This window comes from Cetorhinus maximus, chromosome 1, assembly GCF_964194155.1.
Source record: "Cetorhinus maximus chromosome 1, sCetMax3.hap1.1, whole genome shotgun sequence".
Lineage (NCBI taxonomy): Eukaryota > Metazoa > Chordata > Chondrichthyes > Lamniformes > Cetorhinidae > Cetorhinus > Cetorhinus maximus.
The window spans coordinates 40,639,997-40,744,065 of record NC_135879.1 but is presented as its reverse complement, the minus strand read 5'-3'; the positions used below and the strand labels follow the sequence as shown (position 1 = coordinate 40,744,065).

General features: G+C 46.9%; 1 protein-coding gene across 4 annotated transcripts; it reads left to right on the top strand.

Annotated features, from left to right (window-relative positions):
- Positions 1-231: 231 nt before the first annotated feature.
- On the top strand, positions 232-101,450 carry exosc9 (exosome component 9). Of its 4 annotated transcripts, none has more exons than XM_078540130.1 (12): positions 232-356; positions 32,010-32,104; positions 48,486-48,605; positions 61,039-61,141; positions 61,874-62,011; positions 79,094-79,176; positions 81,816-81,948; positions 90,248-90,340; positions 93,902-94,044; positions 99,161-99,339; positions 99,424-99,502; positions 100,791-101,450. In XM_078540130.1, exons 3-12 carry the CDS (start codon positions 48,577-48,579, stop codon positions 100,888-100,890), a joined length of 1,080 nt encoding a protein of 359 aa, XP_078396256.1. In that variant the 5' UTR covers positions 232-356; positions 32,010-32,104; positions 48,486-48,576; the 3' UTR covers positions 100,891-101,450. The 4 variants fall into 4 exon arrangements, with proteins under 4 accessions (XP_078396256.1, XP_078396247.1, XP_078396236.1 ...); XM_078540121.1 differs by lacking the exon at positions 232-356 and adding an exon at positions 4,492-4,610; XM_078540110.1 differs by lacking the exon at positions 232-356 and adding an exon at positions 25,055-25,198 and having other exon boundaries at positions 90,248-90,336; positions 93,898-94,044.
- The last annotated feature ends 2,619 nt before the right edge of the window (positions 101,451-104,069 follow it).

Sequence of the window (104,069 nt, the reverse complement as noted above, 5' to 3'; positions counted from 1 at the left end):
CAGCCCCAGTTCCCCCGGCCCCATCCCCATCCCCTCCATCCCTAGCCCCAGTTCGCCCGGCCCCATCCCCTCCATCCCTAGCCCCAGTTCGCCCGGACCCATCCCCATCCCCAGCACAAAAACAGAACAGAAATACCTGGAAAAACTCAGCAGGTCTGGCACTCCAGCTGCTGCTCACTCTGCGACTGACCGCTCTGACCAGCTTCCAGCTTCTGGTCGCAGGGTGATGATGTCATAAAGGCGCCGCTCGGTTATTTTCTGTTAAATCTCCAGGTTGCTGCCGTTTGGAAATGAGGGAAACTCCGCTCTCCAACTGAGAGAGGCAGTTCATCCTCCAGGCAATCGTCGAGAAACAGGTGCGGATCGAGCTCTGATTCCGTTTTTCATTCTCCGCGGAATCTGCCGTGTCCAGTTTTTATTGATGAAACACGAGCCGTCTGTGCTTGTGCCCGGGGGATCCCTGTGCCAATGCCAGTGAGGGGAGGGATACATTGTGCCAGTGTGACCTGTGGGCACTCTGTGCCAGTGCACTGGGGGAGGGCTCCCCTCAGTGTGAGCTGAGGCTCTGAACCAGGGTACAAAGTGAGCAGGAACTGGGGGGGTGCAGTGCCTGTGCCTGTGCCAGTGCCGTCTGTGTGCCCAATGTGAGCAGAAGCTCTGTGTCAATACCCTGTGCCAGTGCCCAGAGTAAGAGAGGGTGTTGCACCAGTGCCCAATGTGACGTGGGGGTTTTGTGATGTGGCTCTTAACCAGTGCCCAGTGTGATTGGAGGGCTTGGAGTCAGTGCCTGGTGTTAGTGGAGCGCTTTGAAACCAGTGGCTCATGTCAGCAGGGGGCTCAGTTATAGTGCCCTCTGAGGGGAGGGCTCTGAAACTGGGTTAGTATCATCTGTGAATTTGGCCATTTTGTATTGAGTTCCTGAATCAAAGCCATTGATGTAAATCAGATATAGTAAGTGGTTCCAGTATGAAGCCACTCACTGGAGCAACCCACTCTGCTTCCCCATGCCAATATAACTCTTCCAATACAGAGATTCCTGTTGTTGTTTTCTACTTTTCAACTATTTCTTATCATTTTCAAAGAATTACCCTGAATCCACACATCATTCAGCTTAACCAGAAGTCCTTAACATGGAACTTTTCTGGATGATTTTAGCAATTGTAACTACACCATGGGTGGAATTTAATTCCTGTGACAGGAGACCCCTCTCACTGGTTGGAGAACCAGTGGGAACCCAGCATCGCTCTGTGCGACAGGCCTAATGCAATATAAGTGCAACCAGGCACCTAACTGGCCAGTATTGGGCCTCCCACGCGATCAATGAAAGACCTTTCTGGTAGGCTGCTGGCAAACTCGATAAGATTTGAGCCACCGTGAAATTGTGCTGGGATCGGGTAATTGGCTTTAAGTGGTTTATATTGAGCCTAATTGACATCCCACCGCAAACGAGTGGGATTCCCATTTTCCCATCCCGCTTCAAACTAATTTGAGGATCGTTTTCTCAACACCAGCAATTGGAAGGGGGTAACCTCTGCCCCCCGCCCCTCCCACCCCCGGCCTGATTCTCCAAGGCATCCCTGCCATCATGTCCATTCTGGTGGTTCCATTAAATCCCAGATCACGTCATGGAGTTTTCCACAGTTCACGTGACTTATCCCTGAAGAAGCCTGGGAGATTTAAGAGGCAGTATCCTCATTCTGAAGCTCTGTTAATTGTTGTTTCAACAAACAAAGAACCTGCACTTGTATAACATCCTCTGGATGCCCCAAAGTGGTTCACAATCCATTAATTAATTTTGTAGTGTAGTCACTGTAGCTTTTATAGTTAAATATGGCAGCTGAGATAAATGACTGGTCAACTTCTGAAGTTGTACATAAGTGGGCTTTTGAAATGTGACTAGTTGTCATATTTGAAAACCAGTTAAAGTGGGGTGAGGATGACGATGGGATTGGGATTGCTAGGTTTGAGAATATTTCTATTGCTCTCATAATATTGCCTTAAAAATAAAATTGCAAATCACAAAGGAGGCAATTTGGCCCATTGAGTTTATGCCAGCTTTTTCAAACAGCAAGCCAGTGAGTCCCACTCGGCCTCTCTTTGCCCTATTTTTTTTCCCCAAACTAGTGCTTTATGTAGGGTTAGCATAACTTCCTGGCTTTTATACCTCTGCTTGTAAATTCCAAGATCCCATTTGCTTTATTAACTCTGTTAACCTGTCTCGCCACCTACAACGACTTGTACACAAATGTCCCAGGTCTGTCTCTCTTCTTCCGCCCCCTTTAAAAATGTATCAATCAGCTTGCATTATCCGTCCTCTTGCGACCAAAAGGTATCACCTCGTGCTTTTCTGTGTTAAATTTCATCTGCCAGTGTCCACCCATTTCATCTGCCTGTTTATGCCTCCTTGAGGTCGACTGCTATCTTCCTGACTATTTATTACACTGGGAAGTTTTGTGCCATGTGCAAGTTTTGAAATTGTGCCCTCTACCCCCAGTCCAAGTCATTAATGTATATCAAAAAGAGCAGTGGTCCTCTGAACCTTGGGAGCTCTTCTGTAAAACCCACCTCCAGTCTGAAAAGTACTCATCCTCCACAACTGTCTGTTTTCTATCCCTAAATCTATTTTGTATACATACTACAATTGTCCCTCTTAACCCATTGAATTCAATTTTGCTAACTAGCCTACTATGTGGTACTTCATGAAACAGCCCCAGGCCCAGCTCCTCCAGCCACCGCCCACTACCTCAGAGAGCCCCTGCCCACAACCTCAGAGAGCCCTAGCTGCAGCTCCTCCAGCCCCCGCCCACTACCTCAGAGAGCTCCAGCCCCAGGCCTCCAGCCCCTGCGAACTACCTCAGAGAGCCCCAACCCCAGTCCCAGCTCCTGCCTACTATACCAGACAGCCCCAGTCCCAGCTCCTGCCCACTACCACAGGCAGCCCCAGTGCCAGCACCTGCCCACTATTTCAGACAGTCCCAGATCCTGCCCACTACCACAGGCAGCTCCAGTCCCAGCTCCTGCCCAACACCACAGGCAATTCCAGTCCCAGCTCCTGCCCACTATCTCAGGCAACCCCAGTCCCAGCTCCTGCCTACTATCTCAGACAGTCCCAGCTCCTGCCCACTACCACAGGCAGCCCCAGTGCCAGCTCCTGCCCAACACCACAGGCAATTCCAGTCCCAGCTCCTGCCTACTATCTCAGACAGCCCCAGTCCCAGCTCCTGCCCACTACCACAGGCAGCCCCAGTGCCAGCTCCAGTCCCAGCTCCTGCCCAACACCACAGGTAACCCCAGTCCCAGCTCCTGCCCACTATCTCAGACAGCTCCAGCCACAGCTCCTGCCCACTATTTCAGACAGTCCCAGATCCTGCCCACGACCACAGGCAACTCCAGTCCCAGGTCCTGCCCACTACCACAGGCAGCCCCAGTCAGAGCTCCTGCCCACTATCTCAGACAGCCCCAGCCCCTACAAACTACCTATGACTGCACCAGCCCCTGCCGCCACTCCTCCAGTTCCTCCAGCCCCAGCTCCACCAGCCCCTCCAGCCCCAGCTCCACCAGCCCCTCCAGCCGCCACTCCTCCAGTTCCTCCAGCCCCAGCTCCACCAGCCCCTCCAGCCCCAGCTCCACCAGCCCCTCCAGCCCCAGCTCATCCAGCCGCCACTCCTTCAGCCCCTCCAGCCCCTGCTCCACCAGCCGCTCCTCCTCCTCCAGCCCCCCCTCCTCCTCCAGCCCCCCCTCCTCCTCCAGCCCCTCCTCCTCCTCCAGCCCCCCCTCCTCCTCCAGCCCCCCCTCCTCCTCCAGCCCCTCCTCCTCCAGGCCCAGTTCCTCCAGGCCCAGTTCCTCCAGGCCCCCCTCCTCCTCCAACCCCAACCCCTCCAGCCACCGCAGCTCCAGCCGCCGCTCCTCCAGTTCCTCCAGCCCCAGCTCCACCAGCCCCTCCAGCCCCAGCTCCACCAGCCCCTCCAGCCCCAGCTCCTCCTCCTCCAGCTCCAACCCCTCCATCCCTAGACCCTCCAGCCCCAGCTCCTCCACCTCCAGTCCCTCCTCCTCCAGCTCCATCCCCTCCAGCCCCAGCTCCTCCAGCCCCTCCCCCTCCAGCTCCTCTAGCCCCAGCTCCTCCAGCTCCAGCCCCAGTCCCTCCAGCCCCAGCGCCTCTAGACCCAGCCCCAGACCCAGTTCCTCCAGTTCCTCCGGCCCCAGTTCCTCCAACCACAGTTCCCCCAACCACAGTTCCCCCAGCCCCAGTTCCTCCGGCCCCAGCCCCAGCCCCAGTTCCCCCGGCCCCATCCCCTCCATCCCTAGCCCCAGTTCGCCCGGCCCCATCCCCTCCATCCCTAGCCTCAGTTCGCCCGGCCCCATCCCCAGCACAAAAACAGAACAGAAATACCTGGAAAAACTCAGCAGGTCTGGCACTCCAGCTGCTGCTCACTCTGCGACTGACCGCTCTGACCAGCTTCCAGCTTCTGGTCGCAGGGTGATGATGTCATAAAGGCGCCGCTCGGTTATTTTCTGTTAAATCTCCAGGTTGCTGCCGTTTGGAAATGAGGGAAACTCCGCTCTCCAACTGAGAGGGGCAGTTCATCCTCCAGGCAATCGTCGAGAAACAGGTGCGGATCGAGCTCTGATTCCGTTTTTCATTCTCCGCGGAATCTGCCGTGTCCAGTTTTTATTGATGAAACACGAGCCGTCTCTGTGCTTGTGCCCGGGGGATCCCTGTGCCAATGCCAGTGAGGGGAGGGATACATTGTGCCAGTGCGACCTGTGGGCACTCTGTGCCAGTGCATTGGGGGAGAGCTCCCCTCAGTGTGAGCTGAGGCTCTGAACCGGGGTACAAAGTGAGCAGGAACTAGGGGGGGTGCAGTGCCTGTGCCTGTGCCAGTGCCGTCTGTGTGCCCAATGTGAGCAGAAGCTCTGTGTCAATACCCTGTGCCAGTGCCCAGAGTAAGAGAGGGTGTTGCACCAGTGCCCAATGTGACGTGGGGGTTTTGTGATGTGGCTCTTAACCAGTGCCCAGTGTGATTGGAGGGCCTGGAGTCAGTGCCTGGTGTTAGTGGAGGGCTTTGAAACCAGTGGCTCATGTCAGCAGGGGGCTCAGTTGTAGTGCCCTCTGAGGGGAGGGCTCTGAAACTGGGTTAGTATCATCTGTGAATTTGGCCATTTTGTATTGAGTTCCTGAATCAAAGCCATTGATGTGAATCAGATATAGTAAGTGGTTCCAGTATGAAGCCACTCACTGGAGCAACCCACTCTGCTTCCCCATGCCAATATAACTCTTCCAATACAGAGATTCCTGTTGTTGTTTTCTACTTTTCAACTATTTCTTATCATTTTCAAAGAATTACCCTGAATCCACACATCATTCAGCTTAACCAGAAGTCCTTAACATGGAACTTTTCTGGATGATTTTAGCAATTGTAACTACACCATGGGTGGAATTTAATTCCTGTGACAGGAGACCCCTCTCACTGGTTGGAGAACCAGTGGGAACCCAGCATCGCTCTGTGCGACAGGCCTAATGCAATATAAGTGCAACCAGGCACCTAACTGGCCAGTATTGGGCCTCCCACGCGATCAATGAAAGACCTTTCTGGCAGGCTGCTGGCAAACTCGATAAGATTTGAGCCACCGTGAAATTGTGCTGGGATCGGGTAATTGGCTTTAAGTGGTTTATATTGAGCCTAATTGACATCCCACCACAAACGAGTGGGATTCCCATTTTCCCATCCCGCTTCAAACTAATTTGAGGATAGTTTTCCCAACACCAGCAATTGGAAGCGGGTAACCTCTGCCCCCACCCTCCCACCCCCGGCCTGATTCTCCAAGGCATCGGTTACCCTGCCCCCCCCCCCACCCCCGGCCTGATTCTCCAAGGCATCCCTGCCATCATGTCCATTCTGGTGGTTCCATTAAATCCCAGATCACGTCATGGAGTTTTCCACAGTTCACGTGACTTATCCCTGAAGAAGCCTGGGAGATTTAAGAGGCAGTATCCTCATTCTGAAGCTCTGTTAATTGTTGTTTCAACAAACAAAGAACCTGCACTTGTATAACATCCTCTGGATGCCCCAAAGTGGTTCACAATCCATTAATTAATTTTGCAGTGTAGTCACTGTAGCTTTTATAGTTAAATATGGCAGCTGAGATAAATGACTGGTCAACTTCTGAAGTTGTACATAAGTGGGCTTTTGAAATGTGACTAGTTGTCATATTTGAAAACCAGTTAAAGTGGGGTGAGGATGACGATGGGATTGGGATTGCTAGGTTTGAGAATATTTCTATTGCTCTCATAATATTGCCTTAAAAATAAAATTGCAAATCACAAAGGAGGCAATTTGGCCCATTGAGTTTATGCCAGCTTTTTCAAACAGCAAGCCAGTGAGTCCCACTCGGCCTCTCTTTGCCCTATTTTTTTTCCCCAAACTAGTGCTTTATGTAGGGTTAGCATAACTTCCTGGCTTTTATACCTCTACTTGTAAATTCCAAGATCCCATTTGCTTTATTAGCTCTGTTAACCTGTCTCGCCACCTACAACGACTTGTACACAAATGTCCCAGGTCTGTCTCTCTTCTTCCGCCCCCTTTAAAAATGTATCAATCAGCTTGCATTATCCGTCCTCTTGCGACCAAAAGGTATCACCTCGTGCTTTTCTGTGTTAAATTTCATCTGCCAGTGTCCACCCATTTCATCTGCCTGTTTATGCCTCCTTGAGGTCGACTGCTATCTTCCTGACTATTTATTACACTGGGAAGTTTTGTGCCATGTGCAAGTTTTGAAATTGTGCCCTCTACCCCCAGTCCAAGTCATTAATGTATATCAAAAAGAGCAGTGGTCCTCTGAACCTTGGGAGCTCTTCTGTAAAACCCACCTCTAGTCTGAAAAGTAGCCATCCTCCACAACTGTCTGTTTTCTATCCCTAAATCTATTTTGTATACATACTACAATTGTCCCTCTTAACCCATTGAATTCAATTTTGCTAACTAGCCTACTATGTGGTACTTCATGAAACAGCCTCTGCCCACTACCTCAAACAGCACCAGGCCCAGCTCCTCCAGCCACCACCCACTACCTCAGAGAGCCCCTGCCCACAACCTCAGAGAGCCCTAGCTGCAGCTCCTCCAGCCCCCGCCCACTACCTCAGAGAGCTCCAGCCCCAGGCCTCCAGCCCCTGCGAACTACCTCAGAGAGCCCCAACCCCAGTCCCAGCTCCTGCCTACTATCTCAGACAGCCCCAGTCCCAGCTCCTGCCCACTACCACAGGCAGCCCCAGTGCCAGCTCCTGCCCACTATTTCAGACAGTCCCAGATCCTGCCCACTACCACAGGCAGCTCCAGTCCCAGCTCCTGCCCAACACCACAGGCAACCCCAATCCCAGCTCCTGCCCACTATCTCAAACAGCCCCAGTCCCAGCTCCTGCCCACTATCTCAGATGGCCCCAGTGCCAGCTCCTGCCCACTATTTCAGACAGTCCCAGATCCTGCCCACTACCACAGGCAGCCCCAGTCAGAGCTCCTGCCCACTATCTCAGAAAGCCCCAGTCCCAGCTCCTGCCCACTACCTCAGACAGCCCCAGCCCCTGCCCACTACCTCAGACAGCCCCAGCCCCTACAAACTACCTATGACTGCACCAGCCCCAGCCGCCGCTCCTCCAGTTCCTCCAGCCCCAGCTCCACCAGCCCCTGCTCCTCCAGCGCCAGTGCCAACCCCTCCAGCTCCAGCCCCAGCCCCTCCAGGCCCAGCCCCAGCCCCTCCAGGCCCAGCTCCTCCAGGCCCAACCCCTCCAGGCCCAACCCCTCCAGCCGCCACTGCTCCAGCCGCCGCTCCTCCAGCCCCAGCTCCAGTGCCAACCCCTCCAGCCCCAGCTCCTCCAGGCCCCGCTGCTCCAGCCCCAGCTCCTCCAGGCCCCGCTGCTCCAGCCCCAGCTCCTCCAGCCCCAGCTCCAGTGCCAACCCCTCCAGCCCCTCCTCCTCCTCCTCCAGCCCCTCCTCCTCCTCCTCCAGCCCCTCCTCCTCCTCCTCCAGCCCCTCCTCCTCCTCCTCCAGCCCCTCCTCCTCCTCCTCCAGCCCCTCCTCCTCCTCCTCCTCCAGCCCCTCCTCCTCCAGCCCCCCCTCCTCCTCCAGCCCCAGCTCCACCAGTCCCTCCAGCCCCAGCTTTACCAGCCCCTCCAGCTCCAGCCCCAGCCCCTCCAGCTCCAGCCCCAGCTCCTCCAGCTCCAGCCCCTCCAGCTCCAGCCCCAGCTCCTCCAGCCCCAGCTCCTCCAGCCCCAGCTCCTCCAGCCCCAGCTCCTCCAGCCCCAGCTCCTCCAGGCCCAACCCCTCCAGCCACCGCTGATCCAGCCCCAGCTCCTCCAGTTCCTCTTGCCGCAGCTCCACCAGCCCCTCCAGCCCCAGCTCCACCAGCCCCAGCTCCAGTGCCAACCCCTCCAGCTCCTGCCCCAGCTCCTCCTCCTCCTCCAGCTCCGGCCTCTCCTCCTCCAGCTCAAACCCCTCCATCCCTAGACCCTCCAGCCCCAGCTCCTCCAGCCTCCGCTCCAGCTCCAATTCCTCCAGCCCCAGCCCCAGCTCCTCTAGCCCCAGCACCTCCAGCCCCAGCGCCTCCAGCCCCAGTGCCTCCTCCTCCAGCTCCATCCCCTCCAGCCCCTCCCCCTCCAGCTCCTCCAGCCCCAGTTCCTCCAGCCCCAGCGCCTCCAGACCGAGTTCCTCCAGCCCCAGACCCAGTTCCTCCAGCCCCAGACCCAGTTCCTCCAGCCCCAGACCCAGTTCCTCCAGCCCCAGTTCCTCCAGCCCCAGTTCCCCCGGACCCAGTTCCTCCAGCCCCAGTTCCCCCGGACCCAGTTCCTCCAACCACAGTTCCCCCGGACCCAGTTCCTCCAACCACAGTTCCCCCGGACCCAGTTCCTCCAACCACAGTTCCCCCGGACCCAGTTCCTCCAACCACAGTTCCCCCGGACCCAGTTCCTCCAACCACAGTTCCCCCGGACCCAGTTCCTCCAACCACAGTTCCCCCGGCCCCAGCCCCAGCCCCAGTTCCCCCGGCCCCAGCCCCAGTTCCCCCGGCCCCAGCCCCAGTTCCCCCGGCCCCAGCCCCAGTTCCCCCGGCCCCAGCCCCAGTTCCCCCGGCCCCAGCCCCAGTTCCAGTTCCCCCGGCCCCAGCCCCAGTTCCAGTTCCCCCGGCCCCAGACCCAGTTCCAGTTCCCCCGGCCCCAGCCCCAGTTCCAGTTCCCCCGGCCCCAGCCCCAGTTCCCCCGGCCCCGGCCCCAGTTCCAGTTCCCCCGGCCCCATCCCCTCCATCCCTAGCCCCAGTTCGCCCGGCCCCATCCCCATCCCCTCCATCCCTAGCCTCTCCATCCCCAGCACAAAAACAGAACAGAAATACCTCGAAAAACTCAGCAGGTCTGGCACTCCAGCTGCTGCTCACTCTGCGACTGACCGCTCTGACCAGCTTCCGGTCGCAGGGTGATGATGTCATAAAGGCGCCGCTCGGTTCTTTTCTGTTAAATCTCCAGCTTGCTGCCGTTTGGAAATGAGGGAACCTCCGCTCTCCAACTGTGAGAGGCAGTTCATCCTCCAGGCAATCGTCGAGAAACAGGTGCGGATCGAGCTCTGATTCCGTTTTTCATTCTCCGCGGAATCTGCCGTGTCCAGTTTTTATTGATGAAACACGAGCCGTCTCTGTGCTTGTGCCCGGGGGATCCCTGTGCCAATGCCAGTGAGGGGAGGGATACATTGTGCCAGTGCGACCTGTGGGCACTCTGTGCCAGTGCATTGGGGGAGAGCTCCCCTCAGTGTGAGCTGAGGCTCTGAACCAGGGTACAAAGTGAGCAGGAACTGGGGGGGTGCAGTGCCTGTGCCTGTGCCGTCTGTGTGCCCAATGTGAGCAGAAGCTCTGTGTCAATACCCTGTGCCAGTGCCCAGAGTAAGAGAGGGTGTTGCACCAGTGCCCAATGTGACGTGGGGGTTTTGTGATGTGGCTCTTAACCAGTGCCCAGTGTGATTGGAGGGCTTGGAGTCAGTGCCTGGTGTTAGTGGAGGGCTTTGAAACCAGTGGCTCATGTCAGCAGGGGGCTCAGTTGTAGTGCCCTCTGAGGGGAGGGCTCTGAAACTGGGTTAGTATCATCTGTGAATTTGGCCATTTTGTATTGAGTTCCTGAATCAAAGCCATTGATGTGAATCAGATATAGTAAGTGGTTCCAGTATGAAGCCACTCACTGGAGCAACCCACTCTGCTTCCCCATGCCAATATAACTCTTCCAATACAGAGATTCCTGTTGTTGTTTTCTACTTTTCAACTATTTCTTATCATTTTCAAAGAATTACCCTGAATCCACACATCATTCAGCTTAACCAGAAGTCCTTAACATGGAACTTTTCTGGATGATTTTAGCAATTGTAACTACACCATGGGTGGAATTTAATTCCTGTGACAGGAGACCCCTCTCACTGGTTGGAGAACCAGTGGGAACCCAGCATCGCTCTGTGCGACAGGCCTAATGCAATATAAGTGCAACCAGGCACCTAACTGGCCAGTATTGGGCCTCCCACGCGATCAATGAAAGACCTTTCTGGCAGGCTGCTGGCAAACTCGATAAGATTTGAGCCACCGTGAAATTGTGCTGGGATCGGGTAATTGGCTTTAAGTGGTTTATATTGAGCCTAATTGACATCCCACCACAAACGAGTGGGATTCCCATTTTCCCATCCCGCTTCAAACTAATTTGAGGATAGTTTTCCCAACACCAGCAATTGGAAGCGGGTAACCTCTGCCCCCACCCTCCCACCCCCGGCCTGATTCTCCAAGGCATCGGTTACCCTGCCCCCCCCCCCACCCCCGGCCTGATTCTCCAAGGCATCCCTGCCATCATGTCCATTCTGGTGGTTCCATTAAATCCCAGATCACGTCATGGAGTTTTCCACAGTTCACGTGACTTATCCCTGAAGAAGCCTGGGAGATTTAAGAGGCAGTATCCTCATTCTGAAGCTCTGTTAATTGTTGTTTCAACAAACAAAGAACCTGCACTTGTATAACATCCTCTGGATGCCCCAAAGTGGTTCACAATCCATTAATTAATTTTGCAGTGTAGTCACTGTAGCTTTTATAGTTAAATATGGCAGCTGAGATAAATGACTGGTCAACTTCTGAAGTTGTACATAAGTGGGCTTTTGAAATGTGACTAGTTGTCATATTTGAAAACCAGTTAAAGTGGGGTGAGGATGACGATGGGATTGGGATTGCTAGGTTTGAGAATATTTCTATTGCTCTCATAATATTGCCTTAAAAATAAAATTGCAAATCACAAAGGAGGCAATTTGGCCCATTGAGTTTATGCCAGCTTTTTCAAACAGCAAGCCAGTGAGTCCCACTCGGCCTCTCTTTGCCCTATTTTTTTTCCCCAAACTAGTGCTTTATTTAGGGTTAGCATAACTTCCTGGCTTTTGTACCTCTACTTGTAAATTCCAAGATCCCATTTGCTTTATTAACTCTGTTAACCTGTCTCGCCACCTACAACGACTTGTACACAAATGTCCCAGGTCTGTCTCTCTTCTTCCGCCCCCTTTAAAAATGTATCAATCAGCTTGCATTATCCGTCCTCTTGCGACCAAAAGGTATCACCTCGTGCTTTTCTGTGTTAAATTTCATCTGCCAGTGTCCACCCATTTCATCTGCCTGTTTATGCCTCCTTGAGGTCGACTGCTATCTTCCTGACTATTTATTACACTGGGAAGTTTTGTGCCATGTGCAAGTTTTGAAATTGTGCCCTCTACCCCCAGTCCAAGTCATTAATGTATATCAAAAAGAGCAGTGGTCCTCTGAACCTTGGGAGCTCTTCTGTAAAACCCACCTCTAGTCTGAAAAGTAGCCATCCTCCACAACTGTCTGTTTTCTATCCCTAAATCTATTTTGTATACATACTACAATTGTCCCTCTTAACCCATTGAATTCAATTTTGCTAACTAGCCTACTATGTGGTACTTCATGAAACAGCCTCTGCCCACTACCTCAAACAGCACCAGGCCCAGCTCCTCCAGCCACCACCCACTACCTCAGAGAGCCCCTGCCCACAACCTCAGAGAGCCCTAGCTGCAGCTCCTCCAGCCCCCGCCCACTACCTCAGAGAGCTCCAGCCCCAGGCCTCCAGCCCCTGCGAACTACCTCAGAGAGCCCCAACCCCAGTCCCAGCTCCTGCCTACTATCTCAGACAGCCCCAGTCCCAGCTCCTGCCCACTACCACAGGCAGCCCCAGTGCCAGCTCCTGCCCACTATTTCAGACAGTCCCAGATCCTGCCCACTACCACAGGCAGCTCCAGTCCCAGCTCCTGCCCAACACCACAGGCAACCCCAATCCCAGCTCCTGCCCACTATCTCAAACAGCCCCAGTCCCAGCTCCTGCCCACTATCTCAGATGGCCCCAGTGCTAGCTCCTGCCCACTATTTCAGACAGTCCCAGATCCTGCCCACTACCACAGGCAGCCCCAGTCAGAGCTCCTGCCCACTATCTCAGAAAGCCCCAGTCCCAGCTCCTGCCCACTACCTCAGACAGCCCCAGCCCCTCCAGCCCCTGCCCACTACCTCAGACAGCCCCAGCCCCTACAAACTACCTATGACTGCACCAGCCCCAGCCGCCGCTCCTCCAGTTCCTCCAGCCCCAGCTCCACCAGCCCCTGCTCCTCCAGCTCCACTGCCAACCCCTCCAGCTCCAGCCCCAGCCCCTCCAGGCCCAGCCCCAGCCCCTCCAGGCCCAGCTCCTCCAGGCCCAGCTCCTCCAGGCCCAACCCCTCCAGGCCCAACCCCTCCAGCCGCCACTGCTCCAGCCGCCGCTCCTCCAGTTCCTCCAGCCCCAGCTCCGCCAGCCCCAGCTCCAGTGCCAACCCCTCCAGCCCCAGCTCCTCCAGGCCCCGCTGCTCCAGCCCCAGCTCCTCCAGGCCCCGCTGCTCCAGCCCCAGCTCCTCCAGCCCCAGCTCCAGTGCCAACCCCTCCAGCCCCTCCTCCTCCTCCTCCAGCCCCTCCTCCTCCTCCAGCCCCTCCTCCTCCAGCCCCTCCTCCTCCTCCTCCAGCCCCTCCTCCTCCTCCTCCAGCCCCTCCTCCTCCTCCTCCAGCCCCTCCTCCTCCTCCTCCAGCCCCTCCTCCTCCAGCCCCCCCTCCTCCTCCAGCCCCAGCTCCTCCAGCCCCCCCTCCTCCTCCAGCCCCAGCTCCTCCAGCCCCAGCTCCTCCAGCCCCAGCTCCACCAGTCCCTCCAGCCCCAGCTCTACCAGCCCCTCCAGCTCCAGCCCCAGCTCCAGCCCCAGCTCCTCCAGCCCCTCCAGCTCCAGCCCCAGCTCCTCCAGCCCCAGCTCCTCCAGCCCCAGCTCCTCCAGCCCCAGCTCCTCCAGCCCCAGCTCCTCCAGCCCCAGCTCCTCCAGGCCCAACCCCTCCAGCCACCGCTGATCCAGCCCCAGCTCCTCCAGTTCCTCTTGCCGCAGCTCCACCAGCCCCAGCTCCACCAGCCCCAGCTCCAGTGCCAACCCCTCCAGCTCCTGCCCCAGCTCCTCCTCCTCCTCCAGCTCCGGCCTCTCCTCCTCCAGCTCAAACCCCTCCATCCCTAGACCCTCCAGCCCCAGCTCCTCCAGCCTCCGCTCCAGCTCCAATTCCTCCAGCCCCAGCCCCAGCTCCTCTAGCCCCAGCACCTCCAGCCCCAGCGCCTCCAGCCCCAGTGCCTCCTCCTCCAGCTCCATCCCCTCCAGCCCCTCCCCCTCCAGCTCCTCCAGCCCCAGTTCCGCCAGCCCCAGCGCCTCCAGACCGAGTTCCTCCAGCCCCAGACCCAGTTCCTCCAGCCCCAGACCCAGTTCCTCCAGCCCCAGCCCCAGTTCCTCCAGCCCCAGTTCCTCCAGCCCCAGTTCCCCCGGACCCAGTTCCTCCAGCCCCAGTTCCCCCGGACCCAGTTCCTCCAACCACAGTTCCCCCGGACCCAGTTCCTCCAACCACAGTTCCCCCGGACCCAGTTCCTCCAACCACAGTTCCCCCGGACCCAGTTCCTCCAACCACAGTTCCCCCGGACCCAGTTCCTCCAACCACAGTTCCCCCGGCCCCAGCCCCAGTTCCCCCGGCCCCAGCCCCAGTTCCCCCGGCCCCAACCCCAGTTCCCCCGGCCCCAGCCCCAGTTCCCCCGGCCCCAGCCCCAGTTCCAGTTCCCCCGGCCCCAGCCCCAGTTCCAGTTCCCCCGGCCCCAGCCCCAGTTCCAGTTCCCCCGGCCCCAGCCCCAGTTCCAGTTCCCCCGGCCCCAGCCCCAGTTCCAGTTCCCCCGGCCCCAGCCCCAGTTCCAGTTCCCCCGGCCCCAGCCCCAGTTCCAGTTCCCCCGGCCCCAGACCCAGTTCCAGTTCCCCCGGCCCCAGCCCCAGTTCCAGTTCCCCCGGCCCCAGCCCCAGTTCCAGTTCCCCCGGCCCCAGCCCCAGTTCCCCCGGCCCCGGCCCCAGTTCCAGTTCCCCCGGCCCCATCCCCTCCATCCCTAGCCCCAGTTCGCCCGGCCCCATCCCCTCCATCCGTAGCCTCTCCATCCCCAGCACAAAAACAGAACAGAAATACCTCGAAAAACTCAGCAGGTCTGGCACTCCAGCTGCTGCTCACTCTGCGACTGACCGCTCTGACCAGCTTCCGGTCGCAGGGTGATGATGTCATAAAGGCGCCGCTCGGTTCTTTTCTGTTAAATCTCCAGCTTGCTGCCGTTTGGAAATGAGGGAACCTCCGCTCTCCAACTGTGAGAGGCAGTTCATCCTCCAGGCAATCGTCGAGAAACAGGTGCGGATCGAGCTCTGATTCCGTTTTTCATTCTCCGCGGAATCTGCCGTGTCCAGTTTTTATTGATGAAACACGAGCCGTCTCTGTGCTTGTGCCCGGGGGATCCCTGTGCCAGTGCCAGTGAGGGGAGGGATACATTGTGCCAGTGCGACCTGTGGGCACTCTGTGCCAGTGCATTGGGGGAGGGCTCCCCTCAGTGTGAGATGAGGCTCTGAACCAGGGTACAAAGTGAACAGGAACTGGGGGGGTGCAGTGCCTGTGCCTGTGCCAGTGCCGTCTGTGTGGCAGGACTTTGTGCCCAATGTGAGCAGAAGCTCTGTGTCAATACCCTGTGCCAGTGCCCAGAGAAAGAGAGGGTGTTGCACCAGTGCCCAATGTGACGTGGGGGTGTTGTGATGTGGCTCTTAACCAGTGCCCAGTGTGATTGGAGGGCCTGGAGTCAGTGCCTGGTGTTAGTGGAGGGCTTTGAAACCAGTGGCTCATGTCAGCAGGGGGCTCAGTTATAGTGCCCTCTGAGGGGAGGGCTCTGAAACTGGGTTAGTATCATCTGTGAATTTGGCCATTTTGTATTGAGTTCCTGAATCAAAACCATTGATGTAAATCAGATATAGTAGGTGGTTCCAATATGAAGCCACTCACTGGAACAACCCACTCTGCTTCCCCATGCCAATATAACTCTTCCAATACAGAGATTCCTGTTGTTGTTTTCTACTTTTCAACTATTTCTTATCATTTTCAAAGAATTATCCTGAATCCACACATCATTCAGCTTAACCAGAAGTCCTTAACATGGAACTTTTCTGGATGATTTTAGCAATTGTAACTACACCATGGGTGGAATTTAATTCCTGTGACAGGAGACCCCTCTCACTGGTTGGAGAACCAGTGGGAACCCAGCATCGCTCTGTGCGACAGGCCTAATGCAATATAAGTGCAACCAGGCACCTAACTGGCCAGTATTGGGCCTCCCACGCGATCAATGAAAGACCTTTCTGGCAGGCTGCTGGCAAACTCGATAAGATTTGAGCCACCGTGAAATTGTGCTGGGATCGGGTAATTGGCTTTAAGTGGTTTATATTGAGCCTAATTGACATCCCACCACAAACGAGTGGGATTCCCATTTTGCCATCCCGCTTCAAACTAATTTGAGGATAGTTTTCCCAACACCAGCAATTGGAAGCGGGTAACCTCTGCCCCCACCCTCCCACCCCCGGCCTGATTCTCCAAGGCATCGGTTACCCTGCCCCACCCCCGGCCTGATTCTCCAAGGCATCCCTGCCATCATGTCCATTCTGGTGGTTCCATTAAATCCCAGATCACGTCATGGAGTTTTCCACAGTTCACGTGACTTATCCCTGAAGAAGCCTGGGAGATTTAAGAGGCAGTATCCTCATTCTGAAGCTCTGTTAATTGTTGTTTCAACAAACAAAGAACCTGCACTTGTATAACATCCTCTGGATGCCCCAAAGTGGTTCACAATCCATTAATTAATTTTGCAGTGTAGTCACTGTAGCTTTTATAGTTAAATATGGCAGCTGAGATAAATGACTGGTCAACTTCTGAAGTTGTACATAAGTGGGCTTTTGAAATGTGACTAGTTGTCATATTTGAAAACCAGTTAAAGTGGGGTGAGGATGACGATGGGATTGGGATTGCTAGGTTTGAGAATATTTCTATTGCTCTCATAATATTGCCTTAAAAATAAAATTGCAAATCACAAAGGAGGCAATTTGGCCCATTGAGTTTATGCCAGCTTTTTCAAACAGCAAGCCAGTGAGTCCCACTCGGCCTCTCTTTGCCCTATTTTTTTTCCCCAAACTAGTGCTTTATTTAGGGTTAGCATAACTTCCTGGCTTTTGTACCTCTACTTGTAAATTCCAAGATCCCATTTGCTTTATTAACTCTGTTAACCTGTCTCGCCACCTACAACGACTTGTACACAAATGTCCCAGGTCTGTCTCTCTTCTTCCGCCCCCTTTAAAAATGTATCAATCAGCTTGCATTATCCGTCCTCTTGCGACCAAAAGGTATCACCTCGTGCTTTTCTGTGTTAAATTTCATCTGCCAGTGTCCACCCATTTCATCTGCCTGTTTATGCCTCCTTGAGGTCGACTGCTATCTTCCTGACTATTTATTACACTGGGAAGTTTTGTGCCATGTGCAAGTTTTGAAATTGTGCCCTCTACCCCCAGTCCAAGTCATTAATGTATATCAAAAAGAGCAGTGGTCCTCTGAACCTTGGGAGCTCTTCTGTAAAACCCACCTCTAGTCTGAAAAGTAGCCATCCTCCACAACTGTCTGTTTTCTATCCCTAAATCTATTTTGTATACATACTACAATTGTCCCTCTTAACCCATTGAATTCAATTTTGCTAACTAGCCTACTATGTGGTACTTCATGAAACAGCCTCTGCCCACTACCTCAAACAGCACCAGGCCCAGCTCCTCCAGCCACCACCCACTACCTCAGAGAGCCCCTGCCCACAACCTCAGAGAGCCCTAGCTGCAGCTCCTCCAGCCCCCGCCCACTACCTCAGAGAGCTCCAGCCCCAGGCCTCCAGCCCCTGCGAACTACCTCAGAGAGCCCCAACCCCAGTCCCAGCTCCTGCCTACTATCTCAGACAGCCCCAGTCCCAGCTCCTGCCCACTACCACAGGCAGCCCCAGTGCCAGCTCCTGCCCACTATTTCAGACAGTCCCAGATCCTGCCCACTACCACAGGCAGCTCCAGTCCCAGCTCCTGCCCAACACCACAGGCAACCCCAATCCCAGCTCCTGCCCACTATCTCAAACAGCCCCAGTCCCAGCTCCTGCCCACTATCTCAGATGGCCCCAGTGCTAGCTCCTGCCCACTATTTCAGACAGTCCCAGATCCTGCCCACTACCACAGGCAGCCCCAGTCAGAGCTCCTGCCCACTATCTCAGAAAGCCCCAGTCCCAGCTCCTGCCCACTACCTCAGACAGCCCCAGCCCCTCCAGCCCCTGCCCACTACCTCAGACAGCCCCAGCCCCTACAAACTACCTATGACTGCACCAGCCCCAGCCGCCGCTCCTCCAGTTCCTCCAGCCCCAGCTCCACCAGCCCCTGCTCCTCCAGCTCCACTGCCAACCCCTCCAGCTCCAGCCCCAGCCCCTCCAGGCCCAGCCCCAGCCCCTCCAGGCCCAGCTCCTCCAGGCCCAGCTCCTCCAGGCCCAACCCCTCCAGGCCCAACCCCTCCAGCCGCCACTGCTCCAGCCGCCGCTCCTCCAGTTCCTCCAGCCCCAGCTCCAGTGCCAACCCCTCCAGCCCCAGCTCCTCCAGGCCCCGCTGCTCCAGCCCCAGCTCCTCCAGGCCCCGCTGCTCCAGCCCCAGCTCCTCCAGCCCCAGCTCCAGTGCCAACCCCTCCAGCCCCTCCTCCTCCTCCTCCAGCCCCTCCTCCTCCTCCAGCCCCTCCTCCTCCTCCTCCAGCCCCTCCTCCTCCTCCAGCCCCTCCTCCTCCTCCTCCAGCCCCTCCTCCTCCTCCTCCAGCCCCTCCTCCTCCTCCTCCAGCCCCTCCTCCTCCTCCTCCAGCCCCTCCTCCTCCTCCTCCAGCCCCTCCTCCTCCAGCCCCCCCTCCTCCTCCAGCCCCAGCTCCTCCAGCCCCCCCTCCTCCTCCAGCCCCAGCTCCTCCAGCCCCAGCTCCTCCAGCCCCAGCTCCACCAGTCCCTCCAGCCCCAGCTCTACCAGCCCCTCCAGCTCCAGCCCCAGCTCCTCCAGCTCCAGCCCCAGCTCCTCCAGCCCCAGCTCCTCCAGCCCCAGCTCCTCCAGCCCCAGCTCCTCCAGCCCCAGCTCCTCCAGGCCCAACCCCTCCAGCCACCGCTGATCCAGCCCCAGCTCCTCCAGTTCCTCTTGCCGCAGCTCCACCAGCCCCTCCAGCCCCAGCTCCACCAGCCCCAGCTCCAGTGCCAACCCCTCCAGCTCCTGCCCCAGCTCCTCCTCCTCCTCCAGCTCCGGCCTCTCCTCCTCCAGCTCAAACCCCTCCATCCCTAGACCCTCCAGCCCCAGCTCCTCCAGCCTCTGCTCCAGCTCCAATTCCTCCAGCCCCAGCCCCAGCTCCTCTAGCCCCAGCACCTCCAGCCCCAGCGCCTCCAGCCCCAGTGCCTCCTCCTCCAGCTCCATCCCCTCCAGCCCCTCCCCCTCCAGCTCCTCCAGCCCCAGTTCCTCCAGCCCCAGCGCCTCCAGACCGAGTTCCTCCAGCCCCAGACCCAGTTCCTCCAGCCCCAGACCCAGTTCCTCCAGCCCCAGCCCCAGTTCCTCCAGCCCCAGTTCCTCCAGCCCCAGTTCCCCCGGACCCAGTTCCTCCAGCCCCAGTTCCCCCGGACCCAGTTCCTCCAACCACAGTTCCCCCGGACCCAGTTCCTCCAACCACAGTTCCCCCGGACCCAGTTCCTCCAACCACAGTTCCCCCGGACCCAGTTCCTCCAACCACAGTTCCCCCGGACCCAGTTCCTCCAACCACAGTTCCCCCGGCCCCAGCCCCAGTTCCCCCGGCCCCAGCCCCAGTTCCCCCGGCCCCAGCCCCAGTTCCCCCGGCCCCAGCCCCAGTTCCCCCGGCCCCAGCCCCAGTTCCAGTTCCCCCGGCCCCAGCCCCAGTTCCAGTTCCCCCGGCCCCAGCCCCAGTTCCAGTTCCCCCGGCCCCAGCCCCAGTTCCAGTTCCCCCGGCCCCAGCCCCAGTTCCAGTTCCCCCGGCCCCAGACCCAGTTCCAGTTCCCCCGGCCCCAGCCCCAGTTCCAGTTCCCCCGGCCCCAGCCCCAGTTCCAGTTCCCCCGGCCCCAGCCCCAGTTCCCCCGGCCCCGGCCCCAGTTCCAGTTCCCCCGGCCCCATCCCCTCCATCCCTAGCCCCAGTTCGCCCGGCCCCATCCCCATCCCCTCCATCCCTAGCCTCTCCATCCCCAGCACAAAAACAGAACAGAAATACCTCGAAAAACTCAGCAGGTCTGGCACTCCAGCTGCTGCTCACTCTGCGACTGACCGCTCTGACCAGCTTCCGGTCGCAGGGTGATGATGTCATAAAGGCGCCGCTCGGTTCTTTTCTGTTAAATCTCCAGCTTGCTGCCGTTTGGAAATGAGGGAACCTCCGCTCTCCAACTGTGAGAGGCAGTTCATCCTCCAGGCAATCGTCGAGAAACAGGTGCGGATCGAGCTCTGATTCCGTTTTTCATTCTCCGCGGAATCTGCCGTGTCCAGTTTTTATTGATGAAACACGAGCCGTCTCTGTGCTTGTGCCCGGGGGATCCCTGTGCCAGTGCCAGTGAGGGGAGGGATACATTGTGCCAGTGCGACCTGTGGGCACTCTGTGCCAGTGCATTGGGGGAGGGCTCCCCTCAGTGTGAGATGAGGCTCTGAACCAGGGTACAAAGTGAACAGGAACTGGGGGGGTGCAGTGCCTGTGCCTGTGCCAGTGCCGTCTGTGTGGCAGGACTTTGTGCCCAATGTGAGCAGAAGCTCTGTGTCAATACCCTGTGCCAGTGCCCAGAGAAAGAGAGGGTGTTGCACCAGTGCCCAATGTGACGTGGGGGTGTTGTGATGTGGCTCTTAACCAGTGCCCAGTGTGATTGGAGGGCCTGGAGTCAGTGCCTGGTGTTAGTGGAGGGCTTTGAAACCAGTGGCTCATGTCAGCAGGGGGCTCAGTTATAGTGCCCTCTGAGGGGAGGGCTCTGAAACTGGGTTAGTATCATCTGTGAATTTGGCCATTTTGTATTGAGTTCCTGAATCAAAACCATTGATGTAAATCAGATATAGTAGGTGGTTCCAATATGAAGCCACTCACTGGAACAACCCACTCTGCTTCCCCATGCCAATATAACTCTTCCAATACAGAGATTCCTGTTGTTGTTTTCTACTTTTCAACTATTTCTTATCATTTTCAAAGAATTATCCTGAATCCACACATCATTCAGCTTAACCAGAAGTCCTTAACATGGAACTTTTCTGGATGATTTTAGCAATTGTAACTACACCATGGGTGGAATTTAATTCCTGTGACAGGAGACCCCTCTCACTGGTTGGAGAACCAGTGGGAACCCAGCATCGCTCTGTGCGACAGGCCTAATGCAATATAAGTGCAACCAGGCACCTAACTGGCCAGTATTGGGCCTCCCACGCGATCAATGAAAGACCTTTCTGGCAGGCTGCTGGCAAACTCGATAAGATTTGAGCCACCGTGAAATTGTGCTGGGATCGGGTAATTGGCTTTAAGTGGTTTATATTGAGCCTAATTGACATCCCACCACAAACGAGTGGGATTCCCATTTTCCCATCCCGCTTCAAACTAATTTGAGGATAGTTTTCCCAACACCAGCAATTGGAAGCGGGTAACCTCTGCCCCCACCCTCCCACCCCCGGCCTGATTCTCCAAGGCATCGGTTACCCTGCCCCCCCCCCCACCCCCGGCCTGATTCTCCAAGGCATCCCTGCCATCATGTCCATTCTGGTGGTTCCATTAAATCCCAGATCACGTCATGGAGTTTTCCACAGTTCACGTGACTTATCCCTGAAGAAGCCTGGGAGATTTAAGAGGCAGTATCCTCATTCTGAAGCTCTGTTAATTGTTGTTTCAACAAACAAAGAACCTGCACTTGTATAACATCCTCTGGATGCCCCAAAGTGGTTCACAATCCATTAATTAATTTTGCAGTGTAGTCACTGTAGCTTTTATAGTTAAATATGGCAGCTGAGATAAATGACTGGTCAACTTCTGAAGTTGTACATAAGTGGGCTTTTGAAATGTGACTAGTTGTCATATTTGAAAACCAGTTAAAGTGGGGTGAGGATGACGATGGGATTGGGATTGCTAGGTTTGAGAATATTTCTATTGCTCTCATAATATTGCCTTAAAAATAAAATTGCAAATCACAAAGGAGGCAATTTGGCCCATTGAGTTTATGCCAGCTTTTTCAAACAGCAAGCCAGTGAGTCCCACTCGGCCTCTCTTTGCCCTATTTTTTTTCCCCAAACTAGTGCTTTATTTAGGGTTAGCATAACTTCCTGGCTTTTGTACCTCTACTTGTAAATTCCAAGATCCCATTTGCTTTATTAACTCTGTTAACCTGTCTCGCCACCTACAACGACTTGTACACAAATGTCCCAGGTCTGTCTCTCTTCTTCCGCCCCCTTTAAAAATGTATCAATCAGCTTGCATTATCCGTCCTCTTGCGACCAAAAGGTATCACCTCGTGCTTTTCTGTGTTAAATTTCATCTGCCAGTGTCCACCCATTTCATCTGCCTGTTTATGCCTCCTTGAGGTCGACTGCTATCTTCCTGACTATTTATTACACTGGGAAGTTTTGTGCCATGTGCAAGTTTTGAAATTGTGCCCTCTACCCCCAGTCCAAGTCATTAATGTATATCAAAAAGAGCAGTGGTCCTCTGAACCTTGGGAGCTCTTCTGTAAAACCCACCTCTAGTCTGAAAAGTAGCCATCCTCCACAACTGTCTGTTTTCTATCCCTAAATCTATTTTGTATACATACTACAATTGTCCCTCTTAACCCATTGAATTCAATTTTGCTAACTAGCCTACTATGTGGTACTTCATGAAACAGCCTCTGCCCACTACCTCAAACAGCACCAGGCCCAGCTCCTCCAGCCACCACCCACTACCTCAGAGAGCCCCTGCCCACAACCTCAGAGAGCCCTAGCTGCAGCTCCTCCAGCCCCCGCCCACTACCTCAGAGAGCTCCAGCCCCAGGCCTCCAGCCCCTGCGAACTACCTCAGAGAGCCCCAACCCCAGTCCCAGCTCCTGCCTACTATCTCAGACAGCCCCAGTCCCAGCTCCTGCCCACTACCACAGGCAGCCCCAGTGCCAGCTCCTGCCCACTATTTCAGACAGTCCCAGATCCTGCCCACTACCACAGGCAGCTCCAGTCCCAGCTCCTGCCCAACACCACAGGCAACCCCAATCCCAGCTCCTGCCCACTATCTCAAACAGCCCCAGTCCCAGCTCCTGCCCACTATCTCAGATGGCCCCAGTGCTAGCTCCTGCCCACTATTTCAGACAGTCCCAGATCCTGCCCACTACCACAGGCAGCCCCAGTCAGAGCTCCTGCCCACTATCTCAGAAAGCCCCAGTCCCAGCTCCTGCCCACTACCTCAGACAGCCCCAGCCCCTCCAGCCCCTGCCCACTACCTCAGACAGCCCCAGCCCCTACAAACTACCTATGACTGCACCAGCCCCAGCCGCCGCTCCTCCAGTTCCTCCAGCCCCAGCTCCACCAGCCCCTGCTCCTCCAGCTCCACTGCCAACCCCTCCAGCTCCAGCCCCAGCCCCTCCAGGCCCAGCCCCTCCAGGCCCAGCTCCTCCAGGCCCAGCTCCTCCAGGCCCAACCCCTCCAGGCCCAACCCCTCCAGCCGCCACTGCTCCAGCCGCCGCTCCTCCAGTTCCTCCAGCCCCAGCTCCGCCAGCCCCAGCTCCAGTGCCAACCCCTCCAGCCCCAGCTCCTCCAGGCCCCGCTGCTCCAGCCCCAGCTCCTCCAGGCCCCGCTGCTCCAGCCCCAGCTCCTCCAGCCCCAGCTCCAGTGCCAACCCCTCCAGCCCCTCCTCCTCCTCCTCCAGCCCCTCCTCCTCCTCCAGCCCCTCCTCCTCCTCCTCCAGCCCCTCCTCCTCCTCCTCCAGCCCCCCCTCCTCCTCCTCCAGCCCCTCCTCCTCCTCCTCCAGCCCCTCCTCCTCCTCCTCCAGCCCCTCCTCCTCCTCCTCCAGCCCCTCCTCCTCCTCCTCCAGCCCCTCCTCCTCCTCCTCCAGCCCCTCCTCCTCCTCCTCCAGCCCCTCCTCCTCCAGCCCCCCCTCCTCCTCCAGCCCCAGCTCCTCCAGCCCCCCCTCCTCCTCCAGCCCCAGCTCCTCCAGCCCCCCCTCCTCCTCCAGCCCCAGCTCCTCCAGCCCCCCCTCCTCCTCCAGCCCCAGCTCCTCCAGCCCCAGCTCCTCCAGCCCCAGCTCCTCCAGCCCCAGCTCCTCCAGCCCCAGCTCCACCAGTCCCTCCAGCCCCAGCTCTACCAGCCCCTCCAGCTCCAGCCCCAGCTCCTCCAGCCCCTCCAGCTCCAGCCCCAGCTCCTCCAGCCCCAGCTCCTCCAGCCCCAGCTCCTCCAGCCCCAGCTCCTCCAGGCCCAACCCCTCCAGCCACCGCTGATCCAGCCCCAGCTCCTCCAGTTCCTCTTGCCGCAGCTCCACCAGCCCCTCCAGCCCCAGCTCCACCAGCCCCAGCTCCAGTGCCAACCCCTCCAGCTCCTGCCCCAGCTCCTCCTCCTCCTCCAGCTCCGGCCTCTCCTCCTCCAGCTCAAACCCCTCCATCCCTAGACCCTCCAGCCCCAGCTCCTCCAGCCTCCGCTCCAGCTCCAATTCCTCCAGCCCCAGCCCCAGCTCCTCTAGCCCCAGCACCTCCAGCCCCAGCGCCTCCAGCCCCAGTGCCTCCTCCTCCAGCTCCATCCCCTCCAGCCCCTCCCCCTCCAGCTCCTCCAGCCCCAGTTCCTCCAGCCCCAGCGCCTCCAGACCGAGTTCCTCCAGCCCCAGACCCAGTTCCTCCAGCCCCAGACCCAGTTCCTCCAGCCCCAGCCCCAGTTCCTCCAGCCCCAGCCCCAGTTCCTCCAGCCCCAGTTCCCCCGGACCCAGTTCCTCCAACCACAGTTCCCCCGGACCCAGTTCCTCCAACCACAGTTCCCCCGGACCCAGTTCCTCCAACCACAGTTCCCCCGGACCCAGTTCCTCCAACCACAGTTCCCCCGGACCCAGTTCCTCCAACCACAGTTCCCCCGGCCCCAGTTCCTCCAACCCCAGTTCCCCCGGCCCCAGCCCCAGTTCCCCCGGCCCCAGCCCCAGTTCCCCCGGCCCCAGCCCCAGTTCCCCCGGCCCCAGCCCCAGTTCCCCCGGCCCCAGCCCCAGTTCCCCCGGCCCCAGTTCCCCCGGCCCCAGCCCCAGTTCCCCCGGCCCCAGCCCCAGTTCCAGTTCCCCCGGCCCCAGCCCCAGTTCCAGTTCCCCCGGCCCCAGCCCCAGTTCCAGTTCCCCCGGACCCAGACCCAGTTCCAGTTCCCCCGGCCCCAGTTCCAGTTCCCCCGGCCCCAGCCCCAGTTCCCCCGGCCCCGGCCCCAGTTCCAGTTCCCCCGGCCCCATCCCCTCCATCCCTAGCCCCAGTTCGCCCGGCCCCATCCCCATCCCCATCCCCTCCATCCGTAGCCTCTCCATCCCCAGCACAAAAACAGAACAGAAATACCTCGAAAAACTCAGCAGGTCTGGCACTCCAGCTGCTGCTCACTCTGCGACTGACCGCTCTGACCAGCTTCCGGTCGCAGGGTGATGATGTCATAAAGGCGCCGCTCGGTTCTTTTCTGTTAAATCTCCAGCTTGCTGCCGTTTGGAAATGAGGGAACCTCCGCTCTCCAACTGTGAGAGGCAGTTCATCCTCCAGGCAATCGTCGAGAAACAGGTGCGGATCGAGCTCTGATTCCGTTTTTCATTCTCCGCGGAATCTGCCGTGTCCAGTTTTTATTGATGAAACACGAGCCGTCTCTGTGCTTGTGCCCGGGGGATCCCTGTGCCAGTGCCAGTGAGGGGAGGGATACATTGTGCCAGTGCGACCTGTGGGCACTCTGTGCCAGTGCATTGGGGGAGGGCTCCCCTCAGTGTGAGATGAGGCTCTGAACCAGGGTACAAAGTGAACAGGAACTGGGGGGGTGCAGTGCCTGTGCCTGTGCCAGTGCCGTCTGTGTGGCAGGACTTTGTGCCCAATGTGAGCAGAAGCTCTGTGTCAATACCCTGTGCCAGTGCCCAGAGAAAGAGAGGGTGTTGCACCAGTGCCCAATGTGACGTGGGGGTGTTGTGATGTGGCTCTTAACCAGTGCCCAGTGTGATTGGAGGGCCTGGAGTCAGTGCCTGGTGTTAGTGGAGGGCTTTGAAACCAGTGGCTCATGTCAGCAGGGGGCTCAGTTATAGTGCCCTCTGAGGGGAGGGCTCTGAAACTGGGTTAGTATCATCTGTGAATTTGGCCATTTTGTATTGAGTTCCTGAATCAAAACCATTGATGTAAATCAGATATAGTAGGTGGTTCCAATATGAAGCCACTCACTGGAACAACCCACTCTGCTTCCCCATGCCAATATAACTCTTCCAATACAGAGATTCCTGTTGTTGTTTTCTACTTTTCAACTATTTCTTATCATTTTCAAAGAATTATCCTGAATCCACACATCATTCAGCTTAACCAGAAGTCCTTAACATGGAACTTTTCTGGATGATTTTAGCAATTGTAACTACACCATGGGTGGAATTTAATTCCTGTGACAGAAGACCCCTCTCACTGGTTGGAGAACCAGTGGGAACCCAGCATCGCTCTGTGCGACAGGCCTAATGCAATATAAGTGCAACCAGGCACCTAACTGGCCAGTATTGGGCCTCCCACACGATCAATGAACGACCTTTCTGGTAGGCTGCTGGCAAACTCGATAAGATTTGAGCAACCGTTAAATTGTGCTGGGATCGGGTAATTGGCTTTAAGTGGTTTATATTGAGCCTAATTGACATCCCACCACAAACGAGTGGGATTCCCATTTTCCCATCCCGCTTCAAACTAATTTGAGGATAGTTTTCCCAACACCAGCAATTGGAAGGGGGTAACCTCTGCCCCCACCCCCCACCCCCGGCCTGATTCTCCAAGGCAACCCTGCCATCATTCCCATTCTGGTGGTTCCATTAAATCCCAGTTCACGTGACTTATCCCTGAAGAAGCCTGGGAGATTTAAGAGGCAGTATCCTCATTCTGAAGTTCTGTTAATTGTTGTTTCAACAAACAAAGAACCTGCACTTGTATAACATCCTCTGGATGCCCCAGAGTGGTTCACAATCCATTAATTAATTTTGCAGTTTAGTCACTGTAGCTTTTATAGTTAAATATGGCAGCTGAGATAAATGACTGGTCAACTTCTGAAGTTGTACATAAGTGGGCTTTTGAAATGTGACTAGTTGTCATATTTGAAAACCAGTTAAAGTGGGGTGAGGATGACGATGGGATTGGGATTGCTAAGTTTGAGAATATTTCTATTGCTCTCATAATATTGCCTTAAAAATAAAATTGCAAATCACAAAGGAGGCAATTTGGCCCATTGAGTTTATGCCAGCTTTTTCAAACAGCAAGCCAGTGAGTCCCACTCGCCCTCTCTTTGCCCTATTTTTTTTTCCCCCAAACTAGTGCTTTATGTGGGGTTAGTATAACTTCCTGGCTTTTATACCTCTACGTGTAAATTCCAAGATCCCATTTGCTTTATTAGCTCTGTTAACCTGTCTCGCCACCTACAAAGACTTGTGCACAAATGTCCCAGGTCTGTCTCTCTTCTTCCGCCCCCTTTAAAAATGTATCAATCAGCTTGCATTATCCGTCCTCTTGCGACCAAAAGGTATCACCTCGTGCTTTTCTGTGTTAAATTTCATCTGTCAGTGTCCACCCATTTCATCTGCCTGTTTATGCCTCCTTGAGGTCAACTGCTATCTTCCTGACTATTTATTACACTGGGAAGTTTTGTGCCATGTGCAAGTTTTGAAATTGTGCCCTCTACCCCCAGTCCAAGTCATTAATGTATATCAAAAAGAGCAGTGGTCCTCTGAACCTTGGGAGCTCTTCTGTAAAAGCCACCTCTAGTCTGAAAAGTACTCATCCTCCACAACTGTCTGTTTTCTATCCCTAAATCTATTTTGTATACATACTACAATTGTCCCTCTTAACCCATTGAATTCAATTTTGCTAACTAGCCTACTATGTGGTACTTCATGAAACATTTTTTGAAAGTCCTTATATACAACATCAGCTTTGCTACCCTCATTGAACCTGACTGTTACCTCATCAAAAAACTCAAAATTATGTCGTTCAGATCTGATTTGCCTTCGCTGGTTCTCTTTCATTAGTCCATGCCTGTCTAAGTGACTGTTAATTTTGTACCGGGTTATTGTTTGATAAAGCTTCCCCATCAATGTTAAATGGCTGGCCTGTACTTGCCAGGTTTATCCTTTTTCCCTTTTTTTTTTGAACAAAGGTGTAATATGTGCACCCACGTACAAATGTGTCCAGAAGTACACTTTTACAGTTTCCGACAACTTTGGAATGAATTGGTCTGATCTAATCAACATGTAATGCATTGAAAGAAAGTAATTTTCACAACATGTCAAAGCACTTCATCACCAACAAACTACTTTTGATGTATAGTCACTGATGTGATATAGAAAAATACGGCAACCATTCACACAGCAAGTTGCCACAGACAGCAATGAGATAAATGACTGGATAATTTGTTCTAATGATATTGGTTTAGGGATAAATATTACCAGGACATCAGAGATTATTCTCTGTGCTCTTTACACATGCATGGCATGTGGGTGTTGCTAGTAAGGCCAGCATTTGTTGCCTACTTAATTGCTCTTGAGGAAATGATGGTTCTCGAGTGGCTTGCTACGTCGTTTCAAAGGGTACTTAAGATTCAACCACATTGCTGTGGATCTGGAGTCACATGTAGGCCAGATTGGGTAAGGATGGAAGATTTCCTTTCCTCAGGGACATAGTGAACTAGTAGGGTTTTTGTGACAATCCGATAGTTTCATGGTCACCATTCCTGATGCTAGCTTTTTAATTCTAGATTTCATTTAATTAATGGAATTGAAATTCCTCTGCTCCCATGCTAGGATTTGAACTCGTGTCTCTGAATCATTAGTCCAGTAACACAACCGTTATGCTATCATTACCTCTTCCAAATAAGTTGTACATCTTCTGTACAATGCCATGGGATCTTGCATGGACATCTATGAGGGCAGGGAGCACCTTGCTTTAACATCTCATCTGAAAGATGTCATATCTGACAATACAACACTTTCTCAGTACTACACTAAAGTGTCAGCCTACGTTTTGTACTTGAGTCTCTGAAGCCTCTTGAACTTATGAATTTCTGGCTCTGAGGTAGAAATGCTGATACTCAGCAAAAGTTGCATACCGCCAGCTGTGCTGCTGAGATATTTGGATTAGGACAATTAAAAGAAAGTAGTAGTATACACAAGCAGATCATTACGATATTTTTTATATTAAAGGTAATGGGTGAGAAATTGCCTCTTGTGGCACTACTTTGGAAGCTTTACATTGTTCTATCACTGGCTGTTTCCTGCATGGCGTTTTGCTAGGATAATAGCACACAGGAATGTATCACCTGGGGGCCAGAGGTGATCTGTCCATACAAAGGCTGGAACAGGTAGGGTGGCAGCGGTGCCAGTGCCTCTGGATTTGCAACACAACTGGGAGATGAAGCAGCGACTGTGGAAAGGGCAATCTTTGCATGTTACCTTCTGCCATGTTGGAACCGGACTCCTCCATGCTCCTTGGCAGTATCAGGAGGCTGTTGGCAGGCCAGCCGATGCGCCTAGCATCTTGATGTTCATTCCCACCAGCACTATCTTGTAAGAGTGCCCTCCAGTGAGTTGGCAACTAAACCATCCTTTATCTCTACCCTGGGTGCAAGCCACTCTTTTCCAGATGGTTCACCACTTGCTGATCCCAGTATCACTTTCCAGTATTTGAGCTGATGGCTTCAGGTGTCATATCACGTGATGAGGCTTATTCATTAGTGCTGTGCTGCTGTTCCCTTTCCTCCTCGGTGTCAGCTGTGGCTCAGTTCATAGCACCCTCGCCTTTGAATCAGAGGGTTGTGGGTTCATGTCCCACTCCCGGAAACCACGAACTGTGATTGTACTTGAAAGGGTTGCAATCTGTGATTTTGATAATTCGAAAGAGTTTCCTCCTCCTGGGGCTGGGCAGGTGGCAGATCTTGGGTGTCTGAAAATAGAAAATCAGATCAGCGTGTGGGAAGCGGTGTGGGGCGGGTAGCAAAAGGTCCATGGTCCCACCACCAGCAGCTTGGTTATCATGTCACATAGCAGGATGAGGGTGTGCTGGGAGTTGAGAAGGGGTATATGGTAGAAACATACTGTCATCCTCAAAATTTTCATTGATGTCGGATGCCATAGCTCTACCATAGCCAGCCCATGATGCCGAGAACCATTTCCTTTGTCAGGCTCAGGTGATGCGGGCATCCTTGTCCCCCACCAGCTCTGCTCTACTCTGCTCTCTTTTATTGTGTGTCACTTTGTGCTGCAAGAGAGAGAATGCCAGTGGTTGCACTATTTTAGGTGATGTCATAGCTGAATAGATGGAGAGGCAGCAAGAGGTCTGTGTGAGGAAGACAGCATTGAAAGGTGTGTGAGGGTGAGGAGTATCTGGATATTAGGCATGACTGCTGACTGCGAGTGAAAACGACTGGGTGACTGTGCTGTGTTGCATTGAACAGCATGAGAGATTGGTGTTGTGGTGGGTGGAAGATGTCATATGAAGGTGCATTCATTGACGTTGACCACCCACGTGAAGTTATTAGACTTCTTGTGGCACAACTGCCAGACCTTGGGTCGAGACTCCAGTGATTGACCTTCCTGGTCACCTGTACCCACTCTCATTCTTGGTTTCCCTTGAGGGTCTCCTGGCCCTTTGCAAACCCATGGCATTTTTCCTCCTGCCCATCTCCACCACGAACGCCTCAGCGCTGCACCCATCACTCTGGACCTTCAGTCTTCCCTGGTCCTCACTTTACAATAATGTAGAAAATTGGAACAGGGGTAGATCATTTGGCCCTTCAGGTCTGCTCCGCCATTCAGTATGATCATGGCTGATCCTCTATCTCAACTCCATATTCCCGCACTCTCACCATACCCCTTGATGCCCGTAGAGTCTAGAAATCTATATTTTTCCTTCTTAAATATATTCTTCTGTGGTAGAGAATTCCACATGTTCACCACCCTCTGAGTGAAGAAATTTCTCCTCATTTCAGTCCTAAATGCCTACCCTGTATCCTGAGACTGTGACCCCTTATTCTAGACACCTGCAGCCAGAGGAAACACCATCCCTGCATCCAGTCTGTTCAGCCTTGTCAGAATTTTATACATTTCAATGAAATCCCTCATTCTTCTAAATTCCAGTGAATACAGACCTAGTCGAATCAATATCTCCTCATTCACAATCCTGCCATCCCAGGAATCAGTCTGGTGAACCTTCGCTGCGCTCCCTCCAAGGTAAGTATATCCTTTCTTAGGGCAGGAGACAAAAGCACAGTACTGCAGGCATGGTCTCCCCAAGGACCTGTACAGCTGCAGTAAGACATCCTTCCTCCTGTATTCAAGTACTCTTGCAATGAAGGCCAACATACCATTTGCCCTCCTAACTGCTTGCTGCATCTGCATGCTTGCTTTCAGTGTTTGGTGGACAAGGACACTCAGGCCCCTTCATACATCAACATTTCCCAATCTATTACCATTTAAATAATACTCTGCCATTCTGTTTCTCCTATCAAAGTGAATAACTTTACACTTACTTGGCAGATGCAGCATAACGGGGGTATTTGCCCACTCACTCAACTTGTCTAAATCGTCTTGAAGCCTCTTAACACCCTCCTCACCACTCGCATTCCCACCTAGTTTTGTATCGTCAGCAAACTTGGAAATATTACATTTGGTTCCCTCATCCAAATCATTTATATATATTGTGAATAGCTGGGGTCCAAGCACTGATCCCTGCGGCACCCCACTAGTCACTGCCTACTACTCTGAAAAAGTCTCATTTATTCCTACTCCATTTCCTGTCTGTTAACCAATTCTCAATCCATGCCAATATATTACCCTGCAGCAATATTTTTATGAAGCCTCCCTTTATGATGCAGCCTGCCTTTAAGAAGAACAGGCGGCTATGCAAACACTGCTGCATGGCCCTCCTCCTGTGCACAGGGGCTGCAGGCAGCATTCAGGAGTAGACAGCAGTGTGGGAGCCATTTTGGCTGACGCTGAGAACATTCAGATGAGGTGGTACGTGACATTTACATGTTGTCCACCTCGATCTGAACAAGTTCAGACAGATCATGAATCGCGAACCTGTGCTGCAAAAATGGGGCTAACCCAACTCTTAGCCAGTAACATTGAGAGATACCATTCCTTCTATTTTAATCAGCAACTATGGTAAAATTGAGGACTTTCTTTTTTGCTTTAACAGTTTTCTGATATTTTGGTAGGGGGGTGAATTCTGTTTTTCTGTTCAAAGAAGTATAAATATGCTGCCAAATCAAGCCATAACCCATCATGAACATAGATGGAACTTTGTTGTAGAACTGCCACAAACTAAAGCCGTTTTGTCTTAAATGTGACTAATACCTTGTATTTTTAATCAACAGCGTCTTGATGGAAGACAGACATATGACTATAGAAATATCAAGATAACATTTGGAACTGAATATGGATCTTGCATTGTGGAACTGGGTAAAACAAGGTAAATTAAATCTGTTCGAACTTAGCTGTAGTTCATCACTTCACACGGTCTGAAAATCTTTTTTTTGTGACATTTGTTCTTTTTTGATGCATCAAACCTGAGCTTTTAGTTGAGTGTTGGAGTGCTGTGGTATTGGGCAACCATGTTTTGAGTTTTTCTTTCCCAACCTTCTTCACCAGCTAGCTGTATTAGACTGGGGAGGAACTGAGTAGAGGGAGGGAAGGTGATAGGGTACTGTTCCCATCAGCTGAGTGTTGCCAGCAGAAGCCTTGGGCAAGTCAGCCATCTGTCTTATTGTCAAAAGAGAGCCATAGCCTGGGGAGATTAGAGAATGGGAGTGCGGGTGGTATTTAGAAGAAAGAACAAAAACGGCTTGCAGTCTAGATATGTGGAGTTTGGAGTGAGCAATGGTTTCAGCCTTCCCAATATTTAATTGAAGGAAATTTCTGCTCATCCACTACTGGAGGCAAGCAATTAAAGAATTAAAGCATAATTTGAAGCAAATATACATTCCTATAAGGCACAAAAACCCCCACAAAAAACACGATCCAACCTTGGCTAACACGAGTTAAAGATAATATTAGATCAAAGGAAAAAGCTTATAGTATTGTTTAAAAAAATAGTAAACCTGAAAAGTGGGAGGGCTTTAGAATTCAGCAGAGGAGGCTGAGGAAATTAAATGGAAAGAGAAACGAGAATATGAGATTGACTAGCAAGAGACATAAAAACAGGTTGTAACCATTTCCAAAGGTTTAAAAATAGAAAGAGATTAGTGAAAGTAGACATGGGCCTATTAGAGGCAGAGACAGATGAAATAACTGAAGAGCATAGCCATGCTGTGTTAACTCAACATTATTACAATTACGCAGCTTTTCCTTGAGGCTTTTCCCTGTCTGGTTGATACTCTATAACTATTCCATCTCACTGAAGAGGCTTCAGACTAATCCATATCCAACAACCTGTTCTGAAAACTCTGCTCACATGTTGACAACTGTGACAAATTCCACCATAGCAGCTGAGAACATCCACAACATTCTAAAGCAATCAACAAGATTCTAAATAAAACAACCAACAACACTCTTTGAAAAAAGTCTATTTGCCCTAACTCCCAATGTTAACGGATCTTTAAAAAATTCCAGGATCCAGGGAGGCAATAACTAGTGGTAATGTCACTGGACTAGTAATCCAGAGGCTAAAGCTTTGGGGACGTGGGTTCAGATCCCACAACGGCAGCTGGGGGAATTTTCAATTCAATTAACAAAATCTGGAATGTAAAAAAAAAAGCTAGTCTAATGGTAACCATTGTCGATTGTTGTAAGTGAACCAGATGGGTTTTTTAATGTCCTTTAGGGAAAGAAATCTGCTGTCCTTACCTGGTCTGGCCTACATTTGACTCCAGACCCACAGCATTGTGGTTGACTATTAAATACCCTCTGAAATGGCTGAGCAAGCCACTCAGTTGTATCAAACTGCTACAGATTCTGCAAAAGGGAATGAAACTGGACAGATCACCTGGCATTGACCTAGGCACCTGAAACGACAATGGCAAAACTAGCTCTGTCGACCCTGCAAAGTCTCCTTACTAACATCTGGGGGCTTGTGCAAAAATTGGGAAAGCTGTCCCACAGACTAGTCAAGCAACAGCCTGACATAATCATACTCAACGGAAACATATCTTACTGACAATGTCCCAGACACCTCCATCACCATCCCTGGGTATGTCCTGTCCCACCGACAGGACAGACCCAGCAGAGGTTGCAGCACTGTGGCATACAGTTGGGAGGGAGTGTCACTGGGAATCCTCAACATTGACTCTGGACCCCATGAAGCCTCATGGCATCAGGTCAAACATGGGCAAGAAAACCTTCTGCTGTTTACCACCTACCGTCCTCCCTCGGCTAATGAATCAGTACTCCTCCATGTTGAATGCCACTTGGAGGAAGCACTGAAGGTGCCAAGGGCACAGAATGTACTCTGGATGGAGGACTCCAATGTCCATCACTAAGAGTTGCTCGGTAGCACCAATACTGACCGAGCTGGCCAAGTCCTAAAGGACATAGCTGCTAGAGTGTGTCTTTGGCAGATGGTGAGGGAACCAACAAGAGCAAAAACCTACTTGACCTTGTCCTCCCCAATCTACCTGTTGCAGATGTATCAGTCCATTACAGCATTGGTAGGAGTGACTGCCACACAGCTCTTGGGGAGATGAATTCCCGTCTTCACATTGAGGATACCTTCCCTTGTGTTGTGTTTCACTGTGCTAAATGGGATTGACTTTGAACAGATCTGGCAACTCAAAACTGTGCATCCATGAGGCGCTGTGGGCTATCGGCATTAGCAAGATTATATACAACCCACAGCCTGTAACCTCATGGCCCGGCATATCGCCTACTCTACCATTACCATCAAACCAGGGGATCAACCTTGGCTCAATGAAGAGTGCAGAAGGGCATGCCAGAAGCAGCAATGCAGCAATAGGCACACCTAAAAATGAGCTGTCAACCTGGTGACAACATAGGACGAATTGCATGCCAAACAGCAGAAGCAGCATGCGATAGACAGAGCTAAGCAATCCCACAATCTATGGATCAGATCTAAACTCTGCAGTCCTGTCACATCCAGTTGTGAATGGTGGTGGACAATTAAACAACAGGAGGAGGAGGCTCCACAAATATCCTCATTCTGAAGGATTTGGGAACCTAGCATATCAATGCAAAAGAGAAGGCTGAAGCATTTGCAGCCATCGTCAGCCTGAAGTGTCGAGTGGATGATCCATCTCGGTCTCCACCTGAGGTCCCCAGCATCACAGATGCCAGCCTTCAGCCAATTCAAATCACTCCACATGATATCAAGAAATGGCTGAAGGCACTGGATACCGGAAATGTTATGGGCCCTGACAACATTCCAGCAATAGTACTGAAGACTTGTTCTTCAGAACTTGCGCCCCTAGTGTTATGACCGATGCAGTTGGTAAAGCGGAGTTATTTGAAAATCCCAGAGGGAAACTTTAAACAACTATCATAACCAATAGTTTTAAGTGTTATGTTTGAGATGCGACTCTAAACTCAGGAATCAGACCACTAGTTCTCGAGGTTTTACATTAAACTAAGTGAAACATTTTATTAATTACACAGGTTAAAATATGTGTACAATTGGCTACAAATTACAACTATCATAACTTTTAACAAATTCCCAAATTAATCTCCATTAAGGCAACAGCAACCCAGAGACTTAACCAAACACCAGGCAAAGCATTTTCACCTTACAAATTCGAAATGAAGTTCTTTTCACTGTGGAGCCAGTTGGAGGCCTGCAGCTGCCTTTTGATCTTACATTGCCTCTGCCTGCACACCTAAAAGCTACTAAAGCTATACCTACCGTCACTGATTGAATTCAAATTCTCATTGTCTCACCAGTGTCTTTGAACTTTATCTTTTAACAATGAAACCCTTTTCATAGCCCAATTTAATATAATAATAATATAAACATATTGCTTCGTAGTTGCTAGAAAGGCGTCAATTTTCACCCCTCTTCTTGAATGCTCTATTCAAATGCACGCTATCTCTTACATATCAAAACTATTACATATCAAAGCACCCAGTCTAGCTGGTTTTAATCCAATTAAGACATACCCGCAGACCAAACCTCTATTTTAAAAGAAAAATATTTTCTAAAATATTATATAATATTAATAGCTTCATGACGCTAGCCAAACTGTTCCAGTGCAGCTACAAGACTGGCATATACCCGGTAATGTACAAAATTGTCCAGGTACGTTCTTTCAACAAAAAGGAAAAATCCAAGCTGGCCGTTTACTGCCTCATCAGTCTACTCTCAATCATCAGCAAAGTGATGGAATGTGTCGTCAACAGTGCTATCAGGTGGCACTTACATGGCAATAAACTGCTCACGACGCTCAGTGTTTTGATCCCCAGTTGAGGTTACCCCTGGACAAGCCTGATCTCAGAGTGGAACCCGGCTTGATAGATCCTAAGTTTTATTTGTTTGTTTAGATATGTTGAGAGTAGCTACTGAACAGAGTCACAGGAGTCAGTTGATGAACTTTTAACAAAAGAATAAAACATTTATTAAACAAGAAAAGATGAACTATATTATAATACTCCTTCACCCACAGCTATACCTTCACAGATATATACAGATTTGTAAGGATAACACAAGTTACAAATGCTATCTTATAGTTTAATGTTCACGGTAAGTACACAGTCTATGTACACCTATGGCTACTTGTGGTCAGACATACCACACTCCGAAAGCAAGTGACAGTTGTCACCTCAGCCAGATGCTGGGGATCTCTCCTCAACTCCCCCCAGATGCTTGTCATACTGAGAACCAATCAGTCTCGCTCCACTCCATCTTTCACACGAGGGTTTCCAATCTCCACTCTCTAAGACCTCGCCTTGGAATCTTCTCCCAAACCAATGCTTTCTCTCAGACACCTTCCACAAGGGTTCACCTCCAGGGTTTTGAACTCTCCTTCTGATGTTCCTCTCCCCTTGGTCACCACATGCGTTCAAGCTGTCTTCCATGCACTCTCTCTCACCGACTCAGTTGTCAACAGTACTGTTGCTTCACGTGCCCATAGCAAAGAGTTACAGACCTTCAGTTGTCTCTTTGGACCTTCTTGCCTCTTGCAAGCTGTTCTCGCTTTAAATCTGCTTTCTGCAGCTTTTGCCTCTTTAAATCTGAAGCTTGGAGCCTTTCTTTCTGCCCCTCACTCTTAACTTTATTAACAGGACATTTCCCAGGCTCCTGTCGTTCCTTTGACTAGAAGGTCTGCTTTGGCCTTTCCCCTCTTCCACTCCCCTGGGTTTTTGGGGTTTTTCTTTAGCATGGGACTGGCTATCTGTCCCCTTCTAGGGTGCTTCGCTAGCAGCTATCTTCAAAACCAGCTGAACTCCAACAGCTTCCTAAACAAACTGCTGCTTCTCGCTTTTTTGTGTGTGTCTATGGGAGGGACCTGCCTCTCTAGGCCCATGTTGCTAGGCAACAGCCCAATTCTTCTACCCTTGTGTTTGCTTAACATCTCAAGTTGTAAACTCTCATTAGAAATGCAAGCACCTTTTTAAAGTGAAATTAAAATTCAATTTGACCTTTCTTAACACACAGATACAAAAATACAAATCAAACTTAAACTTTAAAGCTGAAACTCATTCCTAACACCTACAACTACCGATATAACTTACTTAAATTATCTCTATTTCATGACACTGAGTTTGGGTTCTGCCAGGGTCACTGAGCTCCTGACCTCATTACAACCTTGGTCCAAACATTGTCAAAAGCGCTGAACTCCAGAGGTGAAATGTGAGTCACTGCCCTTGACATCAAGGAATCATTTGACCAAGTGTGGCAGCAAGGAGCCCTAGCAAAACTGGAGTCAGTGGATATCTGAGGGAAAACTCTCCACTGGTTGGAGTCATACCCAGCACAAAGGAAGATGATTGTGGTTGTTGGAGGTCAATCATCTCAGTCCTGGGACATGGCTGCAGAATTTCCTCAGGGTAGTATCCTAGGCCCAACCACCTTCAGCTGTTTCATCAATGGCCTTCCCTCCATCATAAGATCAGAAGTGGGGATGTTCGCAGATGATTGCACAGTATTCAGCACCATTTGCTACTCCTCAGTCACTGGAGCAGTCTGTGTCCATATGCAGCAAGACCTGGAGGTATTCAGGCTTGGGCTGATAAGTGGCTAGTAACACACTAGAGCCAGGCAATGACCATCTCCAACAAGAGAAAATCTTATCATCAGCCCTTGACTTTCAATGGCATTCCCATTGCTGAATTCCCCACTATCAATATCCTGGGGGTTATCATTGACCAGAAACTGAATTGGACCAGCCATATAAGTACTGTGGCTACAAGAGCAGGTCAGTGGCTGAGAATTCTGCAGAGAGTTACTTGCCTCCTGACTCCTCAAAGCTTGTCCACCACCTACAAGGCGCAAGTCAGGAGTGTGATGGAATACTCTCCACTTGCCTTGATGAGTGTAGCTCCCATGACACTCGAGAAGCTCACCACGATCCAGGACAAAACAGTCTGCTTGATTGGCACGCCATCCACCACCTTCAGCATTCGCTCCCTTCACCAACACACAATGGCAGCATTGCATACCATCTACAAGATGTACTGCAGGTGACAACACCTTCCAAACCTGCAACCTCTACCGCCTAGAAAGACAAGGGCAGCAGATGCATGGGAACACCACCACCTGCAAGTTCCCCTCCCATTCACACATCATGCTGACTTGGGACCATATCGCCATTCCTTCACTGTCGCTGGGTCAAAATCCTGGAATGGCACCGTGAGTGTTCCTACAACAAATGGTGCAGCGGTTCAAGAAGGCAGTACATCACCACCTTCTCAATTATGGATGGGCAATAAATGCTGGCCTAGCCAGTGACGCCCACATCCCATGAATAAATAATTTTAAAAATCCAGATCTTCAGCAAAACTGATTAGCTCTTCCTTGGGCCACACCCTATCTGTGCATCATGTTTCATTGAAATCTGTCCATTAGTTTTTGAGATATTTTGTTTACAGACAAGTAGACACTCAAAATGGGCAAAAACATTAATCTGTTCACGTTTAGTGGCAGAGATATTAATTATATTGAGGAATCAGAAATGGCAGAGATATTAAACATTTTTTGACTTCTACCATGAAGATACTTAAATTCCCGAATTATTGGGGAACCAAAAGAAATCAGTATAAGTAAAGAAATGGTACTGGAGAAATTAATAGGCCTAACTGGGTACAAATCCGCTGGACCTGACCACTTGCATCCTAATGTTTTAAAAGGGGTAGCTGCAGAGACAGTGGGTGCATTGGGTTTGATCCTCCAGAATACCTAAGATTCTAAAATGGTTTCCAAGGATTGAAAGGTAATAAACCTAATCCTGCTATTTAAGAAATGAGGAAGAGAGAAAATGGGAGCTGTCGGCCAGTTAGCCAAACTTAGCCTAACATTAGTAGGCAAAATGCTAGAACCTATTGTTAGATGTGAGGTAACAAAGTACTCGAGAGTGCGAGAGGAAGACCCTGGGACAGACAGTTAGCAGCACCTAGAGGAGAGTGCGAGAGGAGGACCCTGGGACAGGCAGTGAGCAGCACCTAGAGGATGTAGTCTATCTAGAGGATCCAGCATCTACTCTATACTCAAGAAGAAGCAACGGTAAAATAAAAGCAAGGGTCCATATTCTATTTAGTTAAGATATGTCTGGGGATTACACTATGAATGGTAGGACCCTGGAAAGTACTGAAGATCAGAGGGAACTTAGTGTGCATATCCACAGATCCCTGAAGGTAGCAGGGCAGGCAGATAAGGTGGTTAAGAAGGCATATGGGATAATTGCCTTTATTAGCCGAGGCGTAGAATACAAGAGCAGGGGAGTTATGCTGGAACTGTATAAAACGCTGGTTAGGCCACAACTGGAATACTGCGTGAATTTCTGGCCACCACATTATAAGAAGGATGTGTTTGCACTGGAGAAGGTGCAGAGGAGATTAAGCAGGCTGCTGCCTGCGCTGGAAGGTCTGATCTATGAGGAAAGATTGGATAGGCTGGGTTGTTTTCCTTGGAGCAGCGAAGGTTGAGAGGGGACCTGATAGAGTGTGTAAGATTATGAGGGACATAGATAGGATGGATAGGAAGGCACTTTTTCCATTATGGGTAGAGGGATCAATAACAAGGGGGCATAGATTTAAGGTAAGAGGTAGAAGGCTAAGAGGGGAGTTGAGGAGAAATTTTTTCACCCAGAGGCTAGTGGGATTCTGGAACTCACTGCCTGAAAGGGTGGTTGAGTCAGAAACTCTCGTAACATTTAAGAAGTATTTAGATATTCACTTGCATTGCCATAGCCTCCAGGGTTATGGGCCAAGCGCTGGAAAATGGGATTAGTGTAGTTGGATTTTTGTTGACTGGCGCGGACATGCGCCCATGAGTCTACTTTTGAACATCATATGAGTAAACAGAGTCAACATAAAAAGAAAATCACGCTTGAAAAATCTGTTAGATTTTTGAGGGTGTACTTAGGATGGATAACATCCAGTGGATGTAGTTGTTTTGGATTTTCGAAAAGCATTTGATAAGGTGCAACACAAGGTTATTACAAAAAATTAGGACTCATGGGACTGGGTAATATATTAGTATGCAAAAACAGAATTACCTGGAAAAACTCAGCAAGTCTGGCAGCATCGGCGGAGAAGAAATCGGTTAACGTTTCGAGCCTTCATGGCCCTTCGGCAGAACTGGAGCATAGTTAGAAGAAGGGAGAAATATAAATTGGTTTAAGGTGGGTGGGGGGTGGGGAGAGACACATTGACGGTGTGGTGTGGTGATTGTAGAGATGAGCAGATAATCAAAAGATGTCACAGACAAAAGGGTCAAAGAGGTGTTGAAGGTGGTGGTATTTGTCTGAGAAAAGTGCTAATTAAGAATGCAAGACAGGATATTCAAAGTACAGCTCTAGTGGGGGTGGGGTGGAAAGACTAAAGGTTTTAGTTTTAGATTTAAAAATAATGGAAATAGGTGGGGAAAGAAGAATCTATATAAATTATTGAAAAAAAAGCGGGGGGGGGGGTGGAAAGAAACGGGGTGGGGATGGGGGGAGGGGGAGTTTAAGATCTAAAGTTGTTGAATTCAATATTCAACCCGGAGGGCTGTAAAGTGCCTAGTCGGAAGATGAGGTGCTGTTCCTCCAGTTTGCGTTGGGCTTCACTGGAACAATGCAGCAAGCCAAGGACAGACATGTGGGCAAGAGAACAGGGTGGAGTGTTAAAATGGCAAGCGACAGGGAGGTTTGGGTCTTTCTTGCGGACAGACCGCAGGTGTTCCGCAAAACGGTCGCCCAGTTTGCGTTTGGTCTCTCCAATGTAGAGGAGACCGCATTGGGAGCAACGAATGCAGTAGACTAAGTTAGGGGAAATGCAAGTGAAATGCTGCTTCACTTGAAAGGAGTGTTTGGGCCCTTGGACGGTGAGGAGAGAGGAAGTGATGGGGCAGGTGTTGCATCTTCTGCGTGGGCATGGGGAGGTGCCATAAGTGGGGGTTGAGGAGTAGGGGGTGATGGAGGAGTGGACCAGGGTGTCCCGGAGGGAACGATCCCTACGGAATGCCGTCAGGGGGGGTGAAGGGAAGATGTGTTTGGTGGTGGCATCATGCTGGAGTTGGCGGAAATGGCGGAGGATGATCCTTTGAATGCGGAGGCTGGTGGGGTGATAAGTGAGGACAAGGGGGACCCTATCATGTTTCTGGGAAGGAGGAGAAGGCGTGAGGGAGGATGCGCGGGATATGGGCCGGACACGGTTGAGGGCCCTGTCAACGACCGTGGATGGAAAACCTCGGTTAAGGAAGAAGGAGGACATGTCAGAGGAGCTGTTTTTGAAGGTAGCGTCATCAGAACAGATGCGACGGAGGCGAAGGAACTGAGAGAATGGGATGGAGTCTTTACAGGAAGCGGGGTGTGAGGAGCTGTAGTCGAGGTAGCTGTGGGAGTCGGTAGGCTTGTAATGGATATTGGTGGACAGTCTATCATCAGAAATTGAGACAGAGAGGTCAAGGAAGGGAAGAGAAGTGTCAGAGATGGACCATGTGAAGATGATGGAGGGGTGGAGATTGGAAGCAAAATTAATAAATTTTTCCAGGTCCCGACGAGAGCATGAAGCAGCACCGAAGTAATCATCGATGTACCGGAGAAAGAGTTGTGGGAGGGGGCCGGAGTAGGACTGGAACAAGGAATGTTCCACATACCCCATAAAGAGACAGGCATAGCTGGGGCCCATGCGGGTACCCATAGCCACACCTTTTATTTGGAGGAAGTGAGAGGAGTTAAAGGAGAAATTGTTCAGTGTGAGAACAAGTTCAGCCAGACGGAGGAGAGTAGTGGTGGATGGGGATTGTTGGGGCCTCTGTTCAAGGAAGAAGCTAAGGGCCCTCAGACCATCCTGGTGGGGGATGGAGGTGTAGAGGGATTGGACATCCATGGTGAAGAGGAAGCGGTTGGGGCCAGGGAACTGGAAATTGTTGATGTGACGTAAGGTGTCAGAGGAATCACGGATGTAGGTGGGAAGGGACTGGACAAGGGGAGAGAGAAGGGAGTCAAGATAACGAGAAATGAGTTCCGTGGGGCAGGAACAGGCTGACACGATCGGTCTGCCAGGACAGTTCTGTTTGTGGATTTTGGGTAGGAGGTAGAAGCGGGCCGTCCGAGGTTGGGCGACTATCAAGTTGGAAGCTGTGGGAGGAAGATCTCCAGAGGAGATGAGGTCAGTGACAGTCCTGGAAACAATGGCTTGATGTTCTGTGGTGGGGTCATGGTCCAGGGAGAGGTAGGAGGAAACGTCTGCGAGTTGCTCCTCCATCATCTTCACATGGTCCATCTCTGACACTTCTCTTCCCTTCCCTTCCTCTGACATGTCCTCCTTCTTCCTTAACCGAGGTTTTCCATCCACGGTCGTTGACAGGGCCCTCAACCGTGTCCGGCCCATATCCCGCGCATCCTCCCTCACGCCTTCTCCTCCTTCCCAGAAACATGATAGGGTCCCCCTTGTCCTCACTTATCACCCCACCAGCCTCCGCATTCAAAGGATCATCCTCCGCCATTTCCGCCAACTCCAGCATGATGCCACCACCAAACACATCTTCCCTTCACCCCCCCTGACGGCATTCCGTAGGGATCGTTCCCTCCGGGACACCCTGGTCCACTCTTCCATCACCCCCTACTCCTCAACCCCCACTTATGGCACCTCCCCATGCCCACGCAGAAGATGCAACACCTGCCCCATCACTTCCTCTCTCCTCACCGTCCAAGGGCCCAAACACTCCTTTCAAGTGAAGCAGCATTTCACTTGCATTTCCCCTAACTTAGTCTACTGCATTCGTTGCTCCCAATGCGGTCTCCTCTACATTGGAGAGACCAAACGCAAACTGGGCGACCGTTTTGCGGAACACCTGCGGTCTGTCCGCAAGAAAGACCCAAACCTCCCTGTCGCTTGCCATTTTAACACTCCACCCTGTTCTCTTGCCAACATGTCTGTCCTTGGCTTGCTGCATTGTTCCAGTGAAGCCCAACGCAAACTGGAGGAACAGCACCTCATCTTCCGACTAGGCACTTTACAGCCCTCCGGGTTGAATATTGAATTCAACAACTTTAGATCTTAAACTCCCCCTCCCCCCATCCCCACCCCGTTTCTTTCCACCCCCCCCCCCCCGCTTTTTTTTCAATAATTTATATAGATTCTTCTTTCCCCACCTATTTCCATTATTTTTAAATCTAAAACTAAAACCTTTAGTCTTTCCACCCCACCCCCACTAGAGCTGTACTTTGAATATCCTGTCTTGCATTCTTAATTAGCACTTTTCTCAGACAAATACCACCACCTTCAACACCTCTTTGACCCTTTTGTCTGTGACATCTTTTGATTATCTGCTCATCTCCACAATCACCACACCACACCCTCAATGTGTCTCTCCCCCCCCCCCCCCCCACCCACCTTAAACCAATTTATATTTCTCCCTTCTTCTAACTATGCTCCAGTTCTGCCGAAGGGCCATGAAGGCTCGAAACGTTAACTGATTTCTTCTCCGCCGATGCTGCCAGACTTGCTGAGTTTTTCCAGGTAATTCTGTTTTTGTTCTGGATTTCCAGCATCCGCAGTAGCTTTTAGCTTTTTGTTTTTATCTAATATATTAGTATGGATTGAAGATTGTTTAGAGGATAGAAAACACAGTAGGAATAAATGTGACTTTTTTGAGTTGGCAGGCTATAATTAGTGGGGTACCACAAGGATCAGTACTTGAGACTCAGCCATTTACAATCTCTATTAATGATTTAAATGAGAATGTAATGTATGTAATAAGTGTAATGTATTCAAGTTTGCTGACAAAATAAAGTTAAGTTGGAAAGTAAGTGGTAAGGAGAATGCAAAGCAGCTGCAGTGGGATGTAGACAGATAGGGTGAGTGAGCAAGAATATGGCAGATGGAGTGCAATGTGGTGAAGAGTGAAATTATCTTTGGTAGGAAATGTAAAAAATTAGAATATTCTTTGAATGGTGAGAGACTGGAAGATGTTTACATTTGGAGGGATCTGGATTTCTAAATACATGAATCACAGAATGTTAACATGCAAGTACAGCAGGCAATTAGGCAGGAAAATAGTATATTAGCCTTTGTTACAAAGGGATTGGAGTATAATTGTACGGGGTGTTGATGAGAACACACCTGGAGTACTGCGTGCAGTTTTGACGACCTCACCTAAGAAAAGACATACTTGCCCTAGAGGAAGGTTTACTGCACTGGTTCCTGGGGTGAGGGGATTGTCCTATGACAAGAGATTGAGTGGACTAGGCCTATATTCCCTGGAGTTTAGAAGAATGAGGGGTGATTTAATTGAAATGTGTAAAATTCTTAAGGGTCTTGACAGTGTTATAGACAGGGGAGAGATGGTGGGATGGTTCCCCCATTATCCCCCTCTTGACTGACTGAAGACAGATGATTTAAAAAAGAAAATGTGGTTTAATCCCCTGAGTGCTGCAACTGTTAAGAATAGACAAATAACAGATTTTTTCATAAACATTTATCCTTTTATAAATCAACACCCAGATGTATTTTCAACAACACCTGCTCACTCTCCCATACAGACACACACACACACACTAGAAAAGATTGTAATTACAAAAAGAGGTAGCATGCACTTAGGTCTTAAAAGTCCAAAAATTCATTGTCACATTTGCTTCTCTAGTATGAAGTCTTGAAATGTTGCAGGCCTGTTATTCCATTTTGGTTCACTGAAGAATTAGTATCTGGGGGTTGATGCAGGTGGATTTGCAATGGTTTACTGCTTGTAGTGGCAGGTTTTTTTTGCTTCACTCCATTCGAGGTACAGTCGAACCTCTGTAATGAAAATCTGGTTTGATTCTTCAAATAAATAGACAAAGACCGTACCAAATTCTCTACCTGCTGATGGATCTTAGGTGTTCCCTTGCTGGTCTGATCTTTCTGCCACTGCTTGAAAAATGTGTATATTAAATGTCCCTTGTCAGAAACCTGGTTCCTGTTATCTGTTTTTCATTGTATTCACAAATAATCTCTGATGATATAGCCATTGACACACGATAGGGTCCAATGTTCACCCGTTCATATATCACTGTGATAGAATGGTGTTTTTTTCCCCACACCCATTCTTTGGAATTCTGCCCTAAAGCCAGAAATTCTACAAGTCTATTGTGAACTAATTTCTTTAATTATTTGGATAAGGGCAGATATTAATTCACAGGAAAGGTTTGTTGCTTAGTAATGACTTCTCAATGATATGTCCCAAATGTCCATTTGCATTTTAATGTCTTGTCCAAACATGAAGTCTAGCCCCTTGTGTGGTTTCATGTATATTAGAGGTGTTGTGGTAGCTTTGACAAATGAACCACAGTGGGCTCAGGTACAGGTTACGATCATTTATTCAAGCTATTGCAAGGAGAGAACCACCTCAATGCAGCTTGAGGTAGCACTCTACCAAACCACAAGTATACAGCTTATTTATACATCACTGATCACGTACAAGAACATTGTTAAAATTCCAATCTTGTCAGCATATAGGTTTACATTAAACAGATATCTCTGGTTCTAGGTACATACATCACCCTTCACCCAGGCAGAGCCTTCTCCCCCTATCTGAGCTGGGACCACCTGTCCTTTCTTTATCTATTGAAGAGCACACTTAATCTATTTGTTTTCATCCTCTGTCTCCATTCTAGTTCCCAGGGCTTTTCTGCTGATTGCAGGCCCTAAAGGTGTGCAAGGTTCATTTGGTACACCTTAACTATTAATGTACTTGATGGCACTGTCTGCCTGGAGATTCTAAGTAATTCCTTTTCAATAAATTCTTACTGTATTCCCCCCAACAGAGGGAAAGAAAAGGTCACATAATCTCTCAACTCCATTTTGTTTTAAAAATAAAGTGTCCATTTTCCATTTTTATACTCCATAAATCCATCAGTCTATCTTGTGTGAGCATGACAACAGTGTAGGTGCTAAGAAAATGTTTCCACAGCTTTGGAATCTAGAACATGGTTTCACAGTCTCCAAATAAAGGATATATAATTTAGGAGTGAAATGAGGAGAAATTTCTTCACTAAACGGTTGTGAATGTTTGGAATTCTCTACCCCAGATGGTGGTGATGCAAAGTCATTGAATATATTCAAGATAGGGGTTGACAGACTTTTGAGAACCAAGGAAATTAAGAGATGTAGGGATAGTGGGAACGGTGTAGCTTAGGTAGGGGCTCGGTCATGATCTTAGTGAATAGTGGATCTGGCGCAAAGGGCCACATGGTTTACCCCAGCTCCTGGGCAGAATTTTTCCCCCATCGGGGGGGAAGTTTAGGAGTGGGAGCGTGGAGGCGCGCCTCCGATTGGCGCCCCTGATTGGGGGCGCGCCGCCATTTTACATGGGCGGGCCAATTAAGGTCCGCCCAGTGTGATGTCTGCAAGGAAGTGCTATGCACTCCCTGTGCGTGGGGGGTGGGTGGGGGCGGATTCCCTGAGCTGAGAGTGCGCTCTTTCGCCCGCTAATTGCTGCCTCAGGGAGATCGGCTCCTGTGTGAAAAATTTTAAAAACAGAAGATATAAATTTCCCTGACATGCCCCCTCATGTGACACTGTCACATGAGTTGGGACATGTCCATTACTTTCATTGACAATTTTATTAAAAATTTTAAAACCTACATGAAACCTCATCCCACCTGTGGATGAGGTTTCATGCTTTTTCTTAAGCCCGCCATGGCTCCCAGCCTACCCGTCAACCTTAAGGCAGGTCCATTAATTACTTTAACTACTTTGTCAATGGCCTCAATTGGCCATTGACAGATCGCAGGCGCACAGCTGATTCTGCTGAGACCCCGCCTACCTGAAAATTGAAATGAGGCGGGGTGACGTCGGGAGTTCCGCCCAACATCATCCCGCATCATTTTACCCGTCGGCGAGCGGGCCCCGCCCCTGCTTGCCAACTGGGAAATCCTGGCCCCTGTTTCTTATGATAGAGGCTGACATTTACATGTGTTCAATATTTGATGAGATCCTCCATGTTGGTTCTTCTAACTCTATAATCTCCAGTCTGAAGCTCTTTTGCTATCAATCCCATGATGCTCTTGCATTGTGCTATTGAAGGCAAGTGCTACCATAAGGCTAACCAGATGGCAAGGTTACTTCTGCAACGACATGCTGAGGAGCAAACTTTTTGAAAATAATTTTTATTATCGGTAGAAACTCTGATTAAAACTAATTGCATGTTATTATAAAAATATAGGGAGGGAGAGCAGTCTGAGTGAGCCCTGGAATCTTAAAATATAAAATTGCAGTATGTAAAAATGACCTTTGTGTGGACCAGGAGAAATAGTGGCAGAGTATGGGCTACAGTAGCATGGAACATCCAGCAGGCGGCAGAAGGAGCACGTGCAACATCCAGGAACAGGCTGCAGCACAACAGAGGTCAACCATCACTCGGATTGTTGGGAACAGAGAATAAAATAATCAAGGAAGGAAAAGTTAAACAAAAATAGTGTATTCCTGGAGGATGCATCAGCTTGGCAAAATCATTAAGTACTTTCACTGCAAAATCACTCACTGTGGCACAACCACCAAATCCCCTTCCTTCTCAAAGGATGTCAACAGCAATGGCTCAAAGTGTCAGCTGTTCCCGAGTGCTTGCTTGCAGTTCTGCACTGGGATGCCAAGTGCCATCAGGCCAACGAGAGCAGTGCCATTTCCACACAGAAAGCCATTGTCTTGTAGCGTTCAATGAAAATTAAATACTGGGGTAGATGTCAAGCGAAACTATCCCCCAAGAATGAAATTGTATTGCTTATCCAAAGTGGTTGAGAGGCCACATTGGATTTAAGGAGGACTTGTGAAAAGGCAGACTATGGTTACCAGTGGAACAACTAACTGAAATTATATTGTTGCTGCCATCAACATGTGGTTTTTTGAAGCGGGGTGGGCAGTGAAAAAAAAAGCCATGCTAGCAAGGAAGTCAAAGCCAGGAACCAACTAAATAAAACCTATCATTGGATAAAGAAAGGTGGATCAGGAGATCTATATAGAACAATTATTTCTTGTTAAGAACCATTATTTTTACCAGGACACCAGGAAAGCTCCCTGCTTCTCATTGAATCATGTCAAGATTTTTTTTACCTCCACCTGAACATGTAGAAGGCCCTTGGTTTAAATTTAATCTAGAAGAGGACACTTTTGCGGAACTGTCTCTGTGTTGCACTTAGTATGATTAATATTAGCCATTATTATGCAGACGTGCTTTTCTTTTCTGGAGTTGAAATAAAAGATGCCTAATTTGTCTTCAATTGTCATTCCAGGGTTCTTGCACAAGTGTCATGTGAACTTGTTCCTCCTAAACCTAGTCGGCCTACAGAAGGCATCATTTTTTTCAATTTGGAGCTCTCTCCGATGGCTTCTCCTGCGTTTGAACCTGGCAGGTTAGTCTGGCAAATAGTAAACAATAGAAGATTGCAATTAAAAATAATGATCCAGCAGCCAACCAGTTTTTCCTTTTTGGCACCAGAAGTGTTTGTTTTCTCTTTTATGGTGATGGAAAATACTTTTGACACCCGGTAGATTAATATTATTTCCTGTGTTCATACATTATACATTGAAAAGAAAAGTATTACTAAAAATAAATTTTAAGCCAAAAATGAAAATTCATTTTTCTTTTGGCCGCACTGTTTTGTCCCAGTTAAGGTTGGTGACACTTGTCTTAGAGTTTGAGATATTCAGGTGTGCAGACACATGGCAGTTTCAAAACTGGTTATTTCAAGAACTGAATGTTCTAATATTTTGTACGATCTTGCTTATGTTAATGTTATGGTATGTTAATTTGAATAGCGTGGCTCTCATTTATCCGTTCCAGTTAAGGGTTTATAAAAAATGTATACTTTAAAAAATTTAATTCTGAAGATGTTGACATCTTGCAGGGGCATGGTTTCATGGATACTTACGTCTGCTACCTAGCCTAGGTTGCTATATTCATGTGTGAGACTTGACTGTGTGTGACAGTGAGCTAAGGGCTACTCCTGTTAATTCAGATTACTGTATCTGATAATTCACTTTGTAGCACTAATTCCTACTTTGCTATGTTATTTATATTCTCTACTCCATTCACTTATTCTAACGTAGCTGCCTCTGAGCTTCCAGCACTCCATTCTCTCGGGTCTAACCCCTCACATTGTCAAGGGTGTTGCTGTTCTTGTTTGGGGAACCAACTTCTATCTTGCGGAAACTGAACACCACCTGCACCATTAATCCACCACCACTCATCAAGCCATCATTTAACAGACTCTTACTCTGTTGGCAATTTTCCCTCCATGGCCTCAAAACTCATAATCCTACAACCCCATACAGCACACTTCTACCTGCTTCTTACAATCCACAAACAGGACTACCCTGTAGACCCAACCTCTCCTTGTGCAATCACTTTTCACCTACATCCAGGACTCTCTCGGCACTCTCTGCCAATTTACTGGCCCTAACCGCCTCTTTTTAACCATGCACGTCCAATCTCTGTATACCTCCATCCCCCACAAGGATAATCTGAGGGCTCTCCGCTTCTTCCTTAATTGGAGACCCAGCCAGTCACCACCCACTCCTGTGCCTCATTGAACATATTCTTACATTGAACACCTTCTTCTTTGACCACACTCCACTTCCTCCAAACAAGTGGTATTGCTATTGAAACTCAAATGGGTCCTAGCTACGTGAGCCTTTAATTGGCTATGTGAAATATTCTACATTTCAGTCAACTCGGGTCCCCCTCCCTCACTTCGTTCTCTGGTACCTTGATGACTGGATTGGTGCCGATCCCTGCTCTTGCCCTGAACTGGAAAATCTCATCAACTTTGTCACTAGTTTCCACTCTGCCCTCACCTTGACATGGTCAATCTCTGACTCTTCCCTTTCCTTCCTCAACTTCTTTATCTCCATTTCTAGGGATAGGCTATCAGCAAATATCTACTTCCACAGCTCCCTTGATTATACCTTTTTCCACTCCGATTCTGTAAAGATTCTATTACGTTCTCTTAGTTTCTCTGGCTACTTTGCATCTATTCTGATTATACAGCCTTCCATAATCAGTTCTTCTGATATGTCTTCCTTTTTCCTCAACCATGGATTCATCATGGTTACCAGGACCCTTGGTCGTCTCCATCCTATTTCCCGCACTTCTGCTCTCACCCCTTCTTCTCCCTCCCTAGAAAAATGATGGGGGTTCCCCTTGTTCACCTTTCATCCCCACATTCAATGGATCATCCTTCACTATGTATGCCACCTACAGCCACCACCAAACATCTTCTATTCCCCTTTCTGTATTCCATTCTTCCGCAATATTCCAGTTCACCCTTCGATTTCCCCCCAGTAGCTCCTCCCCTTCCCACAGTATTTTCCCATGCCAGCTCAGGAGATGCAACATATGCCTTTTTATCTATTCCCCTTCCACTGACCAGGGCCCCAACCACTCGTTCCAGATGAACCAGTGATTTACTTGTCCTCCTTTCAATTTAGTATACTGCATTCAAGGCTCATGATGCTGTCTCCTCTACATTTTGGAGTTCAAAGGCAGATTGGGTGAACACCTTACGTTTAAGTTTAAGTCAGCTTCCGGTTGCTTGTCATTTTCTGTTTTTATCTTCATGTCGCTAGTGCGAGGTTTTCTCTTGTGTAATTATACGAGGATGGCACCCACATAATTTTAGGTTCATTAGCTTCAGGCTTTTAGGAAGTGAGTTGGTGATTGTAGTAAACACAGAAAATGCTAGAAATACTCTGCAGCTCAGGCGGCATCTATGAAGAGTGAAATAAAATTAACATTTCGGGTCTATGACTTTTTCTTAGGACTGGAAAAAGTTAGCCATATAATAGATTTTAAGCAAGTTCGGTTGCAGAGAAAGGAATGGGGGGCAGGTGGGGATGGTGGTGCGGCGGGGGGGAGGACAGAAAGGAAGGCCTGTGAAAGGATTGAAAGCTGGAGAGATTGAATGACAAAAGGGATGATGATGCAAGGCAAAAGGGGATGGTAACGGGACACGTAAAGAGACAAAAGATGGATATGGAGGAACTGAAAATGTCAATAGCAGAATCATTATCAACAGCTGCTGTCCAGCAAAATGGAAGCAGTGCTTAAAATCCAAGATTTCTGTACCCAGTGTTGAGTCTGGAAGGCTGTAAAATGCCTAATTAAAAGATGAGATGCTATTCCTTGAGCTTTCATTGACCTTCACTGGAACTGTGTAGGAGGCAAAAGACAGGGAGGTCAAAATGAGAGCAGTCACGATGATAGATGTAGCTTCCAACTGGGATAATTGATTGTGACCAACTTTTCTTTGAAAGAAACTTTGAACTTGAGGCCATCTTTGAAACGATCTCCAACCTAACTAGAGATACAGTGAAAGATCCAGAGATATTTGAAATAATTTCATTAAATGAGAGCTTTGTTTTGTTTTGCGTAATCATGTTATTAATCCAGTACATTGACCTTTGACCTTTTTTGAGACTTAACAAATGCATACCTCTTTATGTTAAGAGGAAAACTGCTAACTCATTAAAGACATATGTGAGCAAGAGTATAACGCAAAATTAGGAAATTTAAGTCTTGATAAATGGGTATTTTATATCCACTTTAATAATGGAGGACAGAGGGCAGAATGTCAGCAATACAAGGGAATATAAAAATTAAGTTGGGTAGAGGGGGAACTTAGTGGATTTAATATAGCTTCATAAAAATGCTAATGGAGAAAATAATGAAACTTGAGATAGACAGACCTCCAGAACCTGATGGTTTCCACCCCAGAGCATTAAAAGAGTCAGGTAATGAAATTGTAGATAAATTATCATAATTTTCCAAACCTGTCTAGGTTCAGGATTTGCACCTTTTGGATTGGAAAATTGCAAATGTCACCCATTACTTAAGAAGGGAGGGAGAAACTAGATAACGAGAGATCCATCCATTTAATACCAATTGTGGGAATGTTACAGCAATCAATTAAAGACAGCGACTAAGCACTCACACAAGTACCATCATGAATTTGTGAAGATCATGTCTCACTAACTTAGTTGGCTTTTTGAGGAACTTAGCATGGTGGGTATTTGGACTCTCAGAAGACATTTGACAGTGCTACACACAAGAGTTAGTAGCAAAAAGGAAATTACACAGATTTGAAAGTGATCTTGTAATGATTTGGACATGCTTGGGAGATAGGAGATCAAGAGTGGGGATAAAGGGAATCCTCTGAGTGGATGGATGTAGTAAGTGGTGTTCCCCAGGGATCTGTTCTTTTCACAATATAAATTAATGCCTTGGATGAAATGGAGTTATGCACCCAAGTTTAAGACCATGTGCAGAATGTTATGACTGACGTGCAGGTGGCGGAGCCCGCACGTCAGTGCTTAAAATGTCCCGTGCTGACGTCGCATGAGCGTCCCAATGTCAGCGCGCGGCATCACGATACTTAGGTGGGCGGGGGCGCTATGAAGCGCGATGTGCACCCGCCATTTATTAAAGGCCTTGTTAAGGCCCTTAACTCGGCAATTGAAGCTGATTTGAGGCGCCCGTGTGATCTTTGCCTGGGCGCACGGGCCCAACGGGCAGGCGGGTAACTGATTTTTTAACAAACCTTATCCACAGGCGGGATATGTGGACTCAGAGGGGTTGTTCATGTTTTTTCTGAAGTATTTAATGCAGAAAGTGTTTTAAACTTGCCTGTGTGATTGTCAGCAGTTCAGATCGATTTCCAATAGCTTTCTCTGTACTTTGAAGCTTCAGCTCAGCAGTCTGCAGACAATAATCTTTATCGGACCTGCAGCTTTCCGGAGGCCTCCATTTAGCCTGGGTATGGGTTCTGACATCTCCACTGGAGGCAGCTCCTCTGAGGAGGAAGGGAGAGATAGAATGAGGAGGAGGCCAGGAGTGGACAATCAACCTCCAGGAGAGCCACCTTTGGGAGGCCAGACGCAGGCTCAAGGGGCACAAGGCCAAGAGGTTGTCCAAGGTGGAAGGGGCCGCAGAAGACACCACTATCCTGCTGCCAGGGTATAAAGGCGGCGAAGCAGCTACCTCAATATGACTGAGGTGCAGTGCCGATGGAAGCTCCGTTTGTCAAGGGAGACAGTCAACTATATCTGTCAGATGATTGGCCCTGAGGTCTCCCCTTACTGTGTGGGTGGACACCCCATGCCAGTGGCACTGAAGGTCACAGTTGCCCTCCACTTCTATGCCTCTGGCTCCTTCCAGGGCTTGGTGGGTGATCTTTGCGCTGTCTCCCAATCAGCTGTCCACACTTGTGTCAAGCAGTTTACAGATGCTCTGTTCAGACGGGCATTGACCTTCATCCACTTCCGCTGCGACCAGGCAAGTCAAATACAGCGAACCAGAGGCTTCCCAGCCATTGCTGGCTTCCCCTGCGTCCAGGGTGCAATAGACTGTACACATGTGGCCATCAAGGCACCAGCAGGTGAGTCTGGTGCCTTCGTCAACAGGAAGGGCTTCCACTCCATGAACATGCAGATAGTGTGTGATCACAGGATGCTGATTCTGCAAGTTTGTGCAAGGTACCCAGGCAGCTCCCACAATGCCTACATCCTCAGACACTCCCAGGTGCCGGTGCTCTTCAGTGCTCCGACTCAGCTGGATGGTTGGCTGGTGGGTGATAAGGGCTATCCCCTCAGAAGGTCGCTCTTGACGCCATCCAAGAACAGAAGCTGAGGAGCGCTACAATAGGAGCCACGGCACCACAAAGGCTGTGGTGAAGAGAGCCATCGGTCTTCTCAAGATGCGCTTCCGTTGCCTGGACCGCTCAGGGGGCGCACTCCAGTACCCCCCAGATTGTGTCTCTGTGATAGTGGTAGCATGCTGCGCTCTGCACAATCTTGCGCTGGAAAGGGGGGATGCAGTTGACGATGAAGACCTTGACGCAGTGGATGAGGCTGCACGTGATGAATCCAGCAGTGGCTCAGAGGATGAGGAAGCACAGGGCAATGATGAGGGGCAGCACGCCGACCCGCTACTACACCAAGGAGGCAGGGACACCCTGGACACTTTAATCCAACGAACCTTCAGCTAGATCCACACACTTGGATCAGCAGGACCAGCATTGCCTGACTCTTCCACAAGTGGCACTTAGGTGCTACATCTTCCACCTCATCAGCTGCAACTAAGGGCTTAGTACAGAAACATCAATGTCCACTCAAACACTCACGAGATGTCTGTGAAACATACAAATGCAGCACAAAGGAAACACCCTCAGCCATGGTCATAAAAGTGGACTTTATTCCCACTAAAATAAAACACAAACATCGCTCAGACGTGCATAATTATATTTTCCCTAACCTAGGGCCAACACAAAATCACCAGTGACAAACCCGTGGAGTGCCTAACGTGCCTTATGCTTACGTTTGCGGGTGCTACGTCTAGGTGCCGCCCCATCGCTCGGGCTTGTGAGACAACCTGCTGACTCTGCTGTCCTGTTGGCCTCGATGGCCTTGGTGGCTGTCCTCTGGCCCGTGGAGCCTGTGATGGGCCCCGCCTGGAAGGGAGTGGCCAGTTCCAGAACTGGCACCTCCCCAGTTGTCGCAGCCTCAACGGATGCAACGGTCACTGGCAGAGGGGCGGAAGAGCTGCTGCCCTCATCTGGAGCGCCCTGAGAGGAGCTCGCAGCGTCGACAGGCAGCTGCTGCGCCGACGTGAGGTCACATTGGACCTCCCTGCTCACCACAGATGGATGGGCACCGAGCGGCGACACTTGGTACCCAGAACATCTCCCACATTGTGAATGACCACCTGTGGCCATTAGCGCTGTGAGGGCTTGCAGGTCAGAGCGTAACCCAATCAGAAGAGCCTCAATCCAGTTGAAGCCCCTCTCCATGAGAGTCGCCAATCTCTCAAGGGAGGAAGCCTGAAGCTCTGTCCTGAGGTTCATGCCATCACTAACACTCTGCCTGGACTCCTCCACCACAGAGACCAAGCACACCCTCATGCAACCCTGCCAGATGCTCCCGCACACCCTGCCGCTTGTCCTGCAGCTGCTGCATTGATGATATCTCCAGAGGCACATCATCACTGCCGGACTCAGCATGTGCCTGGTCCCCTGCAGTCCTCCAGCTGCTGGTGCCATCAGCACTCTCTGTCCGTGCCATCTCCTCCAGCGATTGTGAAGTGCTCTCTCCACTGTGCCCCAGGACTCTAGCCAACGTTATATTCCCCACCGCAGTGTTTGTCGCTGTGCTGATGCCTGGCTCGCTGAAAGGATGTGATGCAAGATGCAATTCTTGGCCCTCAGGGGGGGGTGGGGGGGTGCTTCTGGACGTGTTGGTTGCAGCCCTGCGGTGGTGATGCTGAAAGTAACAACAAGGACAGTGCATCAGCTAGTGTTCAGTCAGTAACACCTTTCATCTCTTTCCCCTCAGCCTCATAAGTTGCTCACCCTTCAAGAACCTAAGAAGACTAACATTGGTGGGGTGGTAAATAGTCAAGAGGAGGCCCAAGCATTACACGTGCATATAGACAGGCTGGTCAGATGGCCTAAGGAATGCCACATGGAATGTTATGTGGATAAGTGTTCAGTTAAGCACTTGGGCAAGACAAGCAAGGTACGGGAATACATGACAATTACAGGGATCTTGCTGGCAGAGCCGTTAAGGTAGCAGAACAGGAACATAAGGCGTTTAACAAGGTCGGAGCCAGACTTGCCTTTATTAGCCGAGGAATAGAATGTAGGAAAAGGGAGGTCATGTTGCAAGTGCAGAAAACGCTGTCGAGGCCACATCTACACTTCTGCGTTCAGTTTTGACCTGTGCTTCATGGGAGGGACGGCATTGGAGTGGGGAGATTGCAGAGGTTCCTGACCTGGATGCATGCTGGCCTGGAGAGTTGGAGTGATGAGGAAACATTGCATACACTTGCGACATTTGCCGTGGAGCACAGGAGATTGACAGGTCACGTTATTGACCTTCATACCATTATGAGGGGCATAGAACGGGTGGACAGAAGGCAACATTTCTCCTTGGCGCAGGGATGACTAACGTGGTGGTTTTTATTTAAGTTGAGTGCCATGAGGTTGACAGGTGAGGTGCTGAGGACCTTTTGGACAGAGTAATGTGGGACGCACTGGTTGAAAGAGCGGTGGAGGTACAAACCCTCTTAAGATGCAATAAGTATTTGGATGTGCAGCAGTGATGCCATGGCATATTAGGCCATGGGGATAGTGGTCACATGGGATAAGGCGACTTTGGAAGGTGCTAGAGACGCGCATCCTCAAGGGGCCGAGGGACCTTTGTATATGACCCACATGTCTGACTGTATCAGTCTGTGAATGAGCAATGTTGCTGCATTAACGATTGCAGCAACCATCAGTGCTTTGGATGGTGGGGAGACAGTGGATGGGACTGTGGCCCTCAAATACCTGGCTGCTGGACCCCAGCCTCGCCGACACCTGCCGACCTGGCCGCTTGCCTCCTCCCCAGCTCCACAGCCTGCTCCTCACACGCGGTGAGGTGCTGTAGCACGGCGTGCCCACCACCAGTCCACTGCCGCTCCTGGATATTGCTCTTAGTTTTTGCCTGCAGAACAGAGAAGAGCATTTATTGGGGCTGATCGCTCATATATTCTGCACGCGCACGCCGCACCCCAATCACAGTGGCCCATCTGAGGCCTCTAGCGGCTCCAGTCCTACACTACTGGTGATCAGTCCCCAGAAGATAGTACAGCTGGTCCCAACCCCCTCCCCCAACGGACACCTTGGACACATTCGCGTCCATCACTTCAATAACACACGGGTCTTAGCGCCCATGGCAAGGAGGCGCAACTAGGTGTCGCGCCGAGGCCAGCAGATGGCTCTTGGACACGACACCTTGAGGCTCCCCTTCCACCATCTCATCACCATCGATAAGACATGTGTTGGAGTTCTGAGTATGTATCTAGCTGCCTCCCCTGCAGGTTGCCCCCAGACTACTCAAATGCGACAAACACCATCATATGCTGCAGCGAGAAACCATCTTCTCCTCAACCACTGAGACTGATGTAAGCATGGTCACTGTCTGTTTGCCCACCTAGCGTGCACCAAATGCCCAATGCAGCAACAGCACTAAGGCGTGGGGGGCTGGGCCTCAAAGCTAAGGCTACCTGCTGGGTCAAATGGCCAAGGCCGACATGGTACTCACTCTTCCAGAGCGCAGCAAATCATTGAAGCGCTTGTGGCACTGTGTTTTGGTGCGCAGCAGAGCATCATGAGAGCTAACAGCCTCCTGCCACACCTGCCTGGTGACGTGGGGGGCCCTTCTCCTCCCATCCTCTGGAAACAAGACAACCCAATGGTTGGACACCTCTTCAAGAAGGACAGCAAGGTAGGCATCTGAGAACCGAGGGGCGTAGTGGCCCTCCGCTGGCCTACCCTGCAGCCTGCCCCCCTCCTCCTCCTCTGCCCTCACATCTTGTGCTGCCCGATGACTGGCCATGGTGAACAGCCTAAAGGAGGCTGCCTGGCCGTTCTTTATACAGACTGCCGGTTCCCCATTGGAACCGGTGGTCTGAACATGCCCGCCGCCGATTTAATTTTCCCGATGAACACGGGAGTTGGAACCCCGCTGGGCGGGCCTTAATTGGCCCACCCGTGCAAAATGCCGGCGCAGCCTGTTTCAACGGCGGCGATCCCAGAAGAGGATAGTGATGAAAAGCAAGTGTGGTTTAAGGAAGTATTGGCTGATAAATATTTGAAATTGTTTTACTCTTTGCAAGTGTTTTATTCAGATAAATTGGCACAATTGGGCCTCCGTTTTAAAATCAAAAGTTAGACTGAGCTTTCATCTGGTAAACTGTTAAGAGAATTTGAGATTTTTTTTATTCATTCATGGGATATGGGCTTCACTGGCTGGGCCAGTATTTATTGTCCATCCCTAATTGCCCTTGAGAAGGTGGTGGTGAGCTGCCTTCTTGAACCGCCACAGTCCATGTGGTGTAGTTACACCCACAATGCTGTTAGGAAAGGAGTTCCAGGATTTTGACTGCGGGACAGTGAAGGAACGGCAATATATTTCCAAGTCAGGATGGTGAGTGGCTTAGAGGGGAACTTCTAGGTGGTGGTGTTCCCATGTGTCTGCTGCCCTTGTGCTTCTAGATGGTAGTGGTTGTAGGTTTGGAAGGTGCTGTCTAAAGAGCCTCGGTGAGACCTTACAGTGCATCTTGTAGATGGTACACACTGCTGCCGCTGTGTGCTGGTGTTGGAGGGAGTGAACGTTTGTGGATGGGGTGCCAATCAAGTGGACTGCTTTGTCCTGGATGGTTTCAGACTTCTTGAGTGTTGGTGGAGCTACATTCATCCAGGCAAGTGGAGAGTATTCCATCACACTCCTGACTTGTGCCTTGTAGATGGTGGACAGGCTTTGGGGAGTCAGGAGGTGAGTTACTCCCACAGGATTCCTAGCCTCTGACCAGCTCTTTTGCCACAGTGCTTACATGGCTAGTCCAGTTCAATGGTAACCCCCCCCCCCCCGGGATGTTGATAGTGAGGGAATCAGCGATGGTAATGCCATTGAATGTCATGGGGCAGTGGTTAGATTCTCTCTTGTTGGAGATGGTCATTGCCTGTCACTTGTGTGGGGCGAATGTTACTTGCTACTTGTCAGCACAAGGTTGGATATTGTCCAGGTCTTGCTGCATTTGGAATAGATTGCTTCTGTATCTGAGGAGTCGCGAATGGTGCTGAACATTGTGCAATCGTCAGCGAACATCCCCACTTCTGACCTTATGATGGAAGGAAGGTCATTGATGAAGCAGCTGAAGATGTTTGGGCCTGGGACACTACCCTGAGGAACTCCTGCAGTGATGCCCTGGAACTGAGATGATTGACCTCCAACAACCACAACCATTTTCCTTTGTGCTAGGTATAATTTTCGATCAGTGGAGAGTTTTTCCCCTGATTCCCATTGACTCAGTCAAATGATGCCTTGATGTCAAGGGCAGTCAAGTCATATTGTCAAAATGTTCATAAAACATTTTTATGTTTAATAGTTTACTCTGCATAGAAATGCATATTGTGTAGACCATGTTTATAAATGTTTTTTTATAGATATGTATATCTAGAATCAATTGCTTGAAGCATTATAGATCAATCAGAGTTAAAAATATGGAGTTCTGAAAGTGGTCTACAGTTGAGGAGAAGATTAATGCGGCACATTCTTCAATTTGTGAATATATTTGATTAATTTTGGAAAGTGTACGTCCAAAATTAGATGGAAAATCATTGAAAAGTTGTTTTGCAAGTAAAACAATATGACAGGTTTTTAAAGGGTGAAATTGGTTCCCAGCAGCAGTGCAAAATGCGTGATGTTATGATCCCCAGCTGAGGCTACCATTGGACAAGCCTGATAGATCCTAACTTTTATATGTTTGTTTAGATACGTGGAGAGGGCTGCTGTACAGTCACTGGAGTCAGCTAATGAACTTTTAACAAAAGCATAAAACATTTATTAAACAAGAAAAGATGAACTATATTACAATACTCCTTCGCTCACAACTGTACCTTTACAGATATATACAGATTTGTAAGGATAACACAAGTCACAAAAGCTATCTTATACTCTAATGTTCACAGTAAGTACAGTCCATGTAAACCAATTGGCAACCTGTGGTCAGGCATACCACACTCTGAAACCAAGTGACAAATGCTATGATCTCTCCTCAACTTCCCCCCAGACACTTGTCGCACCATGAGAAAGAAAGAGACTGGAGGTCTCATTACCTCCATTTTCACATGAGGGTTTCCAATCTCCACTTTCCAAGAACTTACTTTGGAATCTTCTCCAATCTGTGCTTTCTCTCAGATGCCTTCCGCAAGGGTTCACCTCCAGGGTTTCGAACTCCTTCCGATGTTCCTCTCCCCTGGGTCACCACATACATTCAAGTTTTCTTCCACGCACTACTCTCATTGTCTTAGTCGCCAACAGTACACCACTGCTTCACATGCCCATAGCAAAGAGTTACAGACCTACACCCGTCTCTTTCGACCTTCTGACTTTTCACAAGCCTTTATCTCTTTAAGCTTGAACCTTGGAGCCTTTCTCTCTCCTCGTTACTTTCAATTCCACAAAATAGGACCTTTTCCAGGTTCCTGTCCTTCCTTTGACCAGAAGGTCGTCATGTGACTTTCTCCTGTTCCACCCCCTTGGATTTTTGGGGACTTTCTTCTTTAGCTTGGGACTGGCCATCTGCCCCTTCTAGGTTACTTCTGCCTGGCAGCTGTCTGCAAAACTGAACTTAAAAACTGTTGTTTCTAGTTTCTTGTGTGTGTGTGTCTGTGGGAGGGACCTGCCTCTCTGGACCCTCTGCTGCTAGGCAATAGCCCAGCTTTTCTACTCTTGTGTTTGCTTAACTTCTCTTACCATCGTAAACTCTCATTAGAAATGCAGGCACCTTTTAAGGTGAAACTAAAACTCAACTTGACCTCTTTTCAACACACAGATACAGAAATACCAATCAAACTTAAACATTAAAGCTCAAATCCATTCCTAACACACAAATACAAATATAACTAACTATCTCTATTTCCTAACAGTGATAGTGAGTCAGCAGTTCTTTTTACACCTTTCAAATTTATTTTCCATTTGACGTTGATGAAAAAGAAAATTTGGTGGTGTTTAAAACCACCATCCAACTCTTTATCACCCATTTTGTGTTACTATCAAAGATCAGTTTCATCTCCACTAACCTTTTGCTTCTCCAATTATATTCTTTCTCCGTTGTTCGAATTTGTATCATATTTTTGTAACGTATCTCTTTACTCCTGTTTCAATGCAAAATAACTATTTATAGTTTTCTATTTTTGGAAAACTTCTTATTTTTCAATAATACTTACTAAATTTTCTGATTTCCAGGCAATCCGAGTTATTAGTTAAACTGAATCGACTGTTGGAGAGATGCCTGAGGAATTCCAAGTGCATAGACACAGAATCCCTGTGTGTTGTAGCGAGTGCAAAGGTGAGAAGATATTGTCATGACGGATAGGGTCGGCATCTGAAAACTTGTACCTCTTGGTACCTCCCTACTGACTGCTATCACTGGGAAACCGGACTGTAGTTCACTGGACATGAAGAAGGGATATGTGTCTTAAACTCAAGTATAGTTAACCACACCAATAATTAGATAAGTTAAAATAATTTATTTAGTATCAGATTTCTCCACATACAGAAATCTCACTTCAGGTGGCATAGATCAGCAAAAAGACAACTATAAAACAGCATTTTACATTTACAACAGCAGCATAGCCTACTTACCTGATTGGATTTTTTGAAAGGTGACTGAAATAGTAGATTCCTGATGGCAGGGGTTCTAAAGCAAGTCATGTTCTATACTTTTCTAGCTGTCCCAATGAGGGCTACAGTGATCCTATAGGAAAACCTAGGTGTTGGAAACTGCCTTTTCCACATTACTAGTATTGGTGCAATGGCCTGGGAAAACCCAGAAATCCCAGGACAATGTAAGAGACCCACGAAAATGGGTCTTTGCCCCTAGGATTGGGAAAATCTGCCTTCAAGTGTTATCAGAAGTTACCATGAGGCTCTAGCATTGCGAACATTCATATTATGAAGTTGTTCAAATCTTGCACTATATGAAGTTATTCCTTCAATCTCCCTAAACACTCCTCCTTTTAATCCTCATTTTCTATGTAAACTAGGTAGATTAATTTTCATCTTTGATTATTTTATCTAGGTGTGGCAGATTCGTGTGGACTTGCACTTGTTAAACCATGATGGGAACATTATTGATGCTGCAAGCATAGCAGCCATTGTGGCATTGTCTCACTTCAAAAGACCTGATGCCTCCATCCAAGGAGAAGAAGTCACAGTGGTAAGTATTCAGAAAATTGTCTTTATCTTTTAAAATTGGAACTAAAGGGCATGGTTGGATATATTGTAGGCAGAGCTGTGCCTGCAAACTACTTAGTAATCAAATAGTTAAAGATAATTAATCTAATACTATGTTAAGTATTATAATTACCTAGACTATACTGCACAGAAACGGGCCATTTGGCCACAAATCAACTGCACTGGTGTTTGTACTCCACATGAGTCTCGTCCCATTTCAGCTGTCTCATCTTGGCCTTTTAGCAAATCTTTCTATACCTTTCTCTCAAGCATTCTCGCCTAGATATTGAAGAAAGGTACAAGTGGGAAACCACAGATTTATAGAACATTAGCCTAACATCTGTTATTGGGAAATTACCAGTCTCTAATTAAGAATAGAATGTAGAACGCCATGAAAATTTTCAGCTGATGAGAGATGGCCAGCATTGCATTGTAACGGGTAGGTCCTGCCTGACATACTTGATTGGATTCTTTGAAGAGGTGACTGAAATAGTGAACAGGGGGATGTCTATGGCTGTTTTTTTAATGTGGACTTCAAGAAGGCGTTTGTTAAAGCCCTTCGTAAGGACTGGAACGCCTGCCTTCAAGAGTATACAGGTGGCCTGGGCCAGCATGAAAACTCCCCTACTAATTAGCAACATAGGGCAGAATTTTTAGGTCAGTGGGTGGACGCCATCGGCGGGTGTGGGATTGACCGGGGAAGGGACCACAGACTGTGATCGGCCCCCGACTGCGATTTCACACTGGCTGGTGAATTAACGGCCAGCCAGTGTGAAGCATGCGCTGAGAAGCTCAGTGCTGACGGGGTGGGGACAGGAGCAGGGCGGGCGTGCGCTGACAGAAAGCTCCCTGAAGGCAAAGAGCTGCCTCAGGGAGCTTAAGACCTGAAAAGCATTAAATAAAGTTTTTAAAATCAGGGAAAAAATTTCCAAGCATCACAATCAGTCACCTGAACATATGCATGATAAAAATGCTGTTCATAGATTTTTCTTTTTCTTTCATTTAATAAAGGAAACCTCACCCCATCCTTAGATGAAAAATGCAAAGTCCACTTGGCTGATTCGCCTGTCTGCCAACTGTAAGGTTGGGCAAGCAGCATAAAATTAAAGACAATTGCGCTGTTAATGACCTTAATTGGCCTCTTAATTGTCGGCAGGCGAGTTTCCGACTTTTGTGCATGCCCACTGACCGAAATGTTGCGCGAGTGTGGGATGACGTCGGGACGCTTGCCCGACATCAACTCGCGCAATTTCACATTGGATCGGGTCAGATGCATGCCCACCCACTGATCTAACAATTCTACCCATGACCTCAAAATGCTCAAAACTATTCAGCCTTCGTTCAATTTTCATATTTGCAGTACAACATTCAACAGTATGAATCCAATTGTTTTGCGTTATTTAAACAGCAGGACTCTAATCCCATGGTGGGATTTTCTGGTCCAGTCAGTGGCAGACATTGTTGCAGGCAGGACAGGAAAATTTGGAGAGTGGCTAAAAGTCAGTTGCCTGGAAAATCCTGCCCTATGGCTGGATCCTATGTTTTCAATTTCCAGGTGGCTACTTTTAGCTAAAGTTGAAGCCCGTGAAATTGAAGACAAATTATTAACCTGGCTACGAGATTGGCTGAACTGTAAGGGAAGAGAGTGGAGATAATGGGCAGGTATTCTAATTGGCAGGATGTGGCTAGTGGAGCTGAAGTTTCATAGGAAGGTGGGCGGACAGGCCTGGAAAATCACACCACCAGGAGGAGTGACTGTTTTCTGACGCACTGCAATTTTTGAAAAGGAAATCAGGAAGCTGCAAATCACCTAAATATGGAGAGTCTATAATTTAGCATGCAAATAAGCTAACTGTCAGTTCGTTGAGGGGCAGTTTGCAGTTTTTGAGTGGAGGTACGGGAAACATGAAGGGTCGACACGAGGAGGAGGTGGCTTGCAGCAGGAAGCCAGTCATGATTGCAGGTGTTAGTTGGAACAGTGCATAAGAGAGGGAAGGCTCAGGTATCATCTCATTCATTGCCATGCATTGGCCGTTGCATTAGCAATGGTCCCTGGAGTCGCTTGGTGAGTGCTAGGATAGTTGTGGGGAGGTAGTGAGATTACAGGGGCATTGTTTGGGGGGAGTGTGGAGGTGATACAGGAGGATAGTCCAGCTGGAGGCAGGCAGGGCTATTCCTGCAAATGGGGATTAGCTACTCCGAATGGGAGATGAGCCGCCTAGAAGAGCAGCTTCAGCAGCAGATGTAGAGCCTTGGCCATGAGGGACACATGTGAGGAACAAGGAGACAATGAAAGAAACATCCTCACAACAGGATGTATCGATGAAGGATGAACTTCCTAGAAATGTCAGGGCATCAGTACCGCTGGAGGCTGCGCCTATTCAGGCAGTTGGTTTCTGTTCTGCATGCCCTCATTGAGAATCAACTCAGGCCCAACAGGTCACGTGGGCACACCCAGCCAGTAGCTGTAAAAGTCACAGTGGTTTTGAACTTCTTCACATTTGGTCGTTCAAAGGATCGATTACTGACCTAGGTGGCATTTCTCAAGTGTCTGCTCATCATTGCTCTCAAGTGTCCCACAAGAATATGTGTTAGGGATTCAAATATTCACTGTGTTTATTAACAACTTAGTTGACGGGTTAGAGAGCCACACATCCAAGTTTGCCAATGAGACAAAGATAGCATTGTAAGCAGTGTAGATGGAAGCATAAAATTACAGTGATTTTAGTAGGTAAAGTGAAGGGGCAAAACTGCGGCAAATTGATTTCAGTGAAGGCAAATGTGAGGTCACCTGCTTTGAATCTAAAAAATGAGATTGTCGAGTACTTTCTAAATGGTGAAAAACTAAAAGCAGTGTGCGTTGACCATTAAAATGTCATGAACATTTACAAAAAATATTGAAAAGGGCTAATGGAATTTGGCCTTTATATCTAGAGGATTATAATGCAAGGGGTTAAAAATCATGCTTCAGCTGTACAAAGCCCCACATAGACCACACCTGAATGCTGTGAGCAGCTCTGGACATCACACCTTAGAAAGGATATATTGGCCTTGAAGGAAGTGCAAGATTTGTTAGAATGATACCTGGACTCTAAGATTTAAATTACAAAGAGATTACAAAAACTAGGATAGTATTCCTTGCAATTTGGAAGATTTGTAGTGATTTGAAGGGTGAAGATTTGAAGGGTGATTTGATTGCCGTTTTCATAAAATCAAGGGGAGCTGCTAGGGTAGGCGGAGAGAAACTCCTATCAACTGCTAGGACTAGGAGACATCCCCTGAAAATTGGAACCAGCCCTTTCAGGACTGAAGCTAGGAAATACATCTACACACAAAGGGTGGTAGAAGTTTGGAGCTGTCTTTTGTAAACAACAGTAGTTGCTGGGTTAATTATAATTATAAATCTGCAATTGATGGATTTCTGTTAACCAAGGGTACGAAGGTAAAAAGGGCAAAGGTGGGTATCTGGGGTTAGGTCACAAATCAGCCAGTGGTCTTGATGCATTTGGACATGGACTGCTTCAGTATCTGAGGAGTTGCGAATGGTGTTGAACATTGTGCAATCATCAGCGAACATCCCCACTTCTGACCATATGATGGAAGGAAGGTCATTGATGAAGCAGCTGAAGAGGGTTGGGCCAAGGACACTATCCCGATGTCCTGGAGCTGAGATGACTGACCTCTTAACAACCACAACCATCTTCCTTTGTGCTAGGTATGACTCCAACCAGCGGAGAGTTTTCCCCCTGATTCCCATTGACTCCAGTTTTGCTAGGGCTCATTGATGCCACACTCGGTCACATGCGGCCTTGATGTCAAAGGCAGTCATTCTCGCCTTACCTCGGGAGTTCAGCACTTTTGTCCATGTTTGAACCAAGGCTGTAATGAGGTCAGGAGCTGAGTGGCCCTGGCAGAACCCAAACTGGACATTAGTGAGCAGGTTATTGCTTAGCAAGTGCTGCTTGATAGCACTGTCCATGACCCCTTCCATTACTTGACTGATGATGGAGAGTAGACTGATGGCGCGGTAATTGGCCAAGCTGGATTTGTCCTGCTTTTTGCGTACAGGACATACCTGGGCAATTTTCCACATAGCCGGATAGATGCCAGTGTTGTAGCTGTACTGGAACAGCTTGGCTAGGGGAGTGGCCATTTCTGGAGTGCAAGTCCTCAGTACTATTGCTGGAATATTGTCAGGCCCCATAGCCTTTGCCTTCAGCCGTTTCTTGATATCACATGGAGTGAATCGAATTGGTTGAAGACTGGCATCTGTGATGGATCATCCACTCAGCACTTCTGGCTGAAGATTGCTGCAAATGCCTCAGCCTTATCTTTTGCACTGATGTGCTGGGCTCCCTCATCATTGAGGATGGAGATATTTGTGGAGCCTCCTTCTCCATTGAGTTGTTTAATTGTCCACCACCATTCATGACTGGATGCGGCAGGACTGTAGAGCTTTGATCAGATCCGTTGGTTGTGGAATTGCTTAGCCCTGTCTATCGCTTGCTGCTTAGGCTGTTTGGCACGCAAATTGTCCTGTGTTGTAGCTTCACCCAGGTTGACATCTCATTTTTAGGTATGCCTGGTGCTGCTTCTGGCATGCCCTCCTGCATTCTTTATTGAACCGGGGTTGGTCCTCTGGCTTGATGGTAATGGTAGAGTGGGGGAATATGCCAGGCCATGAGGTTACAGGTTGTGATTGAGTACAGTTCTGCTACTGCTGATGGCCCACAGCACTTCATGGTTGCCCAATCTTAGATTGCTAGATCTATTCGAAACCTATCCCACTTAGCACGGTGGTAGTACCACACAGTGCAATGGAGGGTATCCTCAATGTGAAGATTGGACTTCATCTCCACAACGACTGTGTGGTGGTCACTCCCACTGATACTGTCATAGACAGTTGCATCTGCTGTAGGCAGGTTGGTGAGGATGAGGTCAAATATGTTTTTTCCTCTTGCTGGCTCCCTCATCACTGTTTCCACTTCCCAGGTTGATGCCAGGAAGTCTGTCCAGTTTCATTCCTTTATTCAGGCGGTATGGTACAACTGAGTGGCTTGCTAGGCCATTTCAGAGGGCAGTTAAGAGTCAACCACATTGCTGTGGATCTGGAGGCACATGTAGGCCAGGCCAGACCAGGTAAGGACAGCAAACTTCCTAAGGATATCAGAGAACCAGATAGGTTTTTACAACAATCGACAATGATTTCATGGTCATCATTAGATTTCTATTTGCAGATTTTTTATTGAATTCAAATTCCACTATCTGTCTTGGTGGGATTCAAACCTGGGTCCCCAGCGCATTACCCTTGGTGTCTGGATTACTAGGCCAGTGACAATATCACTATGCCACCGCCTCTCCTATGATAACATGCTAACAAAATGGCTTCCTGAAGCCTTTTATATCCTCAGCTCACATTTTCTTATCTCAAATTAGCCTAACTGTCTAACAATAATTGGTTAATTTAACCATCTGCTGATTTATAATGGTTCCTGATACCTGTGAGCATCTTCCCATATAATATACAATGGGGCTACTCAAAATGTTTCACGCTTGAATAATGCCTCATTCTTTACCCATCTTAATGTAACTTCCCAAGGTCATGACGGCTTCAGCTTAGCACACCTTATCTTTCCAGGCTGCTTTGAAAACCTTCATTTTACAACTTTCATAACATTCAATTAGTATATTTAATTATGAAAGATAAAACATTACATACTTTCTATTACAGGTTATATTACCAGCCTTTATCAATACATCTATTGATTAATTACTTATTCTTCAACTGTCTCACAATTGAGGCTCACTACTTGTCCTGGCTGGTTTCCAATAATGCAGTCACTGGTTAGTTTTTAAAATGTCCACTGAATTAATTCAAAATGGCTTCTTGACCGTGTTAGTTTACTATATTAAATAACCTAGTCAGTCGGACTACAAAATGGTCAAGTCACACTAAAATGATTGATTTTAAAACTTACCACAGACGTGGCCAGAAAATTCCGCCCATGGTTAACGGTGGCTGCCTAGTCTTCAATCTCTGCTGCTTTAAGACTCTCCTTAAAACCCGCCTCTTTGATCAAGCTTCTAGCCACTTTTCCTGATATCTCCAGAAAATGCTGAAAATACTCAGCAGGTTAGGCAGGCAGCACCTGTGGAGACAGAAACAAAAACATTGGGCTAGGTTTTATGGGCACTTGTGGGTGGGGAAGCTGAGGATGGACCCTTAAAATAGGGTGCCGTGCCATCAGCAACCTGCCTGCCACCAGCCTGCCCACCCCGCTGTGATTTTGAGGTATCAGTTGGGCCACCCACCTGTGGCCCAGTTAGGCCCTTAAGTGGGCAATTAATGCTCAGTTGAGGGCCCCATTTCACCGCTACTCAGACTTAACAAGCAATGGAAGAGGCCTGCGCCCTGTGTGCAGCCTGGCAGGTTTGTCCCTGTGGGATGCTGGCCAGTGAAAGATTGGATGCCTCCTTTCTGGGTCCCCAGTGCCATTTGGAGGCCTCAACCCCCACCGTTTTCCCTCTCTGTGTCCACCCTCCACCCCTGCCCTCTCCAATGTGCCCCCCCCACCCCTCTCACCCACCTCATCAGAACCTGCCAGCCTGGATCCCAGACTTAGCTGAAGGTCCAGGTCCATCACTGAATGCCTTCATGATGATCTCGGCGCAGTGGCCACCTCTCCTAGTAGTGCTGCCGGTCTCCAGTTGGCAGGAACATCCTCTTGGTGAGCAATGAAAGCCTCATCTCGATAATTAAAGGGCCCCTCTGCCAAAAGTTAAAGCGGGGGCGAGATGGCCACCCAGAGCCGCGTTCGTTGCCGACTTTATGCTGGGGTGCAGAGATCCCATCCTTCACATATAATCCAGCCTATTAACTCTGCTTTTCTCTCCGCTGATGCTCTCTGGCCTGCTGAATGTTTTCCAATGTTTTCTGTTTATACTTTTTGTTTTCGATTTCCAGTGTCTGCAGTATTTTTCCTTTTCTTAATATCTCCTTTGACATGGCACCTCTTGTTTTCATTATGCCTCTTTGAAGCACCTTATGCTGGTTTTCAATGTCAAAGGCGCTGCATAAATACAAGCTGTCTATATTTCTGCTAGAATGGGGCTATTTTGCACAATGGCCTTTTTTGTCATATTAAACCTGAATTATCCACCATCACAACAAAGGAATGTATCAGACTGGAAAATGTCATTTTATTCCATCTTGCCATTTTTCCATTAATCGAGGAGAATTCTCCTGGTAGATGATGAAAATTTGTTATTTGGAAAAGTCCTCAAATTTTGGTCTTGTGCTTAAGGGTAAGGCAGTTCAGTGGATAAATGAATGAAGATGATCATTATAATTCAAACAAATTGAATGTAACCTTTCTTGGATTGTGAGGCTGCTTTGTGTCAAACAGAAAGTGATTGGTATTAATGAACTGTGCAATAAGGTAACGTTTCGCATAAATCAATGACCCTTCGAAGTTCTGGTGGATAACTGAAGCGTAAATAATGGAAGTTTCACTGTTTGATTTAAAAATAAATCATCCTTTTTTTTAATTCATTCATGGGATGTGGGCTTCGCTGGCTGAGCCAGCATTTATTGCCCATCCCTATTTGCCCTTGAGAAGGTGGTGGTGAGCTGCCTTCTTGAACCACTGCAGTTCATGAGGTGTAGGTGCACCCACAGTGCTGTTAGGGAGTTCCAGGATTTTGACCCAGCGACAGTGAAGGAACAGTGATATATTTCCAAGTCAGGATGGTAAGTGACTTGGAGGGGAATTTCCACGTGATGGTGTTCCCATCTATCTGCTGCCCTTGTCCTTCTAGATGATAATGGTCGTAGGTTTGGAAGGTGCTGTCGAAGGAGCCTTGGTGAATTCCTGCAGTGCATCTTGTAGATGGTGCACACTGCTGCTACCGTGCACCGGTGGTGGAGGGAGTGAATGTTTGTGGACGTGGTGCCAGTCAAGCGGGCTGCTTTGTCCTGGATGGTGTCAAACTTCTTGAGTGTTGTGGGAGCTGCACTCATCCAGGCAAGTGGGGAGTATTCCATCACACTCCTGACTTGTGCCTCGTAGATGGTGGACAGACTTTGGGGAGTCGGGAGGTGGGTTACTCATCGCACGATTCCTAGCCACTGACCTGTTCTTGTAGCCACAGTATTTATATGGCTAGTCCAGTTCAGTTTCTGATCAGTGGTAACCCCCAGGATGTTGATAGTGGGGATTCGGTGATGATAATGCCATTGAACATCAAGGGGCGATGGTTGGATTCTCTCTTGTCGGAGATGGTCATTGCCTGACACTTATGTGGCGCGAATGTTACTTGCCACTTGTCAGCCCAAGCCTGTATTTTGTCCAGGTCTTGTTGCATTTGGACATGGACTGCTTCAGTATCTGAGGAGTCGCGAATGGTGCTGAAAATCGTGCAACCATCAGCAAACATCCCCACATCTGACCTTATGATGGAAGGAAGGTCATTGATAAAGCAGCTGAAGATGGTTGGGCCGAGGACACTGCCCTGAGGAATTCCTGCGGTGATGTCCTGGAGCTGAGATGACTGACCTCCAACAGCCACTGTCTCCAATGTGTTCACATCCTTCCTATAGTTTGGCGCCCAGAACTGTACACAATACTCCAGCAGAGGCCTAACGAGGGTCTTATATGAACTCAGCTCTTGTACTCCATGCCCCTATTAATAAAGCCCAGGATACTATATACTTTAACTGTTCTCTCCACCTGTCCTGCTACTTTCAATGATCTATGCACATATACACACAGGTCTTTTGCTCCTGCACCCCCTTCAGAATTTCATCCCTTATTTTATATTGTCTGTCTGTGTTCCTACCAAAATGCTTCACCTCACACTTCTCCACATTGAACTTCATCTGCCACCTATACCCACTCCACCAACTTATCTATGTTATCTTGAAGTTCCACATCATCCTCCTCACAGTTCACAACACTCCCAAGCTTCATATCATCCGCAAACTTTGAAATTGTCCCCTGCACGCCAAGATCTAGATTATTAATATACATCAGGAAAAGCAAGAGTTCCAATACCAACCCCTGCGGAGCTCCACTACAAATCTTCCTCCAGCCTGAAAAATATCCATTGACCATTACTCTCTGCTTCCTATTTTTCAGCCAATTTTGTATCCACATTACTACTGTCTCTTTAATTCGATGAGCAATAGCCTCACAAGTCTGTTGTGTGGCACTGTATCAAATTCCTTTTGAAGGTCCATGTACACAACATCAACTGCATCACCCTCATCAACCTTTTCTGTTACCTCTTCAAAAAAACTCTGGCTCTTCCTTATCAACCCATATTTTTCCATGTGACTACTAATTCTATTCCGAATAATTGTTTCTAGAATCTTGCCCACCAATGAAGTTAAACTGACTGGTCTGTAATTGCTGGGCTTATCCTTACAACCTTTTTTGAACACAAGTGTAATGTTTGCAATTCTCCAGTCCTCTGGCACCTCCCCTGAGTCTAGGGAAGACTGAAAGATTATGGCGTGCCCCTGCAATTTTACTCTCACTTCCTTCAATATTCTTGGATGCATCTCAACTGATCCCAATGCCTTGTCAATTTTAAGTACCGACAGTCTATTCAACACTTCCTCCTTATCAATTTTGAACCCTTCTGGTGACAGTTTCCTTGTCTGTCACCATGGCCTGGGTACCTCCTTGGTAAAGACAGATGCAAAGTATTCATTTAATACCTCAGCCATGGCCCCTTCGTCCATGTGCAAATTTCCTTTCAGGTCCTCAAGTGGCCCTACTCCTCCTTTCACCACCATTTTACTATTTATATGCCTATAGAAAACTTTGGTATTCCCCTTTATGTTAGCTGCCAGTCTTTTCTCATATTCCCTCTTCACTTCTCAAATATGCTTTTTCAACCTCCCCCAGCCCCAAACCTTCTGGATTCCTCTTGGTTCTCACCCCTGAATCCTTCAGGAAGACAGATTATAGGCATAAAAAATTCCCAATATACCTTCCTAATCCAATAAACATGATACTATCTATTATTTATGATAGTTCTTGCCTATGCTATATTAGGCAATACTGCTTGGTATCACTAATTTATAGCTTTTAATTATATATAGCAGTTGTTATTTTGTAGGTTTGTTAAATGTATGAAATAGCATTTTCTGTTAGAGAATTTGAATTTGTGCTTTATGAATTATCTTGCTGTCTAAGTGACTGTAAAAGCTTGCTTTGTCTACATTCATTTAGATTCTTATAAGCATGAACATAAGAGACAAAGAGAAACCAAAAGTAACTGCACAGTGAAGATGTGAGTGAGGCAAAGGTGACCTTGAATACTGACACTAGAAATATATCGGTGTTGTGATAAATATAATCTATTATAACCATCATATCTAAAACAATGTCTCCTGAAGAAAATGACCAAGGAGCTTGGTATTGGGCTCTGCCACCAGTCCTGGGGAAAGAGGAAGCAGTTCCCTTGGGACGTGCTCCACTTAAACCAGACTGGAACTAATGTTCTGGCAAATTGAATCATTAGGGCAGTAGATTAGGGACTTAAACTAATGAAGAGGTTGGGAGGATTCAAGAAAGGGTAATTTGAAAACAGTAAGAGATATATGAAGGCCGAAGAGCAGAGTAGCGATTTGGGTAATAATAAACAGAGTGGATCAGGAAGGGACAAACAGCTTAACAAAGGCAGTGGGGCATTAGTGACTCAGGTGACATCTGGGAAAAATAGAAAAATGTTGATGGTAAAGGCACTTTATCTGGATGCGCAAAACATTTACAGCAAAATAGATGGATAAATAACACACACAGAAATAAATGGGTTTAATCTTATAGCCATTTCAGAGACGTGGTTGCAGACAACCAAGGTTGGGAACTAAATATTCCAACAATCTTAACTTTTAGAAAAAATAGGTAAACTGGAAAAGGAGCGAATGGGGAGGGAGCCCAGAGCACTGATGGGAGCAGTTTACAGGCCCCCCCTGACAGTAGTTGCAATGTTAGGCAGGACATACATCAGGAAATTAATGATGTATCAACATCCTGGGGGTTACCATTGACCAGAAACTGAATTTGACTAACCATATAAATACTGTGGCTACAAGAGCAGGTCAGAGGCTAGGAATCCTGCAGCGAGTAACTCACCCCCTGACTCACCAAAGTCTGTTCACCATTTACAAGGCGCAAGTTAGGGGTGTGATGGAATACTCTCTGCTTGCCTGCATGAGTGTAGGTCCAACAACACTCAAGAAGCTGAACACCATCCAGGACAAAGCAGCCTACTTGATTGGCACCCCACCCACAAACATTCACTACCTGCATTACCACATAGTGGGAGCAGTGTGTACCATCTACAAGATGCACTGCATAACTCACCAAGGCTTCTTAGACAGCACCTTTCAAACCCACGACCGCTACCATCTAGAAGGACAAGGGCAGTAGATGCATGGGAACACAACCACCTAGAAGTTCTCCTCTAAGCCCCTCACCATCCTGGTTTGGAAATATATCTCCGTTCCTTCACTGTCGCTGGGTCAAAATCCTGGAGCTCCCTCCCTAACAGCACTGTGGGTGCACCTACATCACATGGACTGCAGCGGTTCAAGAAGGCAGCTCACCACCACCTCAAGGGCAATTAGTGATGGGCAATAAATGCTGGCCTAGCTAGCGACACCCACATCCCATGAATGAATTTTTAAAAATGTAACAAGGGTAATACAGTAACCGTGGAAAACCTTAATCTTCATATAGACTGGACAAGCCAAATTTGCAGTAATATTGTGAGGGACAAATTCATGGAAAGAATTATTGATATTTTTCTAGATCTGTATGCCAAGCAACCAATTAGGAACAGGCTATTTTAGATCTAGTATACTGCAATGTGATGGGATTAATTAATAACCTAAAGTAAAGGACCCCTGAAGAAGCGTGATCATGATATAATAGTATTATATTCAGTTTGAGAGTGATTTAGTTACGTCTGAAACAAGGGTCTTAAATCTGATCAAAGTAAACTACATAAATATAAAGGGCGAGTTGGCTAATGTAGATTGGGAAACTGGATTAAACAATAAGACTGTGGATAAACAGTGGCAAACATTTAAGGAATTAATTCATAATTCTCAACAAATGTTATCTTAAGGCCAACGAGAGCAATTTAAAATGATACAGTATTAGATTAGAGAAAGAGGTTTATACTGTTGCCAAATAAGAGTTGAAAACATGAGTTGTAGGTATTTAGAATTCAGCAAAGGATGACCAAGAAATTGATAAAGAAAGAACAGAAGTACAAAAGTAAACTGGCAAGAGGCATACAAATAGATTATAAATATTTATATAGGTAAGTAAACAGGGAGAGATTAGAGAAAGTAAATGCGGGTCCCTTAGAAGCAAACACAGAAATTACAATGGGGAATAAGGAAATAGCATAGGCATTAAACAAATACTTTCTATGTGTCTTCATAGTAGAAGACACAAAAAACATTCCAGCAGTAGTGGGGAACCTAGTGTCTGTTGAGATTGAGGAACATAAATAAATTAGTATTAGTAAAGAAAACAGTAATGGAGAAATTAATGGGACTAAAAGCTGGCAAATCCCCTGGACTTGAAGGCCTACATCCTAGGGTGTTAATAAAGTGGCTACAGACATAATGGATGCATTGGTTTTGGTCTTCCAACATCCCATACACTCTAGAACGTTCCCCTTGGATTGGAAGAAAGCAAATATAACCCTGCTATTCACAAAAGGAGGGAGAGAGAAAACGGGCAATGAATGGCCTGTTAATCTGACAACAGTACTTGGGGAAAATTCTAGAATCTATTAGGGATATGGTAACAGGGTACTTAGAAAATTATAATATGATTGGACAGAGTCAACACGGAATTATGAAAGGGGAATCACGTTTGACAAATCTGTTAAGAGATTCTTAAGGTTGTAACTAGCAGGGTTGATAAGCGGAAGCAATGGTTGTAGTGTATTTGGATTTTCAAAAAGCATTTGATGAAGTTTAAGAGGTTATGACACAAAATTTGGGTTCAAGGGATTGGCGGTATGTTAGGAAATAGAGATAGTTTAAGAAAGTTATATTTGTATTTGGGTGTGTTAGGAATAAGGCATATCTTTAAGTTAAGCTTTTTTAGCTTTAAGTTAAGTTTAATTTGTATTTCTGTATTTGTGTGTCAAGAAAAGGAGAAATTGAGTTTTAATTTCACTTTAAAAGATGCCTGCATTTTAATGAAGATTTTATGACTCTTGAAGTGGAGAGCTGTGTTATCAAGGTGGGGATAGTGATTTAGTGAAGTTAAAATAAAGTTAAAAAAATCTGTGCCTTTGCTTAGCAACAGGGGTCCAGAGAGAGGGACCCACAGAGACAGAGAAAACTAGAAAAGCAGTTTCAGTTCAGTTTGAGTTTAGTTGGAAGCAGCATAGCAGAGGGACAGATAGCAAGTCCCAAACAAAAGTTGAAGCCAGCTGCCAGCAGAAGCTGGGCACAGGAGAAGGAACTGCAGGAGCAGGTTCCAGAAACTAAAGAAGAAAGTCTCCAAGCCCAGGGGAGTGAAACAGGAAAGGTCCCAAGAGGACATTCTAGTCAAAGGATAAGGACAGGAATCTGGAAAAGCTCATGTTCTGTGGAAGTGAAAGTAAGGAGCAGAGAGAAAGGCTTCAAGCTTAAAAAGAAGAAAGCTGCAGGATGCAGATTTGAAGCAATATTGACATGCGAGAAGCCGGAAGATCCAAGGGGACAACTGAATATCTGTAACTCTTTACTATGGGTGTGTGGAATAGTGGTGTTCTGCTCGCACAGCTGAGTCAGTGAGAAAGAGTGCATGGAAGCAAGCTTGAATGCACATGGTGATCCAGGGAGAGGAATATTGGAAGAAGAGTTTGAAACCCTGGAGGTAGACCCTTGCAGAAGGCGTCTGAGAGAAAGCTTCTGTTTGGGAGAAGATTCCAAAGCAAGATCTTCAAGAGTGGAGATTGGAAACTCTCGTATGAAAGACGGAGTGCAGTGAGACTGGTTGGCTCACAGTGTGACAAGCATCTGGGGAGAGTTGATGAGGGATCCATAGCATCTGTGTGGGGTGGCCTCTGTCACTTGGTTTCAGAGTGTGGTGTGTCTGACCATAGGCCGCCTATTTGTTTACATGGATTGTGTACTATTACAGTTTAAGATAGCTTTTGTAACTTGTGTTATCCGTATAAATCTGTATATATCTGTGAAGGCATTGTTGTGGGTGAAGGAGCATTGTAATATAGTTCATCTTTTCTTGTTTAATAAATATTTGATTCTTTTGTTAAAAGTTCAGCCGACTCCTGTGACTCTGTTCAGTAGCCACTCTCCACATATCTAAACAAAAAATAAAAGATAGTATCTATCAAGCCGGGTCCCACCCTGAGATCTGGCTTGTCCAGAAGTAACATCAGCTGGCATCATAACAGGTGATATATGATCATGGTTTGAGGATTGATTAACAGACAGAAAACAGGACAGGAATAAGCAGGTAATTTTTGGTTGGCAGGATGTAACAGTGAGGTACCACAAGGTTCAGTGCTTGGGCCTGAGCTATTTACATCTGTAACAATGATTAGATGAGAGGACCGAGTGCAATGCATTTGTGTTTGTGGACGATACAAAGTTAGGTGGGAAAGTAAGCTGTGAGGAAGATGCAAAGAGACTGTAAAGGGATATAGGCAGGTTAAGTGATTGGGCAAGAACATCGTGGATGGAGTGTGAAGAAAAGTGAAATCATTAACTTTGCAGGAAAATGGAAAAGCAATTGGTGAGGCTTGTAAATATTGGTACTCAGAGGGACCTGGATGTCGTTGTACACAAATACAGGAAGTTAACATGCAGATACAGCAAGCAATTAGAAAGTAAATGATTTGTTAGCCTTTGTTACAAAGGGTTTGGAGTAAGACGAAATAAATCTTTCCATAATTATATAAGTCTTTGGTGAGAACACACCTGGAATACTGTTTGCAGTTTTGGTCTTCTTACCTAAGGAAGAATATGCTTCTCTTAGAGAGTGTAGAACAGGCTCACTGGACTAATTACTGGGATGAGGGGACTTTCCTATGAGGAGACATTGAGCAGACTATGCCTATATTCCCTGAAGTTTGGAAGAACGAAAGATGATTTCATTGAAACTGTATAAAATTCTTAGACGACTTGACAGGATAGATGCTGGAAGACATTTGCCCTGGCTGGGGAGTCTAGAACTGGGGTGGGGAAGGGAGCACAATCTCAGAATAAGGGGTTAGCTATTTATTACTGAAATGTGGAGAAATTTCTTCAGTCAACAGTTTGTGGATCTTTGGAATTCTGTACCCCAGAGAGCTGTGGGTGCTCGGACATTGAATATATTCAAGACAGAACGGATAGATTTTGGATAGTAAGGGAAAGTGGAGTTGGAGTAAAAGATCAGTCATGATTTTATTGAATGGCAGAGAGGGCTCAAAGGACTGAATATCTACTCCTGCTCCTACATCTTGGGTTGTTAGAGAGTTTTCCATAGTTTTCAATATCGATAACTTACATAAATCATTCACTGTAATTCCTGTTGCCGACCGGAAAGGTGTCAGTTGTGCATGTGCATTTAACCCCTACAGCGGCCACCGGCGCATGCACAGATTCTGTCACTAAGATGGTGGGTGTATGTCGCTTTGCTCTCAGGCCAGTTTAACACTACAACTTTGACCATTAAGCAATATTTTTCTTTCGATTTACTGGAACAAGTTGGAAAGGCTTTGTGCAGTGAGTATTCTTACAGCCAGGTTAGCTCAGTTGGTAGATAATGGGACTCTTAATCCCAGGTTCATGGATTTGAGCCCCACATTGGGTGATGATTTTTTTTTCTTAAATATTTTATTCAAAATGCTTTTTTATTGATTTTTACCAATGATGAAACTCCACAGTTAGGATATAGTTTTAGTTTCCAATACTGGCTCTCACCCAAACTAATTGATTGCTGGGAGGAAAAAAGATTATCTATTTTTGTCATCACAAGAATCTGACTGTTAAAATAGTTGCTTTCTGAGTAGTTGCAATTATTTTTTCTTATTAACTGATTTGTTTGAAGAGAGCAGCTTGCAAATTTTTTTTTTATTATTCATTCACGGGATGTGGGCTTCGCTGGTTGGGCCAGCATTTAATGCCCATCACTAGTTGCCCATGAGAAGGTGGTGATGAGCTGCCTTCTTGAACCGCTGCAGTCCATGTGGTGTAGGTACACCCACAGTGCTATTAGGAAGGGAGTTCTAGGATTTTGACCCAACGACAGTGAAGGAACGGCGATTTTTTCCAAGTCAGGATGGTGAGTGACTTGGAGGGGAACTTCCAAGTGCTGGTGTTCCCATCTATCTGCTGCCCTTGTCCTTCTAGATGGTAGTGGTCATGGGTTTGGAGGTGCTGTCTAAGGAGCCTTGGTGAATTCCTGCAGTGCATCTTGTAAATGGTACACACTGCTGCTACTGTGTGTCGGTGGTGGAGGGAGTGAATGTTTGTAGGTGTGGTGCCAATCAAGCGGGATGTTTTGTCCTGGACGGTGTCAAGCTTTTTGAGTGTTGTGGAAGCTGCACTCACCCAGGCAAGTGGGGAGTATTCCATCACACTCCTGAATTGTGCCTTGCAGATGGTGGACAGACTTTGGGGAGTCAGGAGGTGAGTTACTCGTCACTGGATTCCTAGCCTCTGACCTGCTCTTGTAGCCACAGTATTTATATGGCTAGTCCAGTTCAGTTTCTGGTAAATGGTAACCCCCCAGGATGTTGATACATCATTAATTTTTTGATGTATGTCCTGCACAATTAAGTGACAGAAAGCAGAGTTGCACTTAAATGCGTCTCTCACTCTAAACAGCCTGACACTGACACTGCATTTGTGCATGTGCTGGAAGTGCTTCCTTAGTGTTGCAACACAATAAACACAGCATAAACCATTATGTTGGGGATCTGAGTATATGTTGGTGTTATAGTGAGAACCTGCTGCAATGACTTCATTATTTTGTATTCTAATAATTGTTAGCATCAAAGAATATGCCTCTAACATTGTTTTCTCTCTCAATAGTACAGCCCAGAGGAGCGTGATCCAATTCCATTGAGCATCCATCACATGCCCATTACTGTCAGCTTTGCCTTCTTTCAGCAGGGGTGGGTATAAAAATGTTTCTTTCTTGTGCTTCTTCATTCCATATAGATACAAACTGTTAGTTTTCTCTACCTAGATCAAAGAAAATTATTTAACTCTGGAATGTAGATAAATACAGTAAAATCTGGTGACAAGTACAACTTTATTATACCCTCAATAGGCGACGAACTATAACCTAATGCACTGCAGTTTTAGTGAAATGCTAACTCTGAATAGGATATCTGCTGACTTAGCAGGTTGTGAGTTAAGTACCATTTTGTTCTTTCAGCCATTTTAGAAAGGGCTGGGAGGAAAAAAGATTATCTATTTTTGTCATCACAAGAATCTGCCTGTTAAAATGTTTGCTTTCTGAATAGTTGGAATTTTTTTTCCCCCATTAACTAATTTGTTTTAAGAAAGCAGCTTGCAAAAATTTTTTTTATTATTCATTCACAGGATGTGAGCTTCGCTGGCTGGGCCAGCATTTAATGTCCATCCCTAGTTGCCCATGAGAAGGTGGTGGTGAGCTGCCGCCTTGAACCGCTGCAGTCCATGTGGTGTAGGTACACCTGCAGTGCTGTTAGGAAGGGAGTTCCAGGATTTTGACCCAGCGACGGAGAGGATTCCACCTCTCAATAGCGCTAGCTTTTACATATCTTTTAGCTTTCTATAGGATCAAGAGTAGGCCATTTAGCCCCTTGTATCTGTTGCATCCTTCAACGAGTTCATGCCTGATCTGCGACCTAACTTCATAAACCAGCCTTTGCCTCATATCTCTTAATACCTTTGGTTAACAAAAGCGGAAAATCTCTGACTTAAAATTAACAATTGACCTAGCATCAATTACCTTTAGTGGAAGAGAGCTCCAAACTTTTGCCTCCCTTTCCATAAGAAGTGTTTTCTAATTTCACTTCTGAAAGGTCTGGCTGTAATTTTTAGACCATGTTCCCTAGTCCTAGACTCCCCATCGATGGGAATTTGTTTCTCTCTTTCTAACCTATCTGTTCTCCTTAGTATCTTGAAAACTTCAATCAAACTTCTAAATTTCAAGGAATACAATCCCCTAGTTTGTGTAACCTCTCCTTGTAATTTAGCTCTTGAAGTCCATCTATTCTTTTGGTAAATCTACACTGCACTCTTTCCAAGGCCACTTTATCCTTCCTAAGGTATGGTGCGCAGAACTGAACACACTATTCCAGGTGTCTTCTAACCAGGGCTGAAACATGACTTCTACTCCCTTGTATTCTAGTTCTCTAGATATAAAGGCCAGCATTTCATCAGCCTTTTTGATCATTTTCTGCACCTGTTCAAGACATTTTAATGATCTATGTACCTGTGCTCTTAAGTTTCTTTTGACTGCCACTGTTTCTACCTTTTCACCTTTTATAAAGCATCCTGTTTATCCTTTTTAGGTCCAAAGTGGGTGATCTCACATTTGTCTACATTGAGATCCATTTGCCACACTTTTGTCCATTTGCTTCATCTATTAATATCTCTTTGTAATTTTATGCTACCACCTCCATTGCTTATGATGTCACCTATCTTTGTGGCATTGGCAAATTTTGATAGATTTCTATCCCATCATCTAAGTCATTAAAAGATACAGTAAATAGTTGAGGTCCCAACACAGATCCTTGTGGGACACCCAAAAGTTACATCCTGTCAATCAGAGTACCTGCCCAATATCCCTACTCTCTAATTCCTGCTGCTCAACCAATTTCCCAATCAGATCAATAATTTGCTTTCAATTCCATGAGTTTCAACTTTAGCTAATGGTCTTTTATGAGGGACTTCATGAAATGCTTTAACATAAATAGATATTCCCTTATCCACTATTTTAGTCATCTCTTCAAAAAATGAGGTCAGTTGTAAGTCTAAATCATAATCAAGCTGAAATCTTTGGCTTTACTACTTTACCACAATCAGAAAAGTATAAATATGTAAAGAATCATATAGCGTTGTGTAGTGCTCCTTGATTTACAATAAGCTTGTGCATATCCAATTTTATTTGTTGTTAAAGGAGGTAATTGTGACCTGAGATACAGTGCAGAGAATGAAAATAGATAATTTGGTGCAGATTTTTCTCTTTCATGCTTGAACATAAAGTGTCACCTCAGAGGGATGATAAAGGAAGCTCAGGCAGGGAGGATTAGGTTCTCATAACACAGCTGCCCAGTTTTCCTCCTATTGATTTAAATGGATAGAAAATCACGTGGGTTTTGGTTAAAGGCATGATCCTTCTTGCCCAGTTTTCTTTCATATCCCTGTGTCCAGGCTATACCTTAAAGAGACAGATTTTCCTCTTTAGCATTTGGATTTATGTCCTAAAAAATCTTCCACTCAGCCATTTGACATTTATTAAATATTATATTACAAGATCGGAGACATTTTGTGGACTTGAAAGTGAAGCACCCAAAACAGCCACAAGTAGCACATTTGCCCTGTATATGTCACTAAAAATTGATGTAAAATTGTGGACAGCATAGAAGGTTTTGAGGCTGTGGAATATAATTTTGAAATTATTGATTGAATCACAGACAGTGTCAGCATTTAAAAATTAAATAGTTGAAGAAAAGGTAACAAAAGGAATATGGGAACAAAGTGGGCATGTGGGATTAGGCCTGTTTCCCTTCTGTATTTTGTAAGTAATTTTTTTTTATAGAACCTACCTGTTGGTGGATCCAATTGAACACGAGGAACGGGTCATGGATGGACTTTTGGTAATTGCCATGAACAAACATCGTGAACTATGCACCATTCAGTCCAGTGGTGGAATTATGCTCCTAAAAGATCAGGTCAGTAGTCAGCGCACTTATGCACTTTTGTTTTCTTAAACCAAAAGTGCTGGCAGTGTACAGCAGGTCAGTCGTCACCCAAAATATATTTTTTTATTTATTTGTTCATGAGATGTGGACGTCACTGGCTAAACCAGCATTATCGCCCATCCCTAATTATCCTTGAGAAGGTAGGTGGTGGTGAGGTACCATCTTGAACCACTGCATGGACTGCAGTGGTTCAAGAAGGCAGCTCAAAATTTTTCCTCACAGCACACTTATTCCTTTTGCCAATTATTTTGAATCTGTGCCCTCTAGTCCTTGATACTCTCTTGAGTGGGAACAGTTTCTCACTATTTACCCTGTCCTTACCCCTCAGGATCTTGAATACCTCTATCAAGTCTTCTCTCAGCCTTCTTTTCTCCAAGGAAAAGGGTCCCAACCTCTCCAATCTATCCTCATGGTTACGGTTCTTCATCCCTGGAAACATTCTTGTGGATCGCCTCTGTACTCCAATGCTTTCTCATCCTTCCTCAAGTATGGCGCCCAGAACTGGACACAGTACCCTAGATGAAGCCTAACTAGTGTCTTACAGAAGTTCAACATGACCATCTTACTCTTGTACTCAATGCCCCTATTAATAAAGCCTAAGATACTATATGCTTTATTAACTGCTCTCTCAGCATGCCCTGCCATCTTCAATGACCTATGTACATATACACCAAGGTCCCTCTGTTCCTGCACCTCCTTTAGAGTCTCTCCCTTTATTTTATACTGCCTCACCATATTCTTCCTGCCAAAATGGATCACCTTACACTTCTCTGCTTTGAACTTCATCTGCCACTTGTCTGTCCAATCCACCAACATGTCCATGTCCTTTTGAAGTTCAAGATGATCCTCATCACAGTTGACAACATTTCCAATCTTCATATCATCTGCAAATTTTGAAATCATGCCCTGCACACCACAGTCTAGCTCATTAATATATATCAGCGAGAGCAAGGGTCCCAACACTGATGTCTGGGGAACTCCACTACAAATCTTCCTCCAGTCTGAAAAACAACCACTTATCTCTACTGTTTCCTGTCACTCAGCCAATTTCTTATCCAAGTGCCTACTTTCTCTTTTATTCCATGACCTAGAATTTTGCTCACAAGTCTGTTGTGTGGCACTGTATCAAATGCCTTTTGAAAATCCACATACACCACATCAACAACGTTTCCCTTATCAACCTTATCTGTTACCTCCTCAAAAAACTCCAAGTTAGTTAAATATGATTTTCCCTTAATGAATTCATGCTGGCTTTCCTCAATTATCCTGCACTTGTCTAAGTGACTATTGATTTTATCCCGAACTATAGTTTCCAGGAGTTTCCCTGCTAGGTCAAACTGACTGACTGGTCTGAAGTTGCCAGCTTTATCCTTGCACCACTTTTTGAACAAGGGCGTAACATTCGCAATTTTCCGGTCTTCTGGCACTTCCCCTGTGTCTAAGGCAGACTGGAAGATTATCACTACCACCTCTGCAATTTCCACTCTCACTTCCCTCAGGTACCCTTGGATGCATCTCATCTGGTCCTGGTACCTTATCTATTTTAAGTGAAAATAGCCTTTCTAACACCTCCTCCTTTTCAATTGTAAATTCTTCTAGTGTACCAGTTACCTTGGCCTGAGTAGCATCTTCTTCCTTTGTAAAGACAGATACAAAGTACTCATTCAATACCTCCGCTATTTCTCCAGCCTCCACATGCAAGTCCCCTGTTTTGCCCCCAGTCAGCCCTAACCTTTCTTTTACCACCCTTTTATTATCAACATGCTTATAGAAGACCTTGGAATTCCCTTTTATGTTAGCTGCCAGCCTCTTTTCACACTCTCTTCTTGCTTTTCTTATTAGTTTCTTCACTTCCCCTCTGGTCCTTCTGTATTCATCCTTACTCTCCATTGTACTTTCTACCTGACATCTGTCGTATGCGCACTTCTTCATTTTCATCTTCACCTCTATCTCTCTCGTCATCCAGGGCATTCTGGATTTATTTGTCCTATCTTTCCCCTTCATGAGAATATACCTTGACATTGCCTGCAATACTTATTATTTGAAGGTAGCCCATTGTTCAGCCACTGTCCTTTCTGCTAACACATGATTCCCACTCACTTGACTCAGATGCATTGTCATCCCTTTGAAGTTGGCTTTCTGCCACTTAATTATTCCTGCTCTGGATGGTGCCCTGTCCTTTTACCAAGACCAACCTAAACATTATGATACAATGAACACAGTCTCCTAGAGGTTCTCCCACTGATATTTGATCCACTTGGGCCAACGCATTCCCCAGAACCAGGTCCAAAAGTGCATGTCCTCTTGTTGGACCGGAAACATACTGCTGCAGAGAATTATCTTGAACACATTCCAGGAACTCTTGCCCCTCATGTCCCTTTGTACTATTCCTATCCCAGTCTATATTTGGATAATTGAAATCTCCCCATTATGATTACTTTTAATTCTGGCACCTTTCTGTAATTTCTTTGCAAGTTTGTTTCCCCACATCCCTTCCACTGGTTGGTGGCCTGTGCACTAAACCGATCAATGTTATTGCATCTTTTTCATTCCTTGCCTCTAGCCAGAGAGATTCCGTCCTTGACCCCTCTGGAACATCCTCTCTCTTCAGTACTGTAATACCATCTTTAATAAATATTGCCACTCCCCCCAACTTTTGTTTCTTTCCTGTCTCTCCTAAACACTTTGTACCCAGGGATATTTAACGCTCAGTCCAGTCCTTCTTTGAGCCAGGTCTCTGTTATAGCAATAATATCATAATTCCATTTGTCAACTTGTGCCAGCAGTTCACCAATCTTATTAACCACACCCTGTGTATTCACACACATGCACATTAGTCCTGATTTAAGCTTTTTTACTTTCCCCTTATCCTGACCCCATCTAATGACTTACTATTGCCTACTCTAATTCTGTCAAACTCTCCAAATATTATATCTACCTTGATACCAAGCTCTGATATATCCTCATTATCAGTTGATACTTCACTACTTCCCACTGCCAGTTTTTCTCCTCTCCATTCTGAATTTCCCCCCGGGTTCCCATCCCCCTGCCAATCTAGTTTAAACCCTCTCCAACAGCACTAGCAAACCTCCCTGCGAGAACATTAGTCCCAGTCATGCTAAGGTGTAACCCATCCTTCTACAGGTCCCACCTGCCCAAAAACCAGCCTCAAAGCCTCAGAAATCTAAAGCCCTCCCTCCTACTCCATTTCTCCAGCCAAGTGTTGAACTGTACAATCTTCCTATTCTTATGCTCACTAGCATGCGGCATTGGGAGTAATCCTGAGATTGCTGCTTTTGAGGTCCTGCTGTTTAACTCCCTTCCTAACTCCCTAAAATCTGCTTTCAGGACCTCATCCCTTTTCCTATCTATGACATTGGTCCCATTGTGGGCCCCAACCTTTGCTCACCCTCCCCAAAAGAATGTCCTGCAGGTGCTCTGTGACGTCCTTGACCCTGGCACCAGGGAGGCAATGTACCATCCTGGAGTCACATCTACAGCCACAGAAATGCCTGTTTGCTCCCCTAATTATGGAATCCCCTATTACTACAGCACTTACACTCTTCATCCTCCCCTCCTGTGCAGCTGAGCCACCCTTGGTGCCATGAACTTGGCTCTTGCTATAGCCCTCTGAGGAATCATCTCGCTCACCAGTATCCAAAATGGAAAAATGGCTAGAGAGTGAAATAGACTGAGGGGATTCCTGCACATCTGCCTGTTTCTCTTAGATACTCTGGCGGTCACCCATTCCCTCTCTGCCTATGTACTTCTTAGCTGCAATGTGACCGCCTCTCTAAATGTACTATCTACATAACCCTCAGCCTTGTGGATGCACCACAGTGACTCCAGCCGCCGCTCGAGCTCCGCGACTCGGAGCTCAAGTTTTTGCAGCTGATGACACTTCCTACAGGTGTAGTCATCGAGGGCATTTTGTGCCTGCACAACTTCCCATATCCCGTAGGATGTACATTCCACATGGCCAAGCTGCACTGCATACGTTAAACTTTATATACAACATTTACTACAGTACTTATTTTCTAATTTATTTTAAAAGCATTTCACATAAACTGCTAATAAGAAGCTAGGAAACTGGTGATTCTTGTAGAAGTGCAATATACTCCTCATTAAATCAAATGAAAATATGTCTCTGATTGTTTTCTGTTGCTGAAAGCTTGGAATGCAATTGCCAATGCTGTTGGTTGTACTTTATGTTGCATTGTGTATGCTGTCACATTATTGCTTTTGGATTATCTTACTTTTTTTTCCAAAAGATCTATAAAGTGACATCTTGCCATTCTTTTGCCTATGATTATTTGGTCTAAATTCTGTTGATTTTTCTAGACTACTCTCCTGTCGTCTAACGTATCTGCCATTTAGATTTTTTTTGAGTAATGGGCATCATAATACTGATGAATCTCATTGATTTGCCAGCATTAGACAAGAAAACATTTCCATTTGGAGGTTATAGTACATTAGACAAAAAGGTATGCTTTCCACACAATTCTTAAAAGGCCATGCATTGAATTACTTCATCCTGACTTCTCCAACAGATTGATTAATGTCTGTATGCCCTACTGTTTTGTGTAAAATGTTAATTATACATGATGCAATCATTTGATTTTCTATCAATTTTAGTTAAAGATGATCCATCTTCCTTGATGCATTGATATCAATAGGATCCCACCATTTTCACTCACAGAAGCACAAGTAGCATGTAGGCCTAAACCTGCTCAGTACGACAGGACAATATGGTCATGAACTGGCACTCAAAAGCAGTATTTAAAGGAGCACACTCCTTCAAGCACACAAATTGGTACCTGTTGTAGACTTTCATCATTCATTTTTCCATTGGAATGCAATGATTTTTCAGTTTTTTTTTTGACATCCAAACCTTCAAGCAGATTAGGGCTGAAAGTAGGATTCATCCTGGAGTGGAGGAGGTGATTGTGTAGTGAGACCCACTATATATAGGCTGCAACATGTGACATCAGTTACATTAGTCAGTCTACAATATATTACCTCTATCAAGAAGTACACTGATGTTGTCTTTGCCAAGGCCAGTGGTTTTAAAACATTCCCCATAAATGTCAGCAGGAAAGGCCTGTAGGCTATGCAGCTAAAGAAGGCCTTTTATAAGTTCAGGCTGTCATTAACTACATCCATGTAGCGGTATGGCTATTTCCCAATAAGTCAGCAGCCCTCATGAACGGGAAAGGTATGATTGTACAGCTGGTGAGCGATCACCTACATAAGATGTCAGTCACCATCTTCACACTCTTTGACTCAGCTCCGGAAGTCAGGAGCAGTCTGCTTGGGACTAAGGCATTTACACTGGCTCATGACATCTGCATGACCAGCCCTTGCAAGCTGAACAGGTACCATAATTTTCTAATCCTGTCAGAATATAGCAGTGGTGCGAGAGGACTGGGAGACCCCTAACGTTGTACTGTTGTTTTAAAAAGGGAAAAGGGATAAACCGAATAATTACAAGCCAGTCAGCCTAACCTTGGTGGTGGGCAAATTATTGGGAAATTTCTAAGGGACTATATTAATCGTCATTTAGAAAAGCATGGATTGATAAAGAACAGTCAGCATAGATTTGCTAAGGGAAGGTTGTTCTTCACACTCTTTGACTCAGCTCCGGAAGTCAGGAGCAGTCTGCTTGGGACTAAGGCATTTACACTGGCTCATGACATCTGCATGACCAGCCCTTGCAAGCTGAACAGGTACCATAATTTTCTAATCCTGTCAGAATATAGCAGTGGTGCGAGAGGACTGGGAGACCCCTAACGTTGTACTGTTGTTTTAAAAAGGGAAAAGGGATAAACCGAATAATTACAAGCCAGTCAGCCTAACCTTGGTGGTGGGCAAATTATTGGGAAATTTCTAAGGGACTATATTAATCGTCATTTAGAAAAGCATGGATTGATAAAGAACAGTCAGCATAGATTTGCTAAGGGAAGGTTGTGTCTGACTAACTCTTCAATGGCTGATCATTGTTCAATTACAATGTTGCCTGCTAATCTGAATCCAATTTACCTAGGCCAGATCTGTTCTCAACCTGCTGATTTTGGCCCTCTTGCAATTTTTACTCTGGATTGCTCCTTGTCCTTTTGCATAGATAATCTAAAACTTGTAATACTATTATTGTTATTCCCTAAATGTTCCCCTACTGACACTTGCTCCACTTGACCCACCTCATTCCCAAGGACCAGATTCAGCAATTCCATCTTCCACATTGGATCAGAAATGTACTGATCAAAAAAGTTCCCCTGAACGCATTTAAGAAGTTCTTCTCCCATCTGTTCTTTACACTAAGACTATCTGGTATTACTGCCCTAATAATCCTGATATTAACTACTCTACAGTTCTTTCACTCTATGTAATTTCTGTGCAAATTTGCTCCTCTCTATTTTTCCGACTAGGAGCTATAGAATGCGCCCTGTAGGTGTAATGTTATTTCTATTGTTTCGTAACTCCAAGCAAATAGATTCTGCCCTTGACAACCCCCACCCTCCCAGAACATCCTCTTTCTCCAGCACTGCAATATTCTCCTTAATCAACATTGCCACTCCTCCTTTCCTTCCCAATCTTTCCTGAGTAGGAAAGAGAAAACATCATTCAACCTGTTGCTTAATCTATCTGCTCCAATTATGTCCATAGTTTCCCCCCAGGTCTGTGTGGTGACTTGGATCAAGGCCAGCCAGCCCCGTGTTCAGCTCCTCTCTAGTTATTGTGAGCCAGTTTCTTCTGCACACTGAGTAGTGTGTGGTGATAAAGTATTGTGCAGGTGTGTGGGAGCTTCTTGTGTTGTGCATGATTGGAGGGAGAAGCAGCAAGTTGTGAGCAAGGTGTTGAGATTTGTGCAAGAAAGTGACTTACCGTATAAACAACCAACACTCGTGGCTCGCACAGCCAGCTGATTACTCCAAACAGATACCTCTTGGGCTGGTGTGCACTGACTCAGTTTCTTCCAATCTTAACTTGTCATTTCAACAAGAAATTAAACTTTTACTAAAATTCTCCAATATCTCAGTGGGCAAATTGCACTCTGTGATCTAGCACCGATGCAGAAAGATCAGAAAACTCCTGCTTTAAATCTTGGTCTCTGAGGTGTTACTCTGAACACAGAGTGGGGCAGTGAGCTGAGTCAGAGTGGAGTGTCCTTGGAAAGTTGGGTGTCAACTTTTACAGGAGGTACATGAAAAATTAAGGACTTTTTGGCCAGAAGTTGGGGGTCGACTTTTACATGAGATCGATTATTACTCAAGTGTATTCAGTAATTGAAAAGCAGCAGAAGAGTGAAATGCTAAACAGTTGCTGCCAGGTAAAAAAAGTAGACTGCTGGCGCCTCATGTGAGGCCACCAACAACAGTTGAGTGTGGAAGAAGAGTTGGTACAGTACCCACTGTGATTCATAGAGAAGCACCTGGTAGAGGGAGGGAAGTGTTTGTAATGCCGAGGGAGAGAGATGGGCAGTATGGGGAGAAATACTATGGTCAGGTCTATTACAGAGAAGTAGAGCTATTAAGACTTCACTTTGTCTTTGGTCAGATAGTTGAAGCATTGTAGCACTGAACCCGTGTCCTGTGGGTGATGCTGCAGGCATTGGCATTGTCTGCCACCTGCCTCAAGCTAATACCTCAATTTTAAAATTCTTGTTTTCAAATCCCTCCAAGGCTTTACCTGCTCCACATCTCTAGATCCACCTCAAACCCTACAACCTCCAAAAATCTCAACCCTTCTTCAATTCTAGTCTCTTGCAAATTCCGCATTTTAACTGCTCCACCACTGGTGGCTGTGCTTTCAGTTGCCTAGGCCCTAAACCCTGGAATCCCTTGCCCAAATCTCTCCGCTTCTCTACCTCTCCTCTTTAAGATCTTCCTTAGGACAGATGGGTGACTAAAAGCTTGGTCTTAACATTTCCTTCTGATAACACTGCTGTAAAGCACCTTGAAACGTTTTACTATTTTAAAGGCACTATAGAAATACAGGCTGTTGTTGTAGCGTCTGCTTGGGCACCTTCTGCCTCTATTTATATAAATGGACCATCTATAATGACATGAGAACAAAATCAACCTCAGTTTTGATGCCCTTATGTTGAATAGACTAGTGATGTTCACGGTCGAGGATATCACACGAAAATGACCTAACGGTGAGATAATGGAAGGCTGCTGGTACCTGCGGACTCTTATATAAATCAACATCTGCAGGTAAGAAGAAGAAAATGGGAAAATGCAAGAACAATGACCTTATTGTTTCGTTTTAGGTTCTCCGTTGTACTAAAATAGCTGGCGTGAAGGTGGCAGAGATCACAGAACTAATGCAAAAAGCTCTTGAAAATGATAAAAAAGCCAGGCAAGTTTATATTAAACTCGTAATGTAATATTTTTTGTAAAGAGTGCTGTGTTTTGACAATTATTTTTTTAGATGATATTAAACAGACAGATTCAGTGTCTGGTCTGTACTGAGTTTTCACTCAATCAGGAGACAAAGGTATTAGATTTAGCCTCAGTGTCCCTAGACTGGGGAGAGGCAAATTTGGCTGTGGTTCCTGATTATTATCCAGTGTCTTCTGCTGACCAGTGCATCAGTTTGGTTTTTGGTGAGGAAAGGTTAAGGCTCACCTACAGTCCTGAAATGTTTGAGTTCTTGACATTTCCTGTCTAGTCTTCCACCCAAAAAAACAGCCACTTGGATGATATACTTTTGGGAGTGGGGAGGAGCAGAAAGTGCAGCGTGCACCCTTGGTAACAGATCCCAACATGTCACCCTTTGGGAGTGGGATAAAAAAGTCATTAGTATCCAAATATGTTTTGATCTGCTTACTTAGATCAATCAATCTTAAACAAAAGATTAGTAGTGGGCAGCTCTTCAAAACACTCAAATGGTACTCTCAAATGCCAACTTTATATTTTCAGGCAACAATGAGAGTGGTATTTTTAAAATTGAAAGTGCATGATTTTTCAGGTATACATTTTTTTTAAATTGTCTCTGCTGAAATATATTGTCAAAGTGATTAATTCATCCATCAAGATTGGTAAGTATAATTTAAGTATTTTAATGGATAATACATACTTTATATTTGTCAGATGTCTGAGCTAATTTCTAATTTTTAAAGAAAAATTACAGTCTCAAATATATGGAAGCAAATGTTTTTTGTGTTGGACATTTTTAAGACTTTTAATATTTCAGATTCAATTCAGAAGGGTGAATTTAAAAGCTGGTGATAGGGGATACATAGGATCACAGAATTGTTATTTGCAGAAGGAGGCCATTCAGCCCATTGTGTCTGCATTGGCTCTCCAAATGAGCATTATGACTCAATGACATTCTCCTGCCTTTTCCCCGTAACCCTGCACATTTTTTCTATTTAAATAATCATGTAATGCCCTCTTGAATGCATTGATTAAACCAGCCTTTACCACACTTCCAGACAGTGCATTTCAGACCCGAACCACTTGCTGTGTGAAAAAGCTTTTTCCTTACATCACATTTGCTTCTTTTGCATATCACATTTAATCTGTGTCCTCTCGTTCTCGATCTTTTTATGAGTAGGAATAATTTTTCCCAATCGACTCTGTCCAGCCCCCTTTGGTTTTCAACACCTCTATCAAATCTCCTCTTAGCCTTCTCCTCCTCTCCAAGGAGAACAGTCCCAACTTCTCCAATCTATCTTCATAACCGAAGTTTCTCATTCCTGGAACCATTTTCGTAAACCTCTTCTACACTCTCTCCAATGCATTCACATCCTTCCTAAAGTGTGGCGCCCAGAACTGTACACATTTGTTCATTTGGTCATCTGCCCATTTGTTCCTCCTCCATGTACAATTATGATATTGCCACCAAACCAAAATCTTGTGGGGAAGGAGAAACCCTTTTTTTAAAGCAACATTGGGCCGTAACATCCGACTAGCGTCGGAAAGTGCTAGCCCCCAGAAATTAGAAGAAATAAGTGCACGCTTACCTGGTCTTGAAAATTGCGTAGCACTTGCGTTCGTTGGAGCTGATTGGGGCCTGCATTGTAAGAATCCTCACAGGCCCCAGCGAAGTCTAGATCCAGCGTATTCAAGGAGGCCACGCCCACTTTTTTATGGCACATGCTGCTGTAAAACAGGCAAGTTTAAAGGGCCAGGGAAATTGACAGGACAGGGAGAAGGTAAGTGTCTAAGGTAAGTGGCTAGGATTTGGGGATTAGGGATGTCCGGAGGTCAGGAGTGTCCGGAGATCAGGGATGTCCGGGAGGTCAGGGGCATCCAGAGGTTGGAATGGGGGAATGGGGGTCTCGGGGAAGTGGGGGGGGTCCGAGGTTGGAGGGGGTGGTCTGAGGTCAGGGGGTGTAGTTTGGGGGAGTTGTTCGGAGGTCTGGGGGGACCAAGATCGGGGTCAGAGGAGTCTGAGGTCGGGGGCGGGGGGTTCAAGGTCGGGGTGGGGTTGGGGGGGAGGGGGGCGGGGGTCAGAAGGTCAGGGGGATCCAAAGACCAGGGTGGAGAGGGGGGTCTGGAAGTTGGGGTGGGGGTTTCTGGAGGTCGGGGTTGGGCTGTGAGGTGTCAGCGTTTTGAGGGGGGGGGTTCCAGAGGTCCAAGGTGGGGAGGGGTCACGGTCTGAAGCCTTGAGGGGGGGGATCCGATGTCGGGGGGGTGTGGGGGGGGAAAGGGCGGGCTGAGGTCAGTGGGGGAAGGAGATGGGGCTGTCAGAGGTCGGGAGGGGGATGGGGGTGTCCCATGGAGGGGTAGCGGGGAGTCCCAGGGGCGGGGGTGTGGGTTTGGTCTGGGTCTTTACAATAGTTACCTAGAAGCTAGAAGAGGTTTTAATTCTTCTAACTTTTTCTGGGTAACCATTGTTACAATCCCGGCGGAACCATCAAAGTTTGCGATTTAAATCATATTTTTGGATGGTTCCCAGCGCAGCGCAATTGTCCAGAGGAAGTTAGCACTTCTGGGCAATTGCTGTGCAAACCCTTGCCTGGGAACTTGCCAGAGGGATTCCCCAGCGCATATTTGGGGTACCCCCCCCAAATCCGACACTGGGGAGCGCGGAAGTTACGGGCCATAATCTTTGAGATTGGTGCACTGCAGATTGTGGTGGTTTGATTGTCTACCTGAGTGTCACCACCACCTTTTCAAGGGCAATTAAGCATTATCCCATGAAAGAATAAAATAAATCCTTTCAGTCACTACTCACGTGATGTCCATATTTTTGTAAAAGAGGAGAATTTTGCACTTCATGCACGGGACACAAATCATCTTTCCCAGGGCAGTTTTTGGCATTGCTTGATGGTTTTGGGTCAAACTCACCGTCGATTTGGGCAGGTGCCCAGCATTCTGCCAGGATTCCACGCTGTTCAGCAGAGGCCAGAAAAATTAGGGAGGGTTTCCCGAATGAATCTTCAAGGGGACAGAGCATGATACAGGTAGAGGACCAGCTCTTTTCCCTTGATTTCCTCAAGAATGTATTTTGGTATTCTGTTATTGGCAACTAAATCAGACAGCTTCAGCACTTTTCATGGGGACAAGCTTATGATGGAAGCAGGTCCAGGATAAAGATACAACTCTATTTGTGTATCCTGAGATGCATCGTTAGTTTACATGCTCTACACATGTGGCCTCAATAGTTGCAAATCCTTTGGTCCTTGCAATTTCTTTTTTTTTAATCTTGGCACATGTACCAGCCCCTAGTAATATACTGTGTTCTAGTGGCCTGAGGAGTGGAAGCTTCCTGCATAGGAGATTCCCATCCCAGGATGGACAGAAGTCCCATTTAGTTTCCTTCCTTCCTTCCAGTAGACAGTGATATCAAATTGTAAAGAAGACCATAGTTCAAGTAAATAATTTGATAAATTAATAATAATTGTAAACCCAACGGCTAAGATTTTATGCAAAAGCTTAATAAATTATCTGTAAATTTTACATTGGGCAGGAAGGAAGGTGGGAAATTTGGTTTTGCAGAATCCATACCAAACAAGCGGATCACTACCTTTAAGCTTGATGAAACTCCAGTGAATACAGATGGTGTTGAAGAACAAGCTGAAGAAATTGTATCAAAAGCTGAACCATCCACACTACTGTATCTTTTGCTCATTGGTCTAGTTGCTAATGCTAATTTAAAGCTGATTGTTAATCTGCTCAGTAAAGCATTTTATACCTGCTTTGAAACTAGCTTTATATTAATATTTTAAAATTTAATGGTTTAAGTTAATCATTTCTTGCTGTCCTGTTAGAACTCTTAATCAGTTTGTTGTTCATACTTTTAATTTGATTATTAATATACGATTGCATGCACTAAATATGATAGGATGTTACATACAATGTACTGGAGCAACAGAAAGTTGCAAGTCCACGATGTTTATTTGAGTGATAGAAAAAAGTAAAGAAAGACAGACTTGCAATTATATGGCACCTTTTTACAACCTCAGTGCATCCCAAAGTGCTATACGAAAGTGTACTAACTGTAGAATGTAGGAAATGGGGCAGCAAAGCCCCACAAACAGCAATGTAATAATGACGAGATAATCTGTTTCTTTAAGTCATGTTGATTGAAGGATAACTATTTGCCAAGACACCTGGATAACTCTTCATGCATTATAAATTGATGTTCCCTTTACTGTTGGTATCTTGTGATCTCTCCTGATGAGTGCAAGACGAAAAGCTTAGACAGCATGTCTCTTTTTTCAGCAATACTCTGTTGCTCTTCTTCGAAATAGTGCAATGGATTCTTTTACATCCTTTGCTTTAACATCTCATCTGAACGACAGCATCTTAGACAGTGTAGCACTCCATCAGTTCTGTACTTGAGTACCAGCCTAGATTTTTATGCTCATGCTTCTGACTTAGAGGTGAACTGAACCACCGCCAACAATTTTTATTACTTCTGACAATATTCAATGGCTGACAAGCAATTTGTTATTGAAAGAATGAAGGGTGAGGTGAAATAATGTGAAATGAGGCTGATGTGGTGCATGTACATTGGCATAGACTTGTTTGGTCGAATGATCTGTTTCTATGTTGTAAAATTCAATATCACTTTGATTTAGATTGCTCCCTTCATGATGTAATGACATCCCAAGTGCACCACTGCCAAATAATTACGTCAGGCCATCAGGCGAACTTCTCTGCTTTTCAAGTAGTGCCATGGGACCTTGTTCTTCTAAGAAGGCAGGTCATCTCATGTTTACCATCTCATCCGGTAGATGATGCTTCTAAAGTGTAGAACTCTCTCAGTTCTGCACTGATGTGGCAGACCTAGATCATCATTAATTTGCTATGTGTTTTATTACTTATGAAAATGGCATTTAAAACTCAAAAATTACCGTCTACTGGCAGAAGTGAAATAGATATTCTACTGGGTGCCATAATCGATAACAATGTTGCTGCTGATTTGTTCTGACAAAGCTTACACTAATAGTTCATGTCCTGTGCCTAAAATCATAAAATGTTACAGCAAACAAAGGGCATTTGACCCGACGAATTAGTGCCATTGTTTTCTCCACATGAATCACCTTGTCCAATTGTACTCATAGGCCAGAATTTTATGTTCGGCGTACGGGCGCAAGCCCGCGCGTATTATGACGCGATGATGTCGGGTGTGCGTCCCAATGTCATCGCGCACTCGTGCGATATTTCATTCGGCGGGCGCCCGCCGATAATTGAAAGGCCTATTAAGGCTATTAACAAGCTAATTAAAATCAAATTAATGCTGCCTGTCCAACCTTACAGTTGGCGGGCAGGCGAAAAGGCCAAGTGGCCATTACATTTTGTAGGAAACCTCATCCGCGAGCAGGATGAGGTTTCCTAAAGCAAAGAAACATTAACTGAAAACTTTATTTTTGAATTAAAAACATGTCCCAGCTCATGTGACAGAGTCACATGAGGGGACTTTTTAAAAACTGTCTTTAATAATTTTATTTAAAGCGCTTCAGCCTCCCTGAGGCAGCTCCGTGTCTCGGAGGTTGAAGCAGTCTTTTGCATGCATGCGTGAACCGCACGTCAGGCCCACTCTCCCTCCTCCCCCTGCCTGCACAGGTAGTGCTGAGCGCTGCCACTCGCGATCCACAAAGGGCGGACCTTAATTGGCCCGCCCATGTTGAAATTGCGTAGCAGAGCCGATTGCAGGCAGCAGTTGGCTTCCTGACCACCCCCACCTGCTCCCGCCAAGCCCGCCTGACGAGGGAAAAATTCTGGCCTTAAATTCCATGGTTGCCTTTAATATTCCTCTTTCAAGTAAGTAATTCAATCTTAAGACTTTTTGATCTCGAAGAATTTTTTTGCAAACTTCAGCCGGATAAGGTGTTAAACTAATTTTACTAGGGGAGCAGGAAATAAACAGAAGAGGCCTAAAAAGAAAATAGAATGGTGAAGATAGAGAAGATACAGTAGATGTACTAGTACAGAGTGGTGTCCACTGGATCAGGGTTCTCAAACAAGAGTCCATGAGAACCTTTCAAGGGGTCTGCCCAAAATAACTGGAGAATATGTAGAATTGCCGTATATGTCCCTATGACAATCTGTTGTACGTTCTGCTTACAAGCCCCCCATCCTCACAAATTTTTAAACCTGCACTTGCGTATCATAACCATTTGTCTCAGTCAACAGTCAGTAACTGAGTGTCGCTGCTCATGCAGGCTAGTGAAGGCTTGCAGCTGTAATGTATCACTACACCCTTCACATGAGCTTTGATCTGGTATTTATGCCTCTCACCCAAGCTTCAATCTGGTGCCCAGCACCCAGCAACATGTTTCACATTATGTAAGTAACACAGAAATAATAATAAATATATATTTAGTTGTATAACTAATTTTTATACAGGTAAATGTACTTGTGTTGTTCTGGAAGGTTTATGGATTTTTTATAACATGAGAGGGTGGTCTCAAACTCAAAGATTGAGCACCTCTGCAGTAGTTCACTGTTCAAAGGCAGGTGCTGATACAGCTGGAAACTGCACTGACCTGTAAGAATGTGGTTACATGGGCAACAAATTACAAGGTAATTAAACACATTAGTATAGGAAATGGGAATGGATGCCTTCAATTTTGACATATTAATTCCAGGGATTTGATGAATAAAATAGGAAACGAGATACTTACTGGAGAGGGAAGCTGTGATCTAGTGGGTAGTGTGGAGACCTAGTTCACCAATGGCATGGGATCGATAAACATACAGGGATACAGATCACTTTACTGAGAAATCAGGATGCAATTTATCTGCCTTCCTCCCCTGCCATGCTGTTGCTAGACAGGATCACCAGCAGTTCTTGGCCCTAGCCATTTACAGTACTTGAACACACTCGGAGAGCAGGGCTTGGGTGCCAGCAGAAATAGCAAGAAAATGAGGCACAGTTGCAAACCTCTGAGGCTGTTTGTGATTGGAAGCCAGAATCCTAGGCAGTGGGGGACATGCTGACACTATTACTTCTATGAAACAAAAAATAAATGAAAGGGCCCTGGCTGAACATTTTTGGACCACCCCAGAACCCCTCTAATCAGGGCATAATGCCAGGTTTAAGTGCCCAGCAAGTGGATCATCAGAGAGATTAGATCAGAGGTCAGAAAAGATTCTCCCATCTTATTGCATGCCTCAGACTGGTCCATGGCTACTATAAGCGCAGGACTAGCTCCAGTTCTTCAAGAAATGCTAGAACAGCTTGAATGGGGCAAAGACCTAAATTGCACCTTTTTCCTGACATTGCCCCTGGATGTGCATTCTTTGGAAAGCAATGGTTGGCAAAATCCACCTTAACTTCAAATTCTTTTATGGCTTCATCCACCCTATTTTTGTAATCTATGTAGCCATCATTCCTCCTGCACCCTTTGGTCCAGTGATTGTCCTTTAGTCCATTCCACTCCCTCTCTTTGTCCTGTCTTTTGTAGCAGAGCCTTCAGATGCCTCAATCCTTCATTTTGGAACATTCTGCTTAAGTTGCTTTGTATCTCTACTTCATTCTCCGTCTTTTCATTTATAATTTCAATCACCTCTAATTCTTGCACATGGCTGTACATCCATTCCTTCCATCTATTACTTGCTTCTACTCACCTGTGAATATAAATGGTTGTTGGTTTGTGTAATAACAGTAATAAAAGTAAAAATAAAAAAGACAAATAGCAAGGATGTGTAGCCTTTTATGCAAAGGGAAAGTTGATTTTAACAGAAACGGATCTATCTGCTCCAAGTGCAGATAAAATGGAAACCCTGTGAACAGGGATAAAAGACAAGAAGGGAAAGGAAACTGGCTGTCCTGTCTCCAATAAACCATTAGATCAGAAAGAGGGATTGGATCAAGAACTTGGTAGGCACAGCAACAGAAATTGGGTGGCTTCAATTTACCATGGATAGATTGGGAATTCCATAAAAGTCTGAGTAAAATTATGACCCCGGGCTGTTATATGGACAGTTGGTAAAAGGACTTGTGTGAACTGGGGAACTATTGTTCATGATATTAACCAACAACCAAGAGATTGTAAATAAAAATAAAAATACCTGGAAAAACTCAGGAGGTCTAACAGCATCTGTGGAGAGGAACACAGTTAACGTTTCGAGTCCGTATGACTCTTCAACAGAACTAAGGAAAAATAGAAAAGAGGTGAAATATAAGCTGGTTTAAGGGGGGAGCGGGACAAGTAGAGCTGGATAGAGGGCCAGTGATAGGTGGAGATAGCCTGTAAAGTAGGTTAGAATCAAAACACCTTTTTGACAGTCACTACAATATGGTAGAATTTAAGGTTCAGTTTATGATGGAAAGATTAACTACAATAGAAAAAGCAATTTTAAGATAGGAAGCTGGGCTGGACAGTGCAATTAGACAGGAAGGCATGATTTGAAAGTATATCATGTTTAAAAATACTAAATATGTATTTAGTATATTTATATACTTTATGTCTAAAGACCCAGTATATAATAGATACATACCGCTAGTGAAGAAGGGTCGCATGGGAGAAGGCTTGATATGGACAGCAATGGAAGTAATGTAGAAATGAGGGCAAAAAAGTGATTGTTTCTGAAATACAAAGCATTGAACATGGCAAACCAAGACTAATTAAAGTGGCAAACTGTACAATACTATATAATAACTTTAGTGTATCCAAACCTTATTAGGTAGCAATTAATAGATTTTTGAGAAAGTGTGGCACATTTTTGTTTCTACATAGGCTTTATAGCGCTTGAGTAACATTTTTCTTAACTGGAAAAAGCGTTCCAAAACCAATTGTACGTGCTCCTGGAACAGGTCAAATCGGGGAAGGGATTCAAAATGAATGGATGATTGATGATCTTGAGGAAGAGGAGGAAGAAGATGAAGAGGATATCGTTCCTGAACCAGGCGGCCAGAGTTTGGGCAATGATAATGAAAGAGCAAGCACACATACAGATGGTAAATATGCTGCATTTGTGTTGTCTTGTGTTCAGTTTAGCATTTGAGACTTGCTGACTTTTCATTCTGTTTCTTTTTGTATAGTTGAGGTTATCCAACTGTCAGAAAGTGAAGAGGAGGAAATTATAATACTGGAACCAGAAGGAATGCAAATAAAAGGAAGGTGGGTTGGAAACCTGTTAAGAAGTGAATTGCTTGATACTTTTATTTAAAATTTAAACCCGGCTGGCAGCTAATTTGGGCTAATTATTGGTAACTACGGGGCCTTCATAGGCCACACTCCCTCACCAACTGAGATTTTTAGATGGCAATGCAGATGGCCCACACCCAGGCTGATATGATAGGTTCAGGGTGGAAGTTGGGAGGAGGAAAGGGAGATGGATCACATGAGGGACCCTCCTCAACCGTAAAGGCTACAGCTGCGGTTGTTGGCCGTCCCCTAGAGGGATTGTCCCTCCACGATCACAGCCAGGCATTTGTGGCTCTGTATTTTTTTTAATTGACCTCTTCTTCAGAGGGTACCTCCATCTCTTTCTCCATCACAAATTGGCAGCTCCCACCTCATCTGGTGGGGCTGCTAATGTATCAGTTCTGGACAGCCTCCCATTGGCCTGGGCCTTGAAAACTCCAGATGGGCCTGTCTGGAACACACCATACAGACTCGGGACCTGGATCTGAACCAGCGGCCAGATTCCTGACCCAGAGTTGAAAATCCTGGCCATTATGTGTACTGATGTCTGTCTGTTAAGGCAAATTATCAATTAAGCTGAATATTTCACAGCTCGTCCGACCTTACGGTTGGCAGGCAGGCAAGAAAGCCAAGAGGCCTTTGCACTTTCTAGGAAACCTCATCCACAGGAGCGATGAGGTTTGCTAAAGCAAATAAAAATAAAATAATTTTAAAACTTAATTAATAACTTGTCCCTGCTCACGTGACAGAGCCACATAAGGGGACATGTCTCATTATGTTTTTATTTTCTTTATGTTTTTTTTATAACTCTTCGTCTCCATGAGGCAGCTCTGTGCCTCAGGGAGATTATGAAGTGCGCACTTGCACGAATGCGCGAAGTTCATGCTTGCCCCACTCGCACTCCCCACCCCGCCCTCGCAGGCAGCGCTGAGTGCTGCCGCTCACGTTTCACGCTGGACCGGCCTTAATTGGCCCGCCAGCGTGAAATCGCCTTCCAGCCCCAATCCTGGGTGGTGGTCAGCTTCCCGACCGCCCCCGCCAAGCCCAGCCGACATGGATGAAATTCAGTCCAAGGTCTTGAAATGGAATGAAGTAAGGTGGTAGAAAGCTCATAAGGAGCATTAACACCAGCGTAGACCTGTTGGACCAAAAGGCCTGTTTCTGTGCTGTAAATTTCAAAGTATGAACTTTTTGTAAAACACATTTGAGTCAGCTACTGTTTCTGAAATTGATGATCCAATATTTTTATTTCATCCTTTAGAAAGATAAATTCAGAAGAAGCTCAGCAGACATCAACAAATGAAATAGTACCAAAAAATAAAAACAAGAAAAAACAGAAGAAAAAGGGGACTCTGTTGTGATATTAACCATCAAATAATTTAATATGGATTCTGTTGAAGCTATGTAAGAGTACATAACTTTTATTGTGTTGCATGTTAAATATGCTCCTCTAAGAGGAGGCATATAAAATAAATTGCACCATTGCAGGTGTCAAGTAGGAGGTTTGGATAAATATTCTTGACATTTATCTATAAATTTATTAAAAAAGCTACTGTATTTTGAAAATTAAGAATTTTGGATAAATTTGTTTAAAATCCCTTTAGGATTTTTGCTAACCATTTATTGATACCTGGTTGACTAATTGGCAACTTCTCAGGGATTTTGTTAATTTTTACTTCATTCCACCTGTTACTGTTTTTAGTTGTTTTGTTGCTAATAGTTCAGCTTAGATTTTCTGCCACTTCTGCAGATGTTGCCTGTAAGAGCTGTAAAACAAATTTTATCTTTTTATTCTTCACCTTTTTAAAATTGTCTTTTTATTCCTACTTTCAAACAGTTTTGATAATTTGCTTGAATTTGTTTAATTAAACCTGTTTAATTTTCTTGAATAAAATCCTGTAGAGAATTTTGAAAATGACAATAGATGATACCTCAGAATCTGACCATCACAGCTTTTAGTCCATCAGTGGCAAAAGACATTGTATTTTCATTGTTACTTTCTGTTTTAAGTTTCTGTCTTCTGATGTTTTAAATGCAGAATAACAGACAATAATTTCCATTTTTATAGTGCCTTTTACATAGTGATACACCAAGAGGCACTTTTGAGGCATCAGGAAAAAGTGGACACTGAGCCATGGATGGACATAGTGGGTGGAATCTTATGAGACCACCAAGACAGGACTGGGAGGGAAATCTGAAAGGTTGCCATCGGTTCAGTGGGCTGGCTTGCTCACCTCTGGGTGATCTTGCCAGATGTGGGTGAGCAATGGAAATGGTGGGTAGCAAATTAGTGACAATTAACTGACCACTTGAGGCCAGTTTGGGGATGTAAAGATGGCCGTGCAGCGGAGGCCGCAAAAAATTTAATAATTTCACACATCTTCCAAGGGTGCTCCGTCTTCAGGAGCCCTCATGTTTTCCTGCATAACTTAGCACCACCCACCTCTCCCAGTAGGCTGCTGGCAGAACATCACTGCCGGGTGTCTGTTCCACCTGCCATCTTTAATTAGATGGCGCTCCCAGAGGCGGCCTCTTAATTGGCTTCCAGTATGATTGAGCAGGTGGGCAACCAGGCATCACAAGGAGATTCGGGACCCACCTTTGGTCCTGATCTCCGAAAATCTTCACAGGTAATAAGATTCCATCCATGCTAAGAGGAATACTGTCTAGATAAATGGAGGAAGTAATATTTTCTATCACTGAAGCTGAGAAAATTATCTACTCCCAATATCCTCACTTTGCAGACCTTTATATACTAAATTTGGGTTTATTTTTTTGCTGAAATGTTGCTGTATTATGAAATCTTGTTATTTGATGCTGAAACCATTTAAATATTTTGCATACCTTTCTTTCATCATACCCTTTCACTTATGACAAAATTGTAACTCCATGGTCAATTAAATTTATGAATAAATTGATGTAAAATGTTAATATTGGTTGTTCATCAGTATTACAGATAGGCTATCTGGACACTTATGTATTGAGGCCAATGTTGGGTTGCCTTTTTTGTTCAAATGCCCCAAAATTTTTATATAGCATCTTTAATATAGTAAAATGTCCCAAAGCACTTCACAGGAGCCTTATAAAGCAAAATTAGATAGCGAGCCAGATAAACCGATATGTCAGATGGCTGAAAGGTAAATGAAAGAGCTAGGTTTAAACAAGAACTTAAAGGAAGAGAGTTAGAGAAGGAATTCCAGAGCTTACGGCCTAGGCAGTTGAAGGCATGGCCTGCGGTAGTGGAGCAATTAAAATCGAATGTTCCAGGGGCTAGAATTAGATGCGCACATATATCTGAGGGTTGTGGGGCTGAAGGAGCTGACAAAGATGGAGAGGGATGAGGCCATGCAAGGAGGACAAGAGGATGAAATTTTAAAGCCAAGATGTTGCTTGGCCAGGAGCCATTATAGCTCAGTGAGGTCATGTACACAACGTGCGTGTACGTTCTTTCTGTCTGCAAAGAACAGGGCCCTGTATACGTAGATATCAGCTTCAAGAACACATACACACATTGCGCCTGTTTCAGCTAAACAAAATAAGTGACAGCCATTTGCTGGTTCATTCCCCAGGGCAATGTCTTGACCAATCAGAGTCGAGCTGCCTGGTTTTAAATTTCAAACAATGCTTGGCAGTTAATTGTCAGTCACCATCAACTGGTGCATTGTTCATGGCAATGCCACTACCAATAAGAGTCCACTTGCCAACTCATACATTATAAATATGTTGTTTCCCCTGACATTCTTTTTTTTATTCTTTCATGGGATGTGTGCCTGCTGGCCATTATTTGTTGCCCACCATTAATTGTCCTTGAACTTACCTTGCAAGGTCATTTTGAGGAGGGCAGTTAAGGGTCAACCACATTGCTGTGGGTCTGTAGTCATATGTAGGCCAGACCAGGTAAGGATGGCAGATTCCCTCCCCTAAAGGAGGATAGTAAACCAGATGGGTTTTTACAACAATTGATAGTTTTGCGGTCACCGTTACTGAGACCTGCTTTATATTCCAGATTAATTGAATTTATATTCCAGCAGCTGCCGTGGTGGGATTTGAACCCATGTCCTCAGAACATTGGCCTGGTCCTCTGGATTACTAGTCCAGCGACATTACTGCTACACCACCATCTCTTGCAAATTGTCCTGATGAGCGAAGATGAAAACATCTCTTTTTTCAATATATTTAATTGGAGGAAATTTTTACTAATCTAGTACTGGATGTCAGATAAGTGGTCTTCTAATTTGCCAGTAGTGGAGGAGTTGAGAGGTGGTGGTAAACTAGGGCTCAGTGTTATCAGCGTACATGTGAAAACAAACACTGTGCTTTCAGATCATGTCACCGACAGGCAGAACGTAGATGAGAAATAGGAGGGGACCAAAAATAGATCCTTGGGGGTAACAATGGGAAAGAGAAGCAAGTGACACTCTGTCTACAATTAGATAAGAATGGAATCAGGTGGACATCAGTGAAGAGGCACAGGAGGAGGATGGTGTGATCAACCATGTCAAAGGCTGTAACCACATCAAGAAATATTGGAGGGTTGGTT

What these genes read in the sequence shown, in the direction of transcription:
- exosc9 (XM_078540110.1), top strand. Translation starts at nt 25,133, where the DNA reads ATGAGGGAACCTCCGCTCTCCAACTGTGAGAGGCAGTTCATCCTCCAG. An exon ending in TTTGCCTTCTTTCAGCAGGG is followed by an intron (nt 79,177 to 81,815) that starts GTGGGTATAAAA and finishes TTTTTTTTATAG; the next exon opens with AACCTACCTGTTGGTGGATC. An exon ending in GAAAATGATAAAAAAGCCAG is followed by an intron (nt 90,337 to 93,897) that starts GCAAGTTTATAT and finishes TACATTGGGCAG; the next exon opens with GAAGGAAGGTGGGAAATTTG.